This window comes from Cheilinus undulatus, linkage group 11 (assembly GCF_018320785.1).
Source record: "Cheilinus undulatus linkage group 11, ASM1832078v1, whole genome shotgun sequence".
In the NCBI taxonomy this organism is placed as follows: Eukaryota; Metazoa; Chordata; class Actinopteri; order Labriformes; family Labridae; genus Cheilinus; species Cheilinus undulatus.
In genome coordinates, this window is record NC_054875.1 from 36535241 (window position 1) to 36644682 (window position 109442).

The following is a 109442-nucleotide window of genomic DNA, read 5'->3' on the forward strand; positions in this document are numbered from 1 at the left end:
GAAATGACAGGCCTCCCACCACAGCCTAAACCAAGCCAGCACAAAAGCACTTTGAAACAAGTTACATTCAACAACAAAGACTTATTAAAGGCAATATATGTACAATTTAGACATTGTGCAGGAATTTGTCAGAAATATTTGATCACCGAAAATAAAAAAATGCTGAACATTGGTTGTTTAGACTTATATTCCCTTTTTCGTAGTATCAAACAGATTTTAAATTTGGTTTGATTTGATCAAATATCCTATCAAAATGTGTAGTTGTGATTTGGGGCAACGATCAATCAGGGATGGAGCCAAAAACGTTAAATATCAGGAGCATAAGCAATTCTTAGGATCTTGGGACACACTCCTCTGGAATTTCTTTCCTTTCCAGGCAGTTATACCCACTCTTTTCAAGTTGTTAAAAAAAAATAATCTTTAAATATTTAAACATCTTTATGGCTGAAATGTTACAGTTCCACCCCTAAAAATTCATTCAGAGCCAACATGGTTTTTAGTATCTCAAAGTGTCCAGATCATTCTGGAATCACACTGTAACCCAAAAATAAAAGGTTCTTTTAAAAACCGGGAACTCCATGATAGCTATTTCTGCTCTATTTTTCTGAGTAAATAGAATACATTTGACGCATTTGGTGAAAAAGTAAGATTAGTTTGTGTCAAGAACACTAAAGCCACATTAAAATGTTAGTGTTAGACTGTTGGACATTCAAAATCCATGATATTTCTCCACTGTGCATATAAAGTATGTCAGTGTTTTGATCAGAATATATTAAATCATCTAAAGGCAGTGCATTGATATGTGCGTATTTCATTAATACTAATTTAATAATTTTTCTGAATAAATTAGTTCAAACAAAATAAATGTCCTGACTAAAATTAAATACTAAAACTTAAGATATTTTAATAAAACTGGATAAAAATGTTTGTCAGTTTTTGTCAACAAACTCAAGGCTGAAAATAAAACGGTTAAAAATGACTAAAATGTTACTACAGCTTCAGAACATTTAACTCTTAATGACTGAATTTAAAACTGATACCAAAATTAACAACAGAGAAAACATGCCCCTAAAAAACCTAATCTAGAGGTATACCCACTTATTTATACTCTCCATGGAGTCAGACACTTCTAAATAAAGAGTATACACCAAAAAAAAGGGGGATGAATTTAGAGTATGCCCTCTTCTGCACACACCACAACACTACTGGCGTCAGGCCCCCCCAGAGAAGTGACTGGGCACCCGAAAAACCAGTAAATTGGGCCCCCATTAGATGATGTACTTACATGTATACAAACCAGTAATGTTAGCGCTCAGCTCCTTGCTAGCATTTGACACTTTGGCCTGTCTCTGATCAGCTTTGGAAACTTGTAGTAAACAAGTTGGGGTCAAATTCCTTAACCAATGATTTTTTGATACGTGCATCCAGCGCACCCTTTATGTGTTTAAATAAATAAAGACCCCAACTACTTTAAGGAGAAGGGAATATTATTATTATTATTATTTTTTTTTTTTGTTACTCTAATATTTGATGGTGAATATTAGGTTTGGCAATAAAATTTGGTATTGCTTAGATTTAAAATGGGCCAAGTAATACAAACCTCTATGGGCCTCCTCCTTTGGTTGGGCCCCAGAATGCATCCCAATGCATGGTATAGTGAGGTTTAATTATAAGCCCACCTCGGGTTCCCTACCTAACCTTCACAAACTCGCTTACGTACTTTCCTTGGGAAATTTGTACTCACATCAATTGTAATTTCCAATGTGCAAAGCTTAATAGATTTAAAAAAATGAAATTAAAACAACTTCTGTCCGTCATATGGCACACCAGATTGCATTTATCACAGCAACCCGGTTCGTCATTCGTGAAATCATATCAATATTGTACTCTAATTACAACAAACTGAGCAGAAGAGCCTGATTTTCCTGGTTCCCTCTCCCCCTCCCTCTCTCCTGCTCTCTGCTAACCAAGTTGAGGCTCCTCATCTGCCTCCCACACACCACTTGGGGGCAGTATACAGCCAGTAAATTTTGTGCTGAAAGCCCAGAGGGGGCACTTTCTATTACAAAATGGAAATTCAAGTTCAATATTTGCATTCGCCTCATCCTGCTGGACTGGTTTAAGTCTGCTTTTTACAAATGCAAATACCATGCAAGTGTGCTTCTGCTTAAAAGCACAAACTTTTAAGAGCAGTGAAAACAAGGAATGTAAAGGCATGATGGGGGCTTAAACATATAGAAACAGGGTAGGAAAATCAAACCTAATTTTCCAGTATTTTCATTTAGATACAGTCAGAAAAGGAGACATGCTGCAGGGTGTCGCATTCCTCTGAAGAGGACAGCGTGAGGCAAACAATAGAGCAGACAACACACATTATTCTGGGTGTTGTTGTGGGGTGAATGACAGCACTGATTACCCGCAGCCTCCAGCTGAGGGAGGGCCCCAGAGTTTGTAGACGACAATGCCCTTTGTCTAGCCCTCACATGGGTGTAATATATACATACTTTATACTTCAGTTAAAGTGATGTGCACAAATTAGATAGAACCTAAGAACATGTGTAATCTTCGTCCAACTAAAGTAAAAGAATGGAGCACTTCTGTGCAATTTTCTTAAAATTGAATCTATTATAGATTTAGATGCCGTTCTTTAAATGTTTACTTTTTGAAAACCTTTGTGTGACTTTTCACCTCATGAACTAGAAGTTGCCACCACCTCCTTTGTTTACACACTGAGCTCAGCACAACATTTGCATGGAGTCTCTCACATGCACAGAAGCAGTGTTTGAAAGTGACAGCGAAAAGTCCAGCGCCACCCTGGCAATGTGCCATGAGATAACGCATGGGCATAATTACCAAAGCGTTTGTACAGCAGCACAGTTTACACAGTGTTGTACAGATTTAATAAGCTGTGACAGCCAGCGCAAACAGAGCTGGCAAATAACACAAAGCATGAACTGTAGGAAATGTTGGCCAAGAATAGCAGAGAAACTCAGCCCAGGTGCGAACAGTTAATTGTTTTCACTTTGTTTTCATTCATGGAGGACACCTGTCGGCCAATCAGCAGCGACCTGCAACCGTTTAGCCCACAGAGCATCTGAGCTGGAGTCAAAACAACATCCTGAAATGTCAGACAAAGATGTCAAGGGGTTTCATGATAACAGTGAAATTATAATTATACGATACTAACGATGATACGACACAATATACAATACAATATACAATACAATATATGATACAATATACGATACACGATACATTATACAATAGAATACAATATTATATGATGATATGATGATACAACACGATATGATACCATACGATATAATACGATGATACAATATGATGATACGATACCATATGATATGATGATATGATATGATAGGATACGATGACATAACGATACAACACAATATGATACAATACGATACGATACAATATGATGATACGATACGATGATAAGATACAATGATACGATACCATATGATACGATGATATGATGATACAATACGATACGATACAATACAATGATATGACACGATGATACGATATGATGATACAGTTTGATATAATGATACAATATGAGTTTAGGAATCCTGAAATTCTTGATACAGGTCGCTCCAACATTGCAGAACAAAACTGTTAAAAAGCTCAGAAACTGAGAAGAGCGTGAAGCTATTTTTATTTCTTTTATTGTTAATGACACTTTTTAACCCTTTTTCATCAATGTTTCCACTCTTTTTTACTTAATCTGCTTCCCCTGTAAAACCACTTTTGCCTCTTTTAACCAACATTTGCAATTTTTACCACTTTAACTTATTTTTGCCACTGTTAGCCCCTTGTCACATTTTTAAAAAAAAAATTTCTGCCCATTTTTGCCTTTGTGATCCATATGCGCCCCTTTATCCATTTTTCCATTTTTAGCCCATTTTGCTATTTTAAACCCAATTTTACCACAAAAAATGTGTCACCTTTTAAACACTTTTCCCAATTTTTCTGCCCATTTTTACCTTTTGTAACCCATATTTGCAGCTTTCATCCTAATTTCTGCCTCCTTTAAGCTTTTTGAACCTCTTTTCACCATTTTTCTTCCTTTATTGCCTTTGTTAACTCATAATTACAGCTTTTTATCCTAGTCTAAAATAATTCCACCAAAGTATCTTGAGACATCGCATTTACAAGGAAGTGATGGACATTAGGACCTGGCCTTTGGCATTTCCTTTCCAGTATCTAATAAGTTCCACCTTGAATCAGAGAGGAAATTTGTGCAAAGTTTGGAGCAATAAGAAGAATGGGTTGGCCAAATGGCTTAAACCTTTGATCTATGACCTCTAAAAGTTATCATCTTATTACTGAGTGAGACTGGACATTTGTGCCAAGGTTAAAGAAAATCTCTCAAAGCAAGCAAAGAAATATTGCATCAACAAGCAAAGAGACTTGAGCCCCGCTGACCTTGACCTTTGACTCAAATCATCATATAATTTAAACCTTAAATAAAGTTTTCAGTAAATCCTTGAAATTTTTCATGAGATATTCTGTTCACATGCCACGGGGCCCAGTGCCTTTGCCCTTTAACCTATGACCTCCAAAATCTGCTCATCTTATTACAGAGTGGACAGCGATGCAAAGTTGAAGGAAATCCCACAAAGCATTTTTTGAGATCTTGAATTAAAAACCAAGAGATGAACATTAGATAAAGTGACCTTGACCTTTGACTTATGACCTCTAGAATCTAGTGATTTTATCTCTGAGTCAGATTGGACAATAATGCAAAGTTTGAAGGAAATCTGCTGAAGTGTTATGGAGATATTGTGTTCACAAGAATGGCCTGCACAGACAGTTAACCCAGAAACAATGTCACTGGCCCCGCTATCACAGATACAAGAGAGGTAAATAAAACATGAAACAAAAGGTGTATTGTAAATTATTGAGTGGATAAGGATTACATTCAAAGAAACTCAGCCTTTCAAAGGAATTGTAAGTTAAGACAAAGTCCCAGCCACTGTTTATGCAAGCTCCAAATAGGATAGACTCATGTTTACTATAATCTACTGATAAGTTTACCCCAAGTGAAAAGAAATAAGTTAATCGACCATGGGGCAAACAAGAGGGCACTTTTGCAGTGATTTTTCAAACATTAGGGCACCAAGGGCAGCAGTCACCCACTGAGTTCATCAGTGATTTGTACTGAATAGGACGTATTGTTTTCTTTAATGTCCAGTCTGTGTTGTCAGAAACATTGGGTGTTTTATGGCATATCTTGCATCACTTCTAAGTGGGACTACAGATGGAAGATAACCACCCTTCCATTTCCTCTCATCCAGGCTGGATCATGGTGGCTGCCGTCCAAGCAAGTCAACCCTCTTTTCAACTCTTTTGGGGAATCTTGAGGCGTTCCCAGTCCAGACAAGATATATAATCCCTCTAGTGATCCCTCGGTCTGCCCTTAGGTCTTCTCTCAGTTGGACCTGCCAAGTAGACCTCCAAAGGGAGGCGACCAGGAGGCACCTTGATCAGATGTCTGAACTCCCTCAGTTGGGTCCTTGTGATGCGAAGCAGCAGCGGCTCTGCTCTTAGTTCCCTCTAGATGTCTGAACTTCTGACCCTGACTCGACAGCTATGACCAGTCATGCTTGTGTCTGTTTGAGATTCTGATGGAAATTATGACTCGCCAAATCTGATGCAACTGTTTTTTCATTCTCCATATATGAAAAAAGTCAAGGTCAAGTCAAGTCAAAGTCACTTCACACTGTCCCCTGGAAAAAACATAAAAATAAAATATTCAACTTGAATTACCTCTGCCAAGAAGGTTATTCGATCAGCAGTGTTTGTTAGTTTGTTAGCAACATAAACCAAAAGTTATAGACGGATTTTGATGAAATTTTCAGGAAATGTCAGACATGGCATAAGGAAGAACTGATTAGATTTTGGGAGTGATCCGGATCACCATCTGGATCCGGAAATTTTTTAAAGGATTCTTTACTATTGGGAAATAGGGCTAATAGCGGAGGTCTGCGCTCTCCGAGTAAATAGCCTTGATATCTTTAGGGTCTGCTCCTCTTGATTTATAATAACCATTTAAAGGTAACCTTGTTACAAAACACAACAACTTTTTAGATCAACATTAGTCACTTTTCTATGAATGGTGTACAAAGAAACACACTAGATTTTTACACTTTGAGAAATATGTAAAAAAGTAGATTCACACGTAGGCTTCTGTTGTGCAATGCACTCATGGTACTGACATCAGAGATATCATCTTGTTTGTACTCACCACAGTTGACATTGCAGTAACTTCTTCTTAACTGTCCGTTTCACTTAAACTTCACTTGGGTTCAAATGAAAAAGAAAAAAGCTTTAATGATGAAATTCCATCTGAAGGAGAACAATGCAATCATCTGACATCACTTCCTAGATTACATTGCACAATAATGGCATCCTAAGTATAAATCTATGTTTTTTAGAATTTCTCAGAATGTAGACATCTAATGGGTTTCTTTATACAGCATACATATAAAAGATGCTTATTTTGATCTAATAAAGTCAACATGTCTGCATATGCCTAATTCCTTTAAACCATCAGATGGCAGAAAAGAAATTGCTACACTCAGTGTGTTAGTGGACAAAAATGGCAGCATACTTGGTTTATTTCTAAAACAACCTCAGCCCTGATCATAAATATCCACTACAGATAAACCTGGAGAGTCAAACCCTTTAAACGTCATCTTTGGTGCAAAAGAATCAGAAAAAAATCATGTTCTACATGCAGACTGGATTTCCGTGAAGGAGATGATCACATCTCTGAATATGTAAATAATAAGCAACAACTTTGATTTCTATGTAATTCTTTTTTAAAGATTTTAATAAATTGTTACACTCAGGATGTTTATGACCAAAAATGGACAACATATATACACAGAATACTCTTTTCTTTTTTTTTTTCATCAATTTTTCAATCATGATCAGACCTGATTATAACTACCAACTATTGCTTTTTTCTGTCTTAGGAATGTGACACCTTCATTGTCAGTTTAATTGTGTAAAACCCTGATTTTTGAATAAAATATTCTCATATATGCAAATTAAGTTTCCTCGAAGGGGTTGCCACAGTCTTGAATATGATAATAATGAGCTTAAACTTTGGTTTTAATACTTTTTTTCACGTTTTTTTTTTTTGTCAAGATTTTATTAATTGTTGCAATAGCGCCCCTACAGGAAACCAGGAAAGAAAAACGTGCTTTTTGTCCTCATACCAAATATGGTGACTGACAGAAAAAAACTAAAAATTTGAAGCAATGATTCTAGAATGAGAGCCTAAGATCATAAAATTAATGTTCTTCTTCGCAATGGCTAAAGGATCAAAGAATGTGTTTTAACAGGGATCAGTGGGGCCTTTATAGTCATCAACACCTTTATAGAGTATAAAGTATACAGGGCTTAGCATATCAGAATTACTAGATTCTAAAAAAAAAAAAAAAAAATCCTAAAATGTATTTTGTTGGCATTAAACCAGTCAAAAAATAAAATAAAATACATGAATTATAAAGAAAAAAAGGAAAAATAAATAAATAAATAAAACAAAAATGACCAAATTAAAAATCAACTTTATTCATAAACAAAGTCTGGCTGTTACATTCACAAAATAACCATATCAAAAACATTTTAGACTGAGAAAAATTACATAACTTAAACAGAGAAAAGGATCAGGGGTCTTATCCAGGATTCATTTATGTATATTTTAGAAGTAGTTACAAGAATGGTGGCTTGCTTTAGTATCGTTAGCTTTAGCTAAAGCTAAAATGGCTGCACTACTTACGTTATTAACATTGCTATTAAAGCCAATGTAGCTAAGTCAGCTGTAGCAATGTGAGCTTTAGCAAATGTAGCTTAGCTTTAGCTATGCTAGCTCCATAGCTCAGTTATCAATATATCTACAGCGCTCATTGTCCGCTTGCTGCGTTTGAATGTTTTCATAGAAAACACTATTTTTTTTCCTCCGATAAGCAGACTGTTTACTCGGCTGTATTAAACATTTTGTAATCAGATTTTGCAAGTCAGGTTTTTGACTTTTAATTTTGGTACCCTAGCTCTAACTTTAACCCTTACTCTAACCCTAAATGGAAGTTTAATTTAATTTTATTATGAAAGTTGTACCTTGTATTTTTGTTCTGAGATATATGGCATTTCAGATGAACCGTCTGCAGCCAGACTGTCTTGGAAAAAAAAAAACCTGCAAAATGGCCTCAACACCCTTTATGGGTTAAAACGATCCCTGTTAACTTAAACATTTGAGTATTACTTCAGGTATATCAATCCATGAATATTCTTTTTAATCTCATTCAAAGGCAAAAAAATTTAAAAACACACAAAATCAAACATAGTTTGAGTTGTTTTTCAGCTCTTTCATTTTCCTTTGTTGTTATGGGTGTGGGTCTATTTGCATAAAGCATCTGCCATGTAGGATTTGAGTATGCTTAGATGGACACTGACGAGTAATTGCACACAAATTCAATTAGGCCTGTGCATGAAATATAAACATGCAGCAGTTATAAAGAACGTATTGTATTTTTTATTGGGCCAACAAATGGATGGATTTATCTTTTGCCTCAGTATGATGTCCTCATTTGAACGGCAATATTTCATGACTGATAAGTTACAGATGCATGACAGCAATAAATCCAATTTAATGTTAACGGTAAATTTGAACATTTCTACTTCTGTTAAGAGTTTAACATGTCAGTAGTTATACAGAAGCACAGTCTGAGATGTGTTCCACTCCTCTGAATGTATTAAAAGTAAAGCTTGCCATTGATGGAGGAATTAAGGCCCTAATGAGGGTAACGAGGGTAATGAGGGAATCCCACTCTTTTGTTTAAGGGAGCATCTTCCTGTAAGAAGGAGACTCACTGGGCAGATGGTTTTGGGGGATCTTAATGAGATACTTATTCATGTCTGATGTCAGAAATCCAAGAGCAGGAGGAGGAGGAGGAGACGGGGGTGGGGGTGGGGAAGCCTGGCTCAGCTGACGGGCTACAGCATTTACTGTAGACTCTGGAGGTTTACAGCAGCAATACATGGCCTTAATTAACAATTTAATTAATAAAATACAGTTGTACGCTTAGCCATGATGAAGTAGCTCATGGGTAGTAGGACTGGATGTCTTTTTGGGACTTTAAGGTTGCAGTGCGTGACTGTGTTGAAAATTTCCAGGCAGGCAAATGTAAAGAGAGTGATGAATATTTCAGAGGCACAGTCACTCCTGAGCAGAGTGAATGTCACGTGTGAAACACACACCAGTAATCTGGTTACACGGTAATTCCTCTTTTGAATTGAACATGCCAGAAATGTTAACTGATCTGTAAAGTAATATAAAGGTCATAGACACTGAAGTAGCAGCCATTAAACTGCTGTTAAAATCTCCTGGTATAAATCCTCTGAACTACATCAGAACAAAAAACAGACAGTGTGATTAAATGCATGTTTTACCAACATGTGAACTTCTAAATATAGCATTACCATTACAGTTATGCTACTTTTATTCATGAATATAAAATGTGCAGAGAATAATCCATATTCCATAACCTGTGGAATAACCTCAGTGTTTATCAGTCATTTGCTGCAGTTCTACTTCTGTCAATGGTTTTTCTTGTTCTGGTACAAAGATTCAGCTGTGTGCTTTGTCTGTTGTCTCACATAACAAGGTCCTCCTAAGCAGCTTATTTTTGTTCACTAGATCCTGTCTGAAAAAAAAAATCCTTTGTGCAAATACAGGCCATCAGAGCAGGCTTAAAAATACACAACACAAACAGTTAACTGACTTTTCTGGAATTCACTTGTATCATTTACAGTTACGACATGACTTTGTGTCATCAATTTTTAAAAGAAAGATGATAAAATAGTTTATAAAAATCCCACGGTAAAAAAAGGAAGTTGAGGAGAGGTCACAGAATGATACATCAGCAAAAGACTGGTGCAATGAATGATACTGTTGCATAACTGATTTGTGTAACATTTTGGAGTCAAACTTAGAACTTTAACACTGAACGCCCCTCGGTGAGCTCAAGTTTTATGCTAAAATAGAAGTTCACTTAAGTCCACTTTGGCACAAAAAACTTGGTCCATATGAGGTCCATTTAATTCTGCCTTAACCCTCTGAGCCATTTTGTCTCAACTGGACTTCTTGTCTTAAAAAGCTTATAAAACATCAACCCTGTGTTGCACAGTCAAGCTCTAAACATCCTTTTTTCCAAGACAACTCGGGCTTTAAGAATATGTGTGCAAAACAAAAATTTTTATGTGTGATGCACAGTAAACAACAATGATTAAGACTTTTTTTTTGCTCTAACTCTCATCTCTTGGGGATCAAAAAGTGAAAAAATAATCATGTTGTGACAAAAAGTCTTCAAAATCTTCACATTTTTTCAAAACAAATCCTCGCACTTTTTTATATTAGCTGTATTTGTGTCATTTTTCAAAGCAGTTCCTGTCTGCAGTGACACAAAGGGCCATATCACAGGCTCTCTGTCTTTCCATTGTGAGCTATTTAAGCCGTCTACTTTGCAGAGACATGCACAGTTTGATAAAGTATGACACGACGATGGAACAGCCTGCCATTGGTTGTCACAGCTCATCACAATGCATTACAAAATAAAGGATAGCATTACAGTAGAGACAATTGATTTAAAAAAAAAAAAAGATAAACAGACATACTGGCATGGATTTAATCTTTAAAGACCCCGGAAATTCCCCCAAGTTCGTGCCTCCCTACAAAGCCTCCTGGATAGTGTCATTAGAATGGCACAAAACTTCCAGAGGGGGAAGAAAGTAAGTTGCCATGACTTATGGTTCAAAATGTATTTAACTTTTTTATTTTAATCACCTGTGCCACTTCTGGTCGTATACTACGTTAGTCTCAGAGGGTTCAAATTAGTATTTGAAATAAATAACTGTCATCAACAAGTCTACATACACTTGTTCCAACCAAAAGTCTGTCCCCCTTGAAATATTTAATGTTTACTTCCTGTACACTGAGAACAAAGCTAACCAAAATCCTTGCTGCATGAGCATACTTGGCCATAAAGCTGATTCTGATTCAGATATATGTAAAACTAATTACTGGCAGCATTTGAGTATGTTAGAAAATAAAATAGTTATCAGTACTAAGTAGATTGAATTGTGCACATATGCGTGTGAGGCGAGGCCTTTTACCACAGAGAGCCTTCTTTCAGCATTCAAGTCATGGTGAAAAGATTCATTATTTGCAGTATTTGAGTATGGTTAAAAGATTACATTAGCAATTAGAAAGTAAAGCAGATTCATTAGTGCAAATGTGCATATGTGGTGAGGCTCTTACCATGGTGAGCTTTCTTGAAGTTTCTTTTAAACAAAATAATTTAAATTTCTCTTAGATTCTTCACATTTTAATGCCATAAAACAGACCACTAAAAGCTTACCCTGACTCTATTTTGAAACAGTTTTTTTCATATTCAAAGGCTACAAGTAGCCTATAATAATGCTTTAAGATTATTAAAGTCTAAAGATGGTGCAGTGCGTCTGAAATGTTTGTAGCAGAAGGAGCTAATACTCTCCAAACTGCCTGGAGAAATCTCGTATAAAAATTTATTGTCTCTGAGAATTAAGTCATGGCAGTCCTGTCTAACATCAGATACAGCACTGTTTGGTACATGTCACCATAATAGAGACATTAGATGACCCTTTTAGGTCTAAACTCATTTATACAGTTTCTCATATGTTGTACATAAATTCTGAATTTTTGCAGCTTTGTATTTTGTCATGCTTTCTTTCTGTGTTGTTTTTTTATTGTGACCTTGAACCTGTGTGGTTTTCTTTCACTGGATTGAGTTGATCCTTTATCCTGAACCTTTGCTCCCCACAAACATATAAACAAACACATAATACAACTTGTAGTAATTTATTACATCTGAAGTATTTCCATTCTTAAGATTTTGACTCATCTTTGGAGATCAATGCTGGTTTTCCTGTGATAAGGTGTTAATTTTGATTGTTTTCCTGAAGAGCCAGAGAAATTAAGTTTCGTCATGAAAAAAAAGAAAGTGTTTCCTCAAGACAGATGTAAAAAAAAAAAGAAATTAGATTTCATAAAAAAAGGAAGTTTATCATCACAGAAAGAATGAGCTTCCATACTAAAGCATATACTGTATCTTAACTCGCCTCTTTTATATTTTTTCTTGTTTTTGTTGTCATTAAATTTTACCAGAGCCATTAAAAGTCTTAAAATGTTTTATTGCTGCATTTTCCCATGACAAAAGGTTGATTTTGGTTGTTTTTTAATATCTAAAATATTTAAATCTTGTGTTCTTGAGACAGAAAAAAAAAGATTTTACTGGGATGATGTGTTAGTCCTGTTCATTTTCTTGAGACCCAGAGAAATAAACCCATTATTGAAAGAAAACCAGAACAGTTCATTATCATGAAAATGATATAGATAAGTTGAGATTTTAAGAAAACAATGGGAAATTACTAATAACAGTGGGAATGTGGTGTAAAGTATAATGTTTAAATGCATGTCCATTCATTGCTTCCATAATGGTAACACTTAAAGTGTTTAAATATATTTGTAATGAAAGTTCAGGACGAGACAATATTCAGCATTGCTGGTCTATTGTTCATTCTCACTATTGCATGCATTTCTCCGTGCATGCTGTAAAAATCAGCTGTTCAAATCTCATCCCATTTGTCCTATGGCTCCACTCCATCATTGTAAGTCATGTTACTGTTGTATTTCTTTTATTCCGTCGTTGTGTTTGACCCTCCACCTCCCCATCACCGCCAGCTCTTCACAGTTCCAACTCCTTTTTCAACTTCCCAGCCTCAGACGACATCTTCAGCCATCATCAAATCAACCGCGGCTCACAGGTCGATCGGCTTTTCATCTCATCAGCCTCTGATCATCAGCAGACACCTCCACCACTAGAGTCTAGACTCCACAGGGGGGTTAGATGTTCCTGCCCCTCAGCGCAGACATCCTTCAATCACCCTACTGCGTGTCCCTGAAGAGTTCAGGCACCAGAGATTCTCTGACAATAACTCATCAATGTGAAATAAATGTTTATCTTTCATTCAAGTCTCTCTTGAATGAACTGCCTTGTATCGTTTAATTATTGACTATACTACATTTTCTAATAAATTGTTGTCATGGTAATAAATAATGCATCTCTGTATTGGCTATAAAATAATAAATGGTACAGTTAACCTCCCCTAGAGGGAAGACATGATGTACTTCTTTGTTATGGCTGTTAGAACATTGGAAATATAATGAAAACAAATTCACATGGTCAGTACTAATCAGACATATCTTACCCATTAGACATTACAGAGAAACAGGGCTGAGCAACATGGACCCATAATCCTGTCTTTATATCTCTGAACTGCCTGGTGGTGCATGATAAACTGTCTATATTGATGTATTTCTGCAAAGAAATGACAAATTATTTTCATAGCACCAGAGTGATAAACTTCAACAGGATTCTAGTGAAAATCAAACCTGCTTGATGCCAGTGTCAGTGTTTTTTGACTGAGGCAGCCCAACTGTGGCAGTGACTTACACAGGAGTGGCCTGAAATAGTTGTGCCCACATTCAAGAATAAATGGCATTTATTTATTGTCTGAATTCCCTGTACATGGCTAAGGACTTATCTTTTCAGGATTTGAAGATAAGATGTCTGAACTCACAATATCAAGTATTAGTGCCATGCAAAGAGCTCTTGCTCACAGCAAAGAGAACTAGACGTCCTAACACTCAGTATTGGGCAACTTTTGGTTTAAATGATCAAATTTGAAGACACACTTACATACACAGTCTGAATTGGACAAAAACATTACATTTGCCGATACTGAGATGTCAAAATGTTCTGTTCTTTTTAAAACCATGTTTCAAATGGCAAAATCAACATTGCTTTAATAAGTTTTTTTCCAAAAAGTGCAGAAACAGAACCATTTTAGTTGCATTTTTAGCCAAAAGATAGTGAAAAAGAGCACAAATGCTTTTGCAACATTTGGAAATGTGGCAAAGATGAAGGTTTCCCTGTGGAGTGACGATTCATGCTTCTCTGTTAGTCAGTCAGATGGGTGGGTCTGGGTTTGGCGGATGCCGGGAGAATGTTGGTGCCCTACTGCTCTGTGCCAACTGTGAAGTTTGGTGGAGGAGCGATAATGGTATGTGCCGGTTTTTCAGGGTTTGGGCTAGACCCCTTATCACCAGTGAAGGCCAATCTTAATGCTTCAGCATACCAACACATTTTGGTCAATGCTGTGCTTCCGACTTTGTGGCAATGATGTTTGATGCGGAAGTACTTGACTGGCCCACACAGAGCCTCTTTGGGATGAACTGGAACAGAGATCGCCAGCTGGGCCTTCTAGACCAACATCAACCTCATAAATGTCAATTTCATAAATATGTATTTACTCTGTACTCAGAATCCCTGCTGGTGTAATGGTCAGGCAACAAACCCAGAAAGTGGGCCCTCCCCAGTTGTGATTTATAGACAGTATCAATACATGTGTTGTTGGATCAGTAGCATTGGTGCTATCAGTTGCTTCATTATGAAGCTGGAATTGGTTTTTTTTTTTTTTTTTTGCCACATTTACACCTATGTTTTTGCTTCTCTTATCCAATTTTTGCAACTTGCTACACACTGTGCCACATTCAACCTATTTCTGCCACTTTAAAAATCCTGTTTCACCATCTTTTCTGCCCATTTTTGCAACTTTTAAACCCTTCCCACAACTTTTTATCTGCCCGTCTTTATCATTTTTAATCTAATTGCCACTTTCTGCGCAGTGTTGCTTCTGTTGACACATTATCTCCACTATTAACCACTTTTCACCAATTTTTATGCCCATTTTGCCAATTTTAACAACATTTCAGTATTTGCTATGCCCATTCTTGCCATTTTAACCCATTTTTGCCACTTTCTGCCAATCTTTTTTACCGTTTATCCAATTTTTGCCACTTAAAATACATTTTTTCTACTTCTAACCCATTTTTATCACTTCCCACATATTCTTTTTGTCTTTCTTACCAATTTTTTTCTTCTTGCAACACATTTAGCCACATTCAACCAATTTCTGCTACATTTAAAAGCCAGTTTCAGCTTTTTTAATATTTATTTTTATTTATTTTTTTGACACATTAATGCCGCTATTAACCCTTTTTCATCACTTTTTATGCCAATTTTAACTGCATTTCATGATTTGTTATGCCAATTTTCACCACTTTTAACCTATTTTTGCTACTTTAAACCCATTTCTACTAGCTTTAAAACCCCATTTTCACCTTTTTGCCCATTTTAACCCATTTTAACTCTGTTTTTATGTAAAGGGGTTTACATTTTAAGAAGGCTATACATTACTGAATAAAATGTATTTGTTGTTTTGATAAGAGTGATTATTTTTCAGACGAATGAATAAAATAAAGTTATCATAGTTAACTTTACAATAGACCATAATTTTGCTGACCCACATGGGCCCCCAATTTGGCAGGTCCCCAGAAAGCTCTTCCCTTTATCCCCCCTTATGGGTGGCCTTACCTAGTTCTCCTCAAATGACCCTGATTGGTCAGAACCGTTTTCAGCTCTTTCCAATCAGATCAGAACTGACCAATCAAAGGTTTGCATCGGAGCTTTTCAAGATAGATTTGCCTGATCCATCTGCTTTGCTAGGTTATTGTTACTCAGGCCTATTTGTAGATATGATGGGTTGAGTGTACATTTGTGGTAGCCTGTGCTCTGATATGAAACCAAATTAGCCGAGTTGTCATTAAAAGCATTAAGGAAGGTGAGGGAAGCAGCACACAGCCTCATTATTAGCATCTCACCTCATTATTTTGTGGATTCAGTGTGAAGCAGGCCGGCCGGCAGCTGCTGGATGAGAGAGAGAGGGAGAGAGAGAGGAGGGGGAGGGAGAGGCGGGAGGGGATGCGGGGCTTGTTCACATAATAGCCGGCGGGTGAAGGCGTGGTGAGTGTGGCTCGATACGAGGCGGCTGTGTGAGCGCTCCACTTGTACCGGAGGATGAACGCGGACAGCGGCTGCACGGCGGCTCCCCTCCCGGTTCATAGAGGCAGCAACCGGGGAGAAAGCTGAACGGAGAGGAACGACATGCAGGGGGAGGATTCACCTTATCGATAACTAACGCGGGATATCAGGGGTTGCAAAGGTAAGGCTGTGTATGATATCATTGAGCTGCTTCAACCCGGTTCATGTGGAGACAAAGTAGACCGAGTCATGGTCGCGTGCGATATAACGAGAAAGCATCAATGGGATTCTAGCAGCATGGGTTTGGCTCTGTGTGTGTGAAACAAGGAGCAGCGAGGATGGATTTGACACGTTAGTGTAGTCGTGGGGCTCAGGTGGAAACCACCCATATTCAGTACAGTGGAGCCCACAGTAGAGCTCATTCATTGTTCTCCTCACACTGTGGAAACTGGCCCTGAGGTGGGCTAGTCTCATTATGGGAGACTGTGTGAATAAGGCGTGCTATTTTAAGACGTGTGATTGAGTTTAAAAGTAGTTTAGAGGGTATTTAATGGAAGTAATTGGATGTAGTCTGCTGTATGGCAAGGTAGGGTGAATATTAAAAATGCTGGATGAATCATCATCTTAACCCCTCTGCAGCCCCGTGAATCCTGCCTGTCCAAAATGCTCGTCTTTATCTATTTTATAGTTTTTTTTGCATGCATTTTCTTCTTTTCTCATGTTAGTGACCTGCAGATGTATTGCTAATTGAAATAACCATTAGAAATGTTACAGATTTGGTGCAGGAAGACCCATATCCACCCTGTCATCTCCTGATTTTCTCCTTTTAAATGTCTTCTGGCATGCTTTCACTCCCCAGGCTGCAAACAAATATGAACCCTGCAAAGGTTCATCACTTGACCTGCCTGTAAAGGAAGATGGTGTATTTAAAGCACCACATGTTGTAAACAGGAATTGCCGTTGAGATGCCTGCGTCTGTTTGACACACGTGTGCAGCATGCAACTTTGTCGCTCTTCCTCTGTTTTGGAGAAGAGGATGTCCTGTGTTATTTATCACATGTCAGCACCAAGAAGGCATTTTTTAAAACTCCTTAACTCGAGCGTAATCCTCCAATTCATTCAAAGTCGGCACAGGTTTCGATATATTTCTCCATGTGCAGTCTCACTTGTCAGCTGGAGAGCCTAACAAGGCGGAGATGTTTCTCTGTGTGTTTGATGCGGCTGAGAAATGTCTCAGCGCTCAGTTGGAAACCTTCCATTAAGGAATCAAAGCCTCTGAGACCTTCTGAGAAATGTGCTAAAGACAGAGAGAGAGGATCTATTTTTGGGCGAGTAATCGTATAGTCATACACTTACCACAGTGGGATTAAAGTCTGATATAATAAGGTGAAAGCTGAGGCAGCTGCACTCAAGTGGAACAGGTTGGCACGTGAGGATTTGGGGTTATTCGCATGCAAGAGAGAAATCTGACATATCAGCTGATCCATGCTTTCATTTGAAGACAATGAATCTAACATGATTGCACCGTTGTAAGTGTTGCAGGGATGAGAGGATTTTCCCCCCGCTGCAGACACCGGTTCTCTGTCCACATCAAGCAATTTGGTCATGTTCCATTTTCTCCACCCCTTCACGTCCGTGCCTCAGTGCTTCGTCCCTGAGCTCTGCAGAAAGTCACTGCAGCTCTCTCTAATAAAACTCTGCAGTTTGATATCACGAGTGCCAGTGGGGACAGCTGGAAACTCGTGCAGAATGAGGGCAACTGGTGGCAGCGCTGTCAGAACAGTGACTGCTTTTAGACAAGTCTGTGTGCTTCAAATCACTTTTTAAGCTTTAATGTATTTAATTCTGGAACTTAGAGGGATTTAACCCAGATCAAGACAGATACAGAGGGGTAGATGCTTAGATTTTCAATCATTTTGTTTGGAGTGGAGGGATTGTGCTTCATCTGAGGATAGTCATGTCAATCATGCGCTGTAGGCCCAACTTTATCAATCCAACCCTTGATTTGGATGTTGGCTGTCTTTAGACTTCATGAAATTAAAGAGGCTTCTGTCTGAAGTTAAGATGCCTAAACAGCCATTCTTCTTATAGCACGTCTTTCACATTACATCCTGTGTGCATATCTAAGAGTGTGATTTAAGTGATCATATCCCCCAGATAATGAACCAATTCATGGCATGGTTGACAAAGAAGAAGACATACTTTATTAATCCCTGAGGGGACTTCCACTCTCCACAGTTATTGGACATGCTCCAGATAAGAGCCAGGAATACATACATGCACAAACACAATACTGTAGAGCAGCAGTAAAGCAGAGATGCCAGAGTGAGGGGCTGCACATGAAAGAACACACAAGCAGTTGCAGGCTCAGGGTCTTGCTCAAGGGCACAGTGGCAGTGCTTGGAGAGTGAAGTGGCACCTGTACAGGAACCAGGCCAGTTTCTGTACTTTGTAGTTAAATAAGTGACCTTCCAGTCCGAACCTCTACAGACACAGCTACTGCTGCTACTGGTTGTACAAGAGGAAGGAAGGACTCTAATTTAGGTCAATAAAGGCTGATACTTACAGCTGATATAGGCCAATATTTATTGCCCTTATAGACTGAAAAGGCTGATATAGGCCAATATTTATTGCCCTTATAGACTGAAAAGGCTGATATAGGCCAATATTTATTGCCCTTATAGACTGAAACAGCTGATATAGGCCAATATTTATTGCCCTTCTAGACTGAAAAGGCTGATATAGGCCAATATATACAGCCCTTATAGACGGATACTTACAGCTGATAACGGCAAATATTTACTGCCCTTATAGACTGAAACAGCTGATATAGGCCAATATTTATTGCCCTTATAGACTGAAACAGCTGATATAGGCCAATATTTATTGCCCTTCTAGACTGAAAAGGCTGATATAGGCCAATATTTATTGCCCTTATAGACTGAAAAGGCTGATATAGGCCAATATTTATTGCCCTTATAGACTGAAAAGGCTGATATAGGCCAATATTTATTGCCCTTATAGACTGAAACAGCTGATATAGGCCAATATTTATTGCCCTTATAGACTGAAACAGCTGATATAGGCCAATATTTATTGCCCTTCTAGACTGAAAAGGCTGATATAGGCCAATATTTATTGCCCTTCTAGACTGAAAAGGCTGATATAGGCCAATATTTATTGCCCATATAGACTGAAACAGCTGATATAGACCAATATTTATTGCCCTTATAGACTGAAACAGCTGATATAGACCAATATTTATTGCCCTTATAGACTGAAAAGGCTGATATAGGCCAATATTTATTGCCCTTATAGACTGAAACAGCTGATATAGGCCAATATTTATTGCCCTTCTAGACTGAAAAGGCTGATATAGGCCAATATATACAGCCCTTATAGACAAAAACTTACAGCTGATATCGGCTAATATTTACTGCACCTATATACGGATACTTACAGCTGATATAGGCCAACATTTACTGCACTTATAGACGGATACTTACAGCTGATATAGGCCAATATTTACTGCACTTATAGACAGATACTTACAGCTGATATAGACCAATATTTACTGCACTTTTAGACAGATACTTACAGCTGATACAGCCCTTATAGACGGATACTTACAGCTGATATAGGCCAACATTTACTGCACTTTTAGACGGATACTTACAGCTGATATACACCAATATTTACTGCACTTATTGACAGATACTTACAGCTGATATAGGCCCACATTTACTGCACTTTTAGAAGGATACTTACAGCTGATATAGGCCAATTTTTACTGCCCTTATAGACGGATACTTACAGCTGATATAGGCCAACATTTACTGCACTTTTAGACGGATACTTACAGCTGATATACACCAATATTTACTGCACTTATTGACAGATACTTACAGCTGATATAGGCCAACATTTACTGCACTTTTAGAAGGATACTTACAGCTGATATAGGCCAATATTTACTGCCCTTATAGACTGATATGGCTGATATAGGCCAATATTTATTGCCCTTATAGACTGACATTTACAGCCCTTATGGTCTGATATTTACAGCCGTTATAGGCTGATACAGCCGATGAAGGCCAATATTTACAGCTGATATAGGCCATTATTTAAAGCTGATCTAGGCTGATATTTACAGCTATTATAGGCTGATATTTACAGCTGATATAGGCTGATATATACAGGAAGTATAGGTTAATATTTACTGCTAAAATAAACTGATATATTATTTACTAGGGGTTGACGATATTGTTTTTTTATGGTGATCCTGATACTGACTATTTGTACTTCATAAGAAGGATAACTGATATTTGGAGGTGATAGTTATTTATAATTATTTTAAAAATGTACTTAATGCTGCAAAAGTAAAGCTGCACAATCAAAAAAAAAAAAAGAAAAATGAATAAATATAGCCATAGCTCTGTAAGCATTACAAACAGCACAGGGAAACACAGTAGAAGTAGGACAACAGAAAGTGATTCCATACACCTACTGTGTCAGTGACACCCAGGCTTAAGCGTTGATTGGCTAGAACTCATGTAACATCCAGCCAATCAGACTGCATTATATACAGATCATTTGGTAAGACTTTGGAGAGTGAAATTTAAGCCATACCTTGTAGTGGAGCAGAAGAAATGCACTTTTTTATTAGTTAATTTAGTTGATGATTGGTAAAATAAAGGGCTGATTAGGATAACTGGCCAAATGCCAAATATCGACATCAATAATCGGCCAGACCAATAATCTGTCAAACCTTAACATTTGAAGACATTGTAGCACAATACATCTGACATCGGACTGATATTTACAGCCAGTATGCTATTTTCAGATGATATGGAGTGATATTTACAGCCAGTATGCTGATATCTAAAGCTGATATATGCTGATATTTTCAGATGATATAGACTGTTATTTACAGCAGACATAAGCTGATATTTACAGCCAGTACGCTCATATTTAAAGCTGATATATGCTGATATTTTTAGATGATATAGACTGATATTTACAGCAGACATAAGCTGATATTTACAGCCAGTATGCTGATATCTAAAGCTGATATATGCTGATATTTTCAGATGATATAGACTGTTATTTACAGCAGACATAAGCTGATATTTACAGCTAGTACGCTCATATTTAAAGCTGATATATGCTGATATTTTCAGATGATATAGACTGTTATTTACAGCAGACATAAGCTGATATTTACAGCTAGTACGCTCATATTTAAAGCTGATATATGCTGATATTTTCAGATGATATAGACTGATATTTACAGCAGACATAAGCTGATATTTACAGCCAGTATGCTGATATTTTAGAGCCGATATATGCTGATATTTTCAGATGATACAGACTGATTTACAGCTGACATAGGCTGATATTTACTGCTGATATTGGCTGACATTTACAGGCAACATAGGCTGAATTTATAGATGATATATATCTATATATACAGCTGATATATATACAGATGGTATAGGCTGATATTTAAAACTTATTTAAACTAATTACAGCCGCCATGGGCTGATATTTACTGCCAATATAAGCTGATAGTTACAGCTGATACCAGCTGATATTTACAGCTGACATAGACTGATATAGTTGACAAAAGCTGATATACACAGCCAATATGAGCTGATATTTAAAGCTGGTATTTGCTGATATTTATAGCTGTCAGACTGATATTAACAGCCAACACAGGCTAAATTTATAGTTGACATATATCCATGTTTACAGCTGCTATAGGCCAGTATTTGCAGATGGTATAGGCTGATATTTATATCCATTCTAAATATTGGCAGACATTTTCATATCTAAAGTACCGACATTGCCTTTTTTCATTTGATATCTGCTGATACTGATTTTCCATTATGTTGTGCATTCCTTGCAATTATTTCATTTAAAAGTGTGCCACCTCAATTTCACTGCAAGTTGTGTCTTCTTTGGCAGTCTTTTTCCCTTAATGTCCCACCCACAACACTATTTGACTGCATAGATGTCATACATGTTATAGCCATGTTCATGTTTCATAAGTAGTGATGAAGTAGTACAGTTTTTGAATAACAGATTTACATCCTATTATGTTGTAACAAGGATTAGTTATTGATCTCATGAACAACTAATAATCCTGAATAACTGTAACAACAGGCAGACTTGTTCAATGTGAAATGTCAATGTGATGACTTACAGGCAGATCAGAGTAGAAAAGACAGGTCAAGATCTCTTAATCAAGATGTCAGCAAAATCAAGCAACACGGTAGAACCACTTGTTTTTATAACATTTGTATCCGAGTTTTTTTACTGAGTTGAAACCAGTGGATTAAATCTAACAGTGTAAACATTCCCTGTCTGCCAGCTTGTTTGAGTTGGCCTGTTATGAATTGTGTGATATTTTGGGCACTTTAAGATTCGCTTGACAGCTTCTCTGTGCCCTGGAAAAAGTAGGAGGTATTTGTGAACCACATTCGAATAAGGAGTCTTTAAATGGGACAGCCTTTGACACACCACTGTAATGCAATCAGTTTTCCAATGCACCCTCCTGAGGATGCAGCACTTGAGTTGGGACTGTTTCATCAAGGTAATGAATATTATCCTTAAAAAACAAGCTAGCACAGCAGCATGCTGGCACACTTAGTCTTTATTTTAAGAGAAAACAAATGAAAAACTTTTAAGTATTTGAAATAGATGGTTTTTCAAAACTTTGTGTCTTTACAGAAGCTTTGTTGGGAATTCACAGAAACTAAGAAGCACTGAAGTGAATGTTGTAGCCTCACAGGTTCAATTAAAATCTTTGGTTCTATGGCTTTTCTTCATTTTAAAGAGTCACGATCACTCAAGGTCAGCTCTTACGAAAGCAGCTGAACCTCGGTGAGTTCAAACACCATAAATCTGTGAAAAAAATCACAAGATGTGAGAGTATTTAACATTAACCCTGCTGTTATTAAAAACCCACAGAGACTGAAAGAAGCAGATTTTTCCGCTCCTATCACAATGACTGCCCCATGATTTTACTTGCATTTGTAGGACAGCCATAAGAAAATATATCACTTTGTCCAGACGTCCTTTTCAGGGTAGGAATAGGAATAGAAACTGCATGATGACATCATTCACATGAATCACTCCTGTGTGATGCAGCCTGCTCTCCTTGTATCAAAGACTTTGACTGTCAGAAGACTGCATTAATATTTCTTTTAAGCCTCTGATTTTTCTGTAATATCCCAAGCTTCATTGTGCTCATGAATTTCCCGGATATCACAAAGAGCCAGCCAGGTTCTCTTTGGGAGATGATGAAGACTGATACCTTTAGACCGCTGACAGAATGAGTCATGTTGAGATATCGGATGATGTTTGAGATAGTCCTGCACTGCAGCCTGCAGCCTCTATAACCAGAGCTATCTGCTGTTTACTCACTCTGTCTGGAGTTATTTTACCTTCAGTGATTAATGAATAACTTTTACAGCCAAAGAGGGCGGCTGTTTTCAGTAAATTTAACATTGGAGTAGTCTCCTTACTATGGATGACTAATCAGCCACTCACTAATTATTTCTTAATGAAAAAAACAGCACTATGCAGAACTTATGGGCATGTTTGGGCCAAAAGTTGAGGCTGAATTAAGGTGTGAAATGAAGAGTAAGCCCACCTAAGGGCACCATCAGGCGGGAAGGGGGATTGACACAACCCCAGTCATGCTCTGGATGTCTGTGCATATTACCAGGGCATGGAAAAATAATTTATTGAATAAATAACAGAGTCCACAGCTTTAGGGCAGAGTAAGGGGTGGATGTGTAAGCACATCCTAGGGTAAAGTCAGGACAGGAAGTAGGGTTGCCATGGGCCCCTGGCCGTGCTGTGGATGTCCCAAGGGCCTGAAAACCACTGGTGGTCACTGGGCTTATCAATAGGAGTGAAACGGCCTGGCCAAAAAAAATTCTGTCGAGCTTGACCTAAGCTGCCAAGCAACACATATGTGTGTCGACATGTATCGAGCTGGACTCTGGCCTCGGGTTGTGGTACATCAGGCCCCGTGATAAATCCTTAGGGCCCGATATGCCTAAAACTTGAACACATGACTGTGTATTAATAACAGACCTCCTGGACATCACCCACTTATCTGTCCATGAGTCTAAAGTGAAAGCCACTTTGTTAACATGAAAACTTGGATGTCTGCTTATGCAGATGATGTTGTCTTCTTCGTGTGATTTGACTAGTTTTAAGAAAAACCTAGCTGACTACAATGTTGGGTTAAAATTGACTACATAGAGAAAATTCCCAGCCCTTTACACCCTGTTTATACAATGCATAAACAGGAAGAGACGTACAAGACTGTTCTGTCAACTGATGTGATCTACTAGTAAACAACAAGCATAGCTGTCAGTTCAATTCAATATAAACCACTATTAGCCCCTCCAGTATTGTTTGGTCAACACACAAGCTGCTTCCAGGTAGCACAGGTATATAGGCGTGTTCCAGGCATGTGCAATATATCATGTAGAACCTAGCTTTTTCATATCTGTCTTGAAGGCCGGGGTGATATAACCTAAAATTTCATATCACAGTATTTTCATACCCTTTGCGGTAACTGCATTATCACGGTGTAACAAAATCTTGAGATAATGCATTTAAATGCATATTCAGGGGTTACAACTAGGCCCCGATTGATATGGATTTTTGGGGTGCCGACACCGATAATAGACAATAAAAAAATTATGATGATTGATACATTGGCTGATTAAATTTGTACATACGTTTTTTTGATTTATTAATAATTAAAACAAATAGCTGCTTCTGACCCCTTAAATGTAGTTCAAACACGTGTTGCACAATAATCTAAATTGAAGGCAGGACATTTTACTATTATTAAATACTTTTATTATCAAAAAGAGCTTTAATGAAGAAAATGCTGTGAAAAAATGCAGTAACCTCTAGGGAAATGAATTACAAAATAAAATGGCGAGGCTATTAATGAAATTAGAGTTGTATTTACAGATGTAATTGGTGTGCATAACATTGCACAGATGTGTCTAATGAAATGGTCAGTGAGTTAAGTCACAAATTATGAATTTATTATTATCCATAAGTAATAAGTGGATAAGCAGTGTCATAATAGTCACTGATATGAAATGCGCCTCTATGCTGATAGTTACTCGCGTTACTCTAACTTGCTCTGGTCTGATCTGGCAGCGTGCAGTGAGCATAACATTACTGTGAGATATTGCACCATTACGTCATTGTGTTGTTACTGACTCATCTAAAGTCTATTGCTAGCTAATGTTAAGCTAGGTTATCCTAACTTTAGCCTGCTAGCATTAAACAGATAATCAAAACCAGCACAAGGAGGTACATCATGACTCATGGACAAGAAACAAAACATTTTTTGAGCACCCCCTACTGGATAAATAATAGAGCATAGACATAATGTCTAAGTAAAACCAAGTCATACTCCCCGCACTTTATTAGTGAAAATACAAGTGTTAACATCGACATCTTTTGGCCAACTTTTGGCTGATTAACAATCATTTTAATAGATTATAATCAGCCAATGGATTAGTTGGTTGGGTTTGCTCCATATGCAAGACACTTTACCCCAAATTGTCTCCCCTGCTGCATAATTGGTGTGTGAATGTGTGTGTTAACACTGATGGCTACTCACCTCCACCATGAGTGTATGAATGTGGAGTGAATGGGTGTAACCTCTGAGTGACAAATGCTCTGAGTAATTTAGAAAAGTGCTAAACAACATCAAGTCCATTTACCAAATATTGGACAATCAAAAACAAGAGAGGAATTAACCGAAGTCCCTGGGTCTTTACCAGCCAGATGTTTTACTTTGATGGGGTACTAAGTGGAAATTAATGGGAGAAAAAATATTTTTTTGACTGTAGCATTGGGCTGCAACATAACAAAAATGGTCTAAAGTCAAGGCAGTCTGAATACTATCTGAATGAACTGTAGATGTCAGAGGATATTCACATCTGATATGGAGATTTTCTATTCATACACATTGTCTTAAAATTTAACAGGAACTGTAAAATGGACTTTTGCACATTTCTGTTGTATTTAAAGGGCAGGAACAGGTAATGGATAATCTAAAAATACTTTAAAATGAAAATTAAGACAATAAATGCTTGTGTTATTGATTTCCATTGTTGTTGCTTTAATATTTTGAGTGTTCCTGCTGTTTTTATTGCTCTATTGATTTCTGATCCGTTTCTTGTTCTTGACCTTTACCTCTTAATACTGTTCTGTTTAATTGTCTTCTTTTGTTACAAAACCTTCATTTCTTTGGCGATTTTATTGTCAATAAAATGGATTGATCGGAAGTCTTGCGCCAAAAATTTGTGCGAACATTGACCATGTATTTTCTATTATCTAGTTGAGTGTTTCCAGGAGAACATGTAAGCACAGAGAGCAGACGGCGACTTGTATGTGATACCAGCCTACATTAATAATGCATGAAAACGGGAAACCGAGATAAGACAGGCGTCAGTCTGGACATGACATTTAACCAGCATGACGTGTTTAACTGTGACAGCCAGTTTACCCAGGAGACACAGGAATTATTGTGCAAACTAGAATCAAGGCATGGCTTTATTTTTACTATAAAGAGTACAAACAACAACAGCCGTCATCATTGAATACTTGAATCTTATAATCAGCAGTTATTCTTTGTTTCTTTGCTGTAGAGGCCACATCTGCACCCTCCCAGAGTCTCCACTGGGATGTTTCACTGTTACACACCATAACAAGCTGTCTATATGCTAACCTCAGGCTCCAGACTATAGAGGCGAACCCAAACCCTGAGGCGTAGTACTCAGCCTGCGCCTGTCCAGTCTTTGGAGAGTACGACACAAAGACTGATGGTTCTTTTATCTCTTCTCTCACTCTTTTTTGCATGAAGGTTTAACGCTTGTTTTAATTCCACAGGGAGCAACACAGGCCTTTTGTTTAGGTGGAGTTTGACTGACTAAACAACGCTGTCTGTTGAAGTGGGTACAATACAAATACACAGCATGAGAACAGAATCATATTACTGGCCGTTCGACTTTTGGGTTTCAGTCTTTTTTTAATTTTACATAACATTTAACTTGGATATGATACTTTTAAATATGGAACAATATCAGCTTTGATACCACAACAACGAAAACAGAAGTGCAAGACTCTCAGTATTGGGTTAGTTCTTATTTTTTTTATCAGAAATTGCATGCAAACTCCTGCACACCTGCACGATAAATGCCAACATTTACAAAAGCATTGCTCTACAATCTTATCTTTTAGATGGACAGATCATCTCAGTAAGAGCTTCACTGTAACGAAACCCAATCTAGCTCTGTAGTCAGATATCAGTGTCTGTATCAGTATCAGGCCAATCTTAGACGAGCTGCACTGATAGAGAGATTCATCATTTAGCAGGAAGTCAATCTGCAACTGTTTCGGCAGTTATGTAATCCCTTATGTCGATTATGCAAAAATTCACAATTGCTGCTTCCAAGATTGGTACTTTTTCTGTCTTATGTCAGTGTTAGCATCTTTAGGTAAGGATAAGTGGGTGTAGAGTTGGGTTCCCTGCATGTAATATTATGAAAATTTGGTCTATATACTAGGTTTGAATAATGATGGAAATAGGTGATTATTTTTTTGGTTGTCAGTATTAAAACTATTAGTATAACAGTATAGTTTAACATAACTTTAGATTCAGAGCTTGTGCATGCTGGGATTTTTTTGTGTTGGCTAATGGCTAATGTAGAAATAACTTACAAGATTGTGATATTAAATGGCTTCAACATTTTATTTAAACCTCAGTTTTTAATTGTACTGTAGCACTTTGCTCTTATACTTGACCTGCCTTTTTATCAGGGCTGTCATCGCTAATGCAATAATCAAGATGGAATTAATAACTGCAATTTATAGCATCTCTCCTCTTGTTATTCAGACAAATAATCAAAGAAGGAACTTCTACTCAGGATGCTCCCATGACCACCAGGGGAGACAAATCTGGCATCAAATCAGGCTTAAAATTGAGTAATGAGTGGACAGCCTAATGAGGTTACTTGCACAGACAAAGCAACAGCAAAAGCCGTTGCAATTAGTGAGTCATTTTGTACATGCGCTCCTGTATTTTTCTTCGTTGATAAAAATGTGTCTCTTTGTCAGTATTTGATTCTCAGACAAGACACTGGCAAGAATGGCTTCATATTGTAAATGTAGAATGGAAAATACTATATGTTATGGAATTAGAAATATTGATTCTTAAACATGCAGTTAAAATATGATTAATTGCTAAATTTTAAACATCTATCAGCCCTACTTTTTTAAATGAAATATTCAGCATTATGTGGCTCTTTATGCACATTAATATATCTTTTGTTTATGGAATAAGCATTATGTAGGATAATTTTCAGTACTTTAGGATACTTTGTGATTCAAATGAGACGATATCTGTTATCTGTTTATATCAGTCTGCAATTTAAACAATGTGCAGGAGTTTTTCTGGCCTTTTGAAGACAAGAAATTAGTCAGTAGAACTTGTGTTTTTGTTGATGTGGTAGCCAAATAGGCCCTTTTAACTTCAATCTACCCACCAGGACCAGTGCTCCAAGAATCATAATAAAGGCTTTCAGTTTAAAACTCAAAAGAATGAATAGAAATAGAAAACAATTCAACAGCAACTCTTCTGATAAACTGAAGTAAAGGACAAAAAAATATAAAGCAATAACAGACAGAAATGTACCAAATCTCAGTCCGTATTTGTCTGTAAGCTGAAATGTTTGTGAAGCGTGGTGTGTGTTTTGTGACACAGAAACTGCCGGGTTCATCAGGGTTGCTGGGTTGCTCCGTCAGATATAAATAGCAGCTCTCGTAGTGATTACAACTCTCAGATGATTTATGGTTCAGATTCCTAAAAACCTGGGCTCCTCCTCTTGCTCTCTTCATCTTTATTGCATTAGTGCGAGTCATCCCAGCTGAATTACAACCCTGAGCTAATAACTGCCTCTGAAAATCTCTCAAGAGGCCATTTTCTCCGTGTGAACTACTTTCCCTCCACATAGAAGAGCGATGCACCATCTAGTGGCTGGTGCTTTTACTGTAAATGTACAAGAAGAGGTGTCATGCCTATAACAGAGACAAAGTGTATGACCTCACCAGGCTACAGTCCAGCTCAGATCAATGTAATAATACTCCTGCTGATCGTCACAGGCTGCCTCAATCAGAAATAATTCGGTTTATTGAATGTGCACGTTTAATTTAGATCATGAAAGAGGATTTATAGCTGCAGTGGTGAAAAAGACACATTATTCTGAGGCAGTAATTGACAAAGTGCTCCTTTAAACGGTACAGATGGTGTAATTTACAGTAGAAGCTGTGTGCGTCACCCTCATTCAGGAAGCAGGGCAATTTGTTTAATCATTTATTAGTGCAATGTGAGAAAGAATGACTGAGGAGGTGAGGTAATGCTTTGTGAGTTGTTTTTGTGTCTTAGGCGGGAAATTTCCCCCCACTTCATGATCAGATACATGTATTCAAATACATGGACTTTAATAGGGAGTCCCAAACTATGATAGCCTCCACTCTTCATGGAGGGCTTTCTACCAGGTTTTTTATTAGTGTGCCCATTCATTCTGTAGAGCATCTATGAGGTCAGGCACTGATGTTGGACAAGAGGGCCTGGCTCGCGATCTCCGGTCCAGTTCATCCCTGGAAGGTCAGGGCTCTGTGCAGGCCAGTCCTGTAGAAAAGGACCTTTATCAAACTATTGCCACAAGTTGGAAGCATAGTATTACCAAAAATGTCTTGGCATGCTGAAGCATTTAGATTTGCCTTCACTGGAGATAAGAGGCCTAGCCAAACTCTGAAAACCAGCCCCATATTATTATCCCTCCTCCATCAAACTTCACAGTTGGTGCAATGCAGTCAGGCAGGGAACGTTCTCCCAGCATCCGCCAAATCTAGACTCACCCATTTGAAACAGAGAGGACACTCCACATAACAGGTTTCCACTGCTCCACAGTAGGTGTCAGTGTGCTGACCCCCCTTTATCTGATGCTTGGCCTCAGACTTGGTGATGTGAATCTTCATGGAAACCTATTCCATGAAGATCCTGGTGCACCGTTTTTGTGCTTACATGAATGCCAGAGGAAGTTCAGAACTCTCCAGCTATGAATCAGCAGCACACTGGGGACTATTATACACCAAGCGCTTCCGTGATTTTACATGGTCTTCTACTTCGTGGCTGAGTTGCTGTTGTTCCTAAACACTTCCACTTTCTAATAATATCACTTACAGTTGACTGTGGAATGTCCAACAGGGCTGAAATTTCATAAACCATCTTTTTGCAAAGGTGGCATCCATCATAGTACCACACATGAAGGCACAAGTCAAAAGTTAAAAGCCTGAGCTGGAAAACCGAATTTTAAAATGTTTTAGTGTTTAAGTTGAGTAAACAGTATGCTTACAGGGAAGAAGCTTGTCCCCAATGAAAAAATTCTAACACAGCAAGTGTAGCTTACAAAGCTCCCTCAGCTGTGTAGGCTATGTAGCTAACAGAACTATGTAGCTAATGTCACAAAGCATCTACGTAAGTGAATTCTCTACATTATCTGTGCAGCTAAGTTATTTTAGATATGTTGGCTAAGGCTCACATTGCTAAAGCTAATTTAGCTATAGATAATGTGGCTATGTAGCTTATATAGCTAATGTAGGTAGTGCTGCTAAAGATAAGCTCACATAGCAGCTTTGTAAGCTGTGTGTTCCCATGTAAACTGTGTAGCTAAAGCAGCTCATGTTGCTAAAGCTAACTTTAGCAACATGAGCTGCTTACAGTACCATGCTTGAAGCCACAAGTTTAAAGTTAAGAGCCTGATTTAAAAACATTTAATACAGCTGAGTAAACATTTGCTTAATGAAAAAATGCTAACGCAGCGTACGTAGCTTACATAGCTCTGTTTGATGTGTAAGCTATATAGTTAATGCAGCTATGTAGCTAATGTAGCTAAAGATAAGCTCACAAAGCAGCTATGCACACTACGTATCTATGTTAGCTACGTAGCTATGTAGCTTCAGCTATGTTTGCTGAGGCTCACATTGCTAAAGCTAACCAGCTACATTGACTTGCGTTAAATGTATAGTGTAGCTATGTTGGCTCTAGTTAAAGCTAACGAAGCTAAAGCCAACCACTGTCTATGTAACTACTTCTAAAATGGATCTATGCATAATTTAATCCCGGATTAGACCTCTGACCTTTTCTTCTGTTTTATTTATGAAATTTTTGTTAGTCTGTAATAATTGCAATGTGCTTATTTCATGAATGTTACTGTCAGCCTTTGTTTATGGACAAAGATTAAAAAAAAAACCTGAAACTGTAAATATTACAGATATGTGAATTACAGCACTTCCTTCCTGAGATATGTGGAGTCTTAGATGAATGGTCTGTGAAATTGGCCATCAAAAATATACAGTCTTTAGCCAGACCCTTATCAAAAAAGTTGATTTGAAGGTTTAGTTAAGTACGATATATCCATTTGGTGACAATTCCATGTCTTTACGTTACCCATGATGTCAAACAAGAAAGGTTAAAAGCAGATAGTGTGCTCTGCAGGTAATAAAAGAGTATTGAGCTACATACAAGTCAAAGAAAGTCTAGATTTAGTAAGGTAAAGTTAGATTCCCAGAGTAAAGTCATGCTAAACCATCTTTTATTGACTACTTATGCTCCCTGTCTGACCCCAGTCTTTCTAATTAAGAGGCAGTAAACCCTGAAGTGTGGTCAGGAGTCTGACCCAGCCTGATCTCATTTAGTCAGCTGTTGATTTCTCATAAACTGGCTGCACAGTGTAAGCCGTCAGCACGCACAGCTCAGGCCTCGGTCGATAGTGTGGATGGAACAAGCTGCTGGTTAAATTCCATCATCTGTTCCATGCTGCTCAGACAGAGCTCAGAGCTTCATGGTCAGGATCCAGGAGAGGACTTTTATTATGAAAGGATGAGGTCCGGTCAGGGATGCGTCTACACCTGCGCTCTCTCCAGAGGGGTTTACCAGGTAGTACAGCAGCTGCTCCTCTCACGCTGAGTGTTAGAAGTTCAGCCTCATTCTGTCACATGAAGACACTCGTTGGAGATGTGATTTATTTATTTATTTTTTTACATTTTCTCTGTTTGTGTGGATTTTTTTCCTTTGGAACTGGTCAACCTCAATCTGTCATTCTACTGGATATTTGATTTATCAAGTCAGTGGCTCTTTTAGGTCAGCAGTCAGGGGCAAAATGATCTTGAAAAAGCAAACATGACTTTGTTTTTTATGTTGTGGGAATGAAAACCAGAGGACTGGATTTAATGGATGCAGAGCTGAGCTTAGTCCAATCTAAGTTAGTGGTTTTGGGCAGTAAACAGTCTGATATGGGGTGGAATTTGATGCAAGATGTTCAAATTAAAGGGGCGAAAAGGGGTTTAAAATTTTCAGAGTAGTACAGCAGGGTAAAATACTCTTTAAGAAGTGAGGTCTGGATACAAGGTCAAACTTAAAAGTACATTTTCAGTCTTCACTGGCAAATTTTCTGCAATGTTTACATGAAATACATTATAATGTCAGTGCAAAAATGAAAATTAAATGCAGTATTTATACAGTTGATCATATTTTGGTGTTTTTAGACTTGCATTTATGTCAAAAAATCATAATAATGTTGCAGCTACAGGATTTGAATAGCAGAAAAGTCTTGAATTTGAAAAGCATCATTAAACTTCCTCTGAATTGAAGTTGATTCTTTGAGAATTTTAAATAAGTTTCATTTCTTGGACATTTCTTTACTCACGTGCAGAGAAGGCTGAGAGGCTGAAAGATAATTGAAAGGTTCAAAAAGGGACTTCAAATCCGTCTTTCAGTTCCTATGGCAACAAATCCGTGAGACAATGGGTTTATTGTTGATCACAACGTGTTTAATTTTTTTTTTTGCTCCTCGTGTGTTTACCCATGGGGCCTTTGTGGAGTCTGGCTTTGGATAGTAAACATGATTTAAATACAGCTTTGTCTGAGCCGCTTTTATTTTGTAATTTATAGATATTGCACTCCCATTATTGTAAATGCAGGACGTCACTGTAACTTGTCATGATGAATAGTGTGCTATCTTTGTCTCAGGCCTTGAACTTCCCCCTTTGTTCTCCCTGCAGATGACTGAGGGCAGACTGTGCCAAGTGCAGCTGCTGGATGACAGGAAGCTGGAGCTGCTGGTTCAGGTATGAATCCTCCTGACTTTTTAAAGCTTCTGTGAGGAATTTTTGGATGGTTATCAAACAGACTGAAAGTGACAGCGGTGCATCTTTGTGACCTACTAAAGCAAAAGAGATCATCATCAGTGACAAGGATGACTATTTTATATTGAATTTATTTAATGCCTCTGCTGCGGCAGGGCAGGAGTAAGTCGAGATGACTTACAGTAGAGCAGTCTTTCTTCTTTGAAGATACATTATGTAGAATTTCTGCACTGACATATCTACATTGATTTAATAAGGGATCATCCTTATGCTATATATTGCTTTTAGGTGTTACATTATCTCACATATTTCCCAAATATACAAAGAAAGATAAAATCTTAATTTTTATAATTGCATTGTCTTTTATGGAGGTTTCATGTACAATTGCTCAAACCCACCTCTGTAACATAGACCCCCCCACACTCTGCATTTCCAGAAGGTCAAGACCAGTGCTGCTCAGTGCAGTACATCTCCTTGTTTCAGGGTTGAAGAGTGTTTAATAGAAAAATTTACATTGTAAAGTCCCAATGAAAACGGTATTTCTTGGTCGTGCAGCAAGCAGTCCCAAAATGCACATGTGAGCTGGAAGAGACAGAGATCACATGCACATCCTGGGACACTCACTGTTTGAATTCCTCCCCTCTGGTAGGTATGTATTACAGGGCACTGCATGCCAAAACAACCTGACACAGAAACAGTTTTTAACTTTGAAAGCTTAACAGTCACAGAGTTACTCTGATGACCACTCAACAATCACAGCACCAGTACTTACCTGAGCAGTACAGGTCAGCACTGCTGTAGAATATGAATGGTGGAGCTTGTGGCTAAGCCTTGTGGGAGACATGCAAAAACGACGTCTCTGACAAGAGAAGCATTCAGTGTGGCTTTTTTCCTTTCTTTTTAATAATGAAATATGGTAGAGCTAGTGTTAGTTACATCCAAGCTCATTGCTACAGCAGTCGCAGCCATTGTATACAGTACAACTCAACCCCTCTGGTGAAGATCACGATTTCACTCTGAAGGTTAAAAAACTTTCAGTGCTGTTCTTTGCTCTTTATTTCATAAAGAAATGTGGTCCAGTTCTGATAAAACTGCTGAGTGTAGCAACACTATAGTTACAATCGGAGCTAATTGCTGCACCGACGGCAGCCATCGCTAACTGCTTTGAGTAAACTCTACTACTATTCTACTGCTGCATTCTCATTAAATGATGCTGATTGGTTAGAGCTGTTTTTTTTTGGGTCTGGCACAATCACTATGTATCGTTATATATGTGAACTAACCTGGCATGTGAGATGGATTTGTTTCACACATTCATCTGGTAAACCTCTCATAGGCAGTGTTCAGGAAAGGGCAGAGCCTTTTAAAAAAAACTTGGAGGGTGATTGGATGAACATTATGTCTGTCACGTCTTAAGGGCCAATAAGAGCAACAAAACACATGATGTAGCATGTAGCAGGATGAGTAAATTCCAAAGAGAACTGTATAACGCGAACCATGGCAACTGTAGACATGTCAGTACACGACTTTTGTCGTTTTTGAAAAGAAAACAACTCAAAGCTGTTCTTTGTTCTTCTTTTAACGAAGAAATGTCGCCAAGTTCTGTTAAACTGGTGCTTTAGCAGCATCCACGCTAATGTCTTCTACCATTATTGCAGCGGTCTTTTGTTGCTGCTTGCATACGTCACGACTCTGCCGTGCCCCTTGTCGCTGATTGGTCCTGTCACTTTCTAACTGGGCCCAAACAGTTCAGACGGGAGCTTTGCAAGATTGATTCGCCAGTGAAAAACACAGAAACGGGCGTATCCATCTGCTTTGCGAGGTTATATATGGTTAGATCACAGAATAGGCGACACCAAAATCAACACAAACCAAGAGTTCCTTATAGAAGTTTTAATGATGATGAGCCCACTAGAAACTGATGAATGATTCCCAATGTCTAAAGACATGGCTAAGATTAGGAAATGATTGTTTTTGGTAATAATGACAATAATGATACTGCTTAGTCAGGCAGTGAAAAAGATTTAGGTTTCAGTTTGATGACATGCTAAATATTTAGGGAAGCTATTAAATAAGGAAGTGAAATACATGTCATATTCTTAGAAAAACATTCATTTATGTTTTTTGGTCTAATATGGGACATTAACGTCAGGGGAAAATCCAGGATTTGTACAGTATGACCCATCCATCCACCCAGCCCTGACCACCACCTCATCAACATGTGGCAGCCTTCAAGTCACCTGAGTTACCACAGCACTTGTGTTGCAGGCAGTAAGTCATGCTGACTTATATTTAAATATATGGGAAATCTATGGCTGTGCGCTCTGTCATGAGGAGACAAATAGAGGTTAGACCACTACCTACTTCTTAAGATTGTGAATTCTTGTGATTGTGAATCAAATTCTTATGTAATGTGTAATGTATAAATTTTGGTTGTTTTCTTGAGATCTTAGGAAAGTAACATGCCATCATTGGGTAAACCAGTGTTGTTATCCCAAGATAATAGGATAAAAAAGTCAATATCTAAACAACTCAAATATGGGAAACAGATTGAATTAAACTATATGACTGTATGTCTGCTTATCGTGTCCGTTTATCACAGACTATTTGTCACTTTTTTATTTTTATTCTAGTTTTCTTTTATTATTAGTTTTAGTTTTAGTATTAGTTTTTCTGTTAGATAGATGTCTGGGCTGACTGAATGTCATAAATTTTTAAAAACATATTCAAACAGTACTCTTCACTTATCATATTTACTTAAAGATGATGTTTGAGTACAACTCCAGACATTAAACTACCACTGTGTGAAGTCTTAACTAATCAGATCAGGCAGTCAGCATGGTTGCGTCAAGACTACAACTAAGGATATTTTGTTTCCATTTTTATTTTATTTTATTTAGTTTTGTCAGCACACTTAGTTTTTGGTTTTTTTTTAGTAAAGCTTTGTTTTTATTTAGTTTCAGTTTTAGAAATTTAGTTAGTTTTAGTGAACTATAATAACCTTGCACTTATTTGAATTAAAAAATGATGTCCAGTTCTAATAAAAACTGCTCATTTAGCTACATTCAAATAAGTCACATCACAGGTCCTTTCCACTGAGCATTATGGTTCAGTTTGGTACAGCATGATATGTGTTTCCATCAACAAAAGTTTAAAAGAGTCTGAAATATCCGACATATACCGTCCTACTTTTTTTGCCCTGGTTCTTCACCAGTCAAAGCTTTATGGGAGAGCAGTTAAGAGAAAACCTTCGTTACAGAAAATCCATACTAAATCTTGACTAGAGTTCGCCGAAAGACATGTCGGAGACTCCTTGGTCAAGTAGAGGAACGATCTTTGGTCTGATGAGCCCAAAATGGTGCTATTTGGCCATTAGATGCTATGTTTGGTGGACTCCAAACACTACCTCACCACAAGCACACCATCCCCACTGTGAAGCATGGTGGTGGCAGCATCATACTGTAGGCATGCTTCTCAGCAGACAGCCCTGTAAGACTCAGGATAAAATGAATGAGGAAAAATATAGGATCTGAATATCTTTTGTAGTCTGCAAGAGAACTACAGCTTTAGAGAAGATTTATTTTTCAGTAAGGCAATGAGCCGGAGCATACAGCAAAAGCTACACAAATGTTTTAAATACAACAGGTGAATGATCTGGAGTGGCCGAGTCAAAGCCTCAGTCAGGCCTCAATCCAATAGAGAATTTGTTGCTGGACTTGAAAAGGGCAGTTCACAGCTGATCCCCATGCAGTCTGACAGAGCTTGAGCAGTTTTGCAACGAAGAACGGAATTGAAATGTCCAGATGTACAAGCCTGATTGAGCTCTATCCACACAGACTCAGTGCTGTGATTGCAGCCAAAGATGCATCTACTGATTTATTTTACATTACATATTTTTATTTAATTGACATTATTTTGTGGTTGTTTTACACTTTGACTTTCTCTCCCCTTTTTTACAGCTGTCCTATCAATTACAGGCAAAAATCCCAGATAATCTTAATAAATGATGTTCACATCTTCCTTTATAATGCCTTCATATTTCACCAAGTACCTGTTATACTCTTAATGTCTGATAACAAGTAAATTCCAGTTGCTCGCTCAGGTTTTCAGACAGCCTTTTCTATGTGCACTAAAGACAAAGGGCACATAGAAACAGGCTTTATGTAGCTCACAGTGAGTGGACTATTGTCTTGTTGTCAAGGTGGCCAGACAGTTATCTAGTATCATGAAAAACAAGCTCTGTTAGACATCCATAGACCTGTTGTCATGGGAAAATCAGCTTTTGTATCCTGGGAAGATGAGCGAAAAAGTCGAGATCCTGAGAAAACCATAAATTAAGAGTAAATAAATTGTGCGCATCCATGTCCTCCAAGGACTTCTGTAAAAAATGTTTGTCTGGTCTGCATGTTAATTTAATGAGCGGAGAAATGACCCCTCTGTTGACTGACCTTGGTGGAATTATAATTATCCTTGAGCACAACAGTAAATCTCTGCTCCAGTGTTCCCTCTACTGTCTTATTGACCTTTCAGTTTTATTTCTCTTTGGAGAAATGGGACAACCGAAACAAGTTACTTCCTACATATTTATCATGTAAAAGTTTGAATAATTCAACAGGGATGATAAACTTAGGTCTAGACTTACAGTTGTTATCAGACTAAATCTCATTTGTCCTCCACAGCCCAAGCTTCTGTCCTATGAACTCCTCGACTTAGTTTCCTCCCACTTCAACCTCAAAGAGAAGGAATTCTTCGGGCTCGCATTTTTCGATGACAAGTATGTAAATCGTTAACTTTATTGCCTTTGAGTGCTTTAAATATTTACAGATGTTTAAACACGTGTGTCTATGTGTGTATGAGAATCAAACACAACGGTCTGATGCTTCACTCTGCTTGCTTTTGCAGCGGTCAGCGTAAATGGTTGCAGATGGACCGCAGGGTTCTCGAACATGACTTTTCCAAGAAGTCCGGGACCATTGCTCTCAACTTCCTGGTCAGGTAATAATTCATCATTTTTTATATGCAAATCATAAATTCTCCAGCAGGGAGTGCTACTTTGTTGACACTGACTCAGCTGGTGGCTGTCAAAAAATGTTGACGGGTATTAATGCAGTAAGAGTTTCTTTAACTTGTGGAAAAAATATTGAATGTGACTCAAACACTGAAAAAAAACCATCTCTAGGCTTGTGTTTTTCTCTCCTTTCAAGTCAGAATAACTCATTTTATTTAATTTAAGCCACACTGACCAGACACGTCCAGATAAACATCTCGTCTCAAAATATTAAAAACAGAAAAATAACATCTGCATTACTTTTAATATGTAAGAATATCTTCCAACTGAGTGAGCAAGTGTTGTTCATTTAGAGTGCTGAAATTCTTTGTACTTGTGTATTTAGGTGGAAAAAGAATAAAAATAAAGAAACTTTTCTTGCCCCATAGGCAGATGTTTTTATTTAATAAAGCAATGCGGACTTTGAGTTTTATTTTGTGAAATAAGATGTTTTTTAATTTTCTTTTGCATGTGAAGTAAAGCTTCAGTTTGTAAAGTTTTCATACTGAAATATCTGTATCAATCTAAAATGACTCCGTGTTTGTAATATATTTTTGTGGTTGAGGTCTTACATCACCTCAGATGTTTTGAATAGTTTCAAAGCCAGAGAAATTATTTATTCTTATAATTGTTAGTGGAAGTGTCTGGTCACATTGGCATCCATGACAAACAGGAAAGGTTTATTATTGCTTGGAAACACAGGATGTTACATCAAAGACTGTCACATAAGAGAGCATGGACTGCTACAGGAAGCTGCCATGATGCTGCTGTATCTCATTCATTCCAATTTACCCACATGCTGACTTAAAATGACAGATTTAACTGTTTGAAATTAAACCTGTGGAGTAACAAACAAACTAAATGTAGCAAGCTGTAAGAGAGGAGAGGGGTTTGGCAGATCACAGAAGGGAAGTAATTTGCCAGAGCAACATCTTAGACTTTTTTTTTGTTTTGTTTGTTTGTTTAAATTTAACTTTGTTCGTAAGCATAGTCTAGCAATTACATTCATGAAGTAACCACATTGCAAACATTACGGACTAAGAAACATTTTAGAAATAAAACTGTAAAAAGATCTGAGGTCTAATCCAGAATTTAAGTATGTATTGACCCGTTTTAAAATTAGTTACACAAACGGTAGATAACTTAAGCTTCATTCGCTTTAGCTAAAACTAACATAGCTATGCTAGCTACACAACGAACTTAACTAACTAAGCCAGTGTAGCCATGATAGCTTTAGAAACATGAGTGTTAGCAAACGAACAAAGGTAAGAGTTCTAATCCAAGACTGAATTATGTATAGACCCGTCTTAGAAGTAGTTACACAAATGCACAACATAGCTTTGCTAGCTACGTAGTTACACTACTTAAATCAGCCAATATAGCTTAGTTAGCTTTTAGCTTAAGCTAGTGAGCCACCGTTTGCATGACTGCTTCTTAAAAGACCTAGCAACCATAGTATAATCTAATGTAGCTACCATAGCATCCTTAGATTTAGTTCTTGCATGTCAATTATGTAGCTACGTTAGCTACATAGCTTAATTAGCTTAGCTAGCTTTAGATTCAGCCATGTTAGCGATGTAGCAATGCCAGCTAGTTAGGTCATGTAGCTAAAGAACTTTTGTCAGCGTTAGCCTTAGCTATGTTTACGAGAGGGGTCTGGCTGCAGACCCTACATTTTTGACAACCCCTTTTGCAGACGTAAGACACCGTCTCTGTCAGAACAAAAACACATGCTGAAACTTTCAAAATGAAATTGGATTAAACATTAAAAAAAAACAGTGCTAGGGCAAGGGTTGGGATACCAAAAGTTTAAAGTAAAAAAATCTCACCTGCAAAGCCGAATTACAAAATGTTTAATAAAGCAAAGTAAACAAGAAAGAGCTACGTGGCTAATTTAGCTAAAGATAAGCTCACAAAACTACATAAGCTTTGTAGGTTTGTTATTCACATTGTTGCCATGGTTAGCCATGTTTGCTAAATCTCATGTTGCTAAAGCTAACTTAGCTCTATTGGCTTATGTGGTAATGTTAATGACATAGCTAGTGTAGCTATGTTAGCTTTAGCTAAAACAAACAGAGCTAAAATGATCCATCTGGATTAAACCTCTAATATTTGTCTCTGTTTTATTAATGAAGTGTTTTCATGGAAGACGAGCTGTTTTTCCTGTTAGCTGACTGTTTTCTTGGCTTTACTGAATGTTGGATTTTGTAGGTCAGGTTTTAATTTATTACTATCAGTATAGTAACTCTTACCTTAACTCTTACCCTAAACCTAAATGGGAGTTTAATCCGATTTTACATTCTAAAGTTTTAGCGTGTATCTTTTTCTGATAGAGGTGGTGTCCCACCAAAGTGAGGGAGAAAAGCTGTTAAAAATGGCCTTTCTGGTTTAAGCTGTGAACCAGTAAGGCCACTTTTAACAGCTTTTCCACTTCAGTTTGTGAACTTCATCTATGAAACACAAAAAAATGTTTTCTATTTATTAAGTACATTAGTTGGGTTACATTTTTATAAACAAAATCCTCAATTCAAAGTCAGCTGTGGAGGTTGGCAGAGCTGAAAAAACGTCATCTTTTGTTAATATTTTGTTTGAGAGCCCCCTGGTGATGGAATCTGTGCTTAGAATTAGTGATATTTTTGAACATAATGTCCAAAACATTTGTTAGATTTTAATTTTTACATTGTAAATTGTCCTTTAAAGCATACAACAAAGAAAGAAAAGGAACTAAAGATTTCCAGAAAACAGTTAAATCTTTGATTTGTTTCTTTGTATCTGCTTTTACCCTCCAGGTTTTACGTAGAAAACATAACACAGCTCAAGGACATAATAACAGTGGAGTTATTCTTCCTGAATGCCAAATCTGCTGTCTATAATGTAAGTCTTCTTCCCAACATATAATGTTCTCTGCCTGTTTTTTTTCTAACAGCTCACTGATGATTCACCGTCTCTAGACCCTTGTAGCACATCAGCTCAGCAGACAGTGGCTCCAGGGCACGGTTTTCTCACTCTGCTGGCTGGAATGTAAAGAAGACAGTCTAAGAAAGCTGAAAAAAAGGGCTCATTTTGAGAATAAGCTGGGGTTATAATAGGGCAACACAGAGAAGAGTCTATGTTTGGATCTCGAATGCTTTGTCCACACATTCTCTACATCCTGTTTATTCTTTCCTGTCCATTTCTTATGTCTCTCAGGAGGTTATAGAGGTGGAAAGCGAGAACGTCTTCAAATTAGCTGCAAATGCCTTGCAGGTTAGTGCTTTTAATAGTCTCATTTACATACATCAATTTCTGTCCTTATAACATTTCCAACATGTAATCTGATATTGTGTTTTTTTCACCAGGAGGCAAAGGGAGACTACACAAGGTGAGTGTATATTATCAGCTGGGTAAGAAGTACTTAACAGCAGCAGGACAAGTTAATAGTAAGCTTTTAGCGAAGACATTCAATAGGTCACTTGTTTCTGCGGAGTGCAGACAACAGAAATCAATAGAAGTGTTATGTGAGGCTTACCACAGAGTGCAAAGAAGCTTGCACCAGGCAGCTAATGAGTTTCATAGTGACGATAGAAGCCAAGTACTGCAGAGCAGAGGCAACTATGCATTGCAGAGAGTAACCATTGTCCATCTTTAACAAAGCTGCCTTTTCACATTATATATGGAGTATTCAGGGGGATTACAGCAGGAGAACACCTGACTTTGACCACCTGGATGAAGAAGTAAAGACACAGTTTGTTAAAGTTGACTGCTTGTTTAAGCTCTGTCCTCAATCCGTACTTCCCTCTTGCTTTCAATCCAACCTGTAGGCTCCAAAGGGGCTTAAGATAAACTATATGGACAAAATTATTTAGCCACATCTGTTTATGATTGATTTCAGGTGTTTTAATCAGACCCACAGGTGTATAATATCATTGCAGTCTCCATTTGCAAACATTTGTGATATAAAACGGGTCGTTCTGAAGAACTCAGTGACTTCAAGTGTGCTGCTACCACATTTCCAATAGGACTGTTCGTGAAATTTTGCCCCAACAGCTATGAAACCTCCACTGGCATTAATGTGAGCCCAAAAACTGTGCAACAGGAGCTTTATGGATTTGGTGTCTATGGCCAAACAGCAGCATGCAAGCCTCACATCACCAAGTCCAATGCCAAGTGTCAGATGGAGTGGTGAAAAGTACACAGACACTGGACTGTGGAGCAGTGGAAATGTGCTCTGTGGAGTGACGACTCACGCTTCTCTGTTTGGCAGTTAGATAGGCAAGTCTGAGTTTGGCAGATGCCAGGAGAACTTTACCTGCCTGACTACACTGTGCCAGATGTAAAGTTTGGTGGAGGAGGGATCATGATATGGGGCTGTTTTTTTAGGGTCTCGGCTGGGCCCCACATACCCAGACATTTTGGATAATGCTATACTTCCAACTTTGTGGCAACAGTTTGGGGACAGTCCTCAGTGCACAAGGCAAGGAATATAAAGACATGGGTCGATGAATTTACTGTGGAAGAACACAGCCCTGACTTCAACCCCATCGCGCACCTTTGGGATGAACTGGAATGGAGATTCTGAGCCAGGACTTCTCATCCAACATCAGTGCCTGACCTCATAAATGCTCTACAGATCGAATGGGCATAAATCCCTACATATACACTCCAAAATGGAAAACTGTGGAAGTTGTGGAAAGCCTTCTATGAAGAGTGGAGGTTGTTAGAGCTGCAAAACAAGGGGGGGCAGCTCCATATTAAAGTATTGTAATTGTACTTGAATACAGTCTTGTTACAGCCCCTGTTGGTACAATGTTCAGGCAGTAAAATACTTTTGTCCATATAGTATTCTATTTCATTATTGTTCAGACTCTATATGTAAATTAACCTGTGGGGAATAATCATGGTGGAGCCTACACACCAAACACAACGGGACACGTCCTGTTGGCTTACTTAATTATAGAAACAATATTTGATAGTCACGACAGTGCTTGAGCAAAACTTATCTTTATTTGTAATATTTGTGATAAATTTCATAAGGTACATTAATTACTGATATGCTGATATTCCAGAGTAAAACAGGGAATCCAAGCAATGCTGCTAATTTTGCTAGATGTTTACCATTTAATCTCTTTTGTGTTTCTGGTGTAGTCAGGGATTTTTAGGGAGGTTCTTTGATTCATAGACCTATGAATTTTCTGTCACTGTAAACAGCAGCACATTGTCTCAAGACTGACATTTATGAAACTCCTGCCTAAACATTTCTCTGCTCTGTTTTAGTGATGAAAACACAAGAGCTGACCTGAAGAAACTACCAACTCTTCCCACAAAAGTTCTCAAAGAACACCCGTCACTTGCATACTGGTAAGCCTACAAAGTGACCTAGTGATATTTACAACTCTTCCTACTATGACATTTTTAAAGGCCTGCAGACCTGAACTTCTCTATAAAACCAGTTCAACCCCTTAAAGCCTGAAAACACAAATTAAAGGCAGAAAATATAATATTTTAATATGTTTAATTCACTTTCTATTGAAATCCCAAAAAATCCAAATTTCCATGAAATTTAACATATACATTTTTGGTATCTCATTTGATACATTTTATCATTTTTCCAACTGTATTCAGAATTTTTTTTTAAATTAATTTATGATCATATTGTTTAGATAGAGGTATCATAAAAGTATGCATAAAATTTGGTACAACAGGCTTTAAGAGGTTAAATACAGTAGTACTAACAAGCTCTGAAAACCACCAAAATATACTAAAAAAAAAAAAAAAGGCTTAAACTTGTCCTTCCTTGTCAGACAGCAGTTATACATGGGCATAAAGCATAGTGTACATGAGAGTAACATTACCTAGCTTGACTTGTTAGCATGACTGTTATGCTAAAATGCTAAATCATACTATGCTAAAAGTTAGACACAATTCACTTGATATTTATTATACAAATTACAACCTGTCAAGACTCCATTATGGTACAAAATAAAACACAACTGGATATCTAGCTAAAAAACAAATCAGGCTTTTGTACTGTTGGACGAGTTTTGAGTTTAGCTGGCTAGCTAATCTGCCATATGATACCAAATGCAAAGCAAATATGAAATTTTCTGGAGTTGAAATTATTGAGTAAGAGAAAAAAGTTTTCACATTAACTTGAATATTTCAACTAGTTTTCAAAGTCAAAGAAAACTTTGATTATTTTAGTTGTAACATTCCATGTGATGTACGATAAGTATTTTTTGAACTTTTAACCGATAATTTCCTACTCCTGATCACCGATAAAAAACGATTCTAATTGACATTATCTGTGTTTACATTAAAAATCATTACTGACTTTACAGCTGTCCTTTTTTTAAACTTGTACATCTGTTGCTACAGCTGCTTTGTTGTCTTACGTCTGCTGATAAGCATCCCCACAGCATGATGCTGCCACCACGGTGCCGTACAGTGGCCACAGCATTGCTAATGCTACAGCTATTACTGCTGTCTTACTCACATGTTTACGGCCTGTTATGAAAGCTGATGTAAATGATCAGCTGGGCTGATCTGATCAAACAGCTGATTTCTGATCAGTTACAATGCTTGTATTGGCTCCGATCCGATACACACAATCGGGATCGGGCCATCCCTTTTGGCAGAATTTGTGTATTGTTTTGACTGAGCCTTTACTCAACTGCTGTTCACTTGATTTATTTATGTCACATCTGTTTTGAGAGTAAATAAATGTCTTCTTTATGTGTCATTGCAGTGAGGATCGGGTTATTGAATATTACAAACAGCTAAAAGGAGTCTCCAGAGGACAGGCTATTGTGCAGTAAGTACTTAAAGGAAAATGTGAAGGCCTATGTGCTGTAATTGGTTCAACATTGGTGATTAGACAATGAGTAATATTGAGCTTTAGATCCATTAATCTTCCTCTCACCTCTATTAGCTTTCCCTTCTCTTGCTCTATCTCTCTGGCACGCCTTTTCTCATCATCTGATAGAAATCAATATCTCCTCTTCAGTCTCAGTCCAGTGAATCACTCTGATCAAATTCCCAGTCCTATCTTTTCATGTTCCCAAGCTAAACCACATGCAGATGTCTGAAGAGCAGCTGGTGGTTTTAATAAAACTGTTTTTCTTCAAGGTATCTGACGTTAGTGGAATCGCTGCCCACGTATGGCGTGCATTACTATGAAGTGAAGGTAGGTTCTTCTGCTGTGATTTATTGAAAATGGCAGCTGCTGTGTGTGAAACTGAGTCAGTCACCAAGCTGTGTTGTTGCATCACAGGACAAACAAGGGATCCCATGGTGGCTCGGGCTCAGCTATAAGGGCATCGGCCAGTATGACCAGCAGGACAAGTTAAAACCCAGAAAGGTAAACATTTCCTGCTGCTCCATCTCTGAAATAGCTTCTTGTATTTCTCTGTAATTCATAAAGGGGGGGATAATGGGGCATGGTCCCATGGAGATCAGGAAAATCATTGTCCATTGTAAGGTAATCTGTGAAGAGCATATCTTACATTTTATCACTCCTATCAAAGCAGCAAAGGTGGCTTTTACTTATTTATTTATTCTGTAGTTCAATATAGCATTTTCAAAATAAAAATCTGTTCTCATGAAACTAATAGTTGTTTATTTACAATGTTTAAAATGTGGATGGGGACACTGAACTAAACTAACCTGGCACGCCAGATGGATTTGTTTCACACATCCATCTGAAAAACCACTCATAGACAGCAAATGGCAGAGCCTTTGGAAAAAAAAAAAAAAAACCTCAGAGGGTGATTGGATGAACGTTCTGTCTGTTACATCTTTACGGGCCAATCAGAGCAACAAAACATGTGATGTAGCCACTACCGAGCTGCGCCCCTACCAAAGGAGTAAACTCCGTGAACCATGGCGACTGTAGACATGTCAGTATAGGACTTTTGTTGTTTTTGAAAAGAAAACAACTCAGTGCTGTTCTTTGTTCTTCTTTTAACGAAGAAATGTCGCCAAGTTCTGGTAGAACTGGTGCTTTAGCAGCATCCACGCTAATGTCTTCTGCCATTATTACGCCGGCCTCTTGTTGCTGCTTGCTCACGTCACGACTCCACCATGCCCCTTGTCGCTGATTGGTTCTGTCACTTTCGGGGGCCAAACAGTTCAGACAGGGGCTTTGCAAGATGGATTCCCCAGTGAAAAACACCGAAACGGGCGTATTCATCTGCTTTGCAAGGTTGGAACTAAACCATTTGGAAAGGAATGTCAGACTTCATAGCGAAGCCATGATCCGCACAAATGTCAGGATACCAGAGAATAAAGTAGAAAGAATTTCAATAACTTTAGAGAAAAATAATGGTATAATTGCATAATAAAGGCAAAAACTGGCAAAAATGGGATAAAAGTTGCAAAAATTGGCAGAAATAAGTGGTGAAAAGTGGTGAAAGAGTTGCAAAAATAGTGGCAAGAAAAGGCTAAAAGAGGCTGAGATGGGCAGTTTAAATGGTGAAAAGCGGTAAGAAAATGGCAAAAATCGGCTATACTTTAAAATTAGTCAAAGATGTGGTTCCAAGTTGCAAAAAACTTGATAAAGTGGCAAAAATGGGCAGTTAGAATGGTTAAAAGCAGAAAATGTGGCAAAAATCGGTTATAAGTAACAAGAAGGGGTTAAAAGTGGTAAAAAATAGCTTAAAGTGGTAAAAACGGGTGGTTAAAATGGTGAAAAGCAAAAGATCTGAACATTTGTACCCAATAATAGCTTCACACACTTTTTAATCTCCAGGATGAGGTAACTGTTGGCCAGAATACTAGCACCAATGCTACTGAGCCAACACACATGCATTGATGTCATCAAAAATCACAGCTAGGGAGGGCCAATTCTCTGGGTTTTTCAGGAGCCATATTAATTCTGTTTGCAGGCTGACTGTGGATATGATAGCGCAGGATCTGGGTAAGGTTAACTGCTGCAGCACATAGCGTGATGATTCACCAGCTCATAGTCATGCATCATCCATTTCACTTCAACAAAGGCTGGGCTTCAGCTGCTGCAGACGAGGCCAGACTTGAAGATGTAAAGCGAAATCATCTCTGAAGGAAAGCTCTGACAGTTTGTCTCATTAATGCTAGTGAGCTCTGCCCTTGAGAGTGAACCTGCTTTACTTGTTTCAGTGCTGTTGTTTTAGCTTAAGAGTTGATAGGAAAAACACCCATATGAGTGATCTGTCAGCTATGTCACCCAGTGTCTGTCTCTGCAGCTGCAAAGCTGCAGTGCATCGCTGTTAGCGAAGAAAGTTCAGAACAATGCACATTTAATTACAGGCACAGTCATCCTTGTAATCACTCGATATGGTGCAATCAGTCTTTGTCTAATGTGTTCCAAAGTTGTGCAAGAAAGCAGCTGCTTGAGTGTGTTTTGGAGAAGAGAGGAAGAGAGGGAGGAGGCTGGTGATGTCAAAGGCAGAAAAGGGGGCTGGATTTGGGGCGTTATCGTGCTTGTTCGGAGAATACCTGAGGAGACAAGTCGAGAGCTGACAGGAGAAGGAACAAAGTATGTGTTTGTGTTGACAGCAGAGCCGGGGAGGATTTAAAGTTAGGACACAGGACTTTTGAAGATCCATTGTGCGGGTAAGACTGGATGCTATACTGGTTTACTGACTGATTTAGGAAGAAAAAACTGCGCTAAATGTGACGCTGTGTTGGAGAACTTATCAATCTGAACTCTGACTTTTATGATAGAAAAACTATGCGGATGTTAACCTCCCTACAATTGTTAAGAAATGCAGGAAATGTTGCAACTTTGTGATACAAAATACTCCCCAAAAACTCCGCATGTAATGCCGTTTTGTGCGTCTGTGTTAGTCAATGTCTCATCCACATTGTGTCCAGACACACAGTGACTCATTGCCCCACATAGATTGTTCATATCGTGCTGCTGTCAGCGAGCACCTGGCTGATCTGTGGAGAGACGTGATGAGCCATGGAAAGTGTTGCAGGCTGTGATGAATCTTAGCGTAATGTCCCCTTGTGGTATTTCTTCATTTTTTAACACCTGTGTTATTGCAGACTCAGTGTACCAGGCGGGTTTAGACTGTAATGATGGTTCACGTGTCAGTCTGGCTTTTTTTAATGACTGTGGTTGATAGAGGCGAGCCAAAACACCTGCTGTTCTTATCGGATTTCCTAATAGTTTATGCCAGCCATGATGACATGACATGGTCAATTTTAAAGCCATTTTATCAAGGTTTGAAGCCATCTTTTTCTATTTTGGATGTCTAATATTACTGTTAGTTCTCATTTAACTCCTAGCTTTACCAGTGGAAGCAGCTGGAAAACTTGTACTTCCGTGAGAAGAAGTTTGCCGTAGAAGTTAATGATCCACACAGGTGAGCATCAGGAGAGTTTCCCCTTCTAAAACCTAGTAAATTGAGCCTCTTTCTTTAAGCATTGGGGTTAACTCTCTCTCATGTTGTAATTTTTTTCCCTGCTACAGACGAGCAGTAACCAAGCGCACATTTGGACAGACAGGCCTGCTCATACACACTTGGTATGCCAGCCATTCTTTGATCAAAACCATTTGGGTCATGGCGATCAGCCAGCACCAGTTCTACTTAGACAGAAAACAAAGCAAAGTAAGTCCTCTATCCGTCACCCTTACTTTATTTTCTAAGACTGAGCTGTCTTATCAGCTTTTTAAAACGTGTTCTTTTTGGTTATTTCAGGCAAAATTAGGAACAGCAAGAAGTCTGGAGGAGATTGCCATGGATCTGACAGAGCACGGAGGAGCAAAAATAAACAAACTGGGGGATGCAGGTCTGAAGAATAACTTAATAACAGCCAGCAATGGGAGCCTGGTGTCTACAGGTTAGTACAAGATTTTTCATTCAGGTTGCAAGTGTACAATCAGCTTGTGATTTACAACCAAATCTTAATTCAGAGCTTTTTCAGTGTTTTTTTAGTTCTTCTTACTTAGCTATGTGGAAAAAACACAAAGCTATTGGTGGGTTAAAAAATAAAGACGCCAGGATACCAGACTTTTAAACTACCTTAAGATCCAAACAGATATGGATGCCTGTTTAAATACTTGCAACAAAAGTAAATTCATTGGCATTCAGGTTTGGGTCGTTTGTCATTTTATATCAAAAGTTTTCTGCTTTGTTTCCCTCTTCTAAGCACCTGTTGTGAAGTAGATGACATTTTTGTTAAGCTTAGGTGCCTTTTCAGTAGGAATGCATGCTGTAGTAAGCATGGTATATACTGACTACAAGCATTAAAGCCCCACAAAAATTAAACAAAAACATGCTATTTAAAAGTATATGAGTATCAAAAAAGTTGGCTATCTTTTCTGGTGGTTGTGTCTGCACCCTCCACGTATAGATGCTGTTATCCTCCATGCAAATGGCCCGGGTTTGGATCTGGCCCATAGCCCACTCATTCTCTGACTACCTTAAAGCGTGACATAAATGTTGCTTCTTTCTATGTAGGCTGTGATGTCAATAACAGTCCCACTTTTGTTTCTGCAGGTTCTGCAGACTCTGAAATGAGCGAAGAACAAAAAAAGGAGAAACTTGCTGAGCTGAGGAAAAAAGAGCAGGAGATTCAGGACATTTTGGCAAAGAAAACAAAAGAACTGAAGAAGATTTGCCTGAGAGAGGCGGTAAGAAATCCTTTGTATTCTTCTTGTTTTAGAAGTGCTTTTTTAAAAAGACAGCAGCCATATTTAGTACGCTAGACTTCCATTATTACACGGCGTTGCTGTGCAGCTGGTAGATTACAGGTTTCTGCTGTTAGATTCAGTTGAACGAGGTGTTTAGAGGCCCTGTTGTTTTGTGTTTTCAGGAGCTCACTGGCAAGCTGCCAAAAGAGTATCCCCTCTCTTCAGGTGAGAGACCGCCACAGGTCAGACGGCGAGTTGGCACTGCTTTTAAGTTGGATGAGCTTTTCCCCTACAATGAGGTCTGTATTTTCCCGTTCCTTACCAACTGAAAACAGCTTCACAATCAATTTTTGTGTCCCAACCCACCAGTTAAAGGAGAGATTTGTTAGTATTTTCCTCTTTGTTGTCAATAAATCCCTCATAAAGATCAGTGCAGACGATGAACTGCTACTACAATCGAGTATTGTCTGTTTTGATTTCCCTGCAACTGAGCTCTGATGTTCTCCAAAAGCTGCTAAAATGAGCCACACTGTCTGGGAGGGTGTTCATTGACTACAATTGGCATTGAGGTTTATTTTAAAACCATCCCACTTTTTATGTTTTTGGTGCTGAAAATACCTATTGGCACATCATAGCTTCAGCTGAAAACTGTCACTTGTAAATGCACCAGCCTCTCCCATCTGAGCTGAGCAATTTTATACTGGTGACACATCTTTAAAGATTTACAACCTCAGAAAGAATCAACTGGCTTTTGGCCAAGTTTCACACAGCATTAAAGTCTGAAAGTATTGTAAAATTGTTTTTGGCCTTTTAAGGAATGTGTTGGCAGAGAAAAGAGAGAATTTGCAACCATCTCCACCAACTTAAATAAAACTGAAATGATGCATTTGCGGATTATCTAAACATCTAATGCACACTCAAATGAAAGATATTCAGATATGTTCAATTAAAGAACACAACAGTTTGAATTGCTAGGTTTTATTTGATCAAACTCTGCAGCAGATCTTGTCTCTTACTGTTTCCTCTTCTGATGTGCTGCTCATGTTGGCTGCAGGATCCTTTCCTGAGGAACCTGGAGAGCAGGTTCGCCCTGCAGCAGAAGATTGTGGAGGCGGCCAAGAAGCTGGCAAATGAACCAGAGCTGTGCAAAACAGTGAAGAAGAAGAGGAGGAGAAATTGTCTGGATGCCATGCACAAACTCCAGCAGATAGAAGATGAGATGAACCAGTACAGAATCAAAAAGGGGAAGAAGCCGACACAGCGGGCCTCTGTCCTTATTGCAGGTATGGTGCAGGTTAATCTGTGTTAAGCTGGCTACACACCAAGAAAGCCCAATTTTAGGCCTGATTCCATGTCTGGCCTGCTTCAAAAAGAATAGCTACAATAATCACTGAGAGCAGGCAATGGGGTAGCGTCACCAATTATCATTGATCATCTTGCCTGTTTTTTTTCTTCTGAAGTCACATTTGATCACCCAAGTTATAAGATTTTTTGTCTGTGTAATCTCCACAGTGAAGCATTTTATACTAAAAGAAGCAGGTGTGCAGTCTCACAGAGGGTTAAATCATGTAGTGTGTGCATTTAGAGGATTAAATCATTAAAAGTCAGTTGAAACTGTCTAAATCTCTGTGGACTCATGTTTTTAAATGCAGTTAAAATTTGAAAACAATCTAGTGTGTAGCCAGCCGTACTTGAGAGAACAGGGAGATCTAAACACAGTCTATGAAGTTGTTCATGTGGTCTGACTTTTATAAAATTCTTAAAGTTTTTTGAACAATATCGTTATGTGATTTTCTAATTAGAATGAGCTTCATTATTGGCATGTGCTGCTTTGTTAATGTGGATTGTGCACTTAACTTGTGGATTATTTTTGCTTTCAGTGTTCTTATTAATTACTTTGGTAGCAGCTGCATGTGTGCACAATGTAGCCCAGGAGACATTTTTTTCAAGGGGGCAATGAAGTGTATTGTATCATATCCATATTCATATTAACTTACAACTACTATTTTTCTATCAAAGGGGAAATGAAGTGCTTCGTAACATATTGTAACATAATGTAAGGTAATGTACTGTAAAGTAATGCAAAGTAACGTAAAGAACCGTAACACAACACAGTGCAATGTAATGTAATGTTATGTTAAAAAAAGTAAGGTAACATAAAGTAAGGTAACATAATGTAAAGTAATAATAACCCACATAAAGTAACTTAAAGTAACATAACATAAAGAAACAATGTAACGTAAAGTAATATCACATAAATTAACTTCATTTAACTTCTCGAGCAGAAAGTAAAGTATTGTAAAGCAACGTAACGCAAGGTAACATAGTGGAAAGTAACATTACTTTATGTATGATAACATAAAGTAACTAAAAGTATCTTCATGTAACATTATGTAACGTCTATGAAACATAATGTAAAGTAACCTAACCTACCATAATGCAAAGTAACATAACATGAAGTAACACCAAGTAATATACTGTGAAGTTGCCTGAAGTAACGTCACCGGAAGTAATGTAACATCACATGAAGTAACGTCAAATGAAGTAACAACACATAAAGTAATGTCAAATAAAGAGATGTCACATGAAGTAGCGTCACATGAAGTAGCGTCACATGAAGTAGCGTCACATGAAGTAGCGTCACACGAAGTAACGCCACACAAAGTAACGCCACACGAAGTAACGCCACACAAAGTAACATCACACAAAGTAACGTCTCACAAAGTAACGTCTCACAAAGTAACGTCACATAAATGTGCGATGTAGCGCAACATTGTGCAATGTAGCGCAAAGTAGCTTAGTGTTATGTAGTATGGCATTATGTAACATACTAATACAGCTTTTCTCCCTTGTTGTGTGAAAGTCCTCCATGAAACAAAACCCATCGGTTATCACTCAGACTTTCACACTGTGTTGAATGCAGTTACAGTTTAGGGTTACTATAACTGAACAGAGTCCTGAATTCAAAATGAGAAATAAATGGCAGTGCATCTCTACTCATTATATTTTATTGTTTTGATTGGGAGGCCCCTGCCAGTGGAATACTCTGTGCTTAAACCTTTTTTTAATCAATTTACCTTTTATCAGTCCCTTGTATGCTCCCTTTAAAAGCATTTTGTACTACGGTTGAATTTATCTGAAACATGCTAATAAGGTTTGATTGATAGATTGTAGTGTCAAACTAGAACTTGCCAAGGACTTCATTATATATGCTACAATTCATGGGTCACCATATGAATTAAAACTATTTACAACATTTCTATTTCACTATATAAGAACACGGGGTTTTTACTGTAACAAAATTTTAAACCTTAATATGATACTAGTAAAAATCAAACAATGTCAGTACTCGACTTTCATTTAATAAAATTCTGTGTCAGTAAACATGTTCCTGTTTTTCCTCAGATGAACTCATCCGCTCAGACTGCAGCTCTCTGTCTAGCCTCCCGCTGGATGATGGTGAGTCACACAAACACACTCGGCTGCATTAAAGCCAAACAAGCTGCAATTATTATTATTAATATGATAACTCCCTTAAAAAGAGCGAGTGTCAGTAATGTTGCCTTTGTGTTCAGATGACTCAGACAGTGCGAGTCAGAGGCCTCGGTCTCGATCAGTCCAAGGTTCTCCTCAGCTCAGCCCCATGCGAACGCTGGGGACGGAATATGACGCAGAGAGACATGGATGCCCGAGGGAAAATCATCATAACAAGAACCACAGCAGGTTGGGAAGCAAATAAACTGCACACTGTATGATTTTGACTACCAAGTCTTTTGTGCAACTTGTTTCACAACGTTTGATTTTATTGAAAGCTAAAGTCTTCCTGTAATGAAGCGATGAGATCATGTTTTGGCAGAGACCAGAATATTTGATGTGTTTGCAGCCTCACTCCTTTCCTCACAACCCAACCTTTTTATTTTTCCTTTTTGCTCCATGGTCTCCTTACACCACACCCTTTTAGATTAGCTTTTGAAAGCCAGGAGGCTTCCCACTGCTACCAGAATCCAAGAGAGGTTTCCTCCACGCACAGTAGTCCCTATAAAACCCTTCCCAGACCTCCTAGAGATCCACGCAGCATGCCGCCCACCCCGGTTATGACCCGAAATGCCTACAGCAGCAGCCAGCTCAGGTGTGACCCCTGCACTGTCAGCCTTTTCTTTATCCAGACCCTTTTACCTCTCCAACCCTCTAACCTTTATTATGGAAATCCCTTACTAATATGTCCAGAAATATGCTATGACTCATTGTTCCTTTGGGAGTTAAAATTGGGTCCTTTCTCCAGGTCTGAGGGGTCTCCACATTGCTTCAGGCATCGCAGTGGAAGTCTGGAGTCCCAGCCTCACATAAGAAAAGACACGGACTCCGAGAAGCCCGTCTTTATGTTGTCGCCGGCTCACCGCAGCAACAGCACAGAGGTGTTAGAGGACTGCTCCTCCTATACCAGCCAGTCCAGCCTGGACTACTGCGGGGCCACCAACTCCCACTACAGCACTCTGGACTCCCGAAGCTCCACCATGCATCGTCTCCACAGGAAGGTTGAGGTCTTTGGAAATACTGGGAGTATGCCTAACTTGGTTCAGCACCATTCGGGTTGTAATTACTCATGTGAGACCCCAGCACACTATGCACCCAGTGCCTACTACGTCTCCGGATACCCCTGCCCGGATATGGAGCCTTACGCTAACGGTGCCTACGTGTATGAGAGTGACGTAGAGGGCCACTACAACGTCAACCCTTCCTACCAAGTAAATGGCTATCATGGACACGACAGGTTCAGGCATTACAGCAGTGACCAGGCAGATGGTCTTTCTCAGAATCCCTATGCTACGGTGAGGCCGCCGCGGAACAGAGAGGGGCCCAGGAACGAGCTGTTGGCCAAAAACATGCAGAGGGCGCTGGTGGCAGAGCATCTGAAGGGCTGGTATCACAGAAATAAGGGTCAAAGGGAAGGAGGGAGGGGGATGATGGCTGGGTATGACTTTGACAATGGCTCTCAGCTCAGCCTGGGCTACCAGACCATGCCTGCCGCCTTCAGCCACTCCAGCAGGACCACCTCGTTTTCATCAGGTGAGTTTAAGTAAAAACAAATTCAGGACAAGGGAAACTTAGGATAAGATCAATGTGTATTATTGTTATATTTACATACAGTACTGTTTGGTAAAGTTTGGCCTGATAAACCCTGATCTTGATTGTGCTTCCTCAGCTGATACCCTTTTAACCTTGCTTGTGTTGATGGTGGACCTGTTTTTTTTTTTTTGTTATTATAAAGGCCTGGTTTATTTAACTTCCAAATGGCTCTATGTTTGGTACCATTTAAGCTTCTTTTAATATGTATTAAATAACAAAAGTGGAATAAGAAAGGCGACTCTTAAACACTCTACTTGCTTGCTCATTGTCTTGAATTTAGTTGTCATTCAATCTAACCACAACACTACAAGATTTATTCTATTTATTATAATTGTAAATTAATTTTTCTTCAAGAGCATGTTTATGACAAAATAAGGGAGAAAAGCTGTTAAAGAGGCATTGCTTGCCTCTAAGTTCATTATAAAACACATGCTTTGTGTTTGTCCATTATTACAGCTGTTTTACTGAAAGTAATGCTTCTTTCTGAGGGTCCGAGGTTTTTTCCATTAGTTGCATCAATGATTTTCATGCTGTTAGATAGAGCAAGTGAAGCACAAAGGATGATGGATATGCAAGGGCCAATGGCAACTGATACAATAAAAAAAACAACTTTTTGCCCTCAAGACCCAATGTTTGAAACCGTCACATTTCCACAACAGTACTGAGATGCTTCTGTCACCATGATACCTTAGAATTAACAATACCGTTACATCTCTAATCAATACAAATTATTAGTAGTACATAGAGGCTGATAAATAATTTTGGCATATTTCTACCTTTCAGCAGTGGAAACACAAACAAGTGTGCACCATACTGGACTGAACTGAACCAGACTGCTTGCTGGAAACACATCTTAGCTTGTTTAATGCATAATAGATGTCAGCCCACAAGGGAATTCCTCCATCAGGCCTTAAAGAGCTCCTAATAAACAGGAGATTATAATACTGATGAAGGTTTCAGTAGAGAGCTTCCCTCATCGTGGATGGAGCTTTTCAGGAGAGAATTCTGGGAGAAAACAGCCCAAGTTTTTGCCTGTTTATATAACTACAATAGTCAAACAGTCACAAAGTAAATCATTCTTGTTTTCTCAAAAAGATGAAAAAAACTGCAAAGTGTTACAAACAGAAAGACATCTAACAGCTGTTTTTACTTTTTCCTAAAATGATTGGCAGAGTTTTTAAAGATTTGTGAAAGCATCTGGTTTTGTCTGCTGCTAATTAAGAAACATATGTTGGACCTATTTCCACCATTTTTATACAGGGTTGTGAGAAGCAGCAAATCATTTTTAATGCATCAACACAAAGTAGAAACACAGGAATTGTATTGTATTGAGGTATTGAGGAATAATTCAGATATAATTTACACCTTAACTCTAGTAACATTTGAAAAGTGTGCTTCATTGTTTTATTTGAATTTAGCCTTAAAGCTCCTGTGAGAAACTGTGTTCAGGTTGAATTTGGCCCCCACCAACAGGGATGATTTATCTCTGTGCTGATCAGGGGCAAAGCCAGGAGACAAGTATCCAGGGCTTTGCCCAATTTAGGAGACATGCTATGTAGAAAATGCTTATCAGGCAGTTATATGCACTGTTTTCAAGCTATTTTATAAACAAATGTAGATTTGGAATGCCAACGATTCCACATCATTTTGCCAAAAGTAACAGCTCCTCCTTAAAAAAGGTCTTCTTTTAGCAGCAACATCATTTTTCATATGTAATTGTTCTTAAAGTGTTCTTATCCTTAGGGAACCAACATTAATTCCCAATAATTTTGACTTTTACCTCTTAAAAAAGGATGGAAACAGTTTATTTTAACAGTTATATAACAAAGGTAGAGGAATAAAGTATAAAAGTTTAAAACTGGTGCTTCAAGAAGAAATTAATAAACAAGTTGTGCGGATTTTTATTAATGAAAATGCAGAAAAGAAGTTGCAATTTAATACAGTATTAAGTAGCGCTCTTTGCTCCGCAGTGTGAATAAAAGGTGTCATAAAAATTATAAAGTAAAGGTTGATTTGGTTATAAGAACAAAGTTTTTACAAGGCCTATTTGTATATCATCTATTTCTCTCTGCAATTATCCTTTATAACACTCAGCAGAAAACTACATTTTAACCAACCTAAAAGATCCGGAGCTTCTAAGAAAACATTTTAGGCTAAAGCCCTGTAAGCCTCTCCCTCACTCTGCCTATAGTGCTGATCTTGTCCTTTATCTGCTTTTGTATTATTTTCTGGAGATAATCTCTTTTTATTTTGATTGGACAACTTAAAACACATATTTTATGGCTGTTAGGCTGTTAAGGCTGTTTCTTCAGAGTAATCACCAAATCTGACACATATCCCATGGCAGCAGTTTCAGACTTTAAAATAAAAACTGTATATTGATATGTATCTCGCTTGACTTGAGGGAAACGTGCTGGCTTTTTGTGCCAATCAGTTAGCATGGTCAACTTGTGGTGGAAATAAAGGGGTTTCTTCTCTGAGCACTTATCCTTTCAATGGGGCATAATTACCTTGCATTTATTTCCAGTATCATAAATCCGCCTCTCTCGGATAATTTTGTTTGCTTTTGTGGGTCATACTGATTCAAACTGTTTCACAACGAACCAAAAAAAACCAGTACACATCATAAATTTTTTTTTTTGGAATTGGGAAAGAATTCACAATCAGTGAAAAATACTGAAAGTCTTATTGTATGAATAAGATAATAATATACAAGATTCACTGGCAGGTTTCTTTTAGACTGTATAAAATGGTTAAATTTATTTTACGAAATAAGTCCACGGTCCACAGAAGTTTTTGCACATATACAGTACTGTGCAGAACTTAAGGCATGTTTGGGACAAAAATTGAGGCTGAAATAAGACAATGATGCAGTGAGGCAGCCACCTCAGATTAGGAGGATTGACACATCCTTGGTTGTACACTGGATGTCCCTGCATATCACTAAGGACATGGAAAAATATTCTGTTGAAAAAATAACACAGTCCTCACCTTTAGAGAGGAATAAGGGGTGGATAAGCATGGCCCAGGGCAGTGGTTCTCAACTGCTCGAGTATCAGGACCCACCACAACCTCCTTCAGAGATATCACAACCTAAATTTTTAAAACTTTTGACTATTCAAATTTATTTATGAAAAATGTTGCAGTTTTGACCCCAAAATGAACACAACATAACTGAGCAAAGGGACAGGACTTACAAACACATTTAAAAAGCATTGCATAAGAACATGCATGCATCTTATTTTACTTCATTTTCCCTACACAGCATGGAAATTTGGTAAATTCTCGAGGCATTCCCTGGTTATCTTTGGAAAACCAATGTAAGGAGATAAATAAGTAAAAAATATTGGAACAAGCACTGAAATGTATGAATTTTTTTTTTATATCCTCTTAGGGCTTCCATACATAGCCTTTTTTTCGCTGTTATTTCCTGGCACACATTTGCAACCCACTGGAAAAGCTTTGTGACCCACCAATTGAGAATCACTGGCCTAGGGTACCATTCAGATTGTTAGCAGGGTAGCCACAAGCTCCTGGTCATACAGTGGATGTCCCGTGGGCAAAGCAACTGCTGAAGGTCTCCAGGCATATTAACAGGGGTGAAAAGGCCTGGACAAAAGGGATGCCATCGAGTTTGACCTTGGCTGCTGGGTGACAATCATTTGTGTTGACATGTGTCGAACTTGGCTGCCCTCTCGCCCTCTCTAGCCTTGGGTTGTGACATATTTGGCCCTGTGATGAATCCCTAGAGTCCTGCATGCCTAAAATGTTTGCACAGGACTGTATTTGGGTATCCTGAGTGTCCACAAACCTACAAAAAGTGAAGAAAGGTGATATATTTAAAGAGACATGCACCAAAACAAAGCACTGTGAGAAAGGCTAATTTATATAGGATCAAAAACCTCCTCTGGTGCTTGATCTATGTTATATTTTGACCAAAGTATGGAACAGATGTCTAGTTTGGACCACAGGGGGCTTTGCGAATAAATTAGAAAAAAAACATGCCACATTTAATAAAAAGACAATTCTAAGTTTTGCCATAGAAGCTGGACTTTGGAGTGTTTCAACAGAACAACTCTAATATAAACAGACTGTTTCTCTTTTGTTGCATCTGCAGTGTCTTCAGTGGAAAGCTCAGGTAACTGGCGCAACCAGCTGGCAGTCGGCCTGACAGAGTACGATTCACCCGACACACCTCACTACCCACACCCTGGAACTCCTTACAACCGCAGTCCCACGCACAGGTGAGCGCTTCAGCTGAATTAATCTCTGTACTGTGAAAGCTTGAGAAACTGAGTGAGTCACAGGCACATGGAGGACATTTGTTCCCTTTAAATATCTGTGTGATTGTAGAAATAATGGTTGCTGCTGTCTTGAAATGTTCTCTTTGTCTATCTGTTGTTTCTTCTCCCTTACTCCTTTGACTTCTGACCGGTGCTTATGTGTGCAGATGCTCTCCAGACAACAAAGTGTCTGACAAAATGCCTAAAAATTCTGAGTCAGTAGAGGTGGTTGGCTCTGAGGCCACTAGTACAGATGAACCATCAGACAACCATGCTAGCACTTAAGGGTGAGACCACAGCGGACATCTTTGTGTCGTGTTGCAAGTCATCTCCATTTTAATACTCCCATTTCCATTCGTGTGTTTCTCCTCTGTAGCTGATTCTTATCAAATCACCAGCATCACTTGTGGTTTCTTGATTTTTTTCCCCCTCAGGCACAAAGATTTCAATCATAATCTTGTTGATTTTGCACTCAACAAGGAGAGAGCATGGCTGCCAGATGTTTATCATGATTAGAGAGAAGATTAGAACCATGTTTAGAGAGAATCAACGCTTTGACGCCACTGTCAGGCCGGTGGGCGTGTAAAGCTGCGAGGCAGAGCGTTGGTTTGACCTAAATACTGATATCAGGATGAGACGCTTGCAGTAACAATGTTTACATGCTAATGCTAAAAGGAGTACAGTCTGCTATGATCACCATATTAGCTGAGCTTGCCAAACAAAGCTTTTAGCAGAAAAAAAAAGTTCATTTGAGGAAGCCAGCAATCTTAGTTTGTGGGTTATTTTGATCAGCATTAAAAAGCAGAAAGTGCACATCATTTAATGGATAAATTCAGATAAATATGAGAGTTATAGATTAGGTTGAAGCTTTCTACACAACTTACCAACTTTGGAAAACAAAACCAAAGAAAAATAATTCTTACAAAAATAGAAGTCAACAAAGCTTAATTTCCAAGCATTTCTGACATAGCCCTAACTCCCAGAGTTTCAAAAATACCAGTTATCATATGCTATCTTTATTTTTATACCCATAATACAGAATTTTTGGATTCTTTTATACCTACCTATAAATGGAGAGGGAGGTTAGGGAATTACATGCATGGAAAGCGCCACAAGTCAGATTTTAACCTAGGCCACCTGCTTCAAGGACAAAAGCCACTGAACATGGGGTGTGTGGGCATACTGACTCTGCACCCAGGGCCCATCACCTTAATTTTAATATTTTGTTACAAGTACTAAGTGAACAACACATTTTTAAATCTTTATCAAAAGATACACCATTCTGCTTTAAATTGTCCTTAGCTTTGCTTTTTAATTGACCTGTTTCACATTACTTTTAACGCCATTAGTTTTGAAGGTGTGTAGTTATCAACCAAATGACTGGTGGTGACACAATATTCAAAGAAGGGGAAAGCTGAACGTTCTCTACAACTGGAAAGAAAACAACTTGGGTTAGATAAATCATCAAATGTCATGGTAATCCAATCATTTAGCAGTGAAGACATCTTATTAACACATAAATAAATACAATTTCAACCTCAAGGTGGCACCTGAGGAAAAGTCAAGGCAGCAGTAAAGTCTTCATCCTGAATCTGAAATAACTTTAAACTTCCATTAATAGCGCAGACTTTTATTCACTCAAATAAACACAAAGATGTTCAAGACAGTAGATTTAAACACTTAAAACAGAAAGACCATTTGACTTTGTATAAAATTAGGATAATGATGATGAAATTACGAATCACTCATTTGACCATGCTTTGAAAAAGCTGACTTTTAGGGCCTATTCTTCAGGTCAATGACATGTAAGGCTTCATTCATATGCTGTTGTACCACCTGATATTTCCAACTAATTTCAAATTGCACAGGCGAATACTTTCATGTTGTTCCTTTATTCTTGTTCAAAGGTGGACACATGTATTTCTAAAATAAAATGAAGAATTTTATGGTAAAATGATAATTAGCTGTTTTACCTTGGTTGTGCCATCTGACATGGAAAGTATACTTGCCAATCTAAGCGAAAACTGTAATAAATATATTTCAAGCAGTTTTACCTTGATTTTCCCCTGACAGGGAAAGTGTACCCGCCTACCTGTGACTGAAAATAAAAGTTTAAAAGGATCTATAAATGTAGTCTAATGTAGTCAAATTGATAATTATCTGTTTTCATCACTTTATTCAAAATAAAATACTCATGATTATGGCTCCACGATCCTGAAATAACATGCAAATTTAAGAACAAAAGTTGATGATCTTACCATCTTTATACTGATTAATTTTGATAACGTTTTTATTTCAAAGAGTCCAATCATAGAACCATGCCAGTGTATTGAATTTCTCACAATTAAAATTCGATCTCTAACAGTGTCAGCTTCTATATTTACTTGGATCGTTGTGCCACCTGATGTTTTTAAGGTCTCAGTTTCAACATCTGATATTTTTTTAATGGTCTGTTGTGAATAAAATATGGCTTTATGAGATTTGCAAATCATTCCATTTGGTTTTTATTGATATTTTACACAGTGTTGCAACTTTTTTGGAATTTGGGTTGTACAACATCGGCAGCCTACATGTGAATCCCTTAAGTTAATTTTATCAAATGTAGAAATTTAGTGTGTCTCTGTGTACAAAATTCATATAAAAAGGCACAAATTTCAATTTGATAAGGCCAATGTGTCTTAGCAGGGTTCCTTTTAGTTTAGTTATGGTGTCATCCTGTAGTTGAGATATTTTAGTTCAGACTAATGAGGTGACACTTTACATTAACATTGCCAACTCAGAAAGTTTTCATTTACCTCATGATGTAGAAACCATGACTTCACAAAGCAATAGGAGCTTTTTGGTTGATATTACACCTCCATATCCACTCTTTTTTTTCCTTCATTCAGTAGTGTTACTTGTTCTTGAACACTTTAATCACAGCTGCTCTAGAACCTTGATTTAATATATTCCTGTTGGATTTCCTGTGCAGATATCACCTGGATGGAAGCTACATGAGCATCCGCTGAAGAGGACCAAACCAAACCTTTGGAAATCAAACCACGGCCAGCAGCACATGAAGGGGAAACAGAGGCAGTCCACGGACTTTGATTCTGTTGTGTTTTAGCAGAGTCTACGTGCACACTGCCCTCATGCAGAAGAAACCTCCGTACACAGTGATGACACTCTTGAATGACTTCTTCCATGTGCCTTGGATTGGATGAATTGTACAGGCAGATGAGAATGTGTCGAGAAACTTTAAAGGTGTTGCACAACCACACTGGAATCAAACCCTATTGTGTTTGAAGACAACAAAAAAGAAGCAACATGTGTTTTTAACCCAAATCCAACTCTGTGTATTTTAACTGGAACTAGCTACTGCCTTATACAAAACAGTAGGTAATAGGATAAAAGTCACTGTCATCTCTCATCTCAGTAAAGTATGATAAGATATAACATCCTAATGGAGATGAAGTTAAAACATGTTCATATAAGGCATAAAAAGATCATTCTTTAGAGCAGACTGTGTTTCTTTCCTTTCTTTCAATCAGAATGTACTTTGTCATTATTGTTTATAGAACCATTTGTCTTTGTTGGTGCTGTAATGTTGTGTTTTTACAATGCATGGTGACAATTGAATTTTTTTGATAAGATCTCTTTTTTTTATCAACAGAAGAGCACTGCCGTAAGAAGCATCTTCAGATCTCCCTGTTTGTTTCCCTCACACATTTGTACAGTCAGTGTGTAGTTCTATGTTAGATGTTGTCATAAAATATTTTCCATTGGGAACAAGGATGTGAATAAATACATGTGTGACACATAGATGGCTGCTGTCACTGTCTTTAAGAAGCTTGGTAATAAAATAGCTCAGAGGGTGTTATTGACAGAGAAACACTTAAAGTGGCAGAAGACAACATGAACTCATATCACGCCAGTCATTGACAATAAGGACTGTCAGCGCCACTTAACTAGCTGGCTGTGTCCAGAAAAGCATACTTTCACACTATTCATACGAAATGTGACGCAAGAATTCAGTACAATACAAAGTCAGAGAATACAACATTGTGTATGAGAGAAATCCCTTCATATAGACTAGATACAAGACAGTCTGGGTGCAGACTGCAGCTCTCAGGCGCCCCCTCTTGGTGACCACTACTGTGAGACATGGCTTCCGTAAGAATGCAAATACATGCAAAAACTCTCAAAATAAATTGGATTAAACTTCTGGTTAAATAAGGATTAAGGTTAAGGTAAGGGTTAGGATAACAAAAGTTAAAATTAAAATCCTAATCTGCAAAACATGATTACATAACAAGGAAGCTAAGTAGATATGTAAGTAACATAGCTAAACACTACACCTTTCCAGTTTTGCAAATCTCATGAATGCATATCTTCTTCATGTCAAATAGCTGTGTAGCTAGTGTTGCTAAAGCTAACAAAGCTACATGAATGACATCAGCTTATGTTTTTGAAAGCTAACTAGGCTAAATTAAAAATCAATCTACTTAACCTACTGTACTTAAGAATCTTACACAGCTATGTTAGCATTAGCTATATTTGCTAAAGCTAATGTAGCTACATTGGCATATGTAGTAGAGTTAACTACAAAGCTAGGTTAGCTTTGGATAAAACTATCGAAGCTAAAGCAAGCCACGGTAATGTAGCTGGAAACTACACTATAGTTTTGTAAATCTCATAGTAGCTAAAGCTAACAAAGTTACATAAATGATATCAGCTAACACTAACTTAGCTATATTAGATATGTATCTAAGTTACCTATCTACATCTCTTATGCAGATATGATAGCATTGGATATGTTTGCTAAAGCTGTAAAGCTAATATAGCTGCACTGCTTATGTAATAACATTAACTACATAGCTAGTGAAGCTAGGTTAGCTTTGGTTAAAGCTTTTGAAACTAAAGCGAGCCTATGTAATGTAGCTGAAGACTTTAGACTACAGATTTGCAAATCTCATAAACCTGTATCTCATTCATATAAAATAGCAGCATAGCTAAAGCTATCGAAGCTACATTATTGAGATTTGCATTTTGTCACATTTGCTAAAGCTAACTTAGGTAAGTTAGATATCTATTTACGTTGCCAATCTAAATAACAACTATGATAGCACTGGCTACATTTGCTAAAGCTCACGCTGTAGCTACACTGGAAAATGTGGCAACATTAACTACGTAGCTATGTTAGCTTTAGCTAAAGCTATCAAAGCTACCGCAAGCACCCTTTGGATCAACTAATTCTTAAACAGGTCTTACCTTGCAAAGCAGATGGATACGCCCGTTTCCTTGTTTCTCGCTGGTGAATCCATCTTGCAAAGCTCCCATCTGAACCGTTTGGGCCCAGATAGAAAGGGACAGGACCAATCAGCGAGGGGCAGTACTTTCAGGTGCAGCAGAATCGTGACGTAAACAAGCAGCAGCGAGAGCTGGTGCAGTTATGGAGGAAGAGCTTAGCATGGATGCTGCTAAAGCGCCAGTTTTATCAGAACTCAACATTTCTTCGTTAAAAGAAGAACAAAGAACAGCAGTGAGTTGTTTTCTTTTCAAAAACAACAAAAGTCGAGTACTTACGTGTCTATAGTCGCCATGTTTCGTGTTATTCCTCAGTAGCTGCGCACGCGCAGCTTGATAGCAGCTACGTCACGTGTTTTGTTGCTCTGATTGGCCCGTAGAGATGTGACAGACAGAACGTTCACCCAATCATACTCCGAGTTTTTTTTCAAATCCTCTGCCTTTTCTCAAACATTTCCTATTGAAGCTTTCCCAGATAGATGTGTGAAACAAATCCATCTGGCGTGTCAGGTTAGGTCTTTACATGATTTAATCCTGGATTAGAACTCTGACCATTTATCAAGAGACATCAGGCTAGATGTATGGAACACCAGAACTGCACGGACACTTCGAAATTCATACAAACATGTGCATTGCTTTGTTACCTTTTAATGTTTCCTTTCCTTCTTTTTTTTTAGATTAAGTTGTTTTGACTTTAAAAATGAAAACCATATGGTGTGAGATCTGCAGTCTTCAGCCAGACCCCCCTTGATTTGTCTGGTCCTTTCTTAGACCAGGCACAAACATTTTGGACTGAAGCTTTGGCTTGAACCTCAACAATCCATCTGCTTTGCAAAATAAAAGTCACAGGCAATCACTATTATAACCAGGTAGTATTACAAATCCAAGGCTAGCAGCTGGCAGCGGAGGAAGAAGTACGACCAGCACTCAAAAGGAAGTACAACTAAAAATAGTCTAAAAATGTAAAAGCCATGAATTGGACCCAGTTTTTCAAGTATAAGTAGACAACTGATGGAAATTTCTGTTTCAAGAAGACAAAAATCAAAGAATTGATAATGGACAAGTCTGTTTAAAAATAGAGACAAAGAATTTGTTGTTCATTATTTTAAACCCCTATAGCAGACACTAGCTTGCTGAGTAAATTTGCTGAACAAAATGTTCAACTATTCCTTGAGGATTCATCTCTTATGTAAATAAAACATGAATATTCAACAGAACAAGAAAACCCTGCTAGCTATGTACCGGTATGTTCCTTGTGTAATGATTTAAGAGTCAGACAGAAGAAATGTGCCTTCTTCAAATATTGGCAAACTTCCCATAAAGATAAATTATCTCATCTTGCTTTGTATCATGTTTATTATTGTTGTGTAACACTTCAGGAGCTCCATCTTCTAGAGAGATCTGGTAGACTGGGAGGAGCTCTGAGTGTGTACAGATTTGAGCCTGCTCCCCTCTCCCCATCACTGTGAAAAAGTCTCACCTGCTGCTGTCAGTCCCACATTTCCTTTGCCTGAAGCAACTGTCATCCCTAAAGATCCTGACGACCGTGCCAGCTGGAAAAGAAGAATGCTAGCATGTCTGTCCCCCCTGCTAGCCCTTAAAATATCTTCCATACAGTTGACAGGGTTTAATTTTAGACTCCACATGAGGCAGGAGGTTTGTAGCTGGAGTCAAAGTCAGAAGCTTTAGTTTGCTCTTCCCTGAGTCACAGCTTGGACAGAAGTTTGACTTCTCTTTGAAAGCAGAAGAAAGGAGCTACATAGGGCCAACATGTCTGACAGTAGAGACCTCGAGGATCTGAATGAAGAGGACATTGATGAGGATGAAATCCTCGCTATGTTATCACCAGAGGAGCTCATGGAGCTCCAGAAAGAGATGGATGTTATTATCGCCCCGGATGAGAATGTACCGGTGGGACACAGACAGAAAGATCAGACGGAGAAAGCTCCAACGGGGACGTTCGACCACAGATCTCTGGTTGATTACCTCTACTGGGAGAAAGAGTCCAAACGCATGCTGGAGGAAGAGAGAGTTCCTGCTACTTTACTGCCAAGTGAGGTAAAAGTCAAACTCTCCAAAGTTTAAGATTCTATATTTCCCCATAAACAATAACATTAACATAATACAGGCATAATGAAACCCCCTAGATGGTAGATAGAAGTCATTTTAGGCATTTTTTTTTCTTTTTGGATCATTTTAACTGTATTTATGCTGTAAACTTTTTGTATACACTCTGGGTGTTCTTGACCAAAAATGCCCCAATGAAACCCATTGAAAAACCCTATTTCTGATCCTCCAGCCATCACAATAAAAATGCATTTTATGATAATAGGCTTTCATTCTGGAGTCACTGCTTCAAATGTGTAGTTTTTCAGTTTTTCACCAAATGTCAGCCATTTTCCCATGTTTGGTGTGAGGGGAAAATGCACGCTTTTTTCTTGGATTCTTGTATGGGCACTTTTATGATGATTAATTAAATCTTAAAATTAAAAAAAAAAAATGCAGCATAATCGAATGTGTTACTCATTGTTTACATATTTAAGACTGTGGTATTCACCTTTGAGAAAAATACAATTTACATCTAGCATTTAAAAAAAATGTGTGTTTTTACATTAAAAATGTAGGTTTTTCATTTTAACTGACACTGAGGGGGTTACATTTTTAGAGGGTTAAATTTTTAGAAATTTTTTTTTGCTCATGAAAGAGTGAAATTTTTGTGTAGTATTCTATAAGATATTTATTTTTGGGGTCCATTTTTGCCCATCTACTCCCTGAGTGTAACAAATAAATAAAAAATAAATACACAGATAAATAAACAGATTAATAAATAAATTATATTATTAAACTTTTCAAAGCTGTGCTAATCCCCTTTAACAAGATACAATTTTCATGTAGTAAATAAGAATATTTCTTTGTTTTTTTCTTACATTACAAAAAAAAAAAAAAAAGAAATCACTGTAACTAACACTGAGAGGCTTAATTCCATAAAAATTAAGCAATATTAGATATTCAAGATCATCCCTGATATGCTTTTAAAATTAATCTAATCATTAATCTTGTTTTTAAGTGTGTAGTGTTTTTATTGCTATTTATCTATGACACCTTAATAATGCAATACTGCACTTAAACTGACACAGAGAAAGTTGAATTCCTAAAAATTTAGTAGTATTGGATATTTATGATCGGGCCTGATCTTGATATTAAAATTAATGCAAAAGAAGTTTTTTTAAAAATGTGCAGTAACTTCATTGCAATTAATGTATTTATTAAAATCTTAAATCTAAACAAATAATGCAAAAAAAAAAAAAAAAAAAAAAAATCCAAGTTGTTGCTCATTATTTACATGTTCAAGGCTGTAATAATCCCCTTCAAGGAAATGCAATTTGTAGTGTATGGAAAAAATATTACTAATCATTAATAATTACATATATATATATATTTTATGCCAAAAAAGTTGTTTTTGTATGCTGCCATATTTTGCCCTGAACAACCTAAGTGTAAGAATTTATCTCACCATCTGAGAGAAATAACCTTGATATAATTTGTCGTTTCCTCAGAAAACTTTGAGGGAGGAAGCGGAAATCAAAGAAAAAGCACTCCGTACAGACGATGGGGAATATGAAGTGTATGAGGTGATTGAAGAAGTCATTGAGGAAGAAGCCGCAGATGGTGCAGATGGAGAGGAAATCATCGAAGAGATCATCGAGGAAATTGTTGAAGAGGTTGATGAGTGTGATGATGAGGAGGAGAGGATCAAAGAGAGAGACAAAAAGTCACCTGATGAACATGAAAATGCAGATAAACATGTCGATCCTCCAGTCACTGACACAGAAAAAGAACCAGTAAGCAAAACAGATGACAGTCAGTCTTCTTTGGACTCAAGAAAGATTGATAATTTAACCCTAGAAGAAAGCACGCCACAGGTTGAAGAAGAAAAAGATGCTAAAACGACAGACTCTCTGGCTCCCAAAGAGGCTCAAGAAGATACAGAGACAAATGATGCCAACGATAAGCTCCCGCAGAAAGAGGAGAAGAAAATTAACAAACTTAAAATCCCAAAGTTGGCCCTCAACAATATCAAAATGACATCAAGGCCTTCAGGAAATGAGACTAATCTTGAGTCGACCCTTGACAAAATCCGTAACAACAACCCCTCAGTCACCGATGTCAACCTCAACAACATAGAAAACATTCCCAAAGAGATGCTCTTAGACTACGTCAACAGCCTGAAGAAGAACAAGCACGTGAAAACCTTCAGCATCGCAAACACCGGCGTCGATGAAAACATCGCTTTCAGCTTGGCCAATATGTTACGAGAGAACCGCAGCATCACGACGCTGAACATCGAGTCAAACTTTGTTACAGGGAAGGGCATTGTCGCCATCATCCGCTGCCTCCAGTTTAACGAAACGCTCACAGAGCTGCGATTCCACAACCAGCGGCACATGCTGGGTCACCACGCAGAAATGGAGATCTCACGTCTACTCAAGGCCAACAACACGCTCCTGAAGATGGGCTACCACTTTGAGCTGCCGGGACCCAGGATGGTGGTGACGAATATCCTGACCAGGAATCTGGACCAGCAGAGGCAGCTGAGGAAGGAGGAGCAGAAGCAGCAGCAGGCCAAGGAGCAGAAGGAGATGATGCAGATGTATGAGAATAGTCTAAACCTGCCGCCAGGTTTACTGGAGATGCTCGGGTACATACCGTCCCTAGAGCTCCTGCAGCAGCACGGACTCATCCCACCCACGTCAGATCAGAGCGCTGTACCTCAAACACACAACCAAACCCAACAGCCAGAGCCTCAGAAGAAGCTCAAACACAGAAGCAAACCTGAACAAAAAAGTGCTGAACCATCAAACCCGTTAAAGAACGTCCAGCTGAAGAGGACGCCCAAGAAACGCGACCCTTTTCTGGACATCGACCCGAGGGATAACTCGAGACCAGAGAGGGCCAGTTTCCAACTGAGGAAGACTCCCAAAGTGAAGGATGATGGCAGCGAAGGAGTGACGAGTGATAGAGAAAACCTGACTGATGTGATAAAGACTTTGAAGCCCATCCCTCGCAGACGAGTGCCGCCAAAGGTTGACCTCACGCCTCGGGATCAGCTGCTAAACGAGATCAAGCAGAGCAACGTGGCCTATCTCAAATCTGTGAGTATAACAGAGCTGGGTCAGTGAGTTGAATCAATTAAACCAACAAACACAGTAGTCTGATTGGACAAGATGGTTGAGACTTTTCGCAATGTGTATCACTCTGCCTAAGTCAGGTGTTCTGAATAGAGTTAGTCCTGATTAATCCAGCTCTAAATAGCAAAAGAGACTTTAAGTCTCTGATAAATTAAACTACACAAGTATCCATGGACACAAACAGAGCAGCAGGAGACAGTTAGGGTTGAGTTGCAACAGGTCAGTTTCAGAAAAGATGTGGGACTTCTTTAATTGATACCGTGTCACATATGCAAGCTTCAGATATCACTTAATGTTGCAGAGCATCGCATGCTAGCTGTCAACGCTGCGTTCAGTTCTCTGCCCTGTGAATTTCAGTTAACCTTTTGAAGAGTATACACAACACTTTTATTTTGAATGCAGAGAAACAGGAACATGGTGCTTTGTATTGATAGCAGGCTGGGAATGGGCCCTCCACAGTTGTGATTTATTAACCTATCCAATTTTTGCCACTTTTAACCCCCTTTCACCACCTTTATTGCTCATTTTTGCCATTTTTCTGCCAATTTTTGCCACTCTTGAAATCCTTTACATCACTTTTCCTGCCACTTAATGCCTTTTTGCCATTACCCACAAATGGGGAAAACTTGGAACAGTACTGAACCTTCACAGAAGTGGACGGATAACCAAAATTAGAGCACATTGACTACTCATCCAGGAAGTCACAAAAGAATCCAGAACAACATCTGAAGATCTGAAGGTGTCACTTGATTCTTTAACCCCTGTTCACCCCTCTATCGGGTAATTTCTGTAACATTTTTGCCACATTTAACCCATTTTTTATACTTTTTGCCCCCTTAAACCCATTTTTGCCACTCTTTAACCCTGTTACCCCATTGTCCTATGCAGTTCCCCACACCCCCCTGAGATCTTTGGTGCCCACTCTATGGGTGCCCAGACCCTAGATCTTTTCTTTCTACAGTTGAGTGGCAGAAGAACCAGATATGTTGTGTTTTGTCAGATTTACCCACTGTAGAGAAATGGGCTTTGAATGTCCAACTCCTTGAAAAGTCTTGTCTTCAGTCTTTCTAGTAGAATAAAATGGCATTTGTCTTGGCTACCCAGCTTAGGGGGGGCCCTGTGTAATATTCTCTCTGGTGGCCCAAAATCCCTAGCTATGCCCCTGTTTGTACAGGTGTAGACACAGTCATGGTGAAGTCCCTAGATGGTTTTTAAAATACCTAGTTGTTGCCCCTTTTTTCTTTGCAACCAGAAGTGACCATATTTGGACAACAGGAAATGTATTGTTTCATCTTAGTTCTCTGGTTGACAGATCACCCTGACACTCACCCTGCTTTATCATGTTTGACACATAATCAGGAAATTATTCACAAAATGATCACCAAGCTGCACTGAAAAGAATCAGGAACTAAGGAATGAGATCTTAAATCATTAGGAAAGATATTAGTGACCTAAGGATGGGGTAATTTTTCCATTCCATCTGAATCAGATTTGATCTGAAGTTCCAACCAGTGCAGTGCTGACCGTCAGAACAAATGCATGTTTAACCTGATTCCACATTTGCTTTACTTCTGCGATCAAGTGGCAACTTAAACTTCTTATATATAAATCTTTCTACTTTTACTGTCACCAGAGCTCATAGTTCTTTCTCTTCCCTTGTGACTGCCTGCAGGTGCCGCTCCCTAAAGTCCTGGAATCAAGTGAAACGAGTCTGCTCTGAGGCTTCATCATCAGCTGTTTATTTACACCTCTGTGGTATCATGCACACTGCCATGATTCAAATGAACTGAAAAATGAGAGTGAACCATAGCCACACATATGAGAAATCAGCTGATTGTCCTGTTGTGTTTTTATCCTGCTGTTTAAAAATAAAGGCATACAAGATTAGACTTAACAAAAACAGACTGGTCTTCAATTTCCATGTAAGTATAAAAACACTTTTGTTTACTGTAATACCCAAAAGATAGCATAATTAAAACCACTGTTTGTGGACAGAGGACTTGAGTGTATGATCAAAGGTGTGACAGATTTATTCCAGTTGGTATAATACTTCAAATATATTTAAGATCTTATTTAGAGCAGACCTGTCCCATACGTGTGATTAACAAAAAACATACACATTTTGCTGTACAACTTCTCTGATTTTTTATAGGGTGAAATAGAAAGATAATCTCAGTGATGTGACTGAAATATACTTTTAGACAAAAGTATTTGCCCCCCTGATATTGCATTCAAACATATGTACATTAATATGGAGTTAGTCCCCCTTTTACAGCCTCCCCTCTTATTGGAAGGCTTTCCACAAGATTTTGGAGTGTTTTTGTTGGAATTTGAGCCCATTTATTCTGCAGAGCATTTATGAGGTCAGGCATTGATGATGGACAAAAAGGCCTTGGCCCTCAATCTCTATTTAAGTTCATCCCGAAGGTTCTCAATAGGGTTAAGGTCAAGGCTGCAAAGACTTGGTCATTGAACCTGCTCTGTGATTTTATGTGGCCTTTCACTTAGTGGCAGAGTTGCTGTTGCTCCTAAACTCTTCCACTTTCTGATATCACTTACAGTTGACTGTGGAATATCCAGCAGGGATGAAATTTCATGAACCATCTTTTCACAAAAGTGGCATCCAACACTGTACCACACTTGAAGTCACTGAGCTTTTCAGAACAACTCATTTTGTATCACAAACTCAACCCTAACAAACGGAGACTGTATGACCAGGTGACTGATTTTATACACCAGTGGCAACAGGTCTGATTGAAACACTTGAATTCAATAATTTACAGGTGCAGCCAAATACTTCTGCCCATACTGTGTATATCATACCAGCAAAAAGCATCCTCTCCTGCACAGTGTTGATGATTTAATCCAAGTGTCACAAATTAGAGCAGCAGGTAAATAAACACAGACACAAAAGCAAAAGGGAGCAGTAAGGGCCAATCCTATTTCTTACCCTTAGCCCTTCCACTTCATCTACATTTTAACCTTGAAACAGAGAGGTAAGGGGCAGGGGTGAAGACCTTCCCTTAAGAAATGGAAGACCAATGATACTGCTCATCGTCACTCATTGCGGATAAACAGTATGCCATCTGAGGTGAATATAATGCTTCGACCATCTTGTTACTGCCATGGATCTCTGTGTTGATCTCTCCATATATTTATACAGTTAATAGCCCTGGTTTACATGTGTGCATACTGAAAATACAATAAACTCCCATCTCCAGTAACTTAAGATTGAATATATGAGAAAACACAACTGTTGTATTTACTATAATCATTTATAAATGCTGAAAATATCTACATTTATGCACCTCCTTCGTAGTCCCTTGTGACATTTCGCAAGCGAATGCAGTGAATGGTGGGAAATTCATCATATTCCTTGTAACCTCCGCCAAGGAGGTTTTGTGACCGGGTGGGTTCGTTTGTTAGCAATATAACTCAAAAAGTCATGGATGGATTTTCATGAAATTTTCAGGTAACATGAGAAATGGCATAAGGAAGAACTGATTAGATTTTGGGACTGATCCAGATCACCGTCTGGATTCAGAAGTTTTTTTTAAAGGATTCTGTACTATTGGGAGATAGGGCTGTGCTGTTACCACTTTACATCAGGAGATGGCAGACATGAGTAACTTATCCAAAGTTTTGGGGTTTATAGAGTTTGAAAGATGCACACCTGGTCGAGGAGATGAGTCGGAGCGTAACAGAGAGAAAAACAGCAAAATGTAGCGAGAATACTCACAATGCTGGGGGAGTAGAGAAAAACAGCAAAATGTAGCGAGAATACTCACAATGCTGGGGGGAATAGAGGAATATTCACACTCTGCCATGACTTTCACACGTAGCGAAGCCAATGCTTTATCTCACCGTGTCTCCACCCCACCTGGGAGGGAGTAATCGGCGAATTAGATTTTGGGAGTGATCTGGATCACCGTCTGGATCCAGGAATGTTTTTAAAGGATTCTTCACTATTGGGAGATAGGGCTAATGGCGGAGGTCTGCACTCTCTGAGTGCTTTTCTAGGTTTCAAGTGTGGTACTGAAAAATCTTTGTTACAAGGGCTATGTAGCCCTTGGCCCTAGCCCTCGATTCAAAAGAGAACTGGGATACCCTTTCACCTGACATGAACATGCAAAACTCGGGAAAGGCTAAGATAAGGACTAAGAGATATAAATGGGACTAACCCTTAGTAGCTAAATATCTAGTCTAGGGTTGGTTATCTCACAAGATGACACACTATTGTCTCATTTTGTAGGGGAAAAAGATTTGAGTATTAACAGTTATGATATATGCATTATTTCCCTTTTATTTATGAAAAAAGAGAGAGAGAAAGAGAGATGAGAAATTAAAGTTAATTTATTAATAACTTTGTCTCGTTGCCAAAACGATATCTGTCATGTGATGCAGATCGTTTATATATTTCTGCATGCTCTTTCTTAAAGAAAAACACATCAAAAACAACAACAAGCATATATATATATAACATGAAATTACTCTCAAACAATAAAGCTGCACTTGCCATTCCTTTTTTCATTATTGCATAGCTGTGATCAGAGGGGATATACTCAGGCCAGCCTGTATGGTCAGGAGCTGCAGGAACATTTAAATTCCAGTTATATTCATGTAACAATAACTCCACATAAAGCACACTGCCCTCAGATCTGTTTTCCTACAGCTCTCGGAGTGACACGATGGAGTTATTGCTGTTTAATAAGCAGCTCGCTGGGCGTTAGGGTCTGTCATGTTATTGTGGTTTGCTCAGTGAAAACAAAATCAAGCATGCTTGTTTTGAGGTAGCAAACTGAAAGGATCTTAAATCTTCTACCAGAATAATACAATTGGTATCTCACAACTGCATTTAACATTGTGTTTAGACATACTGATTTTATATAGAAACAGTTGAAATGTGGAACAAAGTGGGTGATTTGTTTTTGGAACATTTTTTGACACAGGAATGCTCAAACCTTTGGTAGCTTTTGGTGCCCTTTGACTTCAAACATCCAATCCACGCTGTGATTGTGCAAATCATAAAATAACGTTAATATCTATCTTCAGATCTCATAAACCAATAGGAAAGTATAAGGGAGTAAGGTTAAACCAAATGGATAAAAAGATGGGAATGCTAACATCAGTAACTTTACAGAGGGGATACAAATTTGACACTTGGGATTTAACTATGGGAATTTTTATCCTTAATCTATGACAGTGACTTCCCTTGGCACACCTTTGGCTGGATTCTTATTCCTTCAGTTTGCTCTCAATAAAATCCTGAATCTTGTTCATTCTCTCCTCCTGCTGATCCAGGAGGTCCATGATGACACCCATTGGGGTCTTCTTCAGCCCTACGCCCTCAATCTTGTTCTCCAGCCTGTTCTTCATATTACGCAGTCTCAGCGAGGCATGGATCAGGATTACTGCAGGGAATACAACAGAAAGTTATTCATTTGCTATGGGAATCGACACAAACACATCTAGGGAAATACACAAACATAATGTGATACTGCTGCATCCCAGAAATGAAGCAGGCACAAGGATCAACGTGTCTTTTATTCCCATGTCATGTGGATACTGAAGGCATGACATCAGCCAGTAAATGTGGTTGCGTCCAAATCAACAACCCATAGCAACCCATCAACACAGGCAGCAGTGGGCAAACCTCCTGGGAAGCCATCAAACTGTCTCATCTATCCACTGTGATGTTAAAGCGGCCACATTTGCTCTAACGATCCCACCCATCAATTACCTAAACCGCCCTGCTGACGGTCTGACTCTACAAGTATTTAGAGAGCTAAAACAAATCCAAAACAATACTTCTGAGCTACTGCACCACTCTTCAACATCCACTTTATTCTGCAATCTTATCGCGAGTGAATGCATTTCAGTTTTACTACACACGCTGTCCAAACCCTGCAGTGAGTCAGAGTGAGAGTGTGAGTGGAAAAACTTGTTCGCCCACAGAAAAACCTCAGTTATGAATTTCTGTGTGACTCAGAATCAGAAAAAAAAGGTTTTTATGGTCAGGCCAATAACTGTTTGTGACATAATGATAGGAACTCAAGTTAAAACTCTATTCAAACTGTAACCATAAAGAAACTAGAAAAGTTTAAGCTGTTCATGAAGAGAATAAATGTTGTAGAATTATATTCAAGAAAAAAGATGGTGTTTAGAAGGGAGTTAAATTGTTGCCTTAGGGATAAAAACTGTTTATTAAAAAAATCAAGATGCAGAGAAAAATATATTTTTGTGTGTGAGTCCTTGTATCTAAATCTAACTATTAATAAACACCTTTAAAGTTCAAGTTGGAAGAACCATAAGGTATCTTAAATGAGTGATAGCTCAGTCTTCACTGAGTTAACTCCACCCTTTTGTACAGTAACATCTGCATCTGAAATTCCAAACTGATGTGCTATTATTCAGTATGCTCCAACTGCATGTTAAACCTTTCGTGTGCCAAAACCTTAGTGTAAAACCAATAGTAAGTATTCAGACCCATTTCACTTTTTACAGTTTTGTTATGTTGCAGCCTGATGCTACAGTCGAAAAAATCATTTTTATTCTCATTAATCTACACTCAGTACCCCACCATGATGAAGTGAAAACAGAATTTTAGAGATTTTTGCAAAGTAATTAAAAATAAAAAATGAACTATTGAATTGACTTAAGTATTCAGAGCCTTTGCAAAACACTTGAAATTCAGCTCAGGTTCCTCCAATTTCTCTTAATCTTTCCTGAGATGTTTCTACACCTTGATTTGAGTCCACCTGTAATAAATTAAGTTGATCGGACATGATTTGGAAAAGCGTACCTCTCTATAGAAGGCCTCACAGCTGGCAATGGATACCAGAGCAAAAGCCAGACCATGAGGTCAAAGGAACTGCCCGTACAGCTCAGAGACAGGACTGTTGCAAGGCACAGATCTTGGGAAGGCTACAAAAAAATTCTGCTGCACTGAAAGTGCACAGTGGCCTCTATAATTCTCATATGGAAGAAATTTGGCACAACCAGATCTCTTTCAAGAGCTGTTCATCAAGCCAAACTGAGGGAGAAAGGCCTTAGTAAGAGAGATGACCAAGAACTCAATGGTCACTCTGCCTGAGCCCCAGAGATCCTGTGTGGAGATGGGACAAAGTTCCAGAGGGAAACATCACTGCAGCCCTCCACCGATATGGGAGTGGCTACATGGAAGTCTCTTTAAGTGCAAAATACAAGAAAGCTTTCATGTGTTTCTACTGGGTAGAGGCATCTATCTATAGGGGCACCCATGGTAAATTCAGTGTTTTTGCAAAGGGTCGGCATACTAATGTCAATGTGATATTTCAGTTTTTTATTTTAAATTCATATGCAAAAATTTCTACATTCTACAATTTCTTCTGTTTTCACTTTGTTATTATAGGTTACTGAGTTTCGATTAATGGGAATAAAAATATATTTTTTTTCAACTGTAGCTTCAGGCTGCAACATAACAAAACTGAAAAAATATAAAGGGGCCTGAATACTGTCTGAGTGCACTGTATATCATGTATTGTAATTTTGGTCCTTTTGTGCCCAAATTATTTCTGTGATTGTGTGACACACTGACAACACACACTTTTATTCATGTAAAGCCCTTTCACCATGCTGAAAGGGTTGACAAATTTACAAAAAACAGTGATAAATTTGCTTTATAGATCAACCACTCACTGAAATTGGAGTACAGTATATGTTGGGCAGTATTTGGAACTTCAGAGAAATTAGGGAAACAGAAAATCTGTGCAGCACATTGAGACTTACACAGCAAAGGGAAGGTGATTCCAAAGATGAAGACCATGACGCCACCACACAGTGACAGTAGAAAGTAACTTGTAACCATGACACCAACGACAAACAGTGTGGGGTTCTTCTTTTTGAAGTTCTTGACCATGGCTTTGTTCTCTCCTGCCCAGACTGAGCCCATGAAGACGAGCGTCACCACAAGTCCTCCCAGAAACATGCCGAATGGGTTCAGGAACCTGAGTAAAAATGACATGAAGTACATGAATTCAATCTTTTAAAAGCATATTACTGAAAGAACAGCACAGCCTGCTGGCGAGAACAACAACTGCTAACATCCTAGACAGCTGGTGTTAACCACTTGAGGGCATATGCCTGCAGGAAGGCCTCATTATTTCCACTACATCATCCTCTATTCAAAGTAAACTATCAACTCACCCTCTCATATCTAAAATAACAAGGAACTAGAGGTGGTGACGTGTGACTGAAGAAGCTACAGATAAAACGCAGCATCATTTATTCTCACAAACACTTAACATCGTGATAAGAGACATTAGTTTTAAAATAAAGATTATTTTGGTTTGACAGTTAGCCTTTGACAGCATGAATCATGTGCATTCATTTCAAGCTAGCTGCAACGTTATCTTACTAATATTTTCCGCAACGTACGAGGATACTGAAAGGAAATGTCTATTTATAGGCACAGAAATGGAAAAAGGATGGAAAATAGTCGACGTGAAAGGTTGCACTACGGCGCTATAAGTTACAGAAATAGCCTCTGTAGTCAGGAAGGGTGTGGATAGGAGGTATGCAGGCTAATTAGACCCAGCTACAGAAGCTAGCCTGCCCCCCTGCTAGCATGCAAACAGGACTTACCCTACAATGAGGAAAACGACAACAGCCACGGCGAAATAATTGGTCTGGTAGTACAGTAGATTACTGATCACTCTGTTGTTCCACTTGGTCAAATCTCCGAACTCGGGTTTGGCGAACCGGTCCGTCCCGGGGAAGAAATCATCCCACGGTCTGAGGGGTGCGAGCTCCATCTTGGCTGCCATGGCTTCAACGTGTACACACAAACACAAACATACCCACCGCACGCGCTGCGTAATATTTTGACAGGTCAGCTGATCTGCGGCTGTGCCTGGAGGACGGATAGCGAATCAGGAGCTGAATCTCGTTCAAGCCTCGCGAGAGCTAGGTCCTCGATTGTATGTTTGGAGTTGCGTTCGATAATGCGCATTGGCGTCAGCGTGAGAATTAACACGAGACGTGTTCAAAACTAGAAAGAAAAACACTGTGGGAACCGACTGAAACTTCCGAGTTATTATTAATAAAGCTTGCACATTTTTTCTCTCATGATTGCTATCTCTCTATTTCTCTTTTTTAAGATATATATATATATTTTTACATTAAACATATATATGACCTAAAACTAAAAAGATAGATACAATACAATAACTTTATTATAGCTATTATTATTAAATGGCAATGGAAATTCTATTTTTCACTTGCATTAAATGTTATATACTCCACAATAACTTAAGCATATAGGGTTTGAAGCCCTTCATACAACTAACAAACTGTAGTTATTTCTTGAATTAGAAAGAAAACAACCCAAGGAGAGAAGGGTGGAAGCCTTAGGAATAGTTTGCAATTTAAAGATGATAGAACACTAGAAGCGGTGATTGTTGGGCTTTTCTTTTAAAATAGGCAATATTTTAATGTCTTATTTTTGTGCAATGGTGTTTTTATCCCCTCAGTCAGCTCTGTCAGATGATGGTTTTGTTCAGTTTACAATAAATGCATTATCCCCTGTTAATTTTATTCTGCTTATTTCTTAAAATACCAACAAATCTTTTTGAAATAAATGAATGCACTTCAAAAGATTGTTTAATATTAAAGATATCTTTAGAAAATCATAAAACTCAGATAGGATTCTTCAGATGAATGAAAGAAAATGACTGAAAATAATGCATTTTATTACTGAATATCATCACTGAACACCAGTGTTAGATAACACTCATCTTGAATTAATAAAATCAAAATCAAATACATCTGTAAGATTTTATTTGCAAAAAGTCCTATTTTGGTAAAAACAAACAAACAAACAAAAAGACAAAAACAAAAAAAAAAAAAGTTGAATAAAAATCTCTTCCTTCACACAACAGCTAGTTGAGAACTCCACCTACATAAATCCCAACATTAAAATTATTATAATTAAACTTAAGTACAAAATCAAGATCAGAACCTGTTTTGTCTCTTTTCTCCCAAATCGGTGATATCTTGCACGTTATTTCTTGCACACACCCAACGGAAATATACGGACAAAAATAAATTTAATTGGACATTTAAAGCCTACTGTATACGTATGGGAAACAAATTGATTGGCGTGACTTGCAATGGATCATTTCTAGGGTAAAAAAAAAAAAAAACATTTTTTTTTTTTTTAAGGTTTTCTGGAGGAACTATTTTTCAAAGTAAGACTGAAAAAGCTACCAGTAGTCACAACAGAGCCACATGTTGAGTACTACTATCCTACAGTGTCATGAACAAAATCTAGTTTGGGGGAAAAATAAATGAAAACTTGGTTTGAAGTGTCAGTTTTGTAATGGTGCAACTGGATATTAGTTGTATTTGTACCATTAAGAAGCATCTAAGTCATTGTCCATATGTTTCAAAGACATACCCGAGCAGTACAAGAATACTCCGCATTCAAACATGCTATTTTCCTTTTTTTAAATAACTTTACTGAACAAATTCCTGTTGACAATACTGTTTGGAACACGAAACAAAAAGCATGTATGAGGATTTTCCTCCTTTCCTGCTCGCGGCTGCTGAGCGCAGCTTTGACACCCGGAAACACTTCAGTCACAATCGAGGACATGGGACCGTGAAAGTATGGCGGATGCCGAGGAGCCGTAAGTCTCAATGGAGGAAAAACACAATATTACTGCCGTTTAACCCTCCGCTTTCCCTGGCACCATGGCATGAATGTGTCCCGTTTTATTTTCTCCTTCTAGGGAGAAGAAAAGAAGGCGAATAGAGGACCTGACTGAGAAGTTAGTGACGAATGCTAAATAAAGGTCTCTGACTGGCAGCAGGTTTGCGTTGCACGGTTAGCAGCGACTGCTGGGCCAGGAGACATGAAAATCAACAGTAATACTCATTTGGACAACAAACAAGTACAAACATATCAATGTTAAAGCTTCGTTGATTTACATGTATCCATTTAAAATGCCAAATGTGATGCAAGGACCCTCCAGTGCGCATGTACTGATCCGATCCTTGCAGGAAAGATCAGTCTCTGAATGTCCAACACCTGATATCTCTGTCTCAGTACACTTATTTTAAAAAACGTTGGAGTGTATTGCATTAACTTTTAACACTATGATTATTGTTGAATTTTTTTTGTAAACTGCTGTCCCATAAAAATAGGGCCAAACTGAAAACGGATTTATTGAAATTAAACTAACAAATATAAGTAAATAAAGTTAGTGATATCAGTGTGTTGCTACTGTGTGCACAGACTAGCTTTCTCTGAACAATCTTAGATTTTTTTTTTTTTTACTTTATTTTCATCTTGAGTTTTTACCAACTAAAATACCTCAAGCATTGCTTGAATTATTCTTATCACCTAATGGAAGTTAAGATTTATTTTCAAGCAGAGTAAGGAACAAAACATTTGTGACCAACAGTTGTTAAAGGGATATTTCGGTATTTTGAAGTTTGGTTTGTTTAAGGTATGTGGTATTGGCCTCCTGTGATTTCACAGAGCATTGCCCCTGAAACACGACATGCTTTGGGGAGCTAGGCAATGCAGTGTAGCTGATGGGTTAGTTTCTCTACATAATTTTTGAAATTTTTAAAGTGTTTTATTTTTTCACCAAGAAAGCCTCTGTGTTTGAGGCTTTTTTACAGACTGAGCTTTGGCTACCAGCTATGTTTTCTTAAGCCTTAGCGTATCAGAGTAAACAAGATATAACAAATTTAAAAGTAGTTATTTCAGCTCAGTTAGTAGCTTGTTTAGTTATCAGCCATAAGAACAATAAAGCAACAGCCATAAACTTACTTTGATGACAATTTTGTGTTCGGCTCTTCTGGTCAGGGTTGGTTTCTCCAATTTGTCTTCAGAAAGTTAAAGAAAGTCTGTAAAACACCGGCATCCAGTAAAGCGGGGAACTCAGGACGGGGAGTGATGCAGGCTGCAGGCGTCTGTGGTACTAAACTAATGTACAGTAGGTCTACACACATCATCACAGGAATGGAAATTACTCAGTTTAGTGTTGTTTAAGATTAGTTACTTCTTGTTTCCTCTGGCAAAGCCTGCAGACCCTAAAAGATGTTATGACAGACAGAAGAACACGTAGCTGGTAGCTGAAGCTCGCATTGCAAAATAGGCTTTCTGGGAGAAAAATAAAATGCTTCAAAAATATTCAGTGTAGCATACAGTTGAGCTAGCATTGTTTTTTATTTTTTTCGGCCCATTTTGCTAAATTTTGTAAGGAAAGTGTACCCATCTGCTATGCTATATAGCCTAGCTTCTACAAATACGTCCTGTGGGGGCTCACTGAAATCACTGGAGGCTAATGCCACTACTTTTACCAAGTACCTTAAACAACCCAACTTCAAAAACACCAAAATATCCCTTAAAAAGCATAGCATTACTAAAGTTAGAAAAAGAAGGAATTTTGTACAATTTTAAGTTATTTTACAAGTTCAGTCTTGTTTTGGTGTGTTGTGTCCAGAATGGCTGTAGATGGTGTACACATGGATGGTGGTTGCGACTGGGATGGCCGGTGGAATCATGTGACAAAGTTTTTGGAGAGGCCTGGCCCATTTACCCACCCTGACTTTGAACCAAGCTCTGAGGTGAGCAGAAAAGCTGTCATGAAAACAAACATAAATGTTCTTCTGTGAATCATCTTTGCGACTTAACACTAGAACTTCACATTCTTAGTTTATGCTATCATTTCAAATCTCAGTACATCTGTTTTATACTTACATGGTCTTCATGTTTCTCAGTCTTTACAGTTCTTGTTGGAGACATGCAAGATTCTGGTCATTGGTGCAGGAGGACTTGGGTGTGAACTCCTCAAAGATCTGGTAAGATAAATGTAGTCGGCATTTAATCATGAGTATAAGCTCAGAAATCATAAAAAGTCTTAACTAATTGTTAGAGAAGTTCTTACAGTCTTCTTGTGCTTGTTTAGGCCTTGTCTGGGTTTCGCCTTATTCATGTGGTTGACATGGATACAATTGATGTGTCCAATCTCAACAGACAGTTCCTCTTCAGGTATGTTTCTTGTTCATTTGCTGCTCCTCTGAGAAAAAGAAAATGTACCAAAATGACTGATCTGTGTTGTGCTACTTTTTGGTTACCTTCTGTTCAAGTATACTAAAATAATCACTTCCTGTGTGGCCAAACACAAAAAGTGCCATGTTCTCTAGTGTGTTAAAGAGCTTTTTCCCCTTATTTTGTCATACACATGCTTTTAAAGGAAACTTGGTGATGCACTATTTAGCAAAAATACCTCATGGATATGCTGGTCACATTGAAATGAAAACTCAATTCAGTCTGACAAGCTATGAGCAGTGGTTGTGTCGCCCAGTTCTAAGAGCTGGCTCCTTAATGTGATCGTTGGGTACCAGTTTTCTTATTTATTTATTTTTGCGATCTTTGTTGATGTTTAACAGATAAAGAGGCCAAAGTGACCATAATTCCAGTGTTTTTAAATCAGGTATCATTCAAAATCTAATAAACTGTATATTAAAAATGATATGCCTCTTTCTAGGCCCAAAGATGTTGGACGACCAAAGGCAGAAGTCGCTGCTGACTTTATTAACAGTCGCATCCCTGGGTGTAAAGTTGTCCCGTATCCTTTGCATCAACACTTTATACAGCTTGGACTTGCTTATAATGTTTTAAATTTGTATCAACTGCCATTTTTATTCTTTACAAATGACATGCAGCCACTTCAAGAAGATCCAAGACTTTGATGAGTCTTTTTACAGACGTGAGTGTTTTTTCTTACAAGGTTTATGCAGCTCTCAGAGCATGAATCCTTTGTTTTACCACTGTCATGTCTTTGCAGAGTTTCACATCATCGTCTGTGGACTGGACTCCATCATAGCCAGACGCTGGATGAACGGGATGCTGGTAGGAAAGCCTAATCTCATTTCTTTTTCATATTTATATTTTAGAAGCCTGTAGGTATATTCTGTAGTGTTTTATGATATTACCTGCTCCAGATATCCCTCCTGAGCTATGAAGACGGAGTTCTTGATCCCAGCTCCATCATCCCCCTCATCGACGGGGGCACGGAGGGCTTTAAAGGAAACGCTCGTGTTATTCTGCCTGGCATGACGGCATGCATCGACTGCACATTAGAGCTTTATCCTCCACAGGTGACTATTCAACCGAATTGCTTTCTGTTTGTTTCTGAGACTGCTACGAATGCCAATTTGACTGTAATGAACTATATTTCAGAACAGCAAATCATCCTTTTGCAAAGCTTTTACACCTGCAGCTTTGCTTCTGATTGTGAGAATGCTTCTGTGGTGCACTGGGGGTGGTGTGCTACATTTCAGACTGCAGTAACAGCTGTTTGTTTAGAGGAAGAAAAGACTTGAGATATAAATAAATGCAGTGCAAAGCAAGAAAATTGGAGAAAAAATGATTATATAAGGTGAGGTGGAGGGTAAAACCGGCATAGCAGTGACTATTTGGCATCTAAAATCTTTCCAGAACACGAATGGAATAGAACAAATGCTGTAGTTATTAGCTGATTTCATGATGGTAAAGAGAAAAGAGGTATCTCCTCCAGTTTCTTAAATACTTGACCTTTGTTTTACTTTCCACAGATTAATTTCCCCATGTGCACGATTGCATCAATGCCAAGACTACCAGAGCATTGCATTGAATATGCCAGGATCCTGCAATGGCCAAAAGAAAAGCCATTTGGAGGTATGCTTAGCTGCTCACACCTTATATTTTTCTTTCCGTTTGACACATGGAAGCACATAATTTTTTTCACCTTCTGCCTGTTTACATAACCACCACATAGACTGACAAGCAGAGTCTTTTTCTCATCTAGAAAACAGCCTAGATGGGGACAATCCAGAGCACATCCAGTGGGTGTTTGAAAGAGCCCAGGAAAGAGCAGCAGAGTTCAACATAACAGGAGTGACATACAGACTCACTCAAGGTGAACCTGTTATTTAAAACACAATAATTTATTCAATGATAAAGTGGGATATGAGTCAGGTTTTGTTTTGTATTTGATGAAACAAATAAGTTGTTCATCGCAGTTAATAAGTTGTGACTAAAACTGATTTTGTGCTGCAGGAGTTGTGAAGAGGATCATCCCTGCTGTGGCATCTACTAATGCTGTTATCGCTGGTAAGGAACTCAAAGGTTTTTAAGTAAATTCTGTTCAGAAATGTGGCTGGAAAAGACCAAATTGGAATCAGAAACATGGCTTATTACAGACAACTTACCAGCAACATCGAGGCCTCCTGTAAGACTCTTGGTATTCTGCTTGACCAACATCTAATCTTTGAAACCTGTATTGCCAAACTCACTCTGCCCTGTTTCTTATTTGTAAGAAATGTTGCTAAAATCATATCTGTCAGCATCCAAACCAGCCTCTTTTATTTCTTTATTATTATTAGTCAGTGTTATTCCATCTTTATTGCAGTTGTGAATGTGTAAAGGCCTTTTGTTGATGAGGTAGCGTAATACAACCATTGTCCTTATCATCCTTAAGTGCAGGAGTACAAGATGCTATCGGCAGCAAGCAAGTGCAGGAAAATGTGGCAATGCTACACTATATGGACAAATTATTCAGTCCCCTGACCACTACACCAACAGGGACTGTAATCACATTGTATTTAAATACATGTTTTTTAAAATGGAGATCCCCCTGCATTTCAGCTTTAACAGTCTCTTATACACTCTTATTGCAAGGCTTTCCACAAGATTTTTTAGTGTTTCTGTGGGAATTTGTGCCCATTCATTTTGTAGAACATTTACGAGGTCAGGCACTGATGTTGGACGACTTGACTCTCCATCTCTGTTCCAGTCATGCCACAAAGTAAAACAAAGCATTGCCCAAAATGTCTTCGTATGCTGAAGCATTAAGATTGGCCTTCACTGGAGATAAGCGGCCTAGCCCAAACCCTGAAAATCAGCCCCATACCATTATCCCTCCTTCTCCAAACTTTACAGTGGGCACAATGCAGTCAGGCAGGTAATGTTCTCTTGGCTTCTGCCAAACTCAGACTCGCCATCTGACTGCCAAACAGAGGAGCGTGATTGGTCACTACACAGAACGCGTTTCCACTGCTCCAGAGTCCAGTGTCTGTGTACTTTACACCACTCCAAGTAGAGCTTGGCATTGGACTTGGTAATGTGTGGGGTTGGGTATGGTTTGGGTTTTTTTCTGATACCGGTGCTTTATCGATAGCCTTTATGCAGTGCTGGTGCCTAAACAGTGCCTGAATCAATACTTTTGAGAGGCAAACAGAGTGTTGAAAGTCAGCAGGAGAATAAAAAGCTGTCTTGGAATAATAAGTGATTGGCAGAAATATCTGTATAAGATGCCAGTTGAACATGGGATAAGAAAGGGAAACCGGTGTTGTGTTGTAAATTGGTCCAGTAGGTATCGGCTGTGCTGGTACCAGTACCGGATTTTGGTACTCATCCCTAGTGATGTGAGGCATGCATGCAGGTGCCATTCCATGAAGCTCCCACCGTACAGTTTTTGTGCTTACATTAATGCCAGTGGAAGTTCAGAACACTTCAGCTATGGAATCAGCGGATCATTGCTGATTTTTACGCACCATGTGACTTAGCTGTTGTTGACTTTGCTCTGTAATTTGTGTTCTTCCGCTTCATGGCTAAGTTGCTGTTGTTCCTAAACGCTTCCATTTTCTCATATCATTTAGAGTTGTCTGTGGAATATCCAGCAGTAATGAATTTCCTACTGTCCTATTGCAAAGGTGGCATCTATCACAATACCACGCTTGAAGTCACTGAGCTCCTCCCATTTTATATCACAAAGGCCAGGCTATTTTATGCTGGTCTGATAGACACACCTGAATTCAATAATTAATAGGTGTGGCCAAATATTTTTGTCCATGCAGTGTATCTTTATCTCACTTTAGCCGTATGACTTTCTAAGGTCATCTTGTCATCATTAAGGAGAATTAAGTTTACAAAAACACACACACAAAAAAAAAAAATGCAGAAAAAATCAACTTTTTCAAGTCTCTCTTGAAGAGTAGAAGATAATAAATTTTTAACCACTTGTTTTTAATGAAACTTGGTTCAATCTTCTCAGCTGCGTTGCAGGTAGTGAGGGAAGTTGGCTTTAAACACAAGTAGGTTTGTAGCTCAAATCTAAATTTTTAGCTTATATAATGACTTTTTAGCTGCCCTTTGATAAAGATGTTTTATAGACATAAATAGGAGTTCTGACAAGTCGAGCTGGTTTGTCATCAGTACAGATAAAATTCTGCCTGTTTGCTGGTGTTATACATGAGACTGATTTTGTTTTTGTTCTCCATAGCTGCCTGTGCCACCGAAGTTTTTAAAATTGCTACAAGGTGAGATCAAAAAGATGATTAATATTTTCTCTCTATAATCTTACTTGCGAAATAAACATTATCTAACATCAGTTTTTTTTATTTTCAGTGCATATATTCCTTTAAATAATTACCTGGTGTTTAATGATGTGGATGGATTGTACACCTACACTTTTGAAGCTGAACGAAAGGTTTGTCACGCCCTTAATATTTATAACAATAACCACTACCAGGAATATTATGTCCTCCCTGAACTATTATTAACTGAGTTGTTCATCATCTTTGTTGTGTAGGAAAACTGTTCAGCCTGCAGCCAGGTGCCTCAAGATCTCCAGTTCTCTCCTTCTGCCAAATTACAGGAGGTCTTAGAGTACCTCACAGAAAATGCCTCTTTGTGAGTATTCAGAAAAGTGGGATTTGTCTTTAAAATCATGATGATCAGAATGGTAAAACTTGCGCAAATGTTTTCCAGACAAATGAAATCCCCTGCTATAACGACAACTCTGGAAGGAAAGAATAAGACACTGTATTTGCAGGTAATATACTGAGTTTAACTCATGAGAAGTGGCATGTGCTGTGCTCATCTGTCCTCCACTGTACACTCTTATTAAACAGTGGGTTTAATTTTATCTCAGTCAGTAAAATCAATCGAGGAGCGAACAAGGCCAAACCTCTGCAAGACTTTGAAAGGTAAGAAATAACACTCTGAAGGTTGAGTGTCTGTCTGCTCACATTCATGATAACCAACCTGTTATACATTGTCCTCTCTGATGCAGAGCTAGGGCTGTCAGATGGGCAAGAACTAGCAGTTGCTGACGTCACCACACCCCAGACGGTCCTCTTCAAGCTCAATTTCACCACCTGAACGGTCATCACAGCATACAGCACTGTCAGATTGACTGCCTCTGAGAGCAAACTTGGTCCTGTGTTACAAGGTTATTGTGATGCTGCAGTAGCATGATGATGTACATAAGATGGGTAAAGGTTGCCCATGAGGGATAAGATTGGCTATCATATAAATATCCAATCATTTAACAACTTTTTTTTCTATTAGTAACTTGTTTACTTCTTTGTGTATTTGTCCTGTGTTGGTTTATGTTATAGCTATTTCGCTGTCAGACATGAGAATAATGACGTGCACTGTGCTCTAATAAAGTTTTATTATCATGGTTGTAGAGGAAGCATCTTCTACCGTTCACTTTGTCCTCTTTTCTAATCAAGAAGCAAAAGTAAGTCACAGTAAATGTTTGGTTTATTAAAGGCAAAGTGAAAAGACCCACATCACATTGTCATTTTAAAGACTTGGAAGGAAGCCTAACTCAGTTCAAAACAGTTTTACTTATCATTGTGTGTGTTTTATAAATTATTATATTTCCAAGTTGTATCAAAGAGACCGTGAGGAACTTGATTTTTTTGTCCCCATTATGGACAAATTTAGTCCATATTTGCCAAGAAAATGTAAATAAATGTGGTGTACTGGTAATAGTTTAGCCTGACATTTACCTGATAGCAGTGTTACAGGTATTAAAAATTAACTGCCGCACTAATCTTCTTACTGATGGTCATGTTCACTTTTGTAGACCATCAGTATTAACTCCTCAAGGGAGCATTGAGCACAAGCCTGAAGTGTAATATTTATATTAAAAGTATGAGGAGGACTTTTTATTATCTAAGGAATATTCTGGGGAAAAATACACTGCTGTTTAAAGTTAGTCCAGTCTGCAGCTAGCAATTGATGGGATTTCCATCTCTTTAGTGACCTGGATGATTTGGCTCAGCTCAGTGTGATGGGCAAACTCTTGACTCCCATCTGACTCTTCATTTAGTTCAATTTCTGGCTTTTATTAACCCTACTTAGCAATATTTTGTCCTATGACTGGTATGTGTACATGTTCAACTGTGCTTGATTTTAAGAGCATTACTATCTCAATTATTTTCCAAAATGTCCCTTCTCCCCAGAACCTCATGGGAGTCAAATGAAACCATAGATTGTAGAAAATATTGGCGGATGCCTTAATGGCACTGATAGTATGCTAATGTTGTGAACACTTGTCAAGGTTGCCAAGTGACTGAGGAGAGACATAATTAATAATCTTAGATCATCAAACATTTTTATGGGCTTATTTATTAAGCTTTTTTAATTATACTGGATGCGCCCATAATAATGAATAAATCAATATCCACATTAAACAAAAACAGACTGAAAAATCCCTGTGCATTGATATTGATAAGTATGTGAAAGTGTGGCTTTCAGAATTTCTGCATTTAGCCTCAAGTTGACATTTGAGGGACTGCAGTTTTTTGCCCAGGGGTCTGGCTGCAGACAGCAGCTCTCAGAAGCACTACTGGGAGCAACACCGCTATCAGGACTTCAGTAACTTATTTGCTGGTGTAACATATTTCCCATTTTCTTGCTTTAGCAACATTAGCTATAGCTATGTCACTAACAGCGATGCTAGCTATGTTGTTAATGCAATTAGGTAAACCAATGTTGCTACATTAGCTTTTTAGCTAACATTGCTATGTAGTTTCAGCCACATAAACTTTAGCAAATGTAGCATAAGCTAGCTTAGCTTTATCTACACAAGCAGGGTAAGAGTGTTTTCATGGAGGAATGGGTTTTTTAATATGAGCGGACTGTTTTTTGTTATCAGGCTTTGCAGGTAAGGTTTTTGACTTTATTTCTGGTTACTTTGCCCTCGCTCTAACCCTAACTGGAAGTGTAATCTGATTATATTTTTTAAGTTTTTGAGTATTTCTTTCTTTAAAGTGGTAGTGCCTGACAGCAGGGGTCTGCAGCTAGACTCTTTTTTGTTTTGTTTCGTTTTTTGAACTTGTGTACTGGCTTTATTTTTCAGCCATGGAAGTTGAATACTTGCAAGACTGCATGGCACCCTTGGTGTTCTGTAAAACATTAGCATTATACTATCAAGCCTAAGTCCTCAGAGTGTAATTGTGAGGAGAAAAGACCCTGTTTATTAAATGAAGAAAAATGAAAAACAAAAAAACAAAAAATCAGCCATCAAACTGAACCAACACATCACTCGAATTAGCCTAGCTTAGCATAAAGACCTAATGCCGGGTAAACTTCACCCACTCAGGTCCATAGATAGTTTTAACAATCACTCTAAAACATAGTAAAGAGGGTAAGTGATATCTTGTGATTTTTACAGAGCAGGGTAAAAACTTCTCTTCAGTCTTTGTCAATGCTAAGCTAAGCTAGCAAAGCTAAGTGATAAAGACATATAGCCTATAGTGTTATCAATATTTAAAATTTGAGACCTTTACGGTGTCATTACAGAATTTACTTAAATTAAATTGTCATAAATATAGTTTTCATCTTCTGTGAGAGCTTTTTGAATGGGCTGTATTGATACTTCTGTGTGGCTTTATGATTTTAATTATTGAATAACAAAGTGTAGTCTTCATTTTCCTTTGCTTAAAGCAAACCAACAGGTAGGAAGTTTACCTTTGCTGTCTGGCAGAGTGACTGCATAAATAAAAAAGCTGCTTCCAAGTATATCCTTGAATAAAATATCTCATAAGAACAGAACAAACCACAGCACTTGGCCTTCAGAGGCGGTTTATCCCCCCTGTGACAGGATGTCAATACTCACTTTAAGCCTCTTAGGGCTCTAATGAAAGTGGCCGCATATTGTCCGGGAGACAGATGGTTTCTGTCTTGATTAAGTTTTAATTTTCCTGACGGGGAAAGCTGACAGGCTTTTCTCCCACTGTGTTCACAGAGCAGCACATCTCTCTCTGAAAGGTACAGTAGCTCCAGGGAGAGGAGCTGATGTGTGAAACTGCAGGTTGTCTTTGAGCTGAGGAGTTGGCTGTCATGTCCATCAGCTCGGCTTGTTTTTCAGCAGCACGCGGGCGGTCTCGCAGTTTTCCCTCCTTTTTTTTCTCGCTTAAATTGAGGCTGAAATTTTGGAAAAAGGCTGTTGGATCTGATGTGCTGTAAAGTTTTTCATCCTTGCTGAAACTTTCGCCGGGCTCTGGGGTTTCCTTGATGTTAACCAAACTCTGACTGATGCTTCAATAGAGAGTTATGATGTAAATCAACAAACAGAGGAGGTAAGTGGCTAAAACTTCTCAACTGTCAAAAAGTTTAAACTCCTCAATTAAAGCGGTTTATTAATTATATTTGAAGATGTTAAAGTTATGGCTGCAGATTATTTTAGACTAACTGATGGATACAACAGTTTAAAAAATACATCATAAAACGATGAAAGCGAGCACCTACTGTAATTTTAGGCTGGCATAAATCTAAAAACATGGTCACTCAAAATTAGCAGTACATTTTCAATGGCTGCTGTATATAAATGTAAAAACAGTGTTGATTTTGTGCCTTTGACTAAACATGTTTGCTGACAACCTTTTTCCACAAGGAAGACTACAAAAAGACAAGCTAAAATGGAAAATAAATTATGAAAACTGATGAAAATACAGTTTTTTTTAAATAAAGGAGACTAAAAAAAGGTTGGACTGTTGGACATTCAAATCCATGATACTTTTATGTGTTTATGTGTGTTGTCTAATTGCCAAAACGCACCATTTTGGTCTCATTAGACCAGATAACTTCATTCCACTTGACCATGGAGTCTCCCACATGCCTTTTGGCGAACTCTAGTCATGATTTAATGTGAGTTTTTTTCAACAGTGGCTTTTTCATTGCCATCTTCTTCCTGCACAGTCACTCAGTTTGTGAGGACATCCTGATCGTAGCAGATTTACACATGTGCCACAGTCCTTCCACTATTTTATGATGGAGCTAATTGAACACTGGCAGATGTGCAGGGCCTTGGGAATTTTTTCGTATCCAACCCCGACTTAAACTTTTCAACAACCTTTTCTCTGAGTTGCTTGGAGTGTTCTTTTGTCTTTGTGGTGTAATGGTAGCCAGGAATACTGATTGACCAGTGATTGGAACTTCCAGACACAGGTGTTTTTATACTACAATCACTTGAGACACATTCACTGCACTCAGGTGATCCCCTTTTCACTAACTGTGAGACTACTAGCACCAGTTGACTTGACCATGCATGCCTCAACTTGGCTCAGCATTTTATTAAAAGGGTCATTGAGCAAATCATTTCGGTGCTCTCATGAACAGCCATATTACAACTGTTTCTTCAAGTATTTCAAGGATTATTCTCCACCTTATTCTGTTTTATGATCTTTTATGTCCGTCCAGGTAAAATGAAGCTGATCACAATGGCTCGACCGTTATCCTGCAGCCTCCTGCTTCTCTGTATAGCAGGCGTCTGCAGTCAGATCGTGCCCACTGGCAACCAAAGCTCTGGAGGACAGACAGGTAGGTGTCGGACCCAACCAGACCAGTCTTACCCCCTTAAGGACTCATTAAGGCTCCTGTCCTTGTCACCAGCCTGATGGCCTGAGAAGAAATAATATGCAATATGAAGCTCAGTCCTTCCCATCAGAAAACAGCAGTGACAGTGGAAGATGAAACCTTTAATGGCATTCAAATCTGGAAGTAATACAGATAAATTACAGATATCAACTTTTTTATCCTGCAAAGTGGTGAGCAGTGCATTGAAACTGTTGCAACTCAGATTGTTAACCCTCATTTACTAAGATTATTGGTAGTGTATAAAAAATTTTACATTGTTCTCTGCAATCACACGCAAACACTGAGGGAGTAAAACAAACATCAGAAAACAATGAAACAAAACATAAAAGGTCATCTCAAGATATGATAAAAGATTAAAATCACCTATTTGAGTAAATGTAAAAAGTGGATCAGCTTTTTCTTCATTTAAAGTTCATAATAAAAGAAAAAACGGTTGTCCTTAGAAACAAGACTCCAAACACAGTTACACCAGAGGAACATCTTCGCTCATCAGACCAAAACACTTCAAATAAATAAATAAATTATATCGGTGCCCAAGTGTAGTACAACTTGTATGCTACATGTGTTTCTATATTCATGTGCATAATGTTCATTTAATTTATATTTTCTGGTTAAAATATAATTTTTTTTAACATTTTATTCATATTTTTGTTTATTATTTCCTTAATTATACTGTTTTTATGATATTTTTAATTCTGCATATCTATGGTCTTTCATATTTACTCTTTTAAATGGAGTCATTTAAAGAAGTTATTACAGTTGACTGGAAGTGCAAGTAAAATTACAAAGCCTGAAACACTTTTACAGAACTTGAAAAAAAAAATTACATTTACAAAATATTTTTACATTCCATAAAACAAATTTGCATGAGCAAAAACCCTATATACAAATGACAAAACAAATGTACGTTTGACAGAACAAATTGACAAAAATTCTAATACAAAATAACAAACTCTGAAGCACTCTGCATAACTTAAAACAAATTTCCAAAGTCAGACCCAAAATTAGAAACCCTTTCACAAAGCATTGCACAAATTTAGAAAGCCTATAACAAATTTACAAAGGCTTATACAATTTAACAAAACCTGAAACAAATAAAGTCAAACAAATTTAGAAAGTCGGAAACTCTTACTAAAACTGAAACAAATAAAGAAAATCTGAAACACTTCTATGAAAGCTGAAATAAATGTACAAAGTCTGAAACAAAATTAGAAAGTCTGAAACACTTACCTAAAGCTGAAACAATGTCTGAAACACTTCTACAAAAGCTGAAATAAATTTACAATATCTGAAACACTTCTAAAAAAGCTGAAACAAATGTACAAAGTCTGAAATATTACAAAAGCTGAAACAAATTTACAAAGTCTGAAACAAATTTACAAAGTCTGATACACTTACTAAAGCTGAAACAATGTCTGAAACACTTCTAAAAAAGCTGAAACAAATTTAAAAAGTCTAAAATATTACATAATCTGAAACAAGTGTACAAAGTCTCATAGAAAATTACACATTTAAACACTTTTGTCATTGAGTCAATTTTCTTTCTTCAAGGGACGATTATTTATTGATTTCAAAAGTTGTAGAAGTGTTCTTAACTTTTAATGTGTGTCAGTTCATCTTAGTGTTCAGTGCTTTATGAATTTGTTTTGAAAAATATACATGTAAAATTTTGAAATGTAGTTTTTTGAAATTCAAGTCTGATTCATGAAATGTAAAAATGTTTCTGTTGAAGATGTACATTTCAGACTCTAATTTTACATCTGATTTTGTACATTTGTTACAAGTTTTGTAAAAGTGTTTCGGACTTTATTTTTTTTGTAAATTTGTTCTGTAAAATGTAAACTTTTATTAGTCATTTGTTAAAGTGTCTTGCTAATATAAATGTGTTTATGAAATGTAAAAATGTTTTGGTTAATGTAATTCGTTTCAAGCTTTGCAAAAGTGTTTCAGACTTGTTAATTTTGTAAGGCACTCTCAGGCTGCTGTAGGTTATAGAGTAGTTGTTCCAACATTCAGAGACATCTTTATCAATTAATCAGTCAATCTGTATTTGTATACATTGGTTGTTTTTTTTTATCACCGGTTATCTCTAGACCCTTTACAATTAGGAAGATCTAGGCTGTAGTCTCTTGTTGTATTATTTCTAAAGACCAAACATTTATCCACAGTGAGCTCAGGAGTTTCAGTGGAAAGGGAAAAGCTTCCTTGGAGAAAAACTCTGGAGAAACCTCGATGCCAAACCAGACTCATGTTGAACAGCCATCTGTTGAAGCTGAGCTGGGATTGTAAAAGGTTTGAGGAAAAATCAGAGAGAGAGCAGATGGAAATGGACAGAAAGAGAGGCAGGTGAAGGAAGACTGAAGAAGGGGATGCAAAAAAGAGATGAGAAAGATGCAAAAAGACAGACAAGGGGGATGCTGAAGTGAGAAAACAAGCTTAATAAGGCTGTCCTGGCCATAAGTCTATCTTAAACTTATTTTCTTGGATTTATACTTTATTATTCTTTGACACTATACAATACTGCTAACACTGGGAGTGGCTGTTAAAACCTATATCTCTACTTTTAGAGAAGATTATACATTTAATTTAGCTTGCATGGAGAACTATTTTAAGAGCAATCAAAGAGTTATGAAGATTGTGAAAAGCACATCGCAGTTTTTCTACAGCCAGCTGTGCAAAATCAGGAGAGCAATGTAAAATAATATCCTCAGCATGAAGGTGAAAATCACAGTCTGTTCAGGAGGAAACACATTATTAGTATGGACAGTAAATAAATAGGCCCCAGAACTGATCCTTGTGGGACTCCTTTGGATAGAACATGAACATGAGAACTCCACACAGAAAGGCTTTGACCGGGAATCGAGCCAGGAGTGAGGCAGCTGCGCTAACACCTGCGCTACTGTGCAGCCACTAGAAAACCGACTACAAGCAATACAATCAAAGCCAGTATTACAAAGTATCTGGATAAGAAGATCAGGATCGACTGTATCAAATGCTTTCGATAAATCAATGAAAAGAACTGCACAGTGCCTCTTGTTATCTATGAACAGTGTCACTAATAATCACAGCTGCAGCAGAGATGGTACTGTGCTTAGCTCTAAAACTAGACTGATGAGGGCTTAAAATAAAACTATGTTTTGAGTTGCTTGTTAACCAATGATTCCAGGATTTTTGACAGGCAGGGTAGTTTGGATTTTGGTCTGTAATGATCAGAATTGCTATTTTTTTCCATTCTTATAAAAATGGGTCACTTGAGTGGATTTCCAGACAGAGGGAAGTACGCCAGAAGATACTGGCAGAAAAAATGTGGGTGATTTGCTTTTAGATGAATGTAGATGACAACGAAGAAGAATGGGACCACATTATCTGCTCCTTATCTGGACTATCTGTGATTGATGGATTGAAGTGCAATAGCTATCTCTGATTATGAGTTGTGTCTTAATGAAAGCATTGGAAATGCTTTAATTAAGGATATTAGTGCTGATGAATTAATGCATAAGCAGCACCTGAAGCTCATATTATTTATGATTGTTTAATGTCACTTATCAAAAGGTCTTTAACCACTAGTTTGATTGTGATAGAATTTCTCCCTTTTTTCCCCATCTAAAATTCGAATCCAGATCTGCAAAAATAATGAAAATGTAGAGATGTACGAGTGATATCCTAAACTAAAATAATTAGAAGAGGAGGGCATGATGTAGCAATACATGGGAGCCCAAGCACAAAGCACAATAACACCAAAATGTGTTTACATCTTTGAATTCTGTTCTGATTACAGACTTTGTATTCACATTCTGAATAAAACATCCAATCCTGCTGGTGTGAAGGAAATCATGCATATATCTTTCACAATGTACCCGTGATATGCATGTTTCGCGCTTTTCTCCTGCCTTCTGCTTTGTTGCACTTGTTGTAAGTGAAAAGGCTCAGACGCAGATGTGGAACACCCTCCTTCTGATGCTTTTCATCCACTAGGTGGTGCTGTAGCTTTATAAACATTAAAATTACCGCTGCAGTAATTGCTTTGCTTTCATTGTCATCTTAATATATGCAAATGGAACTCTACTGTAGTAATTTAAATTTAAACATCTAATAGAGACAAGAAAGAATTAAAATGCAATGATAATACTGCTGTTTGCACCAGCCGCTGAGTCTCTAACTGCAGCTACTGACATGCAAAACAGAGTTGGGAAAATGCCTTTTCCTCCAAATTCTCTCCACAGGGTCATCACAGGAGAGGACAGGGACTTGTGAAGTGGTTGCAGCTCATCGTTGCTGCAATAAGAACAAGATTGAAGAACGCTCTCAAACAGTGAAGTGTTCCTGCTTTCCAGGACAGGTGGCGGGGACAACGAGGGCTCTGCCCTCTTGTGTTGAAGGTAAAATTACATGCACCCTCTTCTAACTCTCTTAAAACGGGAGTATTCTGCTGTGATATGAATACTAATTACCAAAGTAGAGACTGGCGAGGAAGTTTCACCACAGACCCTATCTACTAACACTGAGGCTTTAAAGGTTCCAACATGCGACACCTGAATGATGCATTTTTACCCCCAAACAAGTCCAAGCCCTTCCATCGAAAAAGTGACCTTCGGCTGTGGTGTGCTTTTCTGCAGCCTCCATTGTACGCCAGAAGTGGTGGTGTAAAATGGAGCCGTGTCTTGAGGGGGAGGAGTGCCGAGTTCTCCCTGACCTCACCGGCTGGTCCTGCATCTCTGGGAACAAAGTGAAGACCACTAAGGTGAGGAGGGGGGGGGCTGCATTAGTCTGACTCACAGCAGCACCTGCGCTGTGCAAAGGACGTAACATAAAATGGATTTAGTTCAAGACATGGTATTTATAGACCCCTCTGTGCTGCCATACAGTAAATCTCCTCTTTTATTGCGTTTCTCTTAAGCAAAGAGGGGCCGACAGACTTGTGAATGCTCATCATAAAGCTTTCTTTCAGTAAGCCCTCCTTTGATGCTGAAGGATTTCACAATCACATATAATCACTGCTCCCATTGGCCATATCAGCCCTCTTGCTCTCTCCCAGGCACAGTAGGCTCAGAAAACCTAATTCTATAAGCTGTTGAATGATGGGGCCAAGAGGACAAACATGAAATAAGCTGTAAACTAATTCTGAACACTAAAACCCATGTAATTAAATCTGACGGCCGAAGGAAACCCCGCTGCATCAAGAAATGCACTTTCTCATAAGAATCTGTTTTGCCGAGCCGTGTTATATGTGTGGTTCCCGAGGGAAGCATTTAACAGTTAAACAGGGGCAAGCATGCAGCCGGTGATCAAAAGATAAACAGCAGACATGTGGTCCATCAGATTATGCTATCAAACAACAGAATTAACAGGAGAGAACAGCTGTTGAGAAATAGTAAGATCTTTTAATCAGGAGTAAGAGCAGCAATACCACAGGGTATAAATAAATAATGTGTTACAAGGAAAGGTCATGCTTTTTAAATTTTGCATGAATAACTAGGCGTAAAACTATACTCCAAGTTAAAGTAAGACAAGGCAAAATACTCTATGCAGAATGATTACCTTCATAATAACATTTTACTTTATTGGGCTATAATTAATGAAGCATGTCTTTTTAACTGTGCAGCTGCTAAAGGGTTGAGCTAACTTAATTACATCAGATCATGACTAATAACTTGTGAATTTCTATTCCAAGAAAACTTTGCATCACATTCAAACTTAGATCAAACACCAGTGTATATTTTAATGTATTTTTAATCAGCGAGAATCTACAAAACAAATATGCACTGTCATGGGTTACAAGGGTTCAAGGACTCTCACAAGAAGACAACCCCCTTCTATTAAAGACTAAGTTTTAGGGTCAGGAACCACAATACTTACAGTGTCTACAAAAACTATTAGCCCCTTGGATGTTTTACCCTTTTATTGATTTTATAAATCAATAATGATCAATATAAGTTGGCTTTTCTGACAAAAAAAAATACAAAAAAAAGAATAAAAAAAGATTTCAAATAAGCAAAAATATTCAATATAAAATAAGTGACTGCATGAATATTCACCCCCTTCAAGTCAGTACTTAGTATACACACCATTAGCTGCAATCACAGCACTGAATCTATGTGGATAGGTCTCAGTCAGGCTTGCACGTCTTTTGTTTGAGCCATTTCAATGTAGCTTCTATGTAGCATACAAGCTATGTAGCTTGTATGCTTCTTCAGGTCATTGTCTTGCAGAGAATCAATCTCCTTTTAAGCCATAGTTGTCTTGCTGACTGAATAAGATCATCCTCCAGAACCTTCCTATATTTTGCCCAATTCATTTTACCCTCTACCTTCCAAGCCTTCCAGGTCCAGCTGCTAAGAAGCACCCCTTCAGCATGATGCTGCTGAGTCTCCCACATGCCTCTCTCGTACTTTCACTCAGTTTGAGAGGACAACCTGGTCTAGGCAGATTTACACATGTGCCATATTCCTTCCATTTCTAGATGATGGATTTAACTGAACTGTTTCATCAGTCCGCAGAATATTTTTGCAAAAGTCTTCAGGATCATCAGGATGTTTCTGGCAAATGTGTGATGAGCCCTTCTGTTCCTTTTGGTGATAAGTGTTTTTTTCCCCCCTGGAACTCTCCCATGGATACCAGTTTGCCCAGTCTCTTTCCTATTGTTGAAACATGAATACTGACCTTAATTGAGTCAAGTGAGGCCTGCAGGTCTTTTGATAATATCCTGGGTTATTTTGTGACCTCCTGAATGAGTTGTCAGTGCGCTCTTGGAGTAACTTTGGTAGGCCAGCAACTCCTGGGAAGGTTCACCACTGTGCCAGGTTTTCTTCATTTGTGGATAATGGCTGTCACTGTGATTCAGTGGAGTCCAAAAGCCTGGGAACGGGCTTTGTAACCATTTCCAGACTAATAGATGCCAATGACTGTTTCTTATCTGTTCTTGAATAACTTTAGATGGCGCCATGATGTGTTGCTTTTTGAGATCTTTTAGTTTACTTCACTTTGTCAAACAGGATCTTTTTATGGGACTTCTTGATTCAACAGGTCTGGCAGGTCCTTCTTGTGCTGCACAAAAATGATGCCAAAATACCCCTGTCATGAGCACTGACATATTGTTTGGAGCAGAAGTCTATGCAGTAGGGATTGTCTAAAAGAGAGCAGTGTCACTGGAAAACTGCTGCTAATCAAAAGATAAATTTAACTTTCTGATAAAATGTCTTTCATTCAGGAAAACTCTCGTCACATTGCAAAATGGATATACAGTTTTACTTGGTGGAGAAGAGTCTGCTCAAGAGGTGCTTCCTGGGTTAGTCAAGCAACATGCTTTGACTTTCCAGGGAGCGCATGGCTAGAAACCCCTATACTGTAGATACATTTATGAGAATGCATAGTGAATACAATAAAATTAGTTCAAAATAAATTAGTCCATAGTAGCATGAATCTGAATATGAGGGTGCAACAGCTTTATGCTATAAAGGAGGAGGCTGGGGTGGAGGAGGTTAAACTTTGCCAGCTGCAGCAGCGTGGTGCATCAGCATTAATGCAAGCAGGAATTAGTGAGAATACCATCATATTTAAATGAACTGCTGTGTTGAGAGAAAGAGCTGTGATTGGCTATGGGAGCTGGGAGGTGATAATTGGGATCAGCTGGCTGTCAGTCGATCATGGCTGGGTGTATAACTATCGTGTCCTGCATGAACAAACACTAAGCTTCATTAAGGCGGGTATTGTCCACAGTAGAACAGCTTTTGGTGTCAGTATGAAGAAACACTTGCAATTATGAGACTGTTGTTTGTTTCATTTCCTTTCCCTATTCTTCTCACTCGGCTAATCCAGCGCACACAGTGGCTTCATTTGTCAATCTTGGTATTTTACACCTTTAAGGCATCAAATAACCAATGAAAGAGAAACTTCATAGAGAAAAAGAGGACTTAGATTCAAAACCATGGTCTTTATAGTTGGCGACCACAACACAAACAGGTGTATAAAAAAATGTGTTTGTAATTTTGAGGTTTGTGTCATCTGTTAACATGGAGGAAGCAGGGATGATGACTACCACTATAGCCAGCCAGCAGTAAGGGCTCTAAATATTTTGGCCTCACTTTGTCAGAGCAGTCCATTTCTGACGGTCCCTGAACTAAGCTGGAAAATGTTCTAATTTATGTGTTTTTGTTTTTAGGTGGCACGGTAGCAAGACAGAAGTTCCATCTAATCAGCAGCGGCCTGTTGAAGCCAGCAGCAGTCACCTCAACTAACACTGGACTCTGAGGACAGTGAACGCCCAGTCAGATAGAGCAAAGAACAATATAGATTTAATTAGATATCTCCCGAAACTCCAGGATCTCATTATTTTAATTTCTTTTGGCTGCAACACAATTTTGTTGAGGTTAATCCCATGGAGAAGACAATCTATTAGCAATTGACTTAAGATAAAATGAGACAGCTCTGTTCTCCCAGTCCAAGCAGGCAGCTCCTGCAAAGTGTGTATCATTGTCGCAGTGCTTGATATGCTGGGCACATTGTGATGCACTCAATCAAAGTTTGGATGGGCCTGCTGGCAGACACTTAAAAAGAGATTTTGTGGATTTTCAGGAGGCAGAATGCGAATCCAGCCGGTGGCTTGTGACTTTCAGTGCCGATCAGAGCAGAAAACCACAAATACTGAGAAATTTATGATTATGTAGCATTTGTCGACAATGCTGTCCCTCAGACTTACAGCAAGCTTTGTAAAGAGGTCACATCCCTCCGGACCGCTCCTTACCACGAAGGAGGCACTCAAACAAACATGTCTGCACACAAACACACAAACACAAAGGCTGCTTTTCGGTTGGACAGGCCGCCACCTGCAAGGCTGCGATGGCACGCACACAAGCATGAAGCTCTGATGCAAAACAAGGACTGTTTGAAATGCTAATCATGGGGAGAAAGGGGAGAGAGAAGAGAAGAGGTGCTCCTTCACTGTGGAGAGTATTTACATCATGCTTTTGTTTGTCTCTCTAAACTGAGTGCTCCTGTGGAGGGAACCCCGTTCATTGTAATGATGGGAAACATTGGAAATTCTCTGCCTGGAAGCAAATGGTAACCGCTAACACAACAGAATGTTTACTGTCATTACCACTTCATCAGTTGTCCTCTTTATGTGAATAATATTCCTTGTGGACCCCTCCTGATTCCCGCTCTTTTATCTCCTGAGCTCACTCTTTTGCATTTTACCTTTTCAGTGAAGAGACATTTTGAAAATAATACACATACATCTGCTGAGAATCATACCATCAGACGCCACATGCTGTGCTGGATGAAAGCAGCTGAATTCTGAGTAGTGCGCTCAACATTGACTTAATGCAATTATGCATTATGCTTTTTTTTTCCTGGATACTGACAAGATTCCTCTCTGAGTTGTCATGCGGGCCAAGGCAGTTCATGCATGGCTTTGCAAACATTCAAGTTCTTATTATAATTTAATGTCAGCAGGGCTTTGGATGTCATCAAAATGGTAAAATCATGTAATTTCAAGATTCACATAAAAATAATTCTAATGAAAACAACTGCATATTTGAAGAAGAAACAGCAAGAAACAACCTGTTTTAACAATAATGCCATTTGACTATGGAAGAAAGAGGAATAGAGGTACCGTACTGGTTGACTCAGTAGATGCTTAATCACATGAAAAATGATTATTTTACCTAAACAGCCCCTGCACAGCCACTCTATGATGTCAATTAACAGAATGGCCTGCACTCTAAGAAATGACCCTGCCTTTATTTGGGACAGGCCTCAATTTCAGACAGGCTTTTGATTATTTTCAAACTCATTCATCAGTTTACACCAGCTAGAATATTAAAATCTGTACATTTTTTTTTCAGGCTAGTAGCCAATTTAGGGGGAAAAGGAGGTTTCTTTTTCTTTCCAGAAGTAGACCTTTTGCTGTTTCATTTCTTATGTTTTAATTTTTTGCTTTAAATTATGTACAGGTTTGTATACAGGGATCTACTCACTTATTTCTGTCTATACCTTATTCCAAATCCCCTAGGATGGCAAAAGAAACAGAAAGTAATCTGCATATAGTGCCTTGCTTTGTATCACTTCATTACCAACACAGCAGAGGAAGAGTATGCATAATCAAGTAGTTGTCGGTAAATTAGTGGTGATTGTAAAATCTGCTCTTCCTTGTCAACCCTCTGAGTCCAAAGCTATTTTAAACTATTTTTAAACCACCTTTTAAACCAGCCTGGACTTTTTGTCTTAAAAAGCTTGTAAAGCATCAACGCTGTGGTGCAGAGTCAAGCTCTAGGCACCCTTTAGTTCAGGACAACCTGGGATTTAGGAATATTTGTGCTGCAGTAATGTCACTTGATTTTTTAAAAAGTTATGAGATTACAAAGACAAAAGAAAAAAGTAAATGGATATTAATACTTGAAAATTTGTATGTATTACACACAGTAAACAATAATGACGTTTTTGCACAAACTCGTTCTCCCATCCCTTGGGGACCAAAAAGTAAAGAAAAATTCATCATTCTATGATGAAAATCTTCAAAACATTCACATATTTACAAAAGACTCCTTGTGCTTCTTTGATTTGACTCTATTTGAACCATTATTAAAAGCAGTTCCTGTCTGCAGTGACACAGATGGCAACGTCACAGGCTGTCTGTCTCTCTTTCTCTCCATTATGAGCTACACAGGCCATCTCTACCAGGATCTAAGTGTAAAGACATGCACAGTTTGACAAAGTATTATCGACGATATAACAGCCTTCCATTGGTTGTCACAGCCAGTCATAAAGCATTGTAGGATACAATATAGTCAATATAGTGGATAGTATTAGCTGCCAGCAATTGAAAATTGATTTAAAATTGTTAGGAAGATGTTAAATACCTGCGTTACTGGTGTGGATTTAATCTTTAAAGACCCCAAAAAGTCACCCAAGATCCAGGTATGCTAGAAAATACTCTGTGAGGGATACAAAGGCATGGATAGCGTCATTAGAATGGCAAAATGGAGGCTATGATTTATGGTTTAAAAGTTATATAACTTTTTGAAACCTGTCTCCTCTTGTTTTATACAACAACACTGGTCTCAGAGGGTTAACTCCATAATGATCCTCACTCTCTGAGGCAACAGAGGTAAAGTGACAAGGTGGAGATACCACAGGACCTTTTCTAGGTGAACTAAATATGCGATTATCTTCTCTAAGCATGGGTTCTCAAAAATGCTGGGGATAAAAGTATACCCCCTTTTCCAGTCCCGTCTGTCACAGAAGTGATGCTCGTTACAAGATTCAGGGTTTCTGTTCTTTTTGGGATTATTTTTTATTCATTTAAAGCAGAGATCAGACTACACAATAATTTTTCTGTTACGATTGTCACTATGTCAGATTTGGCAATCATAGAGCCATATATTTGTGCTGAGACTTGACTATTTATGAATTAGTTTCAGTTTATACTAGGGATGTGACGAGATCTCGTACCACGATTGCCATTGATAGCCTATTCTGTACAAGAGGAGGTAGTTTAAAATTTCTGAATAGACCAGAATGCTTTGAAATTATGACTTTCATCTGTATAAAGGACATATTATCCACCCATGTATTTTTTTCCAAAATTTAAAAAAAGGGGAAAATCTCATTTCGTCTTGTATCTTGTGGGCCCAAATCTCATCTCGTCTCATCTCGTCTCATTAGATAAGTGTCTCGTCAAACCCCTAGTTCATACTGATGTCAATAACGATATTTAAATGGAGTTCAGACCTAAATTTTCAGCCCTTAAAACACACTTCAAAGTATAAGAATTGATGATGAGTAAAGAAAAAGACTTCAGCTAACATCAGTTGGTCCAGCTTAAAACTCCCCTTGCTTATTTGTTTGTACAGCCAATATTTACTGCTTACATAGGCAGAAATTCTGGTGGTAAGCCCAATCAGAAATTTTAACATCTGCCGATATCATGCTTATAATATTGTGCTTCCCTACCGACAGACATGACAGTCTACATGGAGGTACATGATCAATCATGGCATCCGATGTGACGTTGGAAGGAAGAAGGGCTGGGTTAGATTACACCTAGAAATACGACTACAAACAAACATACTTTATTGACTGTACTATACTGCCCATGTGGTAGAGTAGGAGTAGGATAGAGTAGAGTAGGATCGTAGCATGGAAGTGGTGACTCTGGGACGCTGGAGCTCACTGTTCAACCCTCTGGAGGTGTCTTGGGACTAAGTGAACAAAACATCAGTGAAGAGAGGCTCCCTCTTGACAACCCTGGAGAAGCTGGGCCTTTTGCTGCTCGCTGGTCTGCATGGTTGACTTGTTGGGGGCAATATTAAGGGCATAACTTGGTTTCAAGATTCTTTCACTAAGCGCTTATCCTTGCAGTAGAGAACAAGAATCTTGCGCTAAATCTTTGCCTTGCTGCTTTATCTCCTTCTGTTTGATCCACTAAATGCACAGGGGCTTCTAACTGAGACCTGCCTTTTTTTTGGTCAAAATTTGCAGCAACACCAAGCCAGAAAAACAGACTGGGCCTTTATAATCAGGATGGGCTTTCATTTAAAGATTAATGGTACATGTCATACTGTAGCCACTTTAAGCTCACAACAGTATTATGAACATGATCTGACACATTAATCACATAGAGTGTGTAGCTGAATTACAAAAAAACCAAAACTAATATATGCGTAGCAGCCTAAGCTAAAAACCTCAACTATTCAGTATTATTACAGATTTAAGTATTGAATATTTTTTATTTTATTTCAGTGATTTGGAGGTCTCTCTCATATGCTAGTGTCAACTGTGTTTTTTAGGAATGCCAGTCAGTCCGAGGACATCACCTTGGACTGATGAAAAGTGTAATATTTTCTTTATGCTCTGAAAAAATTTCTACCACATACCCATGAAAATGCTTACATTTATCCATAATGAATATAGCTGTGTAAAATTTTGTTCTTGAGACTATTTTGTATATTAACACATACAGACTGAAACTTCTGATGCGAAAAGATGAGATATTGTCAACAGTGCTTGTAGATTCAAAGCAATGTTACACAATTTTGTATGTTTTTGTGTTCTGACAATTCTATGTCCACTTTATGATGAGTTTTAAAGCTAGTTTAAGTCTTGTCTGGCCTTGTGCTTGGTCCTCATCCCTCTTCCTCCTCTTTAAAAACATCCTCTTCAGTCATTTTGTCCTCTTATAAATGTTCAACCTGATAGGAAGAGCTAAGACTAGGAACAGTGGGAGTCTGCATTCTTTCATTTACTTATGATTGATTATTCGGTTAGTTAGGTTTAGGCTCAGTTAAAGAGATCAGCTCAAGTAAGATTGATGACCCAGGAATGTCATAGTGAGCCAGTCAGAGAGGAGGAATGGTGGGCTATGGATTTACCACTGTAGAACAATAAATATCTAAGCATTCAGGGCGAGAACTGGAAATAAAAGGCGTCATTTATACCTTGCATTAACTTTGCATTAACACCCTTTCACTGCACTTAGTATGTCTGTCCACACTTTGCATTAACAATAAGTCTTCAGTGATGACCTGGAATCAGAATTCTCACTTGCCTGCCACTCATGCAATAAGAGCCCATGAATCATTTCCCTGATGTGGGCATCCCTGCATGCTGTGAAGCTGCTGGCTATGAGCTAAGAGGCTAGCAATGAATTTTTCCCCTCATTTTATTATACGGCTATGGACATGGCTTAAAACCCCCCTTCTCCCCCCAAAACAAGTCTGTGATGGCATACTCAAAACTCATGTCTGTGCATAAGATCACAAGAAACTGTTCATACAACTCTCTTTGTGTTCACTTCTTTGTTTCTGCACCTGTAGTTTGAAGTTTCATTTTCTCCTGCTGAGCTGCTACTGACTATACCACATTTCCTAAACAGGGCATTCACAATAAAAGCACCTGCACAAACTGACATTTACAGACTTTTATTGTGAAAAACTTGTCAGAAATAGCATAGTTATCATTGGCTTTGCTTTGCTTTAGCAGAAGTACCTGCTAATGTACGAAGCAGCCGTGTCTTCACTGAAAACAAACCAAGTTGATCCGTTGTGGTTACAGATTGTGCTCAAGCCCCAGACAGGCCAACAGAGACGCTTTGCAAAGCAAGATCACTCGCTGCATGTTGCTGCTGTAAGAAACAGACATGGAGATTAAAGAGCACATTTTAGCTCTGGCTGCTCTTTAGTGTTGGAGTAAACATGATAACCGACTGAGATGTTGACTGTCACATATCACTCTGCTCCACAAATGGTGGCATTGGCTTTGCCTCTTGTGTGTACTACAACAAAATGCTTGCCTTTAAACTGAGGATGATGGTGTTGCAAGACTCCATTCCACTGCAGGAATTTTTACCTGTGATGTTATTGACAACAGTTTACCGCCCACCATTTAAAAATGCTTTTAAAGGAAGCAGTGTTGTACTTTTTGGCAAATCTGCCTATAAAAAGTATGTACCCACTTGGATGTTTTATCCTTTTATTAATTTTATAAATCAATCAGGGTCAATATAATTTGACATTTTAATGTCTTAAGTAAAAACAGATTTCTTAAAATAATGTCAATTAAACAAAGATGTGTAAAGTAAAATAAATGGTTAAATACATTTTCACTCCCTTTAAAGTGACTGACCTAATTTAACAGAGACCCAGCCAATTGGTGCAAGTAGATAAGACGCTATGTTTGGCGGACAACAAACACTGCACATCCCCACTGTGAAGCATGGCGGTGGCAACATCATGCTGTGGGGATGCTTCTCAGCAGCTGAGAAAAATGAAGAGGGTAAAATAAAGGCAGAAAAATAAGGACAATATTATTGAGTCTGCAAGAGCATTATGGTTTGGGAGAAGTCGATTTTCTTGACAGAGAATGACCCGGACAGAAATGGTTTAAACACAACAAGGTAAACGTTCTGGAGTGGCCGAGTCAAAGCCCAGACCTCAATCAAAGAGAGACTTTGTTGCTGGACTTAAGAAAGGGCTTGTCATGCCTGATCCCCTTGCAACCTTACAGAGCTTGAGCAGTTTTGCAAAGATGCGCACGCCTGACTGAGACGTGTCCACACAGACTCAGGCCCTGTCCACACGGAGATGAATTCAGGAGTATATGCAAAAGTTTTTTGTTGTATCAGCATTTTATCCATATTTTTTGAAACCGGGTTCCAGAGTGAACAAATCTGTAAACGCTTACCATTTTGTTTACGTGTGGACAGCAAACCCCATCTTTCTCGAAATGATTATGTCACACATAGTGTAGCCCACATACGCTGCATGCGCATGTCAAACCAAAACAACAATGGTGGATTACAGGGGTGTGTTTGTGCTGCAGAAGCTATTGAGCTTGTTTTGGCTTTTACAGCAAAATCTGATGCTCCTTTACCAGCACTGAGAACAGCATACACCATATGTTCTTAAATCCAACATGGAGAACAACCAGAAGGGTATCTAGGAGAAAGTTTGTGGCAGTTTTCTGTGATCTTCTCTCTTTGGTGCATGTCCATGGCAGCAATACAGTGCCACATACAGGCTTGGCATATATACAACAGCGTTTTCAGTTGTTTTCAGTGGTTCCCATGCTTTCGTGGACATTTTCTGAAACTATCTTGTATTTATGGAAAACTTTTTTAAAACGAAACGGAAATATAACACTTTCGTCTCCGTGTGGACAAGGCCTCAGTGTGATTAAGATGCATCTACTAAATACTGACTCAAAGAGGGTGAATATTTATACAGTCACTTATTTTACATTACACATTTTGGTTTCATTGACATTACTTTGTAAAAAAAAAAAAAAAGAAAATGTGTTTTCACTTTGACATCAGAAGTTTTATTTAACCAATCAGGATGAGGCATCCCAGACAATGTCCTTTTATGCAGTCTGAGCTATCAGATATAAAAACTGTCATCATTTAGCATTTGGGATTGCTTCTTGATATCTGAGTGGCCAAAATGGATGTTAGTTCTTGTTAATGGAAGTTACCAGTCACTCTGTCGCGAGATTGTGAACATTTAAAATAATTTTCAAGTGTCTTAATTCAAACAGGTGCTTAACATTAGTTTTCAGACTTTGATGAAAAGGAAGTTTATAATTCAGATTTTCTCCACAACAAATAATTGCAAGCCAGTGTTAGATGCTAGTAACCTGACACGCCGAACCTTCAATACTAAGCGTTCGTGGAAAGGGCAGAGGCTTCTAAAAAAACTCGGAGTGTGATTGGATGAACGTTCTGTCTGTCACATCTCTATGGGCCGATCAGAGCAACAAAACACAAGACGTAGCCACAAACGAGGTGCGCGTGCGCAGCTACCGAGGAATAACGCGAACCATGGCGACTACAGACATGTCAGTACACGACTTTTCTCGTTTTTGAAAAGAAAACAACTCACCTCTGTTCCTTGTTCTTCTAACGAAGAAATGTCAAGTTCTAATAAAGGTGGCGCTTTAGCAGCATCCACGCTAATCTCTTCTGCCATATTTGCACCGGCCTCTTGTTGCTGCTTGCTTACGTCACGACTCTGCAGTGCCTGAAAGTACTGCCCCTCGTCGCTGATTGGTCCTGTCACTTTCTAACCAGGCCTAAATGGTTCAGACGGGAGCTTTGCAAGGTGGAAACAAGGAAGCGGGCATATCCATCTGCTTTGCAAGGTTAAGTTGCTAGTGTGTTTTCTCCATGAGGCCAACTCTACTCTTCCTCCTGTGTACAGTGATGTATAGCCCATGAAGTTAAAGGTCCCAAGATTCGGTGGCTGTTCTCGAACACGAGCAGAGCTGAGCAAGAAAGATTTGGAAAGATCAGGAACTCGTGGAGCAACTTTTTCTCACGACTCAACAGAAGCTGCAGCAAAAAAAAAAAAGGAGATGAACCCACAGGGGATTGAACTGAATAAAATGATGTGTGACTTCCATATTATTACCATCCTTATACTCTCCTCTGTGTTGACTTT

General features: G+C 38.3%; 5 protein-coding genes across 9 annotated transcripts; 4 read left to right on the top strand and 1 right to left on the bottom strand.

Moving 5' to 3' along the window:
• The first annotated feature begins 16040 nt into the window (after window positions 1-16040).
• frmd4bb (FERM domain containing 4Bb) lies at window positions 16041-63115 on the top strand. 3 transcript variants are annotated; one of them, XM_041800489.1, is made up of 23 exons: window positions 16041-16194; window positions 33189-33254; window positions 37952-38046; window positions 38175-38267; window positions 41109-41193; window positions 41509-41565; window positions 41658-41680; window positions 43573-43656; window positions 45044-45109; window positions 45424-45481; window positions 45569-45655; window positions 48568-48644; window positions 48752-48890; window positions 48981-49122; window positions 49782-49915; window positions 50098-50214; window positions 50970-51198; window positions 53321-53374; window positions 53491-53638; window positions 53877-54044; window positions 54198-54982; window positions 59160-59286; window positions 62297-63115. In XM_041800489.1, exons 2-23 carry the CDS (start codon window positions 33189-33191, stop codon window positions 62331-62333), a joined length of 2871 nt encoding a protein of 956 aa, XP_041656423.1. In that variant the 5' UTR covers window positions 16041-16194; the 3' UTR covers window positions 62334-63115. The 3 variants fall into 3 exon arrangements, with proteins under 3 accessions (XP_041656423.1, XP_041656425.1, XP_041656424.1); XM_041800491.1 differs by lacking the exon at window positions 53877-54044; XM_041800490.1 differs by lacking the exons at window positions 16041-16194; window positions 33189-33254 and adding an exon at window positions 35534-35619.
• A 3078-nt stretch (window positions 63116-66193) lies between these two features.
• On the top strand, window positions 66194-71694 carry lmod3 (leiomodin 3 (fetal)). The gene is made up of 3 exons (XM_041798727.1): window positions 66194-66669; window positions 68169-69764; window positions 71473-71694. Exons 1-3 carry the CDS (start codon window positions 66382-66384, stop codon window positions 71518-71520), a joined length of 1932 nt encoding a protein of 643 aa, XP_041654661.1. The 5' UTR covers window positions 66194-66381; the 3' UTR covers window positions 71521-71694.
• A 2441-nt stretch (window positions 71695-74135) lies between these two features.
• Window positions 74136-78659, bottom strand: LOC121516980 (PRA1 family protein 3-like). The gene is made up of 3 exons (XM_041798449.1): window positions 78423-78659; window positions 77568-77785; window positions 74136-75211 (listed from the first exon to the last, which is right to left on the bottom strand). The coding sequence occupies exons 1-3, from the start codon at window positions 78602-78604 to the stop codon at window positions 75036-75038; spliced, it is 576 nt and encodes a 191-aa protein (XP_041654383.1). The 5' UTR covers window positions 78605-78659; the 3' UTR covers window positions 74136-75035.
• A 1746-nt stretch (window positions 78660-80405) lies between these two features.
• Window positions 80406-88315, top strand: LOC121516911 (NEDD8-activating enzyme E1 catalytic subunit-like). 3 transcript variants are annotated; one of them, XM_041798327.1, is made up of 18 exons: window positions 80406-80467; window positions 80570-80608; window positions 82295-82418; window positions 82572-82652; window positions 82760-82842; window positions 83342-83422; window positions 83520-83563; window positions 83642-83706; window positions 83799-83954; window positions 84411-84513; window positions 84644-84754; window positions 84895-84948; window positions 87119-87155; window positions 87244-87325; window positions 87428-87528; window positions 87607-87670; window positions 87770-87824; window positions 87911-88315. In XM_041798327.1, the coding sequence occupies exons 1-18, from the start codon at window positions 80448-80450 to the stop codon at window positions 87997-87999; spliced, it is 1389 nt and encodes a 462-aa protein (XP_041654261.1). In that variant the 5' UTR covers window positions 80406-80447; the 3' UTR covers window positions 88000-88315. The 3 variants fall into 3 exon arrangements, with proteins under 3 accessions (XP_041654261.1, XP_041654264.1, XP_041654260.1); XM_041798330.1 differs by having other exon boundaries at window positions 80432-80467; window positions 80570-80632; XM_041798326.1 differs by lacking the exon at window positions 80406-80467 and having other exon boundaries at window positions 80541-80608.
• A 4024-nt stretch (window positions 88316-92339) lies between these two features.
• On the top strand, window positions 92340-100731 carry LOC121517936 (chemokine-like protein TAFA-4). The gene is made up of 4 exons (XM_041800054.1): window positions 92340-92454; window positions 96735-96890; window positions 97128-97252; window positions 100670-100731. Exons 1-4 carry the CDS (start codon window positions 92340-92342, stop codon window positions 100679-100681), a joined length of 408 nt encoding a protein of 135 aa, XP_041655988.1. The 3' UTR covers window positions 100682-100731.
• The last annotated feature ends 8711 nt before the right edge of the window (window positions 100732-109442 follow it).

Excerpts from the sequence above, each read along its gene's own strand:
- frmd4bb (XM_041800489.1), top strand. The coding sequence starts at position 33,189 with ATGACTGAGGGCAGACTGTGCCAAGTGCAGCTGCTGGATGACAGGAAG. Across the intron at positions 43,657-45,043 it reads CACCCGTCACTTGCATACTG|TGAGGATCGGGTTATTGAAT; the intron begins GTAAGCCTACAA and ends GTGTCATTGCAG. Across the intron at positions 53,375-53,490 it reads TAGCCTCCCGCTGGATGATG|ATGACTCAGACAGTGCGAGT; the intron begins GTGAGTCACACA and ends CTTTGTGTTCAG.
- LOC121517936 (XM_041800054.1), top strand. The coding sequence starts at position 92,340 with ATGAAGCTGATCACAATGGCTCGACCGTTATCCTGCAGCCTCCTGCTT. Across the intron at positions 92,455-96,734 it reads AAGCTCTGGAGGACAGACAG|GGTCATCACAGGAGAGGACA; the intron begins GTAGGTGTCGGA and ends TTCTCTCCACAG. Across the intron at positions 96,891-97,127 it reads TCTGCCCTCTTGTGTTGAAG|CCTCCATTGTACGCCAGAAG; the intron begins GTAAAATTACAT and ends GCTTTTCTGCAG.
- lmod3 (XM_041798727.1), top strand. The coding sequence starts at position 66,382 with ATGTCTGACAGTAGAGACCTCGAGGATCTGAATGAAGAGGACATTGAT. Across the intron at positions 66,670-68,168 it reads CTACTTTACTGCCAAGTGAG|AAAACTTTGAGGGAGGAAGC; the intron begins GTAAAAGTCAAA and ends TCGTTTCCTCAG. Across the intron at positions 69,765-71,472 it reads ACGTGGCCTATCTCAAATCT|GTGCCGCTCCCTAAAGTCCT; the intron begins GTGAGTATAACA and ends GACTGCCTGCAG.
- LOC121516980 (XM_041798449.1), bottom strand. The coding sequence starts at position 78,604 with ATGGCAGCCAAGATGGAGCTCGCACCCCTCAGACCGTGGGATGATTTC. Across the intron at positions 77,786-78,422 it reads GTCGTTTTCCTCATTGTAGG|GTTCCTGAACCCATTCGGCA; the intron begins GTAAGTCCTGTT and ends ATTTTTACTCAG. Across the intron at positions 75,212-77,567 it reads AATCACCTTCCCTTTGCTGT|TAATCCTGATCCATGCCTCG; the intron begins GTAAGTCTCAAT and ends TATTCCCTGCAG.
- LOC121516911 (XM_041798326.1), top strand. The coding sequence starts at position 80,541 with ATGTGTCCCGTTTTATTTTCTCCTTCTAGGGAGAAGAAAAGAAGGCGA. Across the intron at positions 87,529-87,606 it reads CTCACAGAAAATGCCTCTTT|ACAAATGAAATCCCCTGCTA; the intron begins GTGAGTATTCAG and ends AATGTTTTCCAG. Across the intron at positions 87,671-87,769 it reads ATAAGACACTGTATTTGCAG|TCAGTAAAATCAATCGAGGA; the intron begins GTAATATACTGA and ends ATTTTATCTCAG.